This window comes from Peromyscus californicus, unplaced genomic scaffold (assembly GCF_007827085.1).
Source record: "Peromyscus californicus insignis strain IS unplaced genomic scaffold, ASM782708v3 Scaffold_11__1_contigs__length_118956290, whole genome shotgun sequence".
NCBI classification, from domain to species: domain Eukaryota; kingdom Metazoa; phylum Chordata; class Mammalia; order Rodentia; family Cricetidae; genus Peromyscus; species Peromyscus californicus.
This window is the reverse complement of record NW_026294402.1, coordinates 19,598,116-19,720,011: the sequence shown is the minus strand read 5'-3', so window position 1 is coordinate 19,720,011 and position 121,896 is coordinate 19,598,116. Positions and strand designations below refer to the sequence as shown.

Sequence of the window (121,896 nt, the reverse complement as noted above, 5' to 3'; positions counted from 1 at the left end):
AGAAAGATCTATCATCAAAGATACAAGTAACAATATTAAAAACAACAAAAAATTAAAATGGTAAAAAAGATTTCATGCAGTTGATTGACAAATGATTATATATGAATTCTCCAAAGCATATGAAAATAAAAAAAAAAATCTACAGTGGGAGGAACCACTTGCTGACAAGAATGTAGTGTTCAGAATACAGAACCATAGCCTGGAAAGAATGTGGAACCAACAAATCCCCACATAATGACAGAAAAAAGACAGGTCATATCCACAGTAAGGAAGTTTCAGCTGTTTGTATAAAACAGGGCATAAACTTTACCATGTGACCTATAACTTCTCTTGAAGGTCCACAATAAAATCTACAAAAGAACATTTATTACCTTTATCTATGATTTCCCCAAACTGGAAAGATTCCAGATGTTCACCCATGGAGGGAGGGAGATGAGAAAAATCTGGATACAGTCACACAGTATAACATTTCTCTGCAACAAAAATGGAAAAACATGACAGTACATGGAATACATGTCTGTTGTTTCAAAATCATTATGCCAGTGAAAACAGACATTGTTAAAAAGAATAACTATTATGAGATTTTCATTATTAATCAAACCGTGAAATAAGCAAAATTCACCTAATGGGCCTGATGATGGGACAGGAAATGGGGCTGGTGACTGGAGTCTAGACTATATAGATATATGCATTTGTCAAAATCAACTGAATGATGTAATTAAGATTTCTTTGTGTTATTACATTTTTTTTAACCTGGATGGAAAATGTCAAAATATTGGTCTAAATTTTTTAATGATATTCACACTGCAGTATTTGGGGGAAGTATACAAGATGTTCTGAATCCTTACAAGCAACACCCCATGGAGCCATGGGCTATTTTTCTGGGACCCACAAACCATGAATGTAGCTCAAAGTTTCTCTAGTCCACCTGGCCCTGCAGTACCACAGCAGCTTATGAAATAATCACTCAGAGGCTTAATATTAATCACAAACTGTATGGCCCATGGCTTCTTGTTTCTTGCTAGCTAGCTCATATATCTTAACTCAACCCATTACTATTAATCTATGTATTACCATGTGTTCTGTGGCTTTACCTGTGTCTCATTACATGTTGTTCCTTGAAAGGCCGTTTGGTGTCTCCTCCACCTCTCCTTTCCTCTTCCTGTCTCTTTCTTGGATTTCCTGCCTGGCTATAACCTGACTCTCCATAGGCCAGAGCAGCTTATTTATTAACCAATCATAGCAACCCATATTCATAGCGTACAGAAAAGACATCCCACAGCACATCAAGATACCTGCAATGAGTAAGACCAGCCTAAGAAAGTGGTGGGCACCAGTTGGGAATCTCAACCTAAGAGAGTAGCCAGCTTCTCCCCTCTATAATGAGGCAATCTCTCTAGTGTCCATTTCACTATTGTATTTTAGAAGATACAACTTGTCTGAATTTCATAGGCTCCTAGTTGGACTTTGAAATTCTAGAACAAGTTAAGACTTGAGACTGTGGGATTGGAATAAATGCCACTTGTTTGTGATAAGGGCAAGAATTCATGGGGCAAGGGGATGAACACTGTAGTTGGAGTGTGGCCTCGGAATGTGTGTGCTGGTCCCTGTATGCAATGCAGGAGGTGGAGCCTACTGAGAGTTATTGAGGTCTTAAGAATGCTGTCCTCATGAACAAATCAATGCCACCTTTCAGGAGTGAGTTTTCACTCACCCAGGACTAGACCAACTGTTGCAACTTCCTGTAGTCATGAAATGAGTTCACCCTAACCAGCTCAGGTGCTTCATTAGACGTAGATGGTTTCCTGACATTGGACTTCTCAGCTTCCAGAATCACGAGCTAAAATAAATTTCACTAAAAAAAAATTACCCACTCCCAAATTTAGCAATGGAAAATAGGCCAAAATAGATACATTTCTAAAACATGTTTATAGTGTTTGTGTATGTGCAGGTGCTGTGTAAGTGTGGGTGACCGTGGATGTGGGTGCCAGAAGACAACCTCAGGTGTTGTATCCCTGTCACCATCCTTGGTTTTTGAGACAAGGCTTCTTATTAGCATGGAACTCACCAAGGAGGCTAGACTCGGTGGCCAGTGAGCCCCCTGGAACCACCTGTCCACCTCCCCTATGCCAGGATTACAAATGTGCCATCATGTCTGGCCCCTGTTTAAAAACATGGATTCTGAGGATCAAGCTCAGACCCTCATGCTTGCAAGCATACAGTTATTAATGAAAACCCCGGCCACTCTTTAAGTCTCGATCGTTTCTCTGTCATGACGCCTAGAACACTCCGTCTCAAATACTCTTAGGATTCTGATGAATGCATCCAAACATACAGGGAAGTCAGGATTATTATAATGTTGCCATAGCTCATAGTTATTATAACTAATAATTTCCATCAGGAATGGCTCTCTGCAGCTTTGAGGATAGATAAACTCCTGGTTTGGGCAATTCCTCCATGTTTTCGGACTTTCTTTTGGGGACAGCCACCTCCCTAATAATGACACAGATTTTTTTATTAATTACAAAAACTTGGCCTTAGCCTAGGCTTGTTCACAACTATCTCTTATAACTTAAATTAACCATTCATATTAACCTACATTTTGTCATGTGGCTCCTTACCTTTCCTCCATAATCTGTGTCTACCTTCCTATGCGTCTTGTTAGATAAATCCTTTATGCCTAGATTTTAACCCTGAGTTCCTCTCTCTCCCTGAAGTCCCACCTAACCTCTCCTGCCTAGATATTGGCCACTCAGCTCTTTATTAAACCAATCAGAAGGTGCCTTAGGCAGAGACACATCATTACAGTGTACAAAAAGATTATCCCACAACACCTCCTCCTTAGTTAGACCATCATCTCAAGACAAAAATGAACTTGTCTAACCGCAACCTAGCCCATTTGCTTTCCATTTCCTAGATAGCCTTACTTCGCCTATTATAATACTTAAAATAGTATTTTGCAAATGTTTGCTCTTGTGAGGGAAGGGCCCTCTATTGTTGTTTTGACTATTGTTCTTGTATCTAGAACAGCACTTGGCTCACATGCAGTCCATGTGAAATTGGTAGTCTTCGAAAGAGTGAACCTGGCAGTTTAAGTGCGTGAGTTTAGTGTTGCTAAAAAATAACCTTAAATCATCCCTAGTATAATGTCTACAATAAAAATAAATCATTATAAAACATTAGGACTTTATTATTTACTTACTTCTAAAAACACATCCTAGTGGGTAGCAATGGTGCAATTGAGAATCCTAATAACAGAATAGATAATATTGTTGGTAAGGAGGACCAGATCAAGCAGGTGGGAAAGTGTCTGTCACAGAAATTTTGCAGTGGTGGAGACTTCTAGTTAAAAGGGAAGCCCAGCATCCCCAACATACCCATACTACACCCCCTCCAGCAGAAGGTTAATAAATGGTTTACATTGATGTAAGCATTATATCTGTGTTATCCACGGATACAGGGGCCTTTATAAAACCATATTTCATGTTTCTGGCTCAGTAGAGTAAGGATTCTCAATCCTCATCTAACACTAGCATTGCCTAGTGTTATTGTTTGAATGAGAATGACACTCATAGGCTCATGGATTTGCATACTTGATCACCAGGGTGTGACACTATTTGAAAGGATTAGGAGGTATGACTTTGTTGGAGTCTGTCTCAGGGGGTTTTAAAGAGCCCATTCAAACCTCAGAGTCTTTCTCTTCCTTCTGCCTGCTGATCCAGATGTAAAACTCTCAGCTACTTCCCCACCAACATGTCTGCCTACATGACACCATGGTCCCCACCATGATGATGAACTAAACCTCTGAAACTATAAGGAAGGCCCAACTAAATGATTTTTTTTAATATAGGATTTACCATGGTCATGGTGTCTCTTCACAGCCGTAGAACCCTGACCAAGACACCTATCATGCTTGAACAAGTAAGTGATGAAAAGCCACTGATGGCTCTGTGGAAATTGCTACAGGGTAAAAGCCAGCACCAGATTTTCAATGTCCCTTGAATGTTTCTAATGGGCACACATTGAACAGGATCCCCATCCCAGGAGGGCAGTGATTCCAGGCTCTGGTCCCAGGATGAGTTCGCTGCATGCCTGCTCTTCAGTCTTCACCAAGGGCTGCTCTCCTAATTATCTGATTCTGTCTAGTCTTCAGCCCTAAGGGCTGCTTTTGGGGCTCTAAGACTCATGACAAAATGACTTCATTTGTGTGTCCTGATTTCACACGACCCAGTTTTAGCCTGCAGACGTCTACAATCTATGAGGGTCAGAGAATGGGAGAGAATTTCCATGTTTTGTTCCTGGACCACTAGGCTTTCTTGTTCTTTCTCAGCAATTGGACATCACAGTCAACCTCCTATTTGAAGACTCCCTGAATCTAAATTGAGATCACATTTCCAGGACTAAGTCTTTTCTTATTATAGAAAGAAGAGCCTAAAGGAAGAATGTGCAGTCTGGGAAGGGCATATACAGCTTGAGCCCCAAACTTTTCTCTGCCTATGCATGGCTGAATAATTCACTTTGCTTTTCTGCCCATGGAAAGGTATACATACCTCTCAGCTATACCCGAGAATGCAGTATGTCAGATCTCCCAAGGCTTAACTGGGGATTTATGATATTAATTCTCATAAACTGCTAAGAAACTGCCTTACAAGAAGAGATACATCCACATTGTGAGCTTCTGGGCACACGTAAGGGTTTGGCTTTATAAAAGAGGTGGTAGACAGAGGTTTGTTCTTTCTTTGTTGCCTGCCTTTGCCTCAACAAATGTCTAGGTCTCTTCTCAGGCTCCTCCTCCTCCTGTGGTATCTATCAGTCAATCTTTGGTTTAGGCAAAAATCAGCTCATGTGGCCCAACCCCTTCTTCCTCATTGCTTTGGTCACTCCTCAATCTCTAGTAGCTTCTAAGTTATGTGTGGTATCTTGGACTGCAGATAGGATGGAGACCCTGTCTTACTAAGGTTTCTATTGCTGCAAAGAGGCATCACAACCATGGCAACTCTTACAAAGAAAAAGATTTAATTGTAGTGGCTCACTTAGAGTTCAGCAGTTCAGTCCATTATCATCATGGTGGGACATGGCAGCATACAGGCCGACATGGTGCAGGAGAGGTAGCTGAGAGATCTACATCTTGCACAGGCAACAGGAAGTGAACTCAGACACTAGGTGTGGCTTGAGCATAGGAAACCCAAAGCATACCCCCACAATGACATACTTCCTCCAACAAGGCCACATCTACACCAAGGCCACATCTCCTAATAGTGCCACTCCCTTTGGGGTCCATTTTCTTTCAAACCACCACATTCCACTCCCTAGCCCCCAAAGGTTTACAGTCATATCATAATGCAAAAATGCATTCAGCCCAACTTCAAAAGTCTCCATAGTCTATAACAGTCTCAAAATTATTAAAAATTCAAAGTTCAAAATCTCTTCTGAGTTTCATGCAATCACTTAAATGTAATCCCCTGTAAAAATCAAGATTAAAAAACAGATCATATACTTACAACATATAATGGCACAGGATATACAATACCATTTCAAAACACAGCGAAGGGAGCATAGTGAGGAAATACTGGACTAAAACAAGACTGAAAGCTAACAGGGCAAACTCCAAAATCTGCATCTCCATATCTGATGTGAAAACACTCTCCATATCACCACCTTTTTTAATCTTTGTTGACTTCAACACACTCCTTTCTCTCCTGGGCTGGTTCCATTCCCTGTTAGCAGCTTTTCTTGGTAGGTATCCCATGACTCTGGCTTCTCCAACATCTTGGGATCTCCAAGGTAATTCAGGGTTCAATTTCACAGCTTCATGCAACGGCCTTTCTAATAGGCCTCCATTCAGGGACACCCCTGGCACGTGTTTGACCTTAGAAGCTTTTCTTAGTCCTGAAGGCAAATTCCATAGGCCCTTTCTTCTATCTATTCTTAACTTCAGATCCACATAGATGAAGCTGCCAAGTTCTGCTGCTTATGGGGGCTGGAACATGGTCCTCTTGTTCAATAACATCTTCACCAGACCTTTGTTTTTCATTGTTCTTCACTGCCAAAGCTTGGCTGTTCTGGAACTTGCTTTGTAGACCAGGCTAGCCTCAAACTCAGAGATCCACCGACCTCTGCCTTGCCAGTTCTAGGATTAAAGGCATGCACCACCACACCTAGCTCTAAGCTTTTCTTTAATTCCTTTTCACAAGTTGAAAACTTTAGTTGGATGGGATCTTGCCCTGAGGTCAGCACTGCCTTTATTCCATTTCTTAATCTGTTTATCTCCTTGAATACAGGACTTATCTCTATTCCACTTTCTGGTGCTCCTTTTCTTCTCAAATGTTTTTCCTTGCTCAGCTTGCTACTTTTTATTATATATTTTCATTGGAATTAACACTAGTAACCACACAACAGAGTCTAAACTAGGCTGTTCTGAGATTTCTTCTGCCAAGGGAATAAATCCAAAACTCTTTGCTTTAGCCTCAGGCAAACGTTTTGGACAAGCGCAAAAAGTAGCCACTTTCTTCACCAAAATATCACAAGAATGATCTTTGGATCCCATATTAATATTCTCCTCCTCTGAAACCTCGATCCAGGCACCCACATCAAATCACCCTCAGCATCACTGTCTTCCATGCTCCAACTAGGATGGCCCATTAAGCAGCACTTAAAGCATTCAACTGCTTTTCTAATCCACAGTTTCAAGGTCCTTATTTCTTCAAACAAAAGCATAGCCAAGCCTATGATACACCAGGTACACTCCTGATACCAACTTCTGTCCTTGGGTTTCTGTTGCTGTGACAAGATACCATGACCATGGCAACTCTTACAAAGGAAAACATTTAATTGTGACTTGCTTACAGATTAGAGGTTCAGTCCATAATAATCATAACAATGATGGCATGTGGGCAGATATGGTGTTGGAGAAGTAGCAGGCAGCAGGAAGTGAATTCAGACACTTTGTGTGCCTTGAGCATACATGAAATCTCAAAGCTCACCTCCACAATGATACACTTCCTCCAACAAGACCACACCCATTCCAACAGAGACATACCTCCTAATAGTGCCATTATCTTTGGGGGTTCATTTTCTTTCAAACCAGCACAGACCCCAAAGCCTTAACTCCTACAAGTCTCCTCAACATTATCAGAGCTAACATACAATTAGCCTGGTGCTACTCCTGAGTAGGTCAGAAGGTAGAGGGTTCCTGTCTATGGTACTTAGGGCCTTGAAAAATACATTGTTCCTCTGTCCTGCTAAAGGGAAAGACCTCATGCATCTTGGGATAAAATTATAGGGAAAAATTTTAAGCTTGTTTGTATTTTATTGGTCATTATTTTGGTCCATCTCTGTAAGGAAGGCTACTCTGCTCTATTGGAGGCTAAAAGCCCAAAAGTTTCTCATTTGGTGCTATATCAATGAGACAGAAGTTTAAGGACTTCAAATTCTTGACTGAGCCCTGAAAACACTTCTTAGTTGTGACATTGGCATTTCTCATAATGTCACCTGTGACCTGAGCTGTCCATTGTCCAGGTGCAGAGTTGGCTCTGCTACTTCCTGCTCAGGAGCCTCTGGGTCATTTTCTTAGTCCCTTAACTTTGCTTTCCCTTTCTTTTAACTGAGGAGAGCACTGTTCTGAATCGTAAGGGCACTAGAAGACTTAAGTAGATAATGCTTAACTGTCATATCTAATTGTCTCCTTTCTTTCCTTCTCACTCACTGTGTTTTTATATGTCCACAAGGCTTTATTCAAGGCTTGTCATTTAGTCTTCAAATTCTTAATGGGAGAGATTTCTTCCTTTTATATTCTTTGTCTCTGTCAAACTTTCTGATTTCTGTTATTTTTGCTTTGTTTTGCCTTTTTTTTTTTTGAGACAGAGTTGCTAGTTCAGGCTAGTCTTGGACTCACTATGTCACAAAGCAAAGGCTGATCTTGAACTCCTGACCCTCCTATCTTGCTTCCCAAGTGCTGGAATTACAAGTATGTACCACCACATCTTGTTTGACGAAATTCAGTATTTACAGGTCTGTGAGATCCAGACTAAATATGAAAGTTAACAATCGTAACTTTGATGGCCAGTGTTGGTCATCACTTTAACAATACCCAGAATCAACTAAAACCCAAGCAGTTGGGTACACCTGCGAGGGATTTTTTTGACAGGATCATTTGAGGTGGGAAGACATAACCTAGATCTGGGCCACATTTCCTGATGGCAGTCCACATTAAAGAACATGGAAAAATGCAGTGTTCCATTTCTTTTTTTTTTTTTTGGCCTGTTTGCTCTCACTCTCAACGGAAAGTTCATCTCCTCTGTTGCCGAGCCATTCCTTTCTTGGTATTAGAACCTACTTCTTTGGGATTCTAGACAGATTGAAGCCCAGCAGCTCTCTTGGAATCCTCTGGGTCTTGACCTTTTCATTTGGAGACAGGCATTGTTGAACACAGCTCTGTAAGCCACTCTAATAAACCATTCAGTGTGTGTGTGTGTGTGTGTGTGTGTGTGTGTGTGTGTGTGTGTGTGTGTGTGTGTTCATACTATCAATTCTTTTCTTTTAGAGAAATCTGGCTAATACAGCACTTTCCCGCCCTTAGCCATCATTCCCCATGTGATTTACATCAGACCCATGGATGCTTTTTAGTGGGTCAGGAACCTCCATAACCAGGTTGGACATAAAGCCTCTGAGCTTCATTTCAGTGTCTAATAAATGGCTATAAACTGTTTTGACTCCACTGATCCCTTGAAATATAATACTGTGTTAACAAAGCTTGGTTAAGATTCTGTCACTCATCTCCACGGTAGAACTTGTCCCGCCCTGTACACCCCCTCTTAAATAGCCGTTCACTAAAATAAATTGCCCAACTACAGGATAAAATACTCATGTACCTGCTCTCAGAAAAAGCCTCCAAGATGTCCCACTCTGTCATTTGTCCACACCAAGTTCCCATAGCGTTCTCTCTTCTAACCCTTCTAACCCTTAGGATATATTCAGGCTTTAGCATCATTTTCCTTTCTGAAATTGTCCCTCTTCCTTATTGCAGTGGTCCCTTTCCTTACTCTTGCAGTAATCCTTTTAAGTAAACCTCTTCTTACCAAAATCCTAAGTTATTTTGTTACCCCAGAATACTTTAATATAACACATGCTGTGTTGAACTGAGACATGTTATTGGCTAAAAACTAACTCATAAACATTTCCTAAGCAACTGATACACAAAGACTGTGCCATGTCAGCTGCTGCCAGAGGACCCTTGATGAGAGTATTCTGCTTTGGCTGAAGGAAATAGACGTGATAAAGGACAGGAGAGTAGAACAATCCCCCAAATACAAACAGTGATGATGTTGCCAAATGATTGACTTCTCAGTGTGTAGTGAGAAGAATTAATATTCTGAAACCAGAAGATGAGACCAGAGATTGGGGATTAAAATTAGGTTTGTACATTTCATTGCTTTGCATAAGAACCCAGTTTTTCCAAATGTGGGAAGAATGGCGGGCATGGATTAACTTCCATCTGCAGGATTTTGATCTTCTAATACCATTGTGCTTCTTTGCCTACAGATACTAGGTTTCTCAGGGTGAAAGCATGAATCCACCCTTACCCCACGGCTTTTCCCTTAAAGAAACAGCTGAAAATTAAAGTTTGAAGAAGCCATGACTCTGCACCTATTATTTAAGTAGGATGGATTGCTACTGCTGTGCTTGGGCAAGTATCCTAAGAGCCTCTCTCTAAGCTGTGTAAAAGTCGACTGGCTGAGGAGTTTCAGTTACAGTCAGGACAGATAGGAAAAAGCAAATGCGGGGGGTACCATGTAACCAATGTACTGGATGCCGGACAGGTGACACATTCGATTTTCAGAATATCTCCTTATCATTGATGCAAGTCTCCTATTTTAAAGGTGCAGAGGGCTCTTGAGAGATGAGAGCTTTTCAACTTCAGAGATGGAATTAGAAACATTCAACTCTCCACACTGCTTAACCTTTTTTTTTTTTTGCTTTTTTCTTCTGATATTCTGATGTGGCCATGTGGTTGTGGAGGTTTTAAGTTAGTGTGAAATAAAAACCTGTGCTCAGTACTTTGGACAGAAAATTGCTTTGAATATAAAGAAAAATTCTTCAGATCCTAAGGGGGAGACATATGTGATATTGCATCTGGTAATTGCTTGTGCTAAGTATGTGAGAGGGTGCACAGCTACAGTGACTGGGAGCCTTACTTTGAGTACATGGAACACAACGTTCTTGAGAGAACACTGGGGAAATACAGTTCAGTAGACAATCCTTTCAAATTTTTATTATGTTTATTTTAGTGTGTGTGTGTGTGTGTGTGTGTGTGTGTGTGTGTGTGTGTGTGTGTCTTTGTGTCTGTATTCACGTATGCCAAGGAGGAGGTCAGAAGACTACCTGCAGAAGTCAGTTCCTTTATTCCATCTTGTTGTTCTTAGGGACTGAATCAGACTTGGCAGCTAGGCCCTTTATCTGATGCTCCATCTTGACAGTACAGACCATTCTCGTATGTATTCTTCTGTTTATAACACTAAGACGTGCCTACTTGAAAGAAATACCTGAAAATGTTGAGGCACAAGCTATATTAATTGATAATAAGTTCTTTGATGCTCACATAAAATCATCCATATGTTCCACTTTGTATTCTGCTTTTTAATTTCAGCAAGTATAGGTTTGTATGTAAAATTTGATGGCTATTTTTAGTGTGGCCATTATGCTACTAAGTGAGGTATTCTGATGTATTCAATCATCCCTGTAATAATTGAAGTTTGAATTGTTTCATGTTTTTCAGAAATCAAACAGTGGCATTTACATGACTATTTTCTCGAAGTGTTTTCTCGAGATAGAATTGTGGCTGCTGCTTTCCCTGGAGCATTTCCTCTTCTGTGCTTGTGCGTCTGCTGTCTTCGCAGTCTGAGTCCTGGGACACGCGAGTATTTTCAATTTCTCATGTTTGTGATTAATTGAAGCATTTAAGGCAATGCGTTTTTCTCTTACTATGTTTTTAACTGTTTTCTAGGGCTTCTGATATATAATATTCTTACTTCTACTACTCCTTGTAGCATATATAATGGGTTTCATTTCATTTTAGACCAAAGAATTACTTGTGAGTGCCTTCAAATATTTATAGCTTTGTTCCACTGAATTCATTTTCATATTTTGACTTATATTTAAATTATACTTGATGACATATTTAAAATATTTTCAATTTTATCATTTTCATTTCTTATTTTTATGCTTACATTTTATTTGTGTGTGTGTGTGTGTGTGTGTGTGTGTGTGTGTGTGTGTGTGTGTGTTGCACACACATTTGTGCAGGTGCCTAAGGGGACCAGAAGAGTACGCTGGTTCCAATAAAGCTGTAGCTGAGGTGGCTGGGGCTACCTGATGTGGATGCTGGACACCGAACTCTGGCTCTCTGGAACAGCAGCAAGTGCTCTTGACTGCCGAGCTGTCTCTCTCGCACATTCAAAACTTTCCGTGTAATTTACTTTTTTAGGGAAACTCGCTGAGAATTCTATCTAAAAGGTAATGATTGCCTAATTCTACACACACAATATAGGTACAGAAAGGCTTCCTCCAGCATGCTGCTGGTGTATCCTATTGATTGTCCTGCATTCTTTTCTAATGCATATTTGTATCGGTTCTTTAAGAATCTCATACACGCACACAATGTATTTTGATCCACCCCAATTACCCACCCTGCACTCCATTCTTCATTCCTGCCTATGACACTTTGTGCAAAGACTAAAAGAGGTCTGTTCCCATTATCATTGGAATGCTGTTTCCCCTTGTATTTTATGCATCTATTCATCTTTTTAATTTGGATTACCATCACAGATACACATATTTATGTGGAATCATGTCAATTTACAAGCCATTCTCTGTCATAGTTAATGTATTATTTTCACCTTGAGTTTGACATTTTTTCTATTATGATCTGATATTGGTAAAGAATTGCTTTTGGTCACCAACAGCAGAGGACTGAGAATTGGTGGCATAAGCAGGTCACTTTTCCTCCATCTACCACCACCCTCACCTCAGAGCCAAGGCACAGCAGGTGGGGGGAGGGGTAAAGCAGTTCTATGATGTCATCAGTGGTCCAGGCTCCTTCTATCTTCTTGCTCTGGCATCCTATGAGAATTATTCTCATTCCAAAGTCAGCATATGGCAGTAGGAAGGCAACCCACCGGAATCACACTTCCATCCCAGCCACCAGCAGAAGGAAGAATGCTGAGCTCCTTCTGAACAGCTCTCCTGAATGCCTCCTCAGACAGCTTCTCTTCACATTCTATTGGAAAGCAGTTGCTCATATGGCCGGCATTTGAACGAGGCTGAGAATATTGCTATGCTTCACAAAGTAAGATTTCTCTGAGTAAATGAGTAGCATATAAATGCTGGTATCTGACATGGATGCCTCCTCTCTTTTCCATTATTATTCTTTATTTTGTTTGGAGTGTGGATGTGTGCATGTTTGTGTATAGGACTGTGGGTTGACTTGTGGAGGTCAGAGCACAGTACGGCTCTTACTCCTCGCTTTCCATCTTGTTTGAGATAGTCCCTCTTGTTGTTCTTGCCTGAATACACCAGGACAGCTGGACCACCAGCTTCCAGGGATTCTCCTGCCTCTGCATCCCATCTCCCCAAGAGTCCCGGGATCTTAGACATGTGCTGTGGTGTCTGGCCTTCTGTGGTTTTTAGAGCTCTGAACTCAGGTTTTCACATTTATGTTGAGAATACTTTACAAAGTGACAGTCTTCCCAGGCCCAAGAATATTTCTTGAATATAATTTCTCATCCTTATTCTCAGTCATTGTCATTGATTATCTTTGACATTGTTGTTGTTTAATGTGGGCCTCTTTTTTGGAATCCCCCTGCCTCAGCTTTTTAGATTGACTTACTGATATGTACCACCACAAGTAGGTGGGTTTCTTTCTATGAAGAAGAGGCTGTTCAACCATTTATATTATTATTAAATACTCTATGTCTTGTTGTCTTTGTATACTTCCTGAGTCTTACCTTTGTGTCTGACTTGGTATTATTTTCAATGTTTTCGTAAGATTTTATAGTATTTTTCCATTGTTTAGTCACATATTTTAAATATTTTCTTTTGTAACATAAGATACATGATTTTTTATTTATTGATTGATAATTTTATATATGAATACTGTGTTTATACTATTCTCCCTCACCTCTTCCCTACAGTCAATCCCCACCATGTCCTTCCCACTCCTTCTCAAATCCACAGCTTCATATTCTGTAAGCATAATTCTCACATACACGTTTATGTGTATGTAAATAAGTTTATAAACACACCCAGCTGAGACCATTTAGTGGCTAGGGCTGATGTCTTTGGATTGGCTAGTCTATTAGGGGCTGGTCCCTGGAGAAGACTGATTCTCCTTCTTGTATCAGCCATTACGTGTATAGCTCATCTTCTATTTGTGAAGCCTTATGAGATTTCCCTAATGTATGCTGGCATGTCATCTGGTGTTGTCATTTTTAGGTCCTGTCTATGCAATCATGTGGTTGAGATTTCCTGGGTGGAGCTTCCCTATCACGTATAGAAGACACTATCTCATAGCAGAAATCCCATTCCTCTGATTCTTAGGATTTTTCTACCCTCTCTTCCAGGATATTCCCTGAGACTTAGGTGTTAGGGTGGGGTTTTAGATGTATAAATTGGGGCTGGGTTCCCCACAGTCAGTTTTCTCTGCAACTTGACTGGTTGTAGAGTTCTTTCTGCTGCTAAAGGCATCTTTTTTTGAATTGTAAAGCTACACTTACCTGTGGATATGAGGGTAAGCATTTAGAATGCTATTAGGAATTACGCAGCTTAGAAAGGTCACAGCAGTATGTTGTGTCAAACTCAACTCATCTTAATAATATGGATATTATACTGGTTTAGTAAAGCAGCAGCAGAAAGTTCTCTTGGTCCATGTCCTCACCAGCTAGGGGCAGTAGGCTAGGTTTACAGTACCAATATGAGATATGTGCATATTTCAGACCACGTGTTTCATACACTTAAATAATTTTATTAAACCTCAGAGTATTCATTTGTTAATACTTGAAGTGCATTATTTATTGGTCTTTCCTTGTGATAAATAGGAAAAGTATCTCACATGTGTTTTCTCTCACTGGATTCTGTCTTCCATCCACCTTTTCATAACCCTTCAGCTGCTAAATTGTATGTTGCAATTGTGCGTCATTTTAAAGGGCTGAAACAACCATATTCTCATGTGCATTGTACAAACATTCCAGTTTCTTCATATCCTCGACAACACTTTCACTGTCCTTTTGAAAAGTAGTATTGTTATTGCCATTCATGTGTGCTGTGGGATGTTCTGTATGTTAAATGTGTTGCTCTGATTGGTTAATAAATAAAACACTGATTGGCCAGTGGCCAGGCAGGAAGTATAGGCGGGACAAGGAGAGAGGAGAATTCTGGGAAGTGGAAGGCTGAGGCAGAGAGAGCTGCCAGCCACCGCCATGAAAAGATGTTAAGATACCGGTAAGCCACGAGCCACGTGGTAACTTATAGATTAATAGAAATAGGTTGATTTAAGAAAAAGAACAGTTAGTAAGAAGCCTGCCATGGCCATACAGTTTATAAGCAATATAAGTCTCTGTGTGTTTACTTAGTTGGGTCTGAGCAGCTGCAGGACTGGCGGGTGAGAGAGATTTGTCCTGACCGTGGGCCAGGCAGGACCAGGAAAACTCCAGCTACACATGTGGTTTTGATTTGCATTCTTTCCTGGAAAATGATGCTGAACTGCTCTTCATGTATTTAATAGTCAATTGTTTATCTTTATATATTTACATGTTTAAAATCAAGTTATTTGTTTCTGTATTTGGTTATAATTTTTATATATTCTGCATTTGGTATGTGATATTGGTTCACTCTTTGTTCACCTTAGAAAAGGCTTGGCATCTGGACAGAACTGATGTTTCCATATCCTGGTATGGTCACTGCTTTCTTCCTGATAAGAGAAGGTTTGCGTTAGCATCACTACTTAAATTGGGGATATAGACTGTGGGCAGGCATGTAGACAACTGCAGCTTTGGGACTGTTTTGTTCACAGTTTTCCTCTTGTGCACATTTCTATCGCATTTGTCAAATTCTAAGAGCGTTCCAAAGGAGAGAATACTCTTGAAGTTCCATACAGCTCTCCTAGTCCAGTGAGGACTAGCCACATTTGTAAGACAGTGTTAGAGACAGTATCTTCCAAGTTTAACTAGATTTTAGATCACATAAGCCATAGATGCCCGGTTCTACCTCCAAATTTTGCTGTAGTGTAGAGTGTGGCAGGGGAATGGGGGGATTTTAAAGGCTCTCTGGAAGATGCTGATGGGAAGTGGAGGTTGAGAAGTAACACATGAAGCAACAGAACCGACTGCCTTCCCAAGCACTGAGAATGGGCAGCCTGCCTTCATGCGTCAGTTGTCAAGTAAACTGTGTCTGTCTGCCCTGTTGGCTGACAGCAGGCAGATAACGCTCTCAGGCTGGTAACGCGTGCATAAGCACGGAGTGAAACTCTGTAGTCCAGAAGCCAGCTGTTCTGTGAAAAATTAAGAGAAAGGACATTTGGACACGTCTCCATTTAGCTAAGTCACTCCTCAAAAACTGTCTACATTTATTCAGTTTCAACAGGCGTAGTGTTACCAACACTGTTCAGACTCAGGTTCGGGATATTCTAATGGGCTTTACTGATTTTTTCTGATTACCTTTCTGCTGTTTGTACGCCGTGTTTCATGAACCCTCACCTTGAATTGTGTAATTACATGTTCCTGTACTTTCCCCCAAATGTCCACGTAGGTTACCACCATTTAACCACTACTCTTGTCCTACTCTTACCATATTTTTTAACTCCAAGATCCAGTACCACACTGTCCCTGCAGGCAGATGCAACTCCTTCAGGGGAAGAGTGTAAGGACTGATACGGGGGCTGTAGCTGAAGTGTTCCTTGGCAACATATTCATCAGTAAATATATAAAGAATTGAACTGCTGCTGCAATTACAAAGACAGAATGGGAACGTTAGCTATTGGTAGATTCTGAGGTGTCTGAGGAGTCTGAGATGGGATGCTGTGGCCTTGATTAGTGTAAAATCATAGAGGAAAATGTTCTATTCTCTGAGTCTGAGTGAGCTGATGGCAGGAACAGCTGAGAATCTCCAGTGTAAAGGTCTTTCAAAGTCCTCCGTGAATGTCAATGATTTCCATTTCCACTTTCATACCTTTCTCGAGAAGAAAATGCCTCTTAGTTACCTGGTAACATGAATTTATCCAAAATGCTAGCTTTTCTTCTTCTGCCTTTATACACGGCACATTTCTATCAGAACTGGGGTGTCATGCTCCATATTGTCACACCAAAAATATCAATGTTCGGGTACAATTGCCAAAAACAAAATCAACAAAGCCAACCTGTAGCTTGAATAAGAAACAATTCATTGCTAAAAAAAAAACCCAAAAAACAAATGCCTGCTGGCTATGCCAGGTGTTGGAACCCACATATAATTAGCTGGAGGAATCAAAAACTGCATTAGCTTGTCTGAGCCAAGCAGTAACTTGTGCATGATATTGGAAAGTTACTTAATCCGTTTGTACTTTAGCTCTTCTGAAACAGTTTTTTTTTAGATTGCATGTGTGTATACCACATATGTTCCTGATGTCCTCAGAGGTCAGGAGGAGTTCCTTGATCACCTAGTAGTGGAATTTGAGATGGTTGTGAGCTGCCACGCTGGCATTGGGAATTCAACTCAGGTCCTTTGCAAGAGTCACAAGTGTTCTTAAGTACTGAGCCATCTCTTTAGGTCCTGTAATTTATTTTCTTAATGTATGAAATGGAGATAGTAACATATAGATTTACAAATAATATACTTTAGAACAAGCAGCTATGGCTGCTTAATAATTGTTAATTATTAGTTAATTGTCAATTATTAGTGATTAATTATTAATAATTAGTTAATTATTAGTTGTTAATTTTTGACTTTCTTTGTAATTTTTTTCAATCAATCTTCTCATTTTGTGATTGTCACATTTGCAGTGAACCATTATATTCTCTGACTGGAAATGAGAAACAAATTACATTTGTGTAACACCTGCTATGCGCTCAGTAGAATCTTCAGAACTATGCATTAAAAACTCAAGGTACATAGGAACATTTCTTTTGTTTTGTTTCCGATGTGTTATTTCCATACAGCTAATAATGAAACTGAAACCCAATGGAAGTTTGAAGTTTACCTAAAGTCACAAAGCTAGTGAAAAAATGAAATGAAATTACAACTAATATCTATGCAAAATTAAAACTCAGCTCATTTCCATGAGTATAACATGGAAAACAGATATTAGAACTGGATGATCTATTGCTGTCTTTCAGAACATAGGATAGAGACATCTTTCCAAGCCCTTCTCACTTCATGAGTTTCTATTAAGCAATCAGGTCTTATTTTGCTGGGCCTATCTTTATGAGTGACTTGACTTTGTTCTCTTGACACTTTTAATACTCTTTATTCTTTGTTTTTAATATTTTAATTATGATATGCCATAGAGGGTTTTTTTTCTGGTTCTGTGTATTTGGAGTTCTGCTGGGTTTATTGTACTTGGATGAATATCTCTACCTCTAGGTTTGGAAATTTTCCTTGGAAATATTCTCTATGCCTTCACTATGGTTTTCTCCTTCTTCCTGTACCTACAATCTGAAAGTTAGAGACTTTCATGGTATCTTAGAGCTCCTAAACTGTTTGTTCATATCTCATTTCAAATCTATCACTGGTCCTCAATGCATGATCTAATTCCTCTATCTGTCTTCTGTTCTTGACTTCCTGATTTAGCATGATCCATTAGATTGATGAGCCTTCCCATAGAGGATTTTATTTGGATTATTAGACCTTTCATTTCCAATATCATTTCAGACTGGATGTTCTTCAGCATTTCTACCTTTATTTTCATGTCTTAGAAGGACTTCTATTTCATTCATCTCTTTGTTTTTGTTCTTTGTGGTTTATTCATGTCTTTGAATTGTTTGAGCATAATTATAACCATTCCTTTGAATTCTTTGGTAGTTCTTCTCTGCAATTTTTCATTATGTGTCTGTCTTAGTTTTTACTAAGGGTTTACTCTTGCTGTGAAGAGACACCATGACCACAGCAACTCTTATAAAGAAAACTTTTAATTGAGAGTGGCTTATAGTTTCAGAGGTTCAGTGCATTATGATTATGAAGGGGAGCATGGTGGTATGAGGCAGATGTGGTGCTGGGGTTGAGAGTGCTACATCTTGCAGGCAAATTGACCAACTGTCACACTGAGGAAAACTTGAGAAAAAGAGACCTTAAAGCCAGCCATCACAGTGACACGCTTCCTCCTTCCTCCTAAGCGTGCCACTCCCCTTGGGGGCCATTTTATGTCAAACTACCACAGTGTTACTATGATGAGTCACTGATTTGTGGAGGAACCATGCTGTCTTTGATTTTTATGTTGTTTGTGAAGTCTTGGAGTTAGTTCATTGGCTGAAGTTTTCTGTCTTTCTTTTGTATTTTTTAACTGTAAAAATCTGAATCACATTTGACCTTTTAGTGGTGGTACTTGCACCGTTCAGTGAAGGACTAAGTTCTGGTAAGGTGTGTGTGTTCCTTCCCTCTGTCGGCCTGGCATGCAAGGCGGGAGTCTCTGCCGACAGTCTTCCTCTGAGGGTTTATTTTGTGCCAACTAGGACCTTTTACCTGGGTTTCTATCTTTCCCTGTGATTGATGGATCTTTTCATATACCTGTGAGCCTTAACCAAGGTCAGATCTGTTTCCCACCCTGGTTCCTCAGCAACTTCTGGACCTGCTTCGAGATATGTAGCTTCCTATACACCTATGGGTTTGAAGTAAACTTTGCTTCCCCACTTGGGCTACACTTTCCTCAGAAGCCACTGCAAGGTGTAGAAACCCCCAAGTACTAATAGTTCTTACACCAGTTCAGGCTTTGTCTCTAAGAGAAACATTTTTGATGACTGGACAAAAGTTTTAAAATTCAAGATTATTTAAGGGCCTCAATCGTTTAAACTTGCTAACTGTCTATCATAAATGTCACTGATCTCATCATAAAGATATACTAATATAAAAAATTGTCTGTGGAAATTACTTATAATGTTGATGATAAGATAATGATTTAATTTATAATACTCAAAAATTAGTGTATATTCCTTAATGGGGAGAAAGCTCCGTCAATAAAGTACTTGCTATGGAAACATGAAAAAAAAAAGAATTAGGTAGTATGAGAACTGATCCTTAAAAAAACTGCTATTTTGTAAAATTATTTAATTTCTTTTGCCACATTTATGAAAATGAATACAATATTATTGGCCAGGTAAATCCATAGCTTGAGAGAAAATTAAATGAGCTAGTGAATGTGAAAATGATGGAAAGATGTGATTGTACAAGACAGTATAATATCTTTGATTGAAAGAAATCTCTGTGCTGTTGTTATTGACAAGCACGGGGACAGACTCGAGAGAGTGGAAGTCAAGTGTAAATGAATGGTATGCAGGTGTTTCGCACCTTAGCTTAACTGTTTTCATTGGGAAGTTGAACATGGGGAAGGTAATAGAAAGCAAGGACCAGGTCATGGATGGAATTGTGTAGAATGCAGAATGGGTGAACTTTTGAACAAAATAAACATACTTGAGAGAGAACAACATTTCCCACAATGTGAGTGAAATGGATTTCTTTTCACAGCTGACATTTGGTTGAATACATCAGTTAAAACTTCAAGTGCAAAAACTTATTTTCCAAAATGTGTTCTAAGGAACAACACATGCTGGAAATTAATTTGAGCTGCTTGGAAGAGTTTGAAATTAGAAATTTATAAAACATAGACCGCATTAGTGTATCTGTTGTCGCTAAAGACCATATGCTGCCTGGATGTGAAGCTGCTGCTCCTCTCATGACTCTTCACTGGCTGCTGCAATGGGTCTTGAATGATGAAGCATTTGTCACCATTCTCCAAGTTCACACTCCTTCAAGATGTTTGTTACGACTAAAATCCCCCAAGAAAGTAAGTCCAATAGCACATGCATATGCAAACTCTATTTAAAATTGACTAGGAATTAAAGGGAATTTTATGCTTACATAAAGCCACACTGGGACACTAGAGTCCTGTTTAAGTTGATGGTGTCTGGATCCAGTATCCTTCCAGTGCCAAAACATAGGGCTAACCTTTCATAGCCATATGCTGTGGAAGACACACATAGAAAGATGGACTTGGTCTAATTCCTAAACATAGTTGTTTAAGGATTTACACAAATGAGCCAGATGGCAAATGAGAGTTCTAATCAGTCCCAGAGGAGTAAGAGAGAGAGAGAGAGAGACAGAGACAGAGAGAGACAGAGAGAGAGAGAGGAAGAAGAAGAAGAAGAAGAAGAAGAAGAAGAAGAAGAAGAAGAAGAAGAAGAAGAAGAAGAAAGGAGGAAGGAAGGAAGGAGAAAGAAGAAAGGAAAGAAAGAAAGAAAGAAAGAAAGAAAGAAAGAAAGAAAAGAAAGAAAGAAAGAAAGAAAGAAAGAAAGAAAGAAAGAAAAGAAGGAAGGAAGGAAGGAAGGAAGGAAGGAAGGAAGGAAGGAAGGAAGGAAGGAAGGAAGGAAGGAAGGAAGGAAGGAAGTGGGTAATCTACCTTGATTCTGGAGGTAGATTACCCAGTTCCCTTTGAAGAAGTTTTTACCTAGAATATTTCAACAATTTACCATTTAAGACCAGAATGATTTGGGTTGAATTTTTTTTTTGTATAAATAAGAGATGGCCTGTTGTCTAACACTACTTGTAAGTATATGGCCAGGAAGATGACCAGACCACAGACATTTCCAGCAGCAGGATTGTGGAGTGTGCTCCTGTGAGCACTGGGAGTCTCCTGAAACTCCCAGGGATGTTAGGGAAGTGTTTATTGGAGTGACTCACTTAACGCTGGGTAACAGTGAGGGCTCACAGACAGAGCAAGCTCAGTGGTCCCTCACCACCACTTTTGATACGGTGATACTAAGCAGTGTCCTTCAGCATCTTTGAATTCCAGTTACACTCCTTTCAATCCTTTACTTTTTTACTTCTGCCAAATAAAGAGAATGGTAAATGAAAACAATCTTCATTACAAATGGGCAACAAGATGTTGCTTTCTTTTGATGGAAAAGGATACCAAATTAACTGTCATGACACAAAACTGTCATAATAAATTTGCACACACATACCACCTACTTAGATCTCCCAAGTGTAACTGAGATAATGAATCAGTCAGAAAAGCCTGGGGCACTGTGGGCACAGTGCCACATAACTTGAGATCATGTCAGACACTTCTGCACACAAAGACACATGCTCATGTGACCACAGATTCCAGAATTGCAGCCAATACCCTTCTAAGTAGAGTTTTACACACAGCATTTTATTTCACCCTAAGCAATGTTGCAGGGTAGTTTTTATTCAAAGGAAATCTGTAGCCAAAGGCATTCAAGGATACATGGTGGTAAGTAGGAGTCAAACCCCGTTTTGTCTGACATTCAAGTTCATACTTAAGCATGGCTCTAGGGAGAGGCAATGTTTATAGACACGATGTCAGCATTCCTTGTTCTTCTCTTTCCTTCCTTTCTCCTTCCTTTCTTTTCTTTGGACTGGAAGCCTGGTGAATCCAGGTGGTATATCTGTTGGATTTTTAGCACATAATGGGTGCTCAGTTAGTATGCTGTCTCTTCCAAAGACTTAATTGAAACTGTTTAGGAGATAATCAACTCATCATGAAGATAGCTTAGGCAACACTTCAACCAATTAAGTTCATGTACAGTTTCCTGTTATACATGTATAAGAGTGATATCTGAAAACCTATTAAATTAATTCTTTTAACAAGAACATATATAAGACACTGAGTTTGTGATTTAGTTGTTTCTTATTTCTTAGTAGTAAAATGGTATCTCTTCTAATTGATTTCTTCTTAGAAACTATAAAATCCATATAAACCCAGGCTGATCTGTTGCATTTAAATCAAATATTCTTTCCCTCCTGCTCATCCTCTATAAGTGCCTTCTTGTTTCACTTAGGGTGAACTGGGTTCTTGCTAGGGATCACCATGTGAATTGTTGTTTCTGGTGCCAGTGTCTGTCTCACCAGAACCAGTTTCTTCTTAATTCTCCTGGCTGATCGGTTTCGTCATTGAACATGTCAGATATGCTTTTGCTTCAGTCTTTTTTTCCTTTCCTTTTCCCTTGACCTGTAATTAATTGCTTTTTTCATAATTGTTCTCAGGACTGATGCCATTTTTACCTCTGTTCAACTGTGAATTTTTCAGAGTCCCTTTCCATCACACACTAACCCCTACACTCCCTCACTCTCATCTACTCGTATTTCTCTGTTCAATTTTATAGGACTCATTATTTTGTGACCCTTTCTTGTTGCACTGGCTTGTGTATTGTCTGCCTCTGCTGCCTCCTCTCACTGAAGCAGGAATGCACAGAGCAGACCCACAATCTGTTTCCTCGCTGCTGTGTTTAGCATTAAGAATTATGTCCAGTGTCACAAGGCATCATCAAGTGAATTTGTGGACAGATAGGTAAGTGGATGAACAGGGCTCTCTAAGGCTGATGTAGATTTTGTGGGATTGAGTAATACAAAGATGGGCTATGATTAGTCACTTTATTGTTGGAGAGAAATATCATTTTGAAGGTCAGAGTACAAGTACACAAAATACATTTTTTTTCACCAGAGAAAGTTCCCAGGGTTAATATTCAGAAGTCCAAACTCATGGGGTTCATGGAGATTCATAGCTGAAGAGGAGTTAGGGGTTACCAGGAATGGCACAACAGCTATAGAGTTAGCCAAACATGGTACAGGAAGGCAAAGGTCTCTCGGCCTCAGAAAACTGGGAGGGAGCATTAGAATCACACCCTGCACTCCCAACCTCACAGATTTTATCCCACGCCTCTTCTTTGGTCTCAAGTCTTTCTCACTCATAGCTGCAGACTGAGAGTGTTTCCAGCTACTCCTGACAGTTGTGGCCTGACATAGAGCTCTTGCTAATGTCTCCCAGGTTGAAATAACCCTTCTAGCTTTGACTCCAGGATTAGGTGACGGTAGAAGTGACTTTCCCTTCCTCAGTGATTCACATGGGCTTAACCAATAGAAGGAAATGGAAGGAAGCTGCCAGGTGGAAAAGGGAGAAAGGACTTCCTGTTGGCATCCTTTTCCCTTACATTTCAACTTTAGTCCGGCAATGATGCTCACCCTGCTGATGATAGTAGGTACCCAGTTTGGTTAAAATTAGCCCCATGGTATCCTCTTCTGGATAGCTGTGACAGCAGAGTTGTCCTGTGCCTGAGGGTGTGCTCTACAAACTGTCCCTTGAGAGGTCCCAAAGCTGAAGCTATACAGCTGGACCATCAGGCAGTCAGTGCCCTTTTCTGAGAGAGCTCTTCTCTGCTCCTGAGGACCCTGTCTTTAAGCATCTAGTAATCCCCGCCATTTCTCTTTATCCTCTCAACTGGGATAAACTGCTTCTCCTTGTAATTGCAACTTCTGAAATGGCAGCAACCCACAATCCAGATGCTCTTTTCTTAAGAACAGAAACATATTCTTTTGTTTTTTAAACATAATTATTTATTGATCTTTGGGAATTGCACATCATGCACCCCAATCCTGCTAACTTCCCAGTCCCTCCATATCTGCCCCTCACCCCTGCAGAGTGCCTATTTTCTCCTGCCTACTATTGGCCATTCAGCTTTTTATTAAACCAATCACAAGGTGCCTTTGGCAGAGACACATCTTTACAGTGTACAAAAAGATTATCCCACAACACTGGTTCATTACATTTGACCCAGTCAGCCCTTGATAGAGAAGACTTAATGATGCTGTTTGGGATGCATTTGCTTGCTGCTTTATGCAGGTGACTTCTTCATTGTTGCATAGACCACGATGGGTGCATATAGACCACAATAGGCGCATAGACCACGATGGGTGCATATAGACCACGATGGGTGCATATAGACCATGACGGGAACTTGAATTGTTATAGGACAATGACTTCCAGGGCATCTTTGGAGTTGCCTGTCAGGTGTAATCTCCTCCCCACTATAGGCAGCACTGGAGCTCAGCCCAATTCTAGCTCAACTGAAGAATCTCCTTCTTCCACTGGAAAACTCCTTGACTCAGTCCCACACTGAAAAGGCAGAATCCACTGAAATCCAAAATAGGTTAAGTCTGATTCCTGTAGAGACAAATAAACGATTGCTTCTATTACTTTCCAGAGAAGGCTAGTCTTGCCAGAGGAGTAGTGATCAAATGTTCCTGTGACACCCAGAAATTATGACATCAGAATATTCATTCACATAACTTACTGCCTGCTCTGTCTTCTTTCTCTTACAAGAGTTATCTACTACTAGACTTTATTCATTTGTCCAACAGTTTTTTTTTTTTTTTCTGGAGAATCCATCATTGCCCGTTGTTTTGATGTGTGAAAATATACATAATGAAAAACTTACTAGGGGAATTGTTCATTGATATTAGGTAAGTTCAGGGCATGTAGCCCCACCCATTAAAGGAGAATTTCCCATTTCACCATCCTTCAGCCCTTATAAGTACATTTTTCTTTTGTCTTTATGACTTAACTGCTCCAAGTCAATACTTAGAACATCTGCCTATCAGTGACTATTTTACTTAGCATCCTGCTGTAGAATGTGTTAAGATTTCTTTCCTTTTTAAAAAGCTGACAACTAGTCCATTGCATGACTACATCGTATTTTATTTATTTCTGTGTGGACAGATATATGATCTGCTTATGTGTTTGAGCCATAATGAATGATGCATTATAATCGTGAGTACACGAATGTGTTTCCAAGACCTATTTTCTATTTATTCAGATATAAATACAGAAGTGCCTTGTAGAATTGGATGGCAATTTTGTTTATTATTGTGTGAGGAACTACCATATTGCTTTCCATAGTAAATGAGTCTTTTTGTTGTCCCACTACAGTACACATGATGGCAATTTCTCCAGATCTTCTTTACACTTTGTTATATCTGTTTTGTGTTGTTTTATAGTAAACATTCTAATGGGCATGAGATGATAGCTTATTGTCATTATTAGTGATGCTGAAACATATTTTCATGTGCTTATCAAAAATTTTTGCATTGTTTTTGGAAATAGCCTATGCAGATCCCTTTCCCAGTATTCAATCCAATTGCTAAACTATTAGTGACTTTAGAAGTTCTCTGTACACTCTGGATTACTTATACTTTATCCATATATATTTCTTAAGTGTCTTCTGTCATCTGTCATCCTTTTTTTTTCCCCAGATGACACCACATTCTAATGAATACCAGCTTTAATTATCACCAAGTGTTAATGTTTATTTTGTTGCTGGGGCCATTGGTGTCACAGTCAAAACGTCTTTTCCAAATCTGATGAGGAACTTTGCTCTGATGTTTATTCTAAGTTTTGTTATGTCAGATATTAAATCCATTTGTGCAGATTGTGAACCAAGGGCTATCCCTGAGCACTCAGATCTCTTTCCCGCACTATTGTTGGGAAGAGAGTTCTTTTCCAATTGAATAGACTTGGCAACCTTTTTAAAAAGATCTTTTGATCAAAGAGAAGAAATCGTATTTCTGGGATCCATTTCATTGTCTGCATGTCTGTTTTCATGCCACACCAACACAGTTTGGATTATTGTTATTTTTATGAAGTGTTAAGATCAGAAAGCATGAATCTTCTGGCTTTGTGCTACTTTCTCGAGACTGTCTTGGCACAGGCTTCCTCTTCTGCTGCTTGGCTCTGTCCCTAGACTTTGACGTATTGTCTTTTCATGGCCATTCATCTCTGAGTGTTTTCTGATGTTCTTTGTGATTTATTCTTTGAGACATGGCTATGTAGGAGCATGTTATTTAACATCCGAAACTTGTAAATTTACAATTTTACTTTTCTTACCTGTGTCTATATTCATTGTGTTGTCTTTGGGAAAGATACTTTAATTTGTGACCTAACAGATGTTGTATCCTAAAAAAATGTCCTGTGTGCACTGCAGAAAAATATATATACTGTTAAAATTTATATGCCATCATTGAGTTGCCTTCAGAGAATATCTGTTAGGTCTTGTTGACACACTGTTATTTTTTTTAATTTTTAAAATAAAATACAATTGCATCATCTCCCTTCATTCTCTTTACTTCTTCAACTCCTCCCAGGCCTCCCCTCCCTGTCATGAAAGTAACACAGGACCAGACTCAGCATGTTGTAGCTGTGTATATAAAACAGTAACAATTGAAAAAGAAGATGTCACTATGTTGTTTATTTTATTTATTCCTGTATGGACAGACATGTGGGTTGCTTACGTGTTTGAACCATCATGAATGATGTGCTATAATCATGAATACACAGTGTCTTCTCAAGACCTACTTTCTATTTATTGGGGTAGAAATATAGAAGTGCCTTGAAGACTTGGATGGTTTCCTCCAGGAACATGAAGGTAACACCCTGTTGCTTGAGACACTGCACATTTCAGACAGAGAATTAGAGGAATTGAGTTGGAACTGACTTAGAAGCCTCCTCTTTGAGGACTAACTCCCATAGATTTATATGCAAGCTGACTAGGGAGAAAAATAATTAACAATCCTACCTACCTGTAAAGTCTATGGGACATAACAATTACCAGCCTACCAGCATATCCCCAATGGTGTTAGAGTGGCATTTATATCTTGGTAACTAAGAGCTGTCTAATTGGACTTGGGGTCCACACAATAGGAGGGATTTCATGTCTGGTACTGTAATGCTAATCACCTACCACAACCAGTGGTTGATGAGGTCATGGACCCTAGAAGAGAAACTATAGCTGCCCTGACTTAAACCAGTACAATGTCTCTCTTCATTCTAAATATTTATTTTTATACTAACAGATAAATGTAACTCTCATTTTTCATTAAAGAAGCTTCTTTTTCCAGTCGACAGAAACTATTAGAGAAATCTGTAATAGGCTAAAACACAGAGAGCAAAAAGTGTGGCATTCCCAACCTCAAATAATGCACTTACAACAAACTCCCCTACCCAAGGGAACGCTGTAAAAGAAGGGGTAGGAGACAGTAGGAACCAGAGGGTCAGGACATCTGCGGAAAAATGGCGTCTTCTAGCTATGATGGGGCTGTGACTCAGGAAATCTAAAACCTATATTGTCCTCTTGAAGATACTCCTATCTCTTTGGCTCTTTTCCTTTCCCTTCGATTTCTCCTTGTTTATTTGATTGGGTGGTTTCTATATCTTCTCTTCAAATTTAATGATTCCTTCTTCTGCTTTTAAATCATTCTATAATTTAAAATTTTTCAGCTCTTGTACTTTCTGGCTCTGAGGTACTTGTTTTCATCTCAAGTTTATTATTTTATTAGGGGCTCCAGTTTGGTCATGAATTGTTCTTCTTTTTTCTCCATATCTTCCATTAGTTCTTTGCATGGTTTTAACAGTTTTCTAAAACTTTTCCCCAATAGGTCCTCCATAAAGTTTTTGTCAGGAACTGTGTCTCTTCATTCACTTTTTATGTTGAGTGTTCCACAATTTGATCATATGTGCCTTTGCATACTTTGTCTATTTTTACATTGGGATCCCTAAATCTAATAATTCTATGACTACAGAAATCATATTCTCCCCCTTTCTACTTTATCGTTGATTTTTGTTTTTGTTTTTTGTTTTTTGTTTTGCTGTGGCTGTTGTTAATTACTCTTTCAGTAATTTTTGAAGGCTGACTACTAATTAGAGATTAGCCTTAAGTGTAAATTTAAGTCTTCTGAAATCTTTCCTGGGAATGCATGAGCACTTTCTAATTTTCTCCTTATAAACTTGTGGTTTTTAAAATATGTAAGTATTTAATGTCTGGTTTCTAAGAATGGAAAAAAAAAACAAAATTGAAGAGATTACTACAAAAAAAGAGGGCACTGGGTTTCTTGGTCCCCTGTAAATCACTTTAAACTGGAGAGCAGGGCTTATACCCACTGAGGAGGCACAGCAGTGGGCACACACACTTCTCTGTACACCTCTCCAAGCAGAGCATCCATCAGTGGATCTCTGGTGTTCAGAGTACTTGTTTCCAACATGATGCTACAGGCATTGTGGAAATTACTGCAGGAGCATGTATTGAGTCCTCTGTCATGGGGCCCGGGATGGAATGAGGGGGTGTATTGCTGTTATTGTGCAAAGAACTGAAGTTGATCAAAAGTAGACACACTTTACAGACCAAGCCCTTCTCTAAAGTTGCAAGACTTCAAAGACTCTTGAGTCTCAAGGCAGAAACATCAGACAGAATCTGCCATGACAATCTTCGATGTGGGAGAAGTCTTCCTGTTTTAGTCTATCCCAAATCACTCTCATCTGTGTCTTTAAAAAAATTTATTTACTATAGTCTTCATGATTCTTTATCTCCCAGTTTGGGATAATGTCTTAATATTTTTGTCCAATTACAAATTTCAGTATAAAAACATAATTAACCATCTGTAGCCACCATTACCTTTCAATGTCATTCTGCCAATCATCTGTAGATAACTGCTCTTCATGTATTTTATTTCTTTTTCATAAAAACAAGTTTCCCCTGATTCTGAGAATTATAAACACAATTGCTATCATCTATCATCCATTGACTTTCATTTTTGTGGGACTTTTAAAATTTATTTCTTTTTGTTGGGAAATTTTGCAAGTTTTCATTGGTTTTGTAGATTTAATACTCATGATGAGATAGCGTGTTTATTTTTCTTGTATTAATGTTTGGGGTAGACACAGCTAGGTATGTTTAAATATTTGCTCATATATGCTGTCCAGAACAAAGGGAAAACACAATATTCATGCTGTATCTGTTTCGTTCTGTGAGGTAGGGGGGCACGTTGCTGGTGGATTGTGAGGAAGCACTGTAGGGGAGCTTTTGTAGGCACAGAGAACATCTTTGCTTGTCCTCTTTCCCTTGTGTATACTGCAGACAGAAGTTATTTGTGGCTGACTGTTTAGTCCTTCTCTAAGAGGTATCAGGAATACCCTGGATTCAGCTTTCAGACACTCTTCCTATGTGCCCAGAATGTTCATTTCCAGAGACCACTCACAGCTTTGAATTTGACCTAATGTTTGCTCTCTGGGCTTCTTCAGCCTGAGATCCTGCTACTCTGCTGATCCCAGAATCTATGATGAAACTTCTAGGCTGAATCTCCCATTTAAGGCCAGCGGATTTCCTCCCTAAGGCTATAAATGCTCTTTGTTCTTTAGCTTTAAAGTCCCACACCTTTCCTCCTAATCACATTGCAGCTGTTCAATGAGTGCAGTTCAGTTATCTTGCAGAGCATTCCCCAAAGTTCTTTATTTGTCCGGTTATTTTATTACAGCATTATTTCTGTGCTTATATGTCCTTTAAATTGGAAAGTGGTTTTAGAAGGTTGATATGTTAGACAATATGGGTAAGACTAGTCATGGCTGATGCTAAACCTATAATAGAGAATTACGTTAAGAGTCCTGTCCTATCAGGTGGTAAATGATTCTTGCTAACTTCAAACATTCTAAGATGGGTGCAACCACATCTCTCCATTATAATGATGACTCTCCCTCTTTCACTCAGTAAAGACAATCATGCTACACATTAGGAAGGAAGGCGTTCTATGACACGGACTCGCCTTACGTTTTTACATTCATTCAGAAAACTTGTTTCATTGATTTTATACTGAGTGGTGAAAAGCAGAGATTGTATGATTTCATCATCCCATCTCCATTTCTTACTAGATAACATTGTGAATAGAAGTATGTCTGTCTTTCCTTTCTACTTCAGCCATTTTTTATGTGGCGGTCAGGGGAAGGTGACATCACTAAGGGTAGGATGCCATAGCTTCCAGGTTCTGTTGACGTTGCAGGAAGAAAATAAGCATTATAACTAGCTACTAGTTTTCCATCACACTTTTTTGTATAATTTTTACTAGTGTAACTTTTACACTGAGAGTTTCTTCTCTAAAAGCACTAATGTGTTCGCTTGTTTGTTTATTTGAGCCCATGATGTTTTGGAGATTTCAGTCCATGGTCAGTTGGTCCTGTTGCTTTGAACTTGAGATGAGACAACTCATCCTGACAGGAACATGGAACAGCCAAGCCACTCACCACAGCAACTGGCATAAGGAGAAGATGAAGAGACTGAAGTTCTACAATCCACCTGAAAGCACATCCTCAGGACCTAAGGAACTCTTGCAGGTCTCCAGCTACTAGATGAGGGTTGGTTCACAAGCCTAGAATTGGAGACTAAGCTTTTGCATTTGGACATTTGGAGGCACTCAGCCCCAAAATGCAGCAATATTGTACAGGGTATGATAACTGGACAGTCAGAGTTCTGGTCCACAGCTTGCTTGAAACAGTTCCTTCCATGAACTCTCTTGTTATTAATTAAATATATAAATCCATATATGTTTGTGTGTGTGTGTGTTCATTTCTGCTTGCATTCAGCTTTATACATTGTTTTTTCCTTACACTTAATTTTCTTTTAAATATAAGAAAAATGGGCTTATTATTTGAAGGTCAGAATATCAGAAAACACATTATCAAATTACTTCTAAAAATAACCATTTTTATGTTTCAAGTTCATCATTTCTGTTTTATTTGGCAAATAAAAACACAGATTTAATTATTTTTCTTAAAATCATTAGTATGTTTATTCCTTTTCTTTCCTGCACTTTTTTTTGTTTTGTTTTTCAAGACAGGATTTCTCTGTGTAGTTTTGGTGCCTGTCCTAGATCTTGCTCTGTAGACCAGGCTGGCCTGGAACTCACAGAGATCCACCTGGTTCTGCCTCCCGAGTACTGGGACTAAAGGCGTACACTACCGCTGCCTGGTTTCCTGCACAAAAATTAACACAGCAAGCACCCCCTATAACATTTCCCTTTAAAGAGTATCCTAAGAACCATTTGTGCTGGTTCTCAGAAATAACCTCCTATTTCATAGATGCATCCTGGTCCTTTTGTGAATATGCTCCAGCCTCTCCCTGATGAAAATTTACTTTTCATGTAACACTACAACTCATAATCAATATACTTTTCCATATTTTTAAGTTGATTTTCAAAGTAGATTTCTTGGAGTGGGATAGTTGAGTTCAAAGATCAAGTTTAGGCTGTTAAATATCCCTCAATTCTCTCCGGTTGGCTTCAAGTGTCCTGGAGTTCTTACTTTTCTATGAGCTCTGCCATTTTATTATCATTCCTCCCCTTGGGTATAGTCCTCAGTGACTGACTTGATAAATTTTAATACAAGGTACTAATGTTTGAGACAGATAATCTGACACAGTCCCTGTTTTCAAGATCCCACAGTCTAACATGGAGAGTCACTCACAACTGATACTGACTCATGATAAGTGATGTATTAATGATGCTTGAATGAGACATTATAGGATTCTATAGATAATGCTGCCAAGGAACTTTGGAACGCTTGGAAGAGGAATGATCTTTAAGATGTTTTACGTGGGCTACAGGGATGGGGCCAAACTGATGAACAAATCTGTACCTCTGGATATCACAGGAGAGCCTGGTGCACTGAGAGATGAGAGATGTCCATGAAGCAGATGCACTTGGTAAGTGTGATGTATGGCAAGACATGAAGATGGCAAATTCACCATAATAGGTCATGGGAGATATGGTACTTCCATTTGACACAGCAAGAAAAAAAAATGGAATGCAATTCATATCAAATTATGTTTGGGCTATATGCTGAAGGTACAGAGGTAAAAATACAAAATTAGAAGCTTACACATGTACTTGGGACTATTAGGCTCTGTTTAAATGCACAAAGAACCAAAGAATCACAATCCTCTCTGTACCTACTTCTCTTTTTGGATTCTCTACTTTTAGGACATGGTGAAAATCACAAACTTGGAATTTCCTTCACATCTCTTCTCACATCAAATGCATTCCTAAGTCCTATGGGTTTTACCTTCATGATGGATCTCAAAACAGCCTTTTTTTATTGTTCTTGTAACCAGGCCCTATTAGTCTCACTCTCTGGATACTTCCTACCCCTTGCTCCTGTACACAGAATCTAAGTGAACATCTTCCTCTCACACATGGTCACAGTGTTCGTTCGCTGACCATAGATATTATCCTGCTGTATTTGGGGTAAAGTCTGAGTCCCTTAACATATCTGTATGCACAAGGGATCTGGTTCTGCTCCAACACTGCACTTTGGTTTCAGCACCTTTTCCTCCTAATTACCTTGGCTGGATTTCTTGCTGTTTCTGGCACACACGATCCTCTTTTCTACCCCCTAGGCTTGTGCCTCAACTCTGCTACCTATGTGGAACGTATTTTATCCATGATCTATTCTGATAGCTGCCCCTTCCACATCTCTCAAGTCTGCAGGTATGCATTACTTCATGTGGATCTTCTTAATATCTAGTCTCTGTTGAGTCCCATTTTTGCTTTCTCGGGGCAGCATGGACTTCTCCTACACACCTAACAGACAAATCACTCCCTCACATCTACAGTGAAATAAGTCACACCTCTGTTATTTTCTCAACAACATACTCTGCAGGACCAAGTTCCCATTTGTAAACAGGGGGTTGTTTGGCTTGGAGAATAGGGAGAGGATTTTATTTCTCTATGATATACAGTCACGTGGTCTCCTGTTAAGCAATGCTCTGCTGTGGGTTGCTCTTCACCAATGATTCGTCCAAGAATGGGCAGCAGCTTTGTCCCCCCATCACCTGAGACTTAGTCACCAGTGTCCTGATACCAAGTCCTTGGAGGTTGATGTTTATACTGTGAAGTTGCCACACTGTCTTCATAGCCGACGGGCTTCATACTTCAAGGACAATAACTTTAAAAAGATAGCTCACCCAGATTTAGTGCTTTTAGTATAGAAAAACTTGATAAGAAAAAATAATATAAAAAGTTCCTTAAGATTTTCACGTTATTCATCTTAATACTTTAGAGCCTTGGGTAAGCGAATTTACTATTGAAATTAACTGCACTTATTTCTCTTTGCTTCAGTTACTTACTTTAATATTTAAGGCACATAGTTAGCATGCAGTGCACTCCTATCATCAGGTATTTCTGTAGACTTTTTAAAACGTAGACAGAACTCTGTCCCACTCTGTAGTTCAACCTTCAGGATGATTAGAGACCCCTCATGCAGGACATACACAGTACTTTCTCTGAGGCAGTGAGGGGGAAATTACCTGTATATCATCTTCCTTAGTGAGTCTGTGGTCTGCTGAATGATAGAGGCACAGGGAAACTCCTTTATTACATCACCAGTATATCATCATCCAGGAAGGCAGCCTGTGATTAGGTGTAAATCATTTGGATAGTGTCCAATCTGTGTCCAGTATGAGCCTCATGAAGTCAGACCACAGTTAATTTTTGTGGACTTCTCTATCAGTCCTATAGTTGCTCTGGCATGCACTGGAAAGCCTTGGAATGTGTCCCCCATGATAAGAAGGGCTTCTGTAACACCACAGACATGCAGAGCAAGTCTTGTTAGATCAACTCCAGCCTGCTTAGCATCAACATAAAACATAAAATGTTGGCCTCTGGCTGAGTTCCACCAGAAAACAAGTCTTCTCCTTGGTTTCTTCTTGCTTCATCCCTGGTATCCAAGCCTCACAGTTCTCCAGGCTACAGCCTCAGCACTATGGAAGACACAGTCATTGTCTGAGAGCCCTGCATCCTTCACAGCTATGACTAATGGCTCTGGTGGTGGTTATTTCTGTGCCATTGTAAGGACAATAACCAACAGAAACAGTTTGAGAGAAGGAAGCTTTACTTTGGTTCAGAACTTCCAAGGGTTGTAGTTTGCCACAGTGGGGAACGTGTGACCAAGTCCATGTGAAGGGAATTTGAGGTGGTTACTGTTCATGTAGTGGAGGATCAGAAACAGAGAGAGAAACTAGAAACAGAGGGATATAATTTTCAAAGCCCACCTTCGGTGACCCACTTCTGCCATCAAGGATCCACTCCTTAAAGGTTCCACAGCCTCCCCAAACAGCATAACAGTCAGGGAACAAGGGCTTGCCTGTGGGTGATGCTTTCTATTCAAACCATAGCACTGCTGGTGCAAGGGTCTTATCTTACCACAGACTTTGAGGGAAAACATTTGATGGGGATTTGGAATCTGCTTTTCCTGGAGAGTTGTTTCCTACTGAGACACAGTCCAGGATACAACTCTGTGTTCATTTCTTATTGCTGCAGTAACAAATTGCCACAGATTTGCCCATCTTGAAACTACTAAATGGATTATCCCTTCCTTGTGTGAGTCAGTGGACTGCACACGGTGTTCTCTGCTCTGAGCCCACAAGGCTGGGTACACATGCTTGTGTCTTCCTGCAGACTCTGGGGTGAGTCTGCCCCAAAGTTAACCTAGATTCGTGGCCACATTCTGTTCCTAGCCACTGTAGAAATCAGTCCCCAGTCTCTTATTGCTGTCAACTAGGAACAGGGTCAGTAGCTCAAGGCTGCTCTCCTGCCTATACCTATACATGGTCCTGCCAATCTCTTTCAGCCAGATGCTGTTTATAAGGTGTCATGTGATTAGATTGAACCCTCCTAAGAAATCTCCATTTCAATGTCTGCAATGACAATCACACTCTAAAAAACCCTTTTTCACGAATGGTATCATATTAACATCACACAGGCACAGGGTGTGAACATCCTTGCAGGCCTTTCTGTCTACCACAGGCTCTAGGTCCCTGTTGTCCTAGTTGATTGAAGGAATCCCTTTATAACAATAAAGCCTCTGGGCTTGGGTAGGAACTTTACATTCAGCATGCCCCTTGACCCTTATAACAATTCTGGAAACCAGATATGCTTATGTCCTCACTACCCAGAAGAAAGATGTGATCAATAACCAAAAAGTTTAGGTTAGTAATAATGATAGCACATGATGCTGTGGGGTCCTCTGTGCAGATTGCCTCAGTCTCCAGCAGAAAATTGAGCTAAAACTGTTTGCAAAGTGTTGTTGGTGGCAGTCACACCCAGAGGAAGGCAACTGCACCAGGCAGAGAAGCCAGGTGACTTAGGAGAGTGAGATCATAAGAGGCTAACTGGGCAAGTGGAGGGGGTGTGCTTGAGAACTGGTGGAGGTGTCTCAGCACTGTGCCAGGGATCAGAAAGTATTTGTTAGAGCAAGCCCTTAACAAAGGGCATTGTAGAGAGGCTAGTGACATGAAATATAGACCTAAATAAGTCTGTCTGCCTTTCTGTCACTCTGTCTCTGTCTCTGTTTCTCTCTCTCTCTCTCTCTCTCTCTCTCTCTCTCTCTCTCTCTCTCTTTCTCTCTCTCTCTCTGTCTGTCTGTCTGTCTCTGTCTGTGTGTGTGTCTGTGTCTGTCTCTCTGTCTCTCTCTTGTTCAGGTGACTCACTAGGTTAGCCAAATTATTTAGAACTAATCACACGGCAGCCCTCTCCACTTAAGCATTGCCCTTCCCTTCCTGGTGAGTATTTAGGGAGTTCCCAGACACAAGCAGGAGCCATGCAAACACTTAAACCTGGCTAGCCTTACTTACATAAGACATACTCCAATGCGAGCGTTGATGAGAACACTAATATCTGTGGCCTGACTACATCCTGGAACTGCCCTCACACTAAATATTCTAAATTTATCATTTCATGACGTCTACAGTGACTATTTTTTATGTTATATCTAGAAAAAATATACATCATATTCACTTGCCCACTAGTTAGATCAGCATAATGTATGTTTGTGTCATGATAATTCATTAACTCTTTGAGAGTAAAAAAAATAAGTGAAAGACTAGGTATGGTGGTATAGTCTTGAAACTCCAGCACTCAGGAGGCTGAGATAGGAGGATCACAAGTATAAGGTAAACCTTGGACACATAGTAAGACCTTATCTCAATAATTAAAACCTAAAAATAGTCTTTTTTTTTTTTTAAGAGAAAATGAACTGTGTGTACCTGCTGGTTCTGGAGCCATTGGAGCAGACTGGATACTACTTCCTGTTCCATGCTGAATATCAGCCTAGCATGGTGAGGGGGTCCCACCTCCCAAAACATGCAGCATTTGTTCCTAAAGTAGACTCAGTTAACACTCCATCATTGAATGACAAATATCAACTATTATCACCGTTTCTGAAATTTTTCAATGCCCCACTGTGGGTTGAATGCAGTGCTCTGGGACATGCTGGTGCAGCAGATGTGAACTACAGACCTGACTACCTAAAATATACCGACTGACTGGTTTCATCCTTGTAGTCCTATAATTTGTGAAAAAAAAGTTATTACTTCTCTCCAATTTGGAGATGAAGACACAGAACTGAACACAAGGACCATGTCAGAGGTGCAGAGTTAGTGGAGTCAGGGCATGATCTCAACTCCCTGCATCTGAAGTCTGCATACCACCCCAGTAAGCAGGTTTGGAAAAGAGGGGAACTAGGATCTGCTTCTAAGATCTGCATGGTCTCAGGCTAGCTGGTTGACCTCTACGGGCCCTATTGTCCTTTTCTGATACAGGAGAATAATAATGTTGTCTTAAGAACTAAATAAGACAAAGTACACCAAGACATTTGAAACTAGTGTAATTTTGCAGAGGGATTTGCTTTTCCATTGTTTCCCTTTATCACACGCTCCCCAGGAGAATGCTGTGAGATACAAGCCAGCTTGAAGAAGCAGAGTCCAGAGATAATTCAGAGGACAGTGTAGCAAGGCTGTGAATAATGACTCAAACCACCCACCCTTAGTGACTAAGTCTCCCTGGGATGCATGCCTTTGATGCCTTATTCCTCGCTGAGGCCTTCAGAAAAAAACAGAAGCTGTGAGTCTAGGAGGAATGTACTCCCTGCCAAAACATGATATGATTCTGAAGAACTGATAAGAAAATAACAAACATTTTAATACAAAACATTATTTTTCTAAATAATCCTACAATTCACATGGAAGCACAAAAGACCCCAAGTAGCTGAAGCAATCCGGAACACAAAGGGACAAAGCTGAGGAACCACAATAACTGATTTAAAGGAATTCCATGAGCCAGGGGAGCCAAACAGCAGGCTCTGGCATGTAATAGACACAGAAACCCACAGAACAGATCAAAGATCTCAGAGGCGGAAGCGCACCTCAGCCAGCTAATTTTGGGAAAGACACCAGAAACACCGTGAACAAAGGAGAGCCTCCTGAATAGAGAGCACTCCAAAAGCTCAATATCCACATGCAGGAGATTAAAAATTGATCCCCTATGTATGACCTGACTCTCTACAAAACCTACTCAAATCTGTCAAAGATCTTAATAAGAACCAAGACTGTGAGACAATGGGAAGGAAACACAGGAGAGATATTTCAAAACATTGGATCTGCATAGCATCAGGAGACAGGAAGCTTGGTTGAGGCAATAAATCTATAGTTTTCCTAATTCTCGCTCCTTAGGCAAATGTTGGCAGTTGATCATCCACTTGTCACACCCAGTCTCAAGTTGTGTTATGAAAAAGAGAGGCAAAGCAGAGGGCTAAACTGTGACATTTCTGTTTTGTCAGGTAAGGGAGACTCTAGCTCTTCTTAATCTCCCTTTTCTTACTATCACAAGAAATACAAAGCTTTAAACTTCTCTTATCGCCATACAGCAATTGTCCATATAAACAGGTTCATCGTAGTTCATTTCATTACATGTATACAGTGTGCAATCAGGAAATCCCCCCTTCTTTGCCTCTCCTCTCGTCTGTTGCCTGCCTAACCTACTGTCTACAGCTTGCATGTATGTCATTCTGTGTCTGCCTTATTTCATGTAACATAGCATGCTACTATGCTGTTGGGTAGCTCGAAACACACAAAAAATAGTGAAAATAGAGACGGTGATGCATCAGAGTCACAGCCTTCAGCAGAGGAATGAAGCCAGTCGTCAGAGTGCAAAGACAGCCTTGGGTTGGAGAAGTGAGGACCACACACTCATGAGCAAGAGCATATCCAGGATATATGGGGGACTAAAAAGTGTAACAGCAAAAACTAAGTAGTGTAACTTTAAAATGGTCAAAGGATGTCAATAGACAGTTCTCAAAAGGAGTAAAAATGGCCAACAAATAAAAAAAACTGCTTAACATTAACTGTTGGGGAAATGCAAATCAAAACTATATGATGTATATAATGAGATGTATGCTCATCCTAGTTAGCATGGCCACTATCAAAACAAACAAACAATAGGCATACCATGAAAGTCACAAAAATGAACAAGGGCTAGTGAGGATGTGGAGCAGAGTTCTACACACTGCTGGCAACAATGTAAGTTAGGACAGGTATTATGGAATTCCTCAGAAAAACCAAAAATCCACCTACCATCTTATATAACTGCCTGTATCTAGTATATCCAAAATAAATGAAATCAATATATCAAGGAGATAGTTATGTGACCTTGTTTATTATAGCATCAATCATAATAGCCACAATGTGTAATCAACCTGGGTATCATCAACAGATAAATAAAGGAAATGTGGTACAAATGCCCAGGGAGACTATTATTCATTCATAAAGAATGAAGGCCTGCCATTTGTAGAAAATGGAATGGCATGGTAACATGTTATGTTACATGAAATAAGGCAGACACAGACTGACATACATGTAAGCTATGGACAGTAGGTTGGGTGGAGGCAGACAAGACCAGAGGCAAAGGGAGGTGGGATTTCCCGATTGCACACTGTACACATGTAAGGAAATACCACGATGAACCCATTTATATGGACAATTTCTGTATGATGATTTTAAAAAATTAAAGTTTTGTATTTCTTGTGATAGTAAGAAAAAGTAGATTTTTAAAAAGCCAGAATCTCTCTTACCTGACAAAACAGAAATATCACAGTGTAGCCCTCTGCATTGTCTCCCCTTTTCATAATAAGTTAAGATAAAAAAGAGTCTTCTAATTAAACCATCAAGACCTAAGGGGACAATCCTTCCTACACATTCTTTCTGTTCCAAAGTCTCAAACAGTCTCATTTGTAACCTCCAGGTGAGTAAAATTCATTTCTGCCACAGCTACTCATCTCCTCGGGCAGCCAGGTTCACAGCATGCACAGCAAACTCTGCCCTCTGAGCTAGACCTGCAGTCCTGGGCTTTGTTCCTACGTGGAGCACAATACGCTGCTTCAGCTCTTGGTTGCTAGCCATGAGCTTTTTCTCTTTGCTGGAAGATGGACAGTGAAGTGAAGTAAGGCAGGCATCAAAACCTGCAGTCCTGCCACTGAGCCGTGAGTGCTCCCCAGTGCTCCCTTCCCTGGGACTCTAACAAGGAGAGAACCTTGTCATTGGGAGGGTGGGATAGTTTACTGACACAAGCCCGATGCTGCTGCTAACAAGCTGCTGAGTATTTTCGACTTCAGAGCAGTCCCACTCTCTCCTTGCCTCTAAGCTCTTGCCCAGGAAATACTGTATCTAGCATCGGTTAACAAAAACTAGTTATTTGTTGGTCTTGGAGAAAACAGGCAAGCTTTATAAGGGAAGTCAATGCTTCTTGTAACAACAACAACAAAAAAGTATCGTGGGCAAAGCAAGTGCAGGCATCTCACAGTCTCTGCTTTCTTCAAAAAAGGTTCATCTCTCCTGCCGTGAGCATTGATTTCACTTATGCCCATTTACTGGTGTAACCCAACAGTGGCATGGAAATTGGCTCTAAAAAGTTTATCTTGACATGCTTGTGCATGAGTCATACAGAGTGCAGGTAGATCCCTCTGTGTTAGTGCCATGGGATGGATGCTGTTGGACTCTTCTAGAGTCACAAGAACATTTAGAGAGTTAACATCAGCCAAATTAATGACTAAATCCAAATTATCTCTCTGAATAATGTGCTACAGAATAGACTGTCTCCAACTATCTTTTCCAAGGGTTTTATCTTACAATATTGTTTCAGTTTCTTCCCTTCTCTGGGAAGTGCAGCTTGAAGACTAAATAAAGTCTAAACAGTTTAATAACTGAGAGAACTCTAGGCCTCGATAGCCAACATTGACAGAAGGAAAGAAGGTTGGAATATTATAAAGTTGCTGTTCTCTTTTGTATTAGGAAAAGTGAATTGTCCAGGTTCAGGTATTTAAGGAGGGATGGACCCTGTAGCTAGGATATTTGGCCAAGGCTTGGCAGCCCTGGCTCACAGGTGGCAGGGGTGGCTGTATTCCAGTAACAGGAGTGGTAGTGTTTTCTGCAACAAGGTGCTTGGTGTGCTAGGCACCACACAGGTCCTTATAATGACACTTCATTGAATCAGTACACAGCCCTAGGAGGAGGCCATGAGAATCACTTTTTGTTTGTTTTGTTTATTTGTTTGTTTGTTTTTATAGACGAGGCTATTGGAACAGAGAGAACCTTAAAATGTACTCAAGGTCACAGTGCTGGGAAATTACACAAGGCTGGATAATCCTCAACCCTAGTTTCATAATAACCTTCCAGATACTTAGAAACAAACAAAACATTCTGTGCTTATTTTTAGAAAGCAGTTGGAGTGGTGGAAGCTCGATCTGAGAATGTGTGTGAAAAGTGGGTGACAACCAGCCATCATTTGCCTGAGGAGCAAGAATTAGGAAAACTATAGATGTATTGCCTCAACCAAGCTTCCTGTTTCCTGACGCTGCCTAATTTCAATTGACTTATACTTCCATTAGATATGTTAAGTGTTCTTATCCTCTCTGCTAATGAGGTTATGTTCAATTCAGCCTTTTTATTTATTTTACAAAAAATTATTAGGTAGGTACAGTATATCTTGACTACTGAGATTTTAAAAACATCCTCATTCTGAACAACCATCCAGGTGACTAGGAAGAGCTTGAGAGGTAGAAGATGTGGTATAGTGAAATATTGGACAGGGTTACTTTCTTTCAATTAAAAAATAGTGGAGCACGATAATCGTGTCAGTCATGGGCAAACATGGTAATGGATAAGAATGTGACAGCCACTAGATGTTCAGTCCAACTGGCAAGATGACCTATTATTACATGTCAAAATGTCACATGATAAATCCTGCAATTGTTATGAATGAAAGTGGTGCTGACAGGATGAGGAGCAGCCTGCAACCATGGCAAGGAGAGGAGTTTCAGGAGAGCAGGCTTTCAAAGCTCGGTCTTAGGTAAAGCCAGCAGGGTCATGTGACTTCAGAGTGCACGCATGTGCAGTCACTACTGCCACTTTTGTTGCTGATTACTTATTTACTGGCCTAAGGGAGCAGTTTGTTGCTTTTCAGGAATATGATAATTGCTCTCTATAAATGATCTATTTCTTAATCAGATGATGTAACATTATCATCTTGATTTTATATATGAGAACCCCCAGGCTTGATATTACACAGATGGTAAGTAGGGTGGCCATAGCGTGGACTGTGGTGAATCAATGTGCCCAGACCTATACTTTCAGCCACCACAAGATTCTGCTCCCAATAGAAAGTTACTTAGGGACCCAGGGATCTCCATTTAGCTGAGTCTCTGTATTTTGTTCTGGGTTAGACACTGGAAATACAGAATAATCTCACACTTCAGGTTTTAATGAAGTCTGTGGGGGAAAAAGACAATTAACCTTTATTTTGCATTAATTGAATTCTCTATCAGAACAGCGAGCAAAAGAAACATGAAGAAGGAAGAAGAGAGGGGGAAGAATAAAGAGGAGGAGGAGGAAAAAAGGAAGGTGTGGCAATTTGAAAGAGAATGGCCCCCATAGGTTTGAATGCTGGTTACCAGGGAATGGCACTATTTGAAAGGATTAGAGGATGTGGCCTTGTTGGAGGAAGTGAGTCATGAGGTGGGATTTGAGGTTTCAAAAGCTCAAGCCAGGCCCAGTGGCTCTCTCTTTCTGCTGCCTGTGGATCCTGATATAGAACTCTCAGCTACTATTCTAGCACCATATCTGCCTGTGTGCCTCCATGCTTCCTGTTACGATAATAAAAGAATGACCCTCTGAGACTGTAAGCAAGCCCCAATTAAATGCTTCCTTCTATAAGAGTTTCTGTGACCATGGTGTCTCTTCGCAGCAGCATAACACCAACTAAGACAGAAGGACATTCAGTTTTCCTCTCTGGGGATATGTCTTTTCTAGTGAATCTATCCATCCCTCCTTTACTTATTCCTAGATGAAACTGATGATGAAGCTGATGAAAAGATGATGAAATAATAGATAAAAAGATGAAATTGGCCAGGCAGTGGTAGCGCACACCTTTAATCCCAGCACTCTGGAGGCAGAGCTAGGTGGATCTCTGTGAGTTCAAGGCCAGCCTGGGCTACAGAGAGAGATTCAGGACAGGAACCAAAACTACATAGAGAAACCCTGTCTCAAAAAAAAAAAAAAAAAAAAAAAAAAAACAGAAAAAAAAAAATGAAATTGCCCTTTTGTGTTCAGAGGTAGTTGGGCTCTTCTGAGGATGCTTTCACAACTAGGGCAGACTTCGCTTAGGGGTTATTGGAATATATATTAAGTTTCAGATTTCCAGTCTCTGCAGGTGTAGCCACAGTGGAGCTTTAAAATGAATTTTGAGAATGACTACTGAAACCCCAGTTCTAAAGTTCATAAACACATCTTTAATTAGAAGCAGAAACATAGATTAAAGATTACTCTATGGTTAGTTTAGAACTTGGAGTGTGAGGGAAAGAGCTAGCCTGACTACAAATTCTATTAGAATTGCAGAACTCCCACATCTATCTACCCTCATATGAGCCCCATAGACAGCCAGTCTTATTCATACTTAAATCATAAGTTTAAACTTTCATCATTATTTCTTTAAATGACACATTTTGTGATACTTTGATGCTTGCATTTACTGTTTCTATGGCTAAAGAACACTTAGGAGTTGCCTGACAGTTTTTTGAAGTGGGGAGGCCCCATGCTACGTGTATTCAGTTTTATTCTGTGGGTTTGTATCATACAAGTTAACACCATCTATCACACTTGGCTTAGTAGAAAATACTATGAACAGGCTAGGGTGAAGCTCAGCAGTAGAGCACTTGCCCATCATGTGTGAAGTCTTGAGCTCAACACCCAGCGTTGAAAAAGAGAAAAGAAAAAAATCTGGAAATGTTGAGAACTTGACCTTAGAAGTACCTTGTGCATTAACATCACAGGCATACTCAATTTGCTTACCTGGGTTCTGCCTTGGTAGTAGCCAGGCCTTGTCTTTTGTTTCTAAGAAGAGCCCCTGCCAGGAGCCATTCCTGGTGGTGGATGGGTCCTTCAGAGGGTGTAAGGAGTGGGCAGGAGAAGGAAGTGAGCCAGGCCATGATGGTAGGGAGAATCTTGCAGCCTGACTGACTAGCAGCCAGGGTGTTTCTTTATTTATACAAAATTTAGTTAACAGAGATAGAGAGAAGACTGATACATTCATGATGTTTCAAAATATAGATCACATCATTTTTAGTTTTGGACATGTGTTTCACTTCCTTTTGTTCATCTTTTAGTCATCATTAATAAACTATGACAGAACAGAGTTATCATTTCCAATCATTTCCCCTCAAGTTTTGGCATCATTAATAAACAGAGTTATCATTCTTATTCATTAACCCCATAACCCAATTTTTGAGAATCTAGAGGCATATGACAGTCTGTGCTCAGGCTGGTTGCTTTGGTTGCTTCAAGGATACTAGACCAAAACAAAAAATCTTCAACAACACTGGGCATTTTGCCATGTTTGAAGCAATATATTATTAACTCTTAGTGGTCAGAGTGCCCAGGGAAAATCCTCAGGCTAAATCTGCTGCAGTTATTATTCAAATTCTGAAATAATACAATCAATGTTCACATTTATATCCTTATAGAATTTATCTATATGTCTAATCCTGGCATTCTGTTGTTCCTTGGTCATAAGACATTATAGTGGCTCTACATGAGCTAACTTCTATGAGAGGGAGGTCCTAACACCTCATACTTACATCATCTTTCCACTCCATACTTTGTTCATCAGTATGCCTCTATGTAGGGCAGAGTTGTATGCCACGTAATTGTCTGAGTGTACAGTGGGAAGAGACTTGTAATCTGAACTGCGGACAATTCCTCTAGCCCACTGAATCTTGTTGACCTTTTTGAATTTACTTTGTTTTGAATATCTTGTTCCAGTGTAAGTACAGGGACAGATATTTCAAGAATATCTCATAACCTCAAGAAGAGACCTCTGGCTTCTTTATGTCTCACAACCTCCAAGGCGTAAGGAAGACCTTCAAGTAGATAAGGACATCTCCCTCAAAGTGTGTGTGTGGGGGGGGGTAGTATGTTCAGGACTTTCCTGGCTGATCTTAGAAGCAGCATTCCTTGGAGAAGGCATAAATGATTCATAAGGAATTTTCCATCAATCCAATATCCTCATATTGTACAAAAATATTAAAAGTGCCCCAAGTATGTAACAGGTAGAGATGAAAACCAAAGGTGGCATGGCAGCCATCATGTGGTTCAGCTTTGCTGGATCTGTGTCAAGCAGCTGTACTGGCTCTATGATTTCTGCCATTCCATTCAGCTATGGCTGTACCAAGACCCTGTTCCAATATCCCAGCCCAGAGCTGGACTCCTGCCATCAACAGTCACAAAAATCAGAAGCATGGAGGCTCTCATTTCTGCTGGATCCTGATGGACTTGATACATGTTCCATTCTTATTCTTTCATTGCTTCTCCCTGAGGAGCATTGTGGTACCTGTTTTCTAACCCTTACCTTGAGCCCATGACCCGAGTATCCCAGGCACACTAGCACAGGTGTGGTCACTGTTTCAATCCTCTTAGCTTCTCTCTTCTATCATTTCCTGTAATCAAACTTATTAACCCCAGATGCGTATCACCAATGACTTATTCTTGTTTATTTTATTATTCTCAATTTCTTTTTACTTTAATTAATATTTTATATTCATTCTTTGAAAATCTCATGCATATATTCAGTGCATTTGAAATAAATATATTCATCCCCTCATTGCCCACATCCAACACTCCCCAAGCCCTACAACACATTTCCTCCCAACTTCATGTCCCATGTTGTCATAGTTAACATTAACTAACAACTTGACATGGCCAAGAATCATCTGAAAAAGTGTCTCAGTTGAGCAATTGTCCCTATCAGATTGCTCTGTGAGCACGTCCCTGAGGAATTGTGTTATTTTAACTGGTGTAGGAATGAACTACGGTGCACTCTAAGCATCACCATTTTCTGGGCAGGTGGTCCTGGATTGTATAAGACAGCTGAATAAACATGGATGACAGAGTGATTAAGCTTGAACCAAGGTTCCTCCATGGTTTTTGCTTCAGGTTCCTAGCTTGAGTTCCTGCCCTGATCTCCCTCAATGATGGACTGTTATCTGGAAGTCTAAATCAAATAAATCCTTTTCTGTACAAGCTGTTTTGTGTCAGAGTGTTTTTATCACATCAACAGAGAGAAAACCAGGACACATCTACTTTCTGTGTCCAATTAGTGCTGCTGTGTGCATATGGATGTAGTGCCATTTACTTGGGTGTGGGGAGTATTCCAGAGGTTACACACCCAAAGAAATGTGACTCTTATCCCCCAGCAGGCATAAGATGCCAATGGCCTTGTAACATCCCCCTCCCATCTGTGCTGGAATTTCAATTGACTTGTGTAAGTATTTAATTTAATTGTGTAAGTATTGTGCAGGTAGCCATAGCTACTGTGCTTTCACGAGTATAATGATAGCATTTGACAGCACTCCTCCCAAGCTCCAACTCTTGGTTTCTTTCTGTCCCCTCTTTCATGATGTTCCTGAGCCTTAGGAGCAGGGAGGTTGATACAGATGTCCCATCTGTGGCCTTTGACTAGTTATAAGTCTGCATTAATCACTTCTTCCTGCCAAGAGAAGCCTTCCTGACAGAAAGCAGTGCAAGTCTATGGACGTAGGCACACATATTTAGAAGGCAGTTTGACAACATGACCCTTCATCAGAACAAAAAGAGATTCTTCCTACAGCCTGTGACAACCTATGGCCTCCTCAGTGTTTTTGTCCATGTTTACAGCATCAGTCATGAATTCCATCCTGTAGAACAGGCCTCAAATTCAGTCAAATTTCTGCCTAATTTGTATTCTTACTCTGGTATATACGATGCTGATCAATATTAAATTCACAGACAAATAGTGATATGGATAAATTATTTAAAAGAACATAATCAATTCTCATCAATAACATAAAAACATACTCTAGTTTCACCACAATTAACTTTTCTTATAAGTTTACTTTTTGGGGCTGGAGAGATGGCTCAGAGGTTAAGAGCATTGACTGCTCTTCCAAAGGTCCTGAGTTCAATTCCCAGCAACCACATGGTGGCTCACAACCATCTGTAATGAGATCTGACGCCCTCTTCTGGCCTGCAAGGATAAGTTTACTTTTGATGGCCTTGAGAATATTGGTTCCAGAAGCAATCTGTTTTCACTTAGTATGAATGCTTTTGTTTTGCCTCCAGTCAAAGAGAAGTAAGTTTGGAAACACTTTGCTGATCCACTGTGTCAGCCTGTCCATTTCTGGGGGAGTCTGGAACATCCATAAACTCTCCCTGAAAGGCAAAGATTCAAATGAACTCTGGGTCTCACTTAATCTGTGTAGGATCCCATGAACAGCCACATATCTAGCCAATGGCTACAAGGATCTTCTGTTTCATGATTCTGGAAAACTGGCAGCTGTTGGCTTTGGGCTTGTTTCCCAGCATGTCAATTCAGTGTCACCAGGATATGGAGGTCAAAGAAGGCTCTACTAAGTGAGTCCTCATCTTGGTCTTCTGATTATTCTTTTCAACCAAAGTGAAGTTTGATTGACCTTAGAAAACATTTAGTTTTTGTAAGTTTAAAAGCTATTTCCATTTCAGAAGAGTTTTTTTTTACATAAGTGCAATGTCATTTGGTTATATAATAGAGCACTTAAGCTTTGATTTGCTCCCTTAATTTTTGCATCCCACACAACAAGTGTTTGAGGTTTCCTACTGACCTCATTTTTCTGTGGCAAATCCTCTTTATTTTTTCAGTTGCTTACATTAAAAAAAAACAAAGATGCATATTCCTTACATTTGATTAGAAACTTTTGGGCAAAGGCCATTCAGTTTACAGGGAACAAGTGCCTGTCCCCCCACATGCCAGCACTCACTGTTTGATAGGGGACCAGAGGAGAGGAAAATGATATATGATGCAGGGAAAAACGTGGTCAATACTGCAAGATCAGACAGATAAGAGAACGATCTCTGGGGTGGGGGTTGTTACTGAAGAGGATGGTAAGGAGCTCTAGTGTCCCGGCAAAAGGCAGGACGGTGCTTGTAGGAAAACCTAGTTTGGACAGACAGGCTATAGAAGTTTGGTGGGGGGGACTTTGTAGGGGCTGTTCAGGCCAGCTCTGAAAACCCATGCTCACTCTTTTTTACCCATGCAGCCTCCCAAACATCTGTCTTGAAAGCTTATCTATTTGAATACCTGAAGGATGGGCACACTTCTTCCCATGACACATTACTTCCACAGTCCTGTACCCACCTGCAGTCATCTTCTTCCCTTCACTGTCCAGTAGCTCTTCTCTTCAAAGACAAGTGCCACAGTCTTCACGAATCTTCCCTTTTCTCTCCCTATGTGGCAATAATTTGATACCTCATCTTTGTAGGTGCTCTCTGAACTTGCTTCAGTTCTTCTGGGACTTTCAGTTCTGAATTGTATCTAGAATAGGACCATTTCATGTAGTTAAACTCTGGGATATGCTTGACCCACATTAGGACTGGTACCTTACATTTCTCTAACACCAACTATATCTGTACAGCATTGCTGGTTTCCAACGAACCTGCCACCAAAGAGACATGTAGTTGAATGATAGAATGGCTCTCATTGTGGCAGTGTTGGATCACAGTTCCACCTCTGAAATGGTAGTTTATGTTTCTTTGTTTGGTAAGACCAGTCTATCTTTTTATCTTCTAGCTGAGGTTATTTGGGAAATATATCATTGCTGCATACATGCTAGTCATCAAAATATTGACCACAGTAAAAATGAGGACAGGGGCAACCATTAAGATTGTTTTCTTTCAGAGCCTGTTCTCAAGGACATAATACAAATTGTCAGGTTGAACAGAGAAAACACACTTGATCAGGCTCTTTCTGTGAACTGTGACCCTGTGATAGAAAATGTCCATGTATTCTTTCAGAACAATTCATTTTGATCTACACTTTCATTTAGTCACTGTTTCAGGTTTAATTGCAAATAAATAAAGGAAATAAAGATCTGACAGTTGGGATTTTTCACAGTTAATGACTTGAGAGACTCTCTGGATGACTTTCATGTGAAGCTTTCTTAATATAGTACTGTCTGCAGTAATACTTCAATAAAGAGAGATAATAATTCCTAGCAGATTTAGTATTTTATTTCCTAATGAGACTAGAGAACATTTTTTCCTAAGTTACATTGAAAATCTATTTCTATCCTTTTATGAGGATACATATGAATAGGCTGTTTTTATCAGACTAAATTTTTCAACAAAAACTTGTGCACTGAAATATTAATTTTTCTATTTTGGAAGAAATAGAAATATTAATTTTTCTAGTCTAATATTCTAGACTATGTAAGCACCCAAGAGAAAAGGAGCAATGTGGTTTCCCACACATTTTTACACTCAGAGGGAATTCAACCTACTCAAGAACTCTTTAACAAAAAGTGGGACTGCACAGCTCTCCAGTTACGTAACTGTAACCCTGAGTTGAAATGTTAAAAGGAAACATAAGAAAGTTTGAGGAATACCCATACTTCCCTGGCACATATGCCAAGCTCCATTCTTCATGTTGGAAAACTATCTTGCTATGTGAGGGTTAGTGTTAACTGACAAATGGATAAAATCTAAAGTCACCTCAGAGATGACTTTATAGTCGTTCTTATGGGGAATTATCTTGATCATATCAATTAATGTAAAGAACCATCTGAACTTTGGTCAGGTCAGTCCCAATGACAGGTGTTTCTGGACTCTATAAAACAGAAAATGAACTAAGTTTTCATTCATCCCTCTCTATTCTTTACTATGAGTATGACATGTCCTGCTCCCAGAAGTTCCAGCCATTGTGACTTCCTGGTTACAACAGACTGTAACTTGGAACTGTGAGCCAGAATAAACCCTTTCTTCCTTAAGTTTCTTTTATTGAACATATTTTATCACAGAAACAGAAAAAGAAACTAAGACAGAAATTGGTATTGAGAAGTGAGGCCATTGATACAATAAACCTGACTATGGGATTCTTAGACACAATTTGGCTTTAGTTTGCTGGAGAAATGTGGAAGACTTTGGAATTTTGAGTCCATTTAATGGGTCATAGTGTTAACTTGACAGAATCTAAAACCACCCACAAGACAGAACTTTGGGAACACCTACCTGTCAGAGCTTATATACATAGAGCTAGCCTCTGGAATCCTGGAAAAAAATAAATGCTGACGGCAGAGGCCTGGTTTGTGAGGTTCCAGAGGGGAACAAGGATCATGTGGGGAACAGGGATATGGACCATTTGTGAGATATTTTGGCCAAGAATCTAGCTTCATTCTGACTATGTAGAACTTGGGTGGATTTAAAAGAAATGGATTAAATTTTTTTTGACAGAGTGAATTTCAAGACCAGAGAGTATTCAGGCTGGTATTGGGAAGGCATCTGTAATTTTGATAGGACCAGCATCACTATAGAGAAACCTTCTACACTACTTTAAGACAATACATACAGTATCCCAAGGGAAATCCCCTCATCACATTGGAGGCTTCATCCTGAGCTAATAACAGAACTTGACAATGTTGTTCAAGTAGTGCTGGGTTTAAAGGCATGAAAGATGCATAATTGAAGGGGTCATGGGGTCTTCCCCACCATCTTATTGGGCAGCCGAAGCCAAGCAACATAAGGCAGGGTTTAAATCCTTGCAAAGAAGCCCTGAGAGGCCATTGTATGAATCAGTGAAGAAGAAGCCTAAGTCATAATTGATAATCCAGAATATTGGAGCTGCCAGAACCATAGAATATCTATGCAGGAGAGATTTGATTCTAGGCAAGAATCTGTGTGTGCTACATATGGCAGAGGTATTAAGCCCTTGGAAGCCCAACCAGTTTCATCATGAATCACAGATGTTGGAAATGGAGCTGTAGCATTTGATGTCTTCCCTGTCAGATTTTGGTTTTGTATAGATAGCTCCTTGCTACAGAGCTGATTTTTTTTTCATTTTAGAACAGGAATATCTCCTCTGTGCATTCTATGCTAGAAGCATGTAACTTATTTTTTATTTCATAGAAGGCCATGCTTAAGAGACTTTGGAAGTTACAAATATTAGAACTGCTAATGACTTTGGGACTTTTGATATCACAGTGAATGCATTTTACAGTATACAATGGTCATGAGATGATGCTTACAAGTGATGTGTTTGGGTGTCAAGTTGATGAGAGGTGAAGAAATGATGTTAATATCAATTGTTAACTTGACAGAATCTAAAAGTCACCCAAGAAAAAGGACTTTGGGCATACCTGTCAAGAATTACCTATATCAGGGCTAGCTTCTGAGAATGTCTGTAAGGGGTTGTCTTGATTGTATTAATTGATATGAGAAGACTCATTTTAACCATGGGTAGAGTCATTTCTTAGGAGGGGTTCCTGGAATGTATAAAGTGGAGAAAGAGAACTAAACATGTATTCATTGCTCTATCCTTCTAGTTATGGACTCAGTGTGATGAGATTCTCCAAGCCCCATGCCATCCTGAATATACAACCAGGATGGATTGTGACTTTAACTAAAATACACTCTTTCTCTCTAAAGTTGATTTTGTCAGAGCATTTTATCACAATAAAAGAAGCAGAGACACTATTTACTAGGAGATTTTATCATTAATTGGTGTTAAGTCTAGTCAAATATTATTGCATTTATTGAAATGATTATATAAATTAAACTTTTTATGATAATGCATATTTTCATATTGATTTCAGATATTAACCAAGATGCATTTTCCAGAGTAAATTTCATTTTGTGATAATTCTATTTAAATACAAAAGAGTCATTGCTAATATATTTGTAAAAGATTTTAAAATAAAATTTAAATTATGTGTTTGTGCTCATGAATGTGGATGCCCTGACAGTCAGAACAGATGTCAGGTCCCCTAGAGTTTGGGAGCCATCCAGTATGAGTGCTGAGAATTGAACTCTGGTCATCTTCAAGAGTAGTAAATGTTCTTTACTATATTCATGAAAGATATTATATTGTATTTTTTCCTAATTATATATTTTTGAAAAATGTTTTGCAATAAAGTTCATTATAGGTCTTTTTATAGTAGATATTTAAAATTAACCCTCTCCATTATTCAGAAGACATGATCTAATATTTGAGTTGGCACTTTAAAAGCAATTTTGAAGACTATGATTATGATTATTTTATATATGATAATAGATAATAATTTGGGGGAACACTAAAATATTTATTTTCCATTATGAAGAAATAGAAATATTAAGTTTTCTGTCTGATTTTTCTAGATTACTTAAGCACCTAAAGGAAAAGGAACAATATGGTTTCTTACACACTTTTACACTCAAAGGGGATTCAAACTACCCAAGAACTTAATAATGGAATAATTTCTTTAATAGAAATAAGAAATATTTGTATATTTGTATTTTAAAATAACTTATAATCAAATGTCATCTACACTGTAATAAGTTTACTTATCTGTTTTGTGTACTTAGAGTCTATGATAGTATCATAACATTGGCCATTTGTTTTTCTTACATTTTTCTTTTTATATTTTTATATAGTGCTTAGCTCCAGTGACACTTATTTAATGTATTCTTTTGTTGATGTTCTTAAATAACTTTTGATATGTTTCTCCATATTATTTTTTTAATTTAATTTCTGTCTTCTTTTCATTATTTTCTTTTTAGTTTAATTTGGTAAGTTTCTTTTTATAAATGAGAGCACAGTGAAGGATGCACCAAAATGGCAGCTCCATGGTTGGGGGGAGGTTTTTATTGTAGGTAAGAGAGGGAAAACAACCAGAGGCATCTGGAAAGGTTCAGAAAAGAGAGAAAAAGATGCAGACTGACCATGGACAGGCCTAGCAAAGCAGGACATGGAAATATCATGTGGGTTATAAGTAACTGAGGGGAGGGAAACCTGTGAAATGGAGCAGCATGGGTGTTTATGGTAGAGGAGGAGGGTCAAGAGGCTAATGTGGACTTTGAAATGTATAACAGGTACATGTGAATAGGAACCAAAAAGTCTGGAGGCTAACATCAGCTTTGATATGTAACCAACCACAAGTGTAAGCCAGGGAAGTGAATCTTTTAGGCAGGCAGAAACTCTTTCACAGATTCCTGAGGAATGCTTGGAACTGACACATTTGTATTTCGTTTTTGCTTTAGTTTGTGGTGAAAACTTAATGTCTACCTGTTGTGGAATACTTTCTTACAATTTAAAGATGTGTCTCTACCTAAGGCATCTTCTGATTGGCTTAATAAAGAGCTAAATGGCCAATAGCTAGGCAGGAGAGACTAGACAGGACTTCTAGGCAAGGAGAAGGAAACCAGGAGGAGGAATCTAGGCATGCTATTTTGCCAGCAACTCAAAGCAAGTGGGATGTGTCATTCTAAGAAGAGGTAACTAAGCTACATGGCAGAATGTAGATTAAAAAATATATGGATTAATTAAGTTATAAGAGCTAGTTGGGGAAAAACATAAACTAAGGCCAAGCTTTCATAATTAATAATAAGTCTTTGGGTCATTGTTTGTGGGATGTCAATCCAAAGAGAGTCTGACAGGAAAGCTTGCTATATCTACTTTTTCTGCCTTTTTGTCGGTTTATAAAGGTAAGAAACATTAGTATACTCTATATTGTGTTATTGCTCTTCTTTATGACCATTTTGCTCCAAATTTTCTAATTCCACCTTGATATCTTCTTTGACTTACATATATATTAGAAGTATATTGTTTCATTTTATTTTTATTTTTAATTTAATTTTTATTATTTTATTTATTGTATTTTTATTTTTATATTTAAAACTTTAGCTTGTATTGTTTTGAATGTAAAATGTCTTTCTTAGACTCCTGTGTGTGAGCACTTGGCCTCTACAAGTTGGCATTGTTTGGAGAGGTTGTAGAAGCTTTGGAACAATAGTCTAGCTAGCAGAAGCAGATCAATGTGGATAAGTCTTAAAAGATGATATCTCCATGTATACAGTTTTGCTAGTCACTGAGCTATCGGGGCCCTTTGGGTTTAAGTCTCTTCGAACCCTTTAGGATTCAGATCAGGCTGCTACAGCAAACAAGAGAAATCTAAGATATCTGAGAGTGAATTAGCCAACTCACACACATCCTCTTCTTAGTGTGTCTCTTTGTTGTTCTGCTTCTCTAAATCTACAGCTTCTTTTCAGCTAATTTTTCCCGAACTCTAATTTTTCCCAGCTCTTTCTTAGCTCGACTCTTGTATAACTAGCTACACATTTCTCTTTTTTCCTTCTTTTAGTTTCTTCCACCTGTTACAAATTTCCAAGCATATATATATATATATATATATATATATATATATATATATATTAGCAACTTGTTAGTAATAAAAAAAAAAAAACTACAGAGCAAACTCTCAGGGACCAGCATTCCTTGTAGAGATGATAAGAATCTCATGTGTCAAAAGCTTGGTCATCTTAATTAGTGAATGACAACAGCTGCAGGTTCTAAAACATTCTGGTTGTCTCTTTAAGGGATAGTTACAAAGGTTACAAAGGCAAGAAACTGAACCAATGAGAGATTTAAGGAAGAGGTGAAGAATATGTGTACTGTTTTACATTTCTTAAGTGTGATTAATAATATCAGGACATGATTAGTCAGTTAACAGTCTTTTTATGTTAATCACCTGAATCTCAGGACCTAAACATAGGTCTACTGATCCTAAAATCTTGCACTAAAAACTGATGTAGAAGTATATGCAAAATGTTAATTGCATTTTGAATCAGAGTAGAGATATGCCAGTGAAGGAACCTTAGGGCAACATAGGTGCTATAGATCTCTTGAAGGACTGTGATAAAACAAGGCCAGACCCCTGTAATATCACTCTAGTTCACCATAAATCTTTTGAAGGGCTTTGGTTCAATAAGATCAAACATCTTCAGCTTTGCTCATGAATAAAATCTGTGAAAGTTCTGCCTATAATCTATCCCAAGGACACTTCGTTTGGCCAATTTGCCCTGTAAGCAAGCCAAGGATGGAGAACAAGACCTCTAAGTGTCTACAGTCCACATGGAACAATAGATCTAGTTATGAACCATATTTTAGTATGTTTCTATCTATCCAAATTATACAGTTAAATGAGAAGTCATCTTCCTGACCATCCACAAATATGTGTGCCCAATAGATGGAATATATACATGAGATAAACACACCAGCAGTGAGAAAACACCCTAAGTTGTTCTTAAGGAAGAAATGAAATGGCATATGAGAGAAATTACAGACAGGAGCAACTGGTCATTAACAGTCAGTAACTACATGGTCTTGCCAGGTGGAGTTCTCAATCAGAGAATGGTGGGTCAACCTGCTGAACACTAGTTATTACCTGCTGTATACTCCCATGGCTTCTTGTTGCCAGTAGCTCTCAATATTGAGTGAAGCAGGTACTTTCAAGGGCAGACTCCATGTCTGTACTCGTTCAAAGTATTCTTTCCTTTATTTTCAGCTAAATCTTTAGAGTACATGTGAGCATGCCCTTCCTGTTTACACTGTATTCTCTATGGCTTTAAACTGAGCCTGGTTGGGAATGGTTCACTCACTACAGCATTGTGGTTAGACTCCTGGATCAAACCCTGCAGTTGCTTTTGTTTGAGAGCATTACTTTAGAAATGGTACCCACCACTCTCCTTGCCTAATGCAGGGAATATCTTTTTCTACTCTTTATGTCTTGGGCATGCATATTTAGGCTTTGCATGTGAACCCATCATGCTCAGCTAAAGTTGTGGTCCTAGTTTTCTCTGCCTCCTGCTCTTCCAAAATGTGAGAAGCAGTAAGCATAAGGTCCTGCCATTCCACAATGCCTTCCCTACCATGGTGAATTGATTCCCTGGAAACCATGAGTTAAAAATAACCCTTCATCCTTCAAGTTCTTTCTGTCAAATATTTTGCCATAGCAATAGAAAATTAGCTAGTACAGTTGGAGCCTTTTATGATTGGAGAACTAATGATGAATGATACCAATCCTTTTAATAGATTGTGGATATTTGGTTTATGTCCAGCATATGATCATTTTTGTTACATTTTAAAATAGGAAGATTCTGCCATTGTTGGATATAATATTATATGCATGCCATTTACATAAATTATCAATTTTTATCTCTTATCATTCATATTTTTAAACTCTTGGCTTCTTATATTGAGTTCCATACTTGGAAATTCTCAACAAGTATTTTTAGTGAATATAACACACAATGAGGACTAAATCTGCCAAATAATACATTTTATAATAAAGATACATTGTCATCTTTAAAAACAGGTTACTGATGTAGGTACAATTTGTTGAGCAAGACTCAATGTAGTTGAACCCATGAAGCCAGGAAAACTTTATGTAAGATAGAGACACACCAATGGAGGACAAGAAAGGTCATAATAGAAGCTAATTGTATGAAAAATATAGGTCATCCTAAGTACAAGGCTGCCTCCAATATATTATTAAATGTTAAAGACTAAATATAAGAAAAATAGAAAAAAGCATAAATTTTCTCTTTATACTTTAGAACAGATGGGAATTCTTACAAGGGGCCCTAAAACATGACTCACCACACAAAAATTTAATGTTTGTTAATTCCAACACTGATCTTTCTATTAAAAGCAAAAATAGTGTAGGCAAACCTAACAAATAGGAAATGGACTGGAGGGAGGTATTTGTCTAATTTAAGACAGACAGAAATGGAAATCTAGTTCCTTCTAAAGCACTAAGGAAAAGTCAAAACACCAAGGAGAAAAAGGGGAACCAAAGCATGCATATTCAAATCTCAGAAGTGAAATATCAAATGACCACTGAGTATGGAGGAGCATTCAAATACCTGTGATTTGTGATGATGGAAATGGTCCTAGTTTGCTTTCTGTTGCTGGGATAAAACACTGTCTTAGTCACTGTTCTGTTGCTGTCAAAAGACACAATGATCAAAGTAATTCTTAAAAGAGAAAGAATTTAATTGGGGCTTGCTTACAATTTCAGAGGTTTAGTTCATTTTCATCATGGTGGGAAGTATGACAGTATGCAGGCAGACATGGTGCTGGAGAAGTAGTTGGTGAGCTACAACCTGATCTGCAGGCAAGAAGAGAGTAACACTTTGGGCTTTCAGAACCTTAAAGTCTACCTTCAGTGACACACTTCCTCCAACAAGGCCATACCTCCCAATCCTTCTCAAATAGTGCTATTCTCTTATGACTAGGCATTCAACTATATGAGCCAATGGGAGCCATTTTTATTCAAACCAACACAGAGATGCACAGGAAAAAATCAGCCTCATGAACTATAGGTACATGTTTAGATTCATTGGCTTGTACTCTCCTCTAAGTTATTACATATTATGTAAAACTAATTTTCCAGACTGTGCCTACTATCTCATAGACATTCCATTTGTAAGCAGGATTTGAGTCTGCTCTCAGTAAAAACCCAGAGACTGAGCAAGTCTTACTGCACATAAACAGTATCATTTGTTGTAGAATATTAGTTGAAGATGTGTTACGTTTGTTTATGCTGTGGAATGTTTAGTGATGCAAAGATGTGTTGCATTCTTTTATATTACATTTGTTTGACTCTGTCAAGCTGTGTTACTTTGCCTGTTTAAAAAATCTGATTGGTCTAATAAAGAGCTGAATGGCCAATAGCAAGGCAGGATAAAGGATAGTTGGGCCTGGCAGACAGAGAGAATAAATAGGAGGAGAAATATAGGGAGAGAAGATCAGCAAGCAGGGAGAAAAGGAAGAGAAGAGGACTCCAAGGGTCAGTCACAGAGTAAGAAGTAAGGAAAAGTATATAAAATAGAGAAAGATGAAAGCCCAGATAATTTAAGAAAAGCTGGCTAGAAACAAGCCAAGCTAAGGCCAGGCATTTATAAATAAGATGTTGGTGGGCCCTAAAAAGACAAAAAGTAGAGTTTTTTTTAAAACAAAAACAAAAAAGCAACAACAACAACAACTATAATCATTTGTCTGATACCACTCAGGATGCATTGGCTGATAAATAGCTTATTCTTAAATGTAAAAGGGGCACTTAATTAATTTTTCAGAGTAAATTAGTACCATATTGTGGTAACACAAATAATAATAATGGCCCCTATGGGCTCATATAATTAAATGCTTGGTCATTAGCGAGTGGCACTACTTGACAGGGATTAGGAGATGTGGCAATGTTGAAGTAGATGTGGCCTTATTAGAGAAAGTGTGTCATGGGGTTGGGCTTTGGGTTTTCAAATGCCCAAGCCAGAGCCAATGTTTCTCTGTATCTGCTGCCTGCCTATCTGGATGTAGAACTCACAGCTACCTCTCCAACACCATGTCTGCCTGTGTGCTGCCATGCTTCCTACCATGGTCATCATGTTCTAAACCTCTGAAACTGTAAGCAAGTCCTAATTAAATGCTTTCCTTTATAAGAGTTGCCATGGTCATGGTGTCTCTTCACCGCAGCAGGACATTGACTAAGACATACATGACAATATGAAATATTAAAATACATCAAGAAATTTAGACACAAGAAGGCATTGAACACCAGACTAAAAAAAAGGTACCATATCCTCCTCTGGACCTCACAAACCGCAGGGTACCTAAAATGCAATAGCTATGCCCCCTCAATCTGTCATGTCTCTTAACACCCAGTGTGTGTTAAAAGAATCAACAGGCAGAGGACTCCCATCTGCTCAGGGCCTTCAGCTTGTTCAGTCCCCACTGCTGATGTAGCCTACTGGAATGCTATCCCCAAAACCCTATCTGTCTGGACCTGGTTCCACAATTTCCCACTATGACCTCTGTAGTCCTGTATCTCACTTAAGAAGCCCAGCTTTACCCTGTGACTTGCTCTGAAGCTGTGCCTCTAACCAGGGTCATCCTCTAACTCCTTGGCAGAGATTCTCATATTTACATCCTTATGATCTTTCCACCTCTGCAATCAGTAAGGTCTCTTTGGAATTATTTGCATCTGCTGTAGCCTCTTTAACCTTTTTGCAGCTAGAAGGTAACCCTCCCCGCCACACACACACATACATACATACACACACCTATGTGTGTATGTAGATACATTTATTGTGTGATGTGTAATGTGCAATGTGTGATCTGAAGTGAAAATACAGTTCAGAGAGTACTGCCAGAGTGACAGTGGACCACTTGAGTGAAGGTACTCAAGAGTCACAATTACCGCGTGGGGCCTTCCTTTTGTGAGGTTCAAGAGAAGTGGGAGTTTGGTTACTGAAGGATATAGCACAGATGATTTTGAGTTGTGAAATTTGATCACATACCTTTGTTTGCTGTATGTTCTTTCTCATAATGCATCTGATTTTAGTCATATGTGTGCCCAACTATGCACAGGCACAAGGTAAATATGAGATTCTCACTAATACATAAAGGGAACAGCTTGCATTATTGCACTTGTACCTCAAACCAGTCTAGGTTAGATCACCCCACTGTTTCCATAGTTCCTAAATGTGTTCCAGAATGTATTTGAATAGAAATTTGACATTATCAAAAGGTTACTAATGGGATAACATGTTTCCTTTTTAAAACAGGTATATGTGTAGTCTGATTCATGTTGGGGACCCAGGTTGTAAGATACATTGTTTGTAATGTGGTATGTGTATGGCCCAAGTCAAGTGTAGTCCCTGGTTGCTATAATACCAATGTGCCAAGGAAGCCATTCTCAGCAGATCAGGAATTGAAGAGGCAGAGTAGAGTTGGTGCAAATGAATACACATAAGAGACTTTTCTGAGGGCCAAAGCTTAATTCTTTATTTTGTTTTTCTCTTTCTACTGTTTCTACCATGTTCTTTCTCTGTTCTGTTCTTTTACCCTGATGGTTTCCTTCCTAATGTTTTTCTTCTACTTCCCTGATATTTCCTTTCTATATCTTTCCTTCTACTTCTCTTATTTTTCTCTTATCCCTTTTATACCTCCTAAGACAAACACTTCTACAGAAGAAAAGATTACTTCAGAACCACAAGTTAAATATTTTCCAAAACCAAATCAAAACCTTTATGTAGGAAGAAATCACATTATGATCACAAATTACATGTTTTTCTTAGAAGTCCACAAGTAGTTAAACATTTTCTTTTGTATTAATTTTCCCATCATAACATCTTCACCCTAAAGTAATGATTCTTTTATAATTGATTTACAAAGTTTTAAGCAATCCAAGAATATTTCAGCCAGTTCCTTTTGTACTAGCAGTCAGCTGTTTGCAGTTATAAAGTAAGGATCAATCATTTTATAATTTATTTCAAAAGATAATCTTATAAAAAAATCTTAAAAGATTCACAAATCTAAAGTTTTATATATAAAAACAGTCATTTCTACTTTAAGTTCTCAGAGTGCACACCTTCTCATTAACATTTTTGTTTATTAAATCATGCAAGGAAGCCAAGGGATTAAACATTGCCTTTAGTCACCAATCCATCTTTAGCAAGAAAGGCATGCCAGCTAGCAATAACAATGCTGCCTTTGTTCCTTGACCTCAACAAGTCCCTAGCTAAACTATTAAAGTGTGCCTTTCTAAACTTTAAATTGTTCCTCAAGATTCTGTACATCATAGTCATTAACAAAACCATCTTAACCTAACTTTACCAATGATCTACATATCTAAATTCTTTCTAAGGGTGGCAGTTCATTAATATGCTACAGCAGCAATGCTTGGAAAAAGTCAATCATTATTATTTTAAGTACCAGTGAAACTGCCCAGTGAGGGGTAGAGACCCTCTTAGAGTTTTCACTGGTTTTGTGAATCACCCCACAAAGACCAACACTCATGTATGCAGTCATCAAGAGTGTTAATTCCCTGAGAGTGGAAAATTCCAGCATGCAGGGGTAAATCACCTCAGAAAATGGCAACCCCAAGAGGAACTTGCAGGCTCCTTTTAAGCATAACTAAAGGAAATTTCAGGAACAGTTAGTTCATTCTTAATAAGATTGGTTAAGCAAGCAGCAGTTATATTAATACATTCCTAGTTGACTGGGGCTATAGCTTTTCAATCTTTGGACATATTTGGCAAGTCAGGACAGGCCTCAGGAGGGGATACAAAATTTGTCCTTATTTGATCATTGCCTTGAGATACTGTAGGGGCTGACTCAGGCCTGGTACATGCTATCTTCCTTGACCCTGCTGTCAGGGGCATTTTTGATTGAGTGTCCTTTGTTTGTGGTTTTGCTGGGAAGCTTTTCTTACTTTGTCAGGAAACAGAAAGTCAGGCTTAAAAATGGATGGAGTTAGGAGCAGCCTGCCATAGCATTACAGTAGCTTCTCGTTTTCATACAACTCAAAGATTATGAGATGTGATGACCACAAGGGCAATAAGCAGAACTTTGCTCAATAACAGCTTGAGATCCTCAGGAACATAGTCCTTGGAGCTCTGCCTCTCTAAGGCATACCCATTGTGTCTATGCTGACTAGTTAGCTGTTTTCCATGAGTTCCAAAGCTGTTTACTATTCCTCTCTCATGACCCCCAACACCAATGGTTGTCTACCTCAACAAGAAACAATTTAAGGGAAGGTTTATTGCAGCTATAAGTTTGAGGGGATGTCTCATGATAGTAGGAAATAGGGCCCAGATAGAGGTAGCTGTTCACATTGTACCCCAGTCCACAATCAGAAGTCAAGGAGTGATGGATGCTGCTGCTCATCTGGATGCCTCTTTTAAAGGCAGTTCAAGACCCAAGCCCAAGGAATGATACCTTTCTCCTTCAGGGCAGTTCTTCCTACCTCAATTATATCCCCTCACAGGCATACCGAGAGGCTAACCTTATCTAAATAATCCTTCAGAAGTGTGCCTGGAGGATTATCTCCTAGGTGATCCCAGTTCCAGTCAAGTTGACAATCAAAGTTAACCATCATATTGTTATTCAAGAAGTGCTGACATTGTGGAAAGACACAGATATGTCTACCTATGTTTCTGACATACTGACTGTGCTCTTGACAATGAGCATAAAAATGGTGCAAACAATGTAGAAGGAAATTCAAAAGTTTATAAGGTAAGAATGTTTGGTTCTTTAACAATATTAACCTGTCCTAACCAGATGTTCATAGATGTCATTAAAGGGAAGTTCATGGGCATGTTGATTCCCTTTATGGGGAATATATCACTGCATTGTGATAAAATGGTGCAGAAAGCAATTTAAGTGTCACGTATAAAAAACAGATAATTTGAAAACCTACTAATATGGAAGCTTCTTAAAATATATACAAAGGTGAAAAAAAATTAAATGGAGTCACCGAATAACAGGGGAAATAATGCCCCAACTATGTACATTTTTTGCCACCAAGTAAAATTTCTAGTGCCAGGAATGGGTTACATCTGATTGAGTTTTTGGTCAAATAGGTCTATGGAACCCCCAAACAACTCAGGCTATTGCCAAGGATATTGATTGCTCTATATAAATGGATGGTAAGCCTCTATTGCTGAAGACAGCATGAACATATCTCATTGAATACAGAGAAATCGATCTGGTGTCTACCTGAAGCCTTTATCCTACAAACTAGTATTCATGGATCTGGGATGTACTCAGCATATTACCAAGGGAGAAAGGTAACCACCAACCCAGTTATAAGCTCTACTGGCATTCCAACATGGAGCTGGAATTTCTACATAAGACTTAACAAAATTAAAAAAAAAGATTCTAAGCATACAAAGGGAGCCAATTGCAGCCTCCTGATAACCATCTTTTCTCAGATAGGTTCGATGCTAGTGGCAAACAGAGGCGTAGCTCCCTTAAGAGGCAGCTTCCTGGCTCTGTGTTAGCAGCTGACATGGGTGAGGCTCTTATAAGAGGCTAAGCCACTGGACATTTGAATGGGGTTTATGAGCAGTGGGTAGCAAGCTACTCAGTGACAGAATGGACCCAACAACTCCCCAGAACTGGGGCAATAAACATGGCTCACATATACAGAGCTGAGCCATATTGGTGATTAACATAGCAGTTTAAGATTTGTCTCATGCAATCAAAGAACAATGCAGATGCTCAATAAAGACAGACCCAGACATAAGAAAACCTCTAAACAGGTTACAGTATGTTTAAAAATATACATAAGCTTGGGAGAGGGAAGAGAAAGGGTAGAAACAGTCATAGAATAAAAAAAAACTTAAAAATAGTAAAGTCCTTAAAAAAGTAGTAAAGTAAAATAAAATGAAAAAATATAATAAGCCATGTAAAGATGGGAAATACACAGAAAGTCTGAATTCTGTATGTTATTGTGTTATCTTTAGATTTTCTGATTGTGAATGAGGAAATGGCAGTTGCTAAGACACATTGGATTAATTAAACTGCTGGATTAAACCAACCTATATATTTATTTATTTTTTTATTTTTTTTTTTTTTTTGGTTTTTCGAGACAGGGTTTCTCTGCGTAGCTTTGCGCCTTTCCTGGGACTCACTTGGTAGCCCAGGCTGGCCTCGAACTCACAGAGATCCGCCTGGCTCTGCCTCCCGAGTGCTGGGATTAAAGGCGTGCGCCACCACCGCCCGGCTTAACCTATATATTTAAAAAATGTCGACTTCAAAATGGAAGTCAAAAGGTATGTTGCTTTGGGGAAGAGGTTATGCTTTTATTTCCACAGGAAATGAGAGACTATGGATTCATTCTATGTTTATATGGATCAGGTTTGATTGAGGAAAACCCCCCTGAAAATCCTGGCTACAGACATAAAGAAATAAACCTAGAAAAACTAGAAATCATGTAATGTAATTTTTACCTGCTCAAACATAAAACAAAAAATCATCTTTGGCTAACTTGTGTAAAACACACAATCTATACTTGTATTAATACAGACATGTATGTTACCTTTAAAAATTTATATGTTTTCAGAATAAGAAGACTAGACACCAATGAAAATGGATGGCTCAGGTTATCCAGCATCCAGAACAGCTTCAAGGCTGCTGTCTGAGATGATCCAGCCTCACAGAATACTCCAGACAAGACTTAACCATTTTCCTTATTTTCTCAAGGTTCTCCCAAAGATTTCAATGCCTCCAGACAACAGGAAGCAGGCTAGAAAAAACAATGCCCACATTCCCAGAAGATTGGTTATGAATGTTTGTCATGATTTAAAGGGGGTTGGGTACAAGTTGTTATTAGTCATAGTCAGGAAAAAAAGCTAAACAAAGGAGTTAAATTCAAAGATCTCTTTCTAAAGGAAAAAATGGAGATACAATGTAGAAATGATGAGATAAAAAGGTAGATTATTTAATCTCCTTTAATCCAAAAAGCAACTATTTGTCTCAAAGTATTTTACTTTGGTATATATTTTGCTGTATTGATACAAATTTAAAGATAATTTTGTTAAACTGTATGTATGTTTCTACTCTTGGTTGGGGTATTGTGATTATGCAGCTTATTTAAAAATGTAATGCATAATTAAATACAGGTTAATAGTCATCTATAATAATCGAACTTGTAGTCATATTCAGTATATCTTCAAGGCTAAACAGCTATATTTAGATAGATAGATAGATAGATAGATAGATAGATAGATAGATAGATAGACAGATAGTTTTCAAACACTTCAAAGACCTACAAAATATGGCATTTAATATGTTTAATAACCTAAGGCTTTTCCATAAGAGTGAGACACATCAGCTCCTGACAGCACCAATTTACTTCAAAAGAAGATGATGTGCATCTAAGAACCAAATATGGGGTATGATTTCTTTATGCCAACAACTAACCATTTTGCCAAAAAACTATCTTTGCCTCAATTGCTGACAGTATACTGTCCAAATTGGACCAGCAGGACACAAAAGATAGCAACTGCCAAACTTTGCCAAGACAAGGTAAGATAGTCCTTCAAAATTCCCTGCTTCTCAAAGATGTCTGTCAGATATACTAGGCCTGTAGACCAGAGTTGGATGCCCCAACATTGCAAAAGAACCAGGCAGCCAGATGTCCCTGTTGTTAGGTAGCATTACACTCTTCTGGTGTCTTTGATGGAATTAAAGACTAAATAATGAGAGTTAAAGTTTTCCTTAGTTACAATAAAAGGTAAATTAGGTATAAAACTTTAGACTCACAAAGATAAGAAATAATAGAGTATTTTCTCTAAATTTGCCAATTACAAATGGACTGAATATTGTAACTGTAATTCTTACTTGATAACTGTTTTTGTTGTATATAATTTTACAATTTTAAAGTTAAAACCTTCCTTTTTAATTAGACAAAAATGGGGAAATGCTGTGGAACAATCTTTGTATGCTGTAAATATGTATTGCTCTCATTGGTAAATAAAGAGCTGTCTGGTCTATAGCTGGGCAGGAAGAGACTGGATGGGAGAGCCAGACTATGAAGACACTGGGAAGAAGAAGGGTAGAATCTTAGGATTCATGAGCCAGATGTGGAAGAAGTAACATGGGAAGTTTGCAGATGAGGTAAACCAGCCTCAGGCCAGAACATAGATTAATAGAAATGGGTTAATTTAAGCTATAAGATCTAGTTAAAAACAAGTCTAAGTTATCAGCCAAGCATTTATAATTAATAATAAGTCTCTGTGTAGGACACAGAGAAACTCCACCTACACTCTACAGTCTACAATAATGACTTGCTTTCATGATACGCTAGTACAACAGAGACGCAAACATGGGTGTAACCAACCATTCTCTAATTGGATTTAAGGCCCACTTCATGAAATGGAACTCATATCTGACACTGCTCAGGTTGCCAAGACTCTAAGACCAGATAGGCCATGGGCCTAGGAGAAAACAAAATACTACTTTTCTGCTAAAGTGATGTAGCAATAAAACAACTTCTAACAACATTCTGCCCTACCCATAGATTAATTTCACTCAGTCATGAACAGAAGCTTCCCCTTACTGTAGATGGGAACCAATGTAGATACCCACAACTCGACAATGTGCAGAGTGAGAGAATTTGGAACACTCAGTCCTAAGTAGGAGGTCTCCATCAAAGCTCTCCACTTATGGCTCAGGGAGTTATGTGGAAAAGGAGGCAGAAAGATTATAAGAGCCAGAACAGATGGAGGACACCAAGGAAAAAGTATTATCCAGACATAACAGGACTGTGAACACACATATGAACTCACAAAGACTGTGGCAGCTTGCACAGAGCCTGTGCTGATTCAAACCAGTCAGGGCCTCAGTGCTGAGAAAGAGAAATGGACACATGCTCTCATCCCTAACCAAGAAGTTATCTCCAATAGACAAATGCTTGCAAAGGAAAAATTAGGTTTTTTCTTGAATGGATTCCTATTGGGTATATAAACCACACCTAAAGGATAGGGCCCATGCCCAATAGTAGATAGCTAACATCAAATGAACTCATAACATTTTTGTTGATTTTTGTCTCATATTGTGTTGTTTGGCCTTTTTTAATCTTATAGGTCTTCTACTTGTATATTATGTTTTCTGATTTTGTGTTTTTATGGTGTGTGTGTGTGTTTGTGTGTGTTTTATGTGTATCCGTGCCTATGTGTTTCTTGGTTTTTTTATTTGGCTTTTTGTTGTTGTTGTTGTTGTTTTGTTTTGTTTTTTCTTATTCGCCTGTTTATTTCCTAAAGAGAGAGAAAGTAATTGTAGAGCTGGATGGGTTGGGAGGTGGGAAGGATCTGGGAGAAGGGGAAACAGTGATCAGAATATATTGTATGAATTTTCAATAACAAAAAGAGAATAGAAAATTGTGATGTATGTGAGTTGAAGCAAACATGAAAATTGGGTTGTGAAGGAAGCACAGGAAGTCCTAAAGTTGAGGTGATATTTTGCTTGTGCTCTAACAAATAAAGCTTGCCTGGAGATCAGAGGGTGGAACTAGCCACTAGTTAATCATAGAGACCAGGTCATGGTGGCACACACCTTTAATCTCAGCACTTGGGAGGAGGAATCAGGAAGCTCAGGAGTTCAAGGCTATCCCGGGCTACAGGATATTGATCCAGTCTAAAAGAGAAACAGAGCAAGATGGTGGAGGCTCACGCCTTTAATCCCAGCAGTAGGAAGGAGGAGACAGGAAGTGATATGGCTGGACAGAGAAAGGAATATAAGGTGGGAGGAAACAGGAGCTTTCAGACTGAGGAGTTGGCAAGGTAAGAGGTGGCCGTGGCTTGCTCCTTTGTCTCTCTGATCTTTCAGCATTTACCCTGATATCTGCTGCAGGTTTTTATTATTAAGACAAAATAGAATTAGAGGTACATAAGGTAGTCCTCCCATTCCAGGATGATGGCAGCTAATGTTCTGTGAACTGAGAAGCTGTAATGAATTTTACACTTTATTTGTAGAATTGGGCAGCAAAACACTACTCCAAAACACCCTTCTATATGTGTGGCTCAGTTTATAGTTACATTGGAAGGAGACTGTGATGGTGAACTTTGTTAACTTTGTGCATTAGGAATCATCTGGGAGTTGGTGAAGTAGCCTCTGAATGTGTCTGAGAATATTTCCAGAGATAATCAGATCATGAGGGCTCTGCTCTCATTAATGGATTAATCTCATAGTAGATCCATAGTATAATAAGAGGGACTTTGACATAACCAATGGATTAATATCACAGTAGATCCACAGTATAATAGCATCACTGGGAGATGGTAGAAGGTGGTATCTTAAGTCATCCAGAGTGTGTTTTGGGGACTGTGTCTTGCCCTAGCTCCTTTCCAAATCCCCTGTCCCCTCTGTTTCCTAATGGCCATACAGTAAAGCACTAGATCCTCCACACCCTCCCAACCATGATCTACTAAACTCTGACCAAAACAAGCATCCTCTTACTTTAACTGTTCTGGGAGATTCTAGTCAAAGAAATACAGAAATAACACACAGAAACAACACGCTTTTTCCATGTTGTGTGGTTAGATCAGAGCATATACATTTAACATTTTCAATGTGGTTTTACATGCCTGTTCTGTCTTAGAAAAAAATGTAAAGTTCTTATGCAGTCTCATCAATTTGCACATTAAGCTGAATGCAGAGTGAATTAATCAAGCTCTAAAAGAAATCCACTGGGATTTATGTTAGAATTGACTCCTAATAAGGAACTGCAATTTAGAATTACATTAAATGAATAACTTAATATGAATAATTGACCTAGTTTCAATCCAAGGAAATACATTATGAGCATAAAAATGCAAGAAATCACAAACAAAAGCATTAAAATATTAACTGCCTTTTTTTCTTGCACCCTAGGACAAAATATTCTGTTCTCTGCCTACTCCTCTGAGTTACTCAATTTTCTTTAGTATTCATTCTACATTTTTACAGTAAAGGGAATCATTTAAATAATGAACCATCTAGATATAGAGCTGGGAGGTATAGTTATTTCCAACACTATTTTTTACCTTTTACTGAGAAGGGAGAGTTGAAAGTGACAGTTTCCATGTCAGAAGTTATTTATCAAAGTTGGCTGCAATGGTTGCCGAAGCAGAAAAATTGATACCGTAAATTTCTGTGAGTAACCTCATTTTCCTCCTAGAAACAATGTCTCAAAACCAAATGTCCTTTAAACCAAGCATAGTACCCAAGGATAGTGCTACCAAAGTTTTCTCAGTAGAGCATGGTGTAAAATGGGCTGCTTAGAAATAAAAGGACTTAATGTTCAGAAACACCAAGGCCAAACAGGATAGGCACTTCAGAGTCGCCGATAGCATTTCTTCCTGGTAGAGGGATGAATCCCAAATGGGGAAAGAGAATCTTCCGGTTTTTTCTTTTCTTACTGAAAGTCACACCAGCACACAGACAGCTCCATTTGTGGGTTCCTTCTGAAGAGTGGCTTCCATCTATCGAAGTCACTGACTGCCTTGAAGCTGATAATGAGGCAACATTGTATTCCTGTGTCCAAAGTCTTTCTCCTTTCCTTTCCCCTGGGATGAAAGAGGAAGAGAGACAGGAGGGGAATGTCATTCAAAGTTAAGAAGGAGCAAGCTAGAGCAGGGCAAGGCCAGATGGGGACTTGTGTGGGTGTGGGTATTGCTCTCTGGGGCCTCTGAAATGAGGAAGCAGAGTCAATTGTACCAGTGGTGTCTCCAAAACACGTTTTCAGAGAGTTCTGTAGGAAGCTATAACAAGGGACCTGAAAGACTCAAGAGGAACCCCTTTAACTGAGATGAGGAGACTACGAAATCGGAATATGGGAATTCTGGACCTTAACAGTCTTTGCTTTTTAACTTTTCAGAAATGTAATTAGAGGTGTGTGTCTGTCTGTCTGTGTGTCTCTGTGTGTGATGTAGTATGTAAGTGTGTGAGTGTCTGTGGATGTGTGTGCATGTCTGTGTGTATTTATGTGTGTGTGTGTGTGTGTGTGTGTGTGTGTGTCTGTGTCTGTGTGTGTTTGTGTCTATATGTTGTGGTATGTATGTGTGTGGTGTGTAGTATGTGAGTGTATGTGTTATGTATGTTATGTATGTCTCTGTGTGTGTGTGCATGTGGTGTGATGTGTGAGTGTGTGTGCATATGGTGTGGTATGTGAGTGTGTGTGCATGTGTGTGGCATGATATATGAGTGTATATGCATGTGTGTGTGGTGTGGTGTATGAGTGTGTGTATGTGTGTACACACACACACACATATATTAGGAGGCCGAAGATCAATGTCAGATGTCCTGCTCTATCCATGTCCACATTGTTTTGGGGGACAGGATCTGTCACTGGACTTGGAGCTTACTGACTGGCTGAACTAGATGGCCAGCAAGCCCTAGGGATCCATCTGCCCTTCCCTCCTCATTCCCAGTTGTGGAGTTACAGATTGGTGCCACCATGGACTGCTTCTTCCATAATAAGCTATGGCTTGTTTTCTACTGCACAACCTAAAGAATAAAGCAAACATGACCATAGCCAGAGACGCTTTCACAAAGAGAAGCAGCTGACTCTTTTGAGATATTTAAATCCACATGGAACCTGAAGGCACGATAGCAAATAGCATCATTCTTACACCCTCCTGGTTTGTAAAGGCCCATGTTATCTGAGTCATCAGACATGGGAGCCCTCACCAGAGAGATTTCCTTGTCGGCACATCAGCTGAGACAATGGTCTAAGATTTGAGATTTCAGACAAGCATGTCAAAAAGGGACAGTTCCCTATAGCATCAGCAAATAAAGCAAACAGATCTTCTAAGTCTTAGTGATCTGTTTGAGCTACTTAAATCAGACCCCCTCTAAAACTACAGAAAAGGATCACCTATAAACAGGAGCAAACTCAGCCGCATGCTTGTGATTTTGAATGCATCACTCAGTCGGGCTCAGTGATGTTGAAGGAAGCCAATTGGAAGGGGATTTTACGTAGCCCCAATCGTACTCGCCCACTCTTCTGCTAATCCAGAGTTCAATTAAAATACAGCCTTTGCCTGTAAAACCCACTTGGGTTTATCCCTCAGAATTTCCAGGAGGCACCCACTTGCTGAAGATTAATGCTCAGCATGAAGAGGATTAAATGCTTAGACAATTCCTGCAGTCAAGAGGAGATTAGGGAAATCACACTAAGTTTTGCTGGTTGGTTCCCAAGTACCCCCAGTTCATTGTTGGCAGTTTATAGACTGTCAAGAAACTGCAAAAATAACAGTTTATTTTTCAACGGGCCCAATCAGGAACTTTGGAGTCAGATGACTTATCTGTGATCTTTAACTCTGCTACTTCCCAAGTGTGTGGCCTCTAGGAACTTACTGACCTCCAGGCCTCTCACCTTCCTCATAAGGAGGTGTCCACCTACCTTTCCTATAGAGTACAGTGGGCTGGAGCTTTCACGATTTCATCACTGCCCTAAGTCTCTACCTCTGACTCCTCGCAGGTTCCAAAATGGGGCATGACACCCAAGAGACAGTGAGACGTACCCACTGATGTCTCTAGAGTGTGTATAGATAAGAGGTGAGCCTGACTGGGTAGGAAGCAGGAACGCACCTTGAGAGGAAACTAGACTTTCCAGTGTGTTTGTTTGTCATCTTTCAGAAGTTCTCTTTCCTCCCTGAATTTCTTTTTCCTACTAAGAGGAAGTAGAATTTTGATGAGTGAAAACCCGTATTGATTGCACCTTTCGGTTCTTTCTATCTGTCAGATGCTAGAGAGGGATTTGTGTCTTGGGATTTGTGTATCACATGACTGCTTCTCTGACCAACTCCTACAACACGTATTTTTCCATCCCTGTATTAATTTTCAGAACCGTGTCCACTTACAGAAGCATATAGTTCATTTTTTTTTTCCAAATGCCTGACATTTCTCATGGCTTGCTGACACTTCTTGCTTTCCCACTCTGCACAATTTTGAGGAAGCTTTTATTCACCACATGACGTTTATTCTGGCTGAAGTTTCCCATCTCAACCAAAGGCATTAACTGCAGCTCTGTGTTTTTATGATGTTTCTTTCAGAAGTTGACACTAAAGTTAATCAGTGACTATATATGAGCATTCATTAGACAATGCTGTAAATTCCTATTCCTAGAACTTTCTAGATGATGAAAAGCTGGAGTTGTGAAATAGTCCCGTCTTAAGCGCAGGAGTTCATAAATCAGGCTACGTGGACTCCCCAAGCAGTGCAGGCACACAAACAATGTGCATTTATGTGGTCTCCAGTTGTTAACAAGGAATCTCTTTTTTCCAATTAATTTTTTTAATTAATAAAAATGTATTTAAAATTGTAAATTAAATCTTCATTTTAAATAACCTGCAAAACAAACAAACAAACAAAAAACACACTGTGCAAGATTAGCCAGACTCAAAGTTTGTACATCTCAATGAACTTCTGTCTAATTAGAACAGCCAATGAGAAGTTGTGGAGACTGATGATAGATTTCACTTGTTTACTATAAATTATAACACACACAATGAAAAATCCACAACAATGTTAAAATTACAAAATCAATTAGCAATTTGTGTTATGTTAAAAAATAAAATTCTACATAAAAAATACACAAAAGTATTACCATTGTAGCCATCTTCAAGTGTGTTGTTCACTGATCATGTATTAAATGTACTCCTAATGTGCAGCCATTGCCAGCACCACCCATCCCCAGAAGTCTTTCCATGTTGTTTTCATTGAGATCCCATAACCTTATTTCTTTTCTTTCTTTCTTTCTCTTCTCTTTTCCTTCCCTCTGTCTCACTATATGTTTGATATAAAGCCCCGAAGAGCCTTAAACTCATGATCCTCCTGCCTCAGCTTCCTGAGAGCAGGGATGACAGCCATGCACCACAAAAGCCTTCATACTCCTTCCATCTGCCCCAAACAATCATTATTCTGCTTTTTTTTTTTTTTTTGGTTTTTAGAGACAGGGTTTCTCTATGTAGCTTTGCGCCTTTCCTGGAACTCACTTGGTAGTCCAGGCTGGCCTCGAACTCATAGAGATCTGCCTGGCTCTGCCTCCCGAGTGCTGGGATTAAAGGCATGCGCCACCACCGCCCGGCCATTATTCTGCTTTTTGTCTCTAATGTTTTGACTGTTTTATGTACCTCATATGAGTAAAATTATTCAATATTTTTCTATTGCAATTGGTTTATCTTACCTAAGGTCATGTCCTTGTGGTTGACTAGATAGTGAAGATTTTGATACCAAGTCTGGTGACCTGGTTTGATCTTCAGGATCCATATGACCTTTCTTTCTCTCCACCTCTCTCTCTCTCTCTCTCTCTCTCTCTCTCTCTCTATATATATATATATATATATATATATATATATATATATATATATATATATGTGTGTGTGTGTGTGTGTGTGTGTGTGTGTGTGTGTGTGTGTGTGTGTGTTTGTGTTCATGCTATGGTACTCATGTGACCAGCCAAATATTAATGTAAAAGAGAATATCATATCCTCAATGTTCAGCAGTATGTACTATATTCCAGAATTCCCTTCTCTTGCTCTAAAAGTTGATTATATTTCATTTGCAATATACCATGTTTCAGTTATTCTTTTGGTTGTTTGCATGCTTTGCTGTTGTGGATAATGTGTGGTGAACATGGACGCACTGATCTCCCTTCAAAAGACTTTTCCTAGTGTTGTGGGTATGCACATACAAACAGAATGGCCTGACTGCATAACTCTGTTTCACTTTTTTGAGGAACTGCCACACGATTTTTCCACAGTAAATAGCCATTTCAATATGACTACCATTGGTGGGACAAAGTATTTCTTTCCTTCAGAAATTTTCCAATTGTTATTTCAATGGAAGTATCAGGTGGCATCTTGTTACAGTTTTGGTCAGTATTTCCCTAATAATGACTGGTGCTGAGTGCATGTACACCAGCTTATTGACTATGTGTACATCACATGTTTGGAGAAATGATACGTTAGTCCTGTCCATGTATTCCTTTCTTGGTGCTATATGTTTATGCCTTAACATGTGTGTGGATACCCTGCAGTCCGACAGTTGTGCCAGTGGCAGGAGGGAAGGACAGTCCAGGAGGTGGGTCTCTAGGTCTCACCATCTTGAATGAAGTCTCTTTAGATACTTCTTTCCTCACAGTTCATCAGCAGAGTCCAGTGACTGAAGCAGTGACATGTGAGTGAAGAGTGTCACACTGAGTCAGAGATGGCTGTTTGTCAAAGCAACCTGTGAAACCTTAGAAAACTGCTTATACTTGAAAGGCTTCTGTTGTCATTATTTCAAAACAGGATAGGGATTGGCAGGGTGGTCTGCAGAGGTGTTTTTTTTCACTCTCTCTAACTCTGTATGCCTCAGGAGGGCTAACTGAAGACCACTTACAAACGGCTGCATAGGCTGTGGTTAAGGATGTAGACTGTGTTGAAAAGAGATGACTGGTGGTGGCAGCCAGGAGGAAAGAGGAATGAGTGAACCTCAGCATAACCAGCAGAGGAATGAGTGAAGCTCAGTATAACTGGAAGAGGAATGAGTGAAGCTCAGCATAACCAGCGGACTCATTTCACATCAAGTAGGCAGATCCCAGGACCACCTGGGGCAAGGTGACCCACTCATCCCACGAAATTTTAATTTTGTCTTGATTTCTCATGTGATCTGAGATGTCAAGGTGAGAAATGGCCTGATGGAAGGTTGCTATAGGAAGTACAGACAAAGAAAGAATGAGCGTTGGTAGGTGTTTATGTTTGCTCTTAAAAGAAAAACATGATGGCAACTGCTTCTGTTGATGTGTTGCATTCAGTGCTGTGGAAGAGACTGCTGCATTCCTGGAATTTCATTGTTGGATAATTAGACAGGCCTGAGAGTCTCAGGGCCTTGCTGAATTAAAATCAAGGAAGATAAACGGCATCTACATTTTCAGAGATGTGCCTTTCTCTCCATCTGCAGAGGTTTGAATAAGAACAGGCTCATATATTTGAATGCTCAGTCACCAGGGTGTGGCACTGCTTGAGAGGATTAAGATTAGGAAGTGTGACCTTGTTGGAGTAGGTGTGGTCTTGTTGGAGGAAGTGTGTCTCTAAGGGTGGCCTTTGAGATTTCAGAAAGCCCACCCCATGCAGGCTCTCTGTGGCTGCTGCCTGGGGATCAAGATGCAAAGCTCTCAGCTACTGCTGCTGTCTGCTCCGGTCATGCCTGTTTGCTTCCTGACACTATGACGGTGGACTCTGAAACTGCAAACAAGCCCAAAGCTAAATGCTTTCTTTTGAAAGAGCTGCTTTGGCCATGATGTCTCTTCAGAGCAACAGAACACTGAGATTGTGTTTTATTGTTTGCTGGAAGGGGTAATTTCTAAGTTCCAGAGAGTAAATGAAGTATCAGCTTTTAAAAACTACTTTAATTTTTTGTTCTTGTTTTGTTATTTTTTTGAGACAATGTCTCATACGGCCCAGACTAGCCTCCAACTCATTACTTAACCAAGGATGACCTTTGTGCCTTCATCCAGGCACCATCATGCCCATTGTGGACTTTTAAACTTTCAAAAGCCAATTAAATACATAAAATAAGATGTCCTACTATCATTGAGGTATATACATTATTAAAGGAGACTGACACCAAATTTACCTGGCACAAACATAGCCATATCTGTGGGTCTCTGTAAAGGCCTTCTGCAGGAATCTGTAGACGTTTAGATGAGGGGACCACACTGGCCAAGGAAAGTCTTCAGGACCTCACCCTCACAGACTGGAACAAGAGGAGCAAGCACGAGGAGACTGTGAGACTGAGTCCTTTCCTTCCACCTGAACACATGCGAAAGGAAAGTCTCTCCACGTGCACTAAACTCATTGACTTCACGTCCACGAAGAGATTTTTTTTTTGTTGCTGTTTTACTTTTATGGCTAAAAATTGATTGTTGAAGTGCTTCTGTAGCTCCAAAGCCATGAAGACAGTCTTCAGAGAGCCAGGAACAGGTGTGGGTAAACGACACGCCACTGATTCACAGGCCATGCCCCATTTCTTCCTGTAAAGTGGCTCGGGTGAGCCATTCCGTTATTCCATTTAACACAATGAGAGGAGAGGGACCTTGACATAAGCGCTCTGCTCTCTTCAATGATTTTGTCAGGCTGGCTTTCAATTAGGAGGGAGTTCCACAGGAAATGAAGACTGGACTCAAATTCCTTGAAGGAGCATATTATATAGAAGGCATACTGTATGACAGGAAACCTGTCAATCAGTGGTCCTTGATCAAGCTGTTGCCTGTTACTTTGTTCAGCATTTTATTTAGAACCAATTTCTCTTTGCTCCCTGAAGGTAGAAATGCAGTGGAAGGAATCGTGAATTAGAGCTTAGAAGATGGAGGTTTCTTTATCTAACTGAGCCTCTTAAACATGGGGATGAGTGGCTTTCAGCTTTAGTTCACAAAGCTGTTAGTGCTCAAATGAAATAATGCTGGGACAACACCATTTGCGGAGTATACTGACCATTCAGGATTACGACCTAGAGTCTTAAGCAGAAGCTCCAACCTCTTCTCTTCATCCACCCTTAGGAAGAGGAGCTGTGATGGGAACATAAAGGCTGAGAAGCACTTGCCGCTCTGTAGGATAAACTAATTCCCATTGCCTCATGGCAGCTGGGGTCTTCCTGCAGCTTCCGAGCTTTGCTTGGTGGGGACTGAACTCAAGGAGAGCCAGCTGGTCTTTTTGATGTGTCCTTTGCAGATGCTTGGGTATGACCTAGACCACAAGCAGAGACAATTTCAGATAGAATTTGAATATAGTGTTTTCTTCCAAACTTCTGAATTTTCACAGTGTGTTTTTGTGGTAAGAATGTGTGCTGTCCTATGGGACCGTCATGTCAAGTAGAAAGGAGATTAGATGTTCAGAGTATGCCAGTTCCGGGTGAAAATTCCAATCCAAACCAGTTTCTGGAACAAAATTAATATTCTTGCAGTGCAAGAAATTTCAGCAGAATACTAACTGACCTCATGCTCATTGCTGCAAGAATCAAATAATCTGTCATTTGACACTGCTTAAGAAGGTCAGAGTTCTACAGGAACCATAGAAGAGGCTTTGAAGAACCATGGTGAGAAGTGTAGAGTCCTGCCCATGGGCCTTGGCTGTTCATCGTAGGCAATTCCTTTGTGCACTTATCCTGCTAGTGCTGCCAGACATCCTCTTGTTCGCCTCCAGGAAACTAGTAGAGGCCCTCTACTGCCTGAAGGTCATGATGCATGCAGGAGTGCCCTGCACCCACCCACCTCAGTGCAGCGTGGCTGGACTCTCTGCCGTCAATAAATATAGAATCTGAGTGGTGTGTCTAACAGGGTGTAATATACCATTCACTAAGTTCACCGTGCTTTTCTGAAAGTTCGGAAATTTCCTTCATTCCTTCTTTCCTTCCTTCCTTCCTTCCTTCCTTCCTTCCTTCCTTCCTTCCTTCCTCCCTCCCTCCTTCCCTCCCTCCCTCCCTTCCTTCCTTCCTTCCTTCCTTCCTTCCTTCCTCCCTCCCTCCTTCCCTCCCTCCCTCCCTTCCTTCCTTCCTTCCTTCCTTCCTTCCTTCCTTCCTTCCCTTCCTTCAGTGTGTACATGTTCTCCCAACCCCCGAACACATACTATAACTCAGATGTGGAGGTCAGAGGACACTTGTGTGAGTCATTTCACACCTTCTCTTTCATATAAGTCACTTTACCAAGTGGGCTGCCTTGCTGGCCCTGGAAATTGGTTTAATGGCATCTTAGACAGAATAAGGTCATGGGAGAGAAACAAGAGAAATAGTCCCAATATGTTGTTCTATAAAAATGAATACAATAAAACTTTGACCACATTTTGTAATCATATATTTGAATATATGTATGTGTTTATAGTGAGTCTATGTGTGCGTGTATGTGAATATGTGGAAGAGTGAAAAGAGAGAGGCATGTATTATCTTTAATCCTACTTATATTATATAAAATATTCATGGAAGTAAATATATATAAAAATCTCATATCTATTGTTGGTTATAGATACACATACAAAAGGAATCTTAAATTAACATCACTTTGAATTTTCTATGTTCACTTATACAGTAAGATAAAAATTAGTATTTTCTGCTTACGTTTTGAATTGTGGTTAGTAACAAGGAAGACAGAATATTCACATGGTTGCTCTATGGTTCTATGCAAAGACAGAATATTCACATGGTTGCTCTATGGTTCTATGCAATGTTGGAAACCTGTGTGCCTTTCACTGTTGTGCATAGAGGGTAACTGGTAAAAACTCTTGGAAGGTAAGTCACAGGGATAACTACAACTGTTCTATAGGAAGAAATTAGGTTCTAAAACTTTCAGCTTCTCTCTATTTTCTACAAGAATGTGTATCATCATTACCTCAAACAAAATGTTTAATTTAAAGGGAGAAGGCTGGGGTTTTCATTCAAGGCCACAACTCTCTGTATATGCTCTTTGGGGATCATAATGAGTTGAACAGAAAGGCTTGGGAACACGCCTCTCAAGTATAGAGATGGAAATTATGACATATATTAAGGTCATTTTCCTGCAGCTTTGCACACTGATGGGGTTATTTTAAGCAATAGGGATGTGAGGCTCTTGGTACAACCTTCCAGCTTTAGTGATTCGCCTTTCATGAGGCTCATTTTTCACTGAATAGAGGAACAAGTTCCTTGTATCATTACCTAAGGTGAAGAGCAGCGGGACTCTGGAGCCCGGAGAGGCCTATTATTCTCTGCATGCCACTTTGTCCCCTACTCTGAGCTCAGAACAACACCTCTTAACAGAAGCAAGTAGAATGTGTCCCTTGACTTGAAACTGACAGCAGAGCACTGGCCAGACCCCTGGGCTCCCTTCATATCTGTCCTTCTCTATGTTGTGGCTTGATGTGACGTCATCTCTTCAAACCTCAACTCTTGCGGACTTTCCTATCTACATAATTAAAATGATAGGCAGGATGAATTCTAACTCATAAGATCTCCAGCTAGTAAATTTGTCCTCACTGCAGGCAGCCATCTCCACTGCCAGCCCTCTGGTCCCACATGGTGAGCAAAGGGTCCTGGTGTATCTGGCCCCTGTCAGAGCATGTGAGTGAGCGTTCAGTGCAGCCAGTGAGCAGAACTTGGCGTACTGATATAGGAACTGTGTGACTACTGACAGAAAACCCCAGCTTTAAGTTGGTAGCATCAACAATGAGCTTTGGAGATAAGGCACTGTAGATGATTATAATCTTCATCATTATGCAAGTACCCTTTCAAATATTCCTAAAGCAATGGGGATTTTTAGTAACAGTGGTTAATATGAACAAGAGGTAGAAGCTGGCTAGTCAGTTCAGGATAAAATGACCCAAAAGAAAAATGACCCATTTCTTTTTGAGCTAAAAGCCAGAAATGTCTTGGTCAGTGTCAGAGCCATGTCCTCGCTGGAGGCCAGTGATAACAGAAGGATCCAAGCTGAAGATGGCTCTGGTTTGGCCAAGGTCTGAGGCTGGAGACATCAGGAAAGGGTCTGAGTTTTCTTTTTCTTCTCCCTAAAGGAGTAGCCTTATCCTGGAAACGATAGTGAAGACCCAACCAAGATGAGAGGGCCTTTGAAGAAAACTGGACTGACCAGCTCATCCGCTAACATTCAGTGGTACCCTACTCCTCGGGACCCCTCCTGTTTTCTAGGAGCTCTGCCTTCCTCTCTTAAGATCCCTATAATAAAAACTTTGTTCTAAAATTCACCCTAATTGGTCCATGAATTTCATTCTTTGAATCTGTGAGACTAGCAGCCGAAAGCTTCTGCCTTACAGTGGCTTTCACCAGTGTTGAGTTTATGGGACCCTGGCCTTAGACTAAGCACAAAAAGGCCAAGGAAGGCTGTGTTATTCTCAAGGACATGCCAGTATTCCTATATCTTGGTAACACTGGTCCTTGCTCAATAGGAACAGTCACATTTTGTTTCTTAATTCTTTCCGGTCCCCCCTTTGGCCTGTGAAAATCATAAATAACAGTTGAAATGTATCTAAGAATCAGCATCATTAAAGATTTGGAAATTTGAAAACCACATGAGCAGTACTTTATATCACATGCCTCTGAGCTGACAGCTACCAACCAGCTTTCGCGCTAAAGCTGTGAAAAGGCAGTATAGCAGAAGTGGGTGGCCTTGGAGGCGACAGCGTGTGTGAAGACTGATACGGAAGTTGGAGAGTGGGGAAGGCATGAGCACACGTGAAAGCTGATAAAGGAGCTGGAGAGCAGCTGTGTGTGTTTGGTTGCAGCGTCTTTTTCTTCTCCTCTTTATTCTGCTCTATCACAGAGAAATGTTTCTACCAAAACCTGGTTTTTCCCATGTCCTGAAGGGCACCACTCCAGCATTTTAATGCTCGAGACAGGAAGGCATCCCTCCATTGCCTTTCTACAGATGGTGATGATAAAGCCAAAAGCCTTTGAAAACTAACACTTGTCCCCACCCTGTACCTATCTCTGGTGCTCTAAAGTAGTTGTGCAGTCTGGGTACAGCCACATCATTACAGCACAGGAAAACTGGAAAACAAAACTTTCTTCCTCTCATTCCAAAGCCACTAGATTGTATAATTGAGAAATTTCTTGAAGTTTTACTCTGGATCCTGCTTAGAATGCTTTCTGTGTATGGCTCCTTGGAATCACACTTAGAGCAATTTTGGTCTCCTTTGACTAGCAGAAATGCTAACAGCAGGCTTACGAGATGTTCCTGCTGTCCTTACAGAACAATGTAAATGTTCTGTCTCACATTAGCTGTCCACATTTATCCTGCCAGACATGAATACCTTCTGGTTGTTCTTCCTCTGTTCACTTCAGCTGCATTACCCTATCAATGGTTAATTTCTCCACCAATGATTCGGGGCTTGGTCCAGACAGCACCTTCATGGGGCCCTTGCTCCAAAATTCCCCCTCTGCTCTCTTCATGCTCCTTGTTAATGGTGTTGGCACAATTTCTTTATACTAAATGAACAAAACACATAAAAGCAAATGGAACATTCCTTCAACCTCTATTTTTCTTCCTTCACATACCATTTTATTTGCTTGCTAACAAAGATCCTAGAGGAGCTGTCTAGCATGCTATGTCCCCACATCTTCATGCCATAGCCTAGGGCCACTTGCGTTGCTATTCCTGCCCTCTCCCACTGCCCACATGGTTCTTATTAACTGAGTACTAGGGCCTCCCTTCCTTTGCCTTCAGCTCTTTTAGACTCTGTTTACAGTCCACTCCTTACAGCCTCACTCCCTGTACCTTCCTTTTGTTCACATTTTTTCTCCTTCCCTAGATATTCTCTGTGACAGTTGGAATGAGATATATCTCCCATATCTACAGCACTTGATCACGTGGTTCTCAATTGACTGAACTATTTAGGAGGTTTAGGAGGCATGCCCTTGTTGAAGGAAGTATGCCATTGGAGGTAGACTTTGAAAGTTTAAACTAAACAGTCACATCACTTTGAGTTCACTTTCTGCTTCCTACTTGTGGTTCAAGATGTGAGCCTGTAGCTTCTGCTCTAGCCACAGTGACTGTAGATCACCTCCATGTGCCCCATCCAGGATGGACTCTTACCCTTTTGGAACCATAAGCCAAATAAATCCTTCCTACTAGTTGCCTTCTTCATGGTGTCTTATCACAGTAACAAAAGTAACTAATACACTTTGTATGTATCTCCAGTCTCTTATACATGTACACACTCTACTCCATCTTTTCTTTCCTGGAAGTATTGTGAGCACATCTACCACACTCTGCCTACACTATCAGCTCCTTAATTTCCTGATGCAGTCTCTCTGGGTTCTATCTTGTACTACTGGCCATTCTGAAATGTAAGCATACTCATGTCACTATCCTGCTTAAAACACTATTTGTTTTCTTATACATGTGCACTTGGGTCAAGTTCAATCTGGTTCTCACAGTTTAAATGTCTGAGCCAGACTAAGCTGCCTCTGGCCTAGTGAGGTACAGATTGGAGTACCAGGGGGTGGAGATACCCCTCTGTGAATGAACCAACAAACACTATTTGTTACAGCCTGAGCCTATAATGGGAGTGCTGGTTTGATGAGTTGGAGAAGGCTGAGTCATTGTAACAAGTGCATCATAGCTACAACCTGAAGCTAATTTCTCCTTTCTAGACTGATCTGTGGTAGATGTTGGTGTGTAACAGTTTCTTTTGACATTGTAACATAATATCCTGCAGGAAAGCTCCTAATCTCCTTAAACCAGAAAGTAAACAAGTCAAAGTAGTTTTAGGAGGTCACTGAAGCTGACAAGATTCACTAGGCCCCTCCCTGTCAGAGTAAATAATAAAGACTGCTGAGAGTCATTCTTAGATATGCCAAGCTGCAAAGAAGACTCCAAGACCAGACCAGCTGCCTGGGAGAAGCAGGAACCTGCCAAGATGCCTGGAAGATGTTTTTTGTTAGGTTCCAAGAGAAGTCCCCCCAAATCCAACAGTCATGTATGCAATTTAGCAAGAGCATTTATTTCCAGCATGTTGGGGTGGCAAATAGCAACCCCAAAGTGGGGGTCACAAGCTCCTTTTAAACAGAGTTCCAGGAGTTCCAGGAAGGAGGCATTAATCTGGTGCTGATTGGTAGAGGAAACATTAGTCTGGGAGCTGTTTGTGGGGAGGGTATAGTGGTTAGGGGCCCATTGGTGGTGGTGGTAGAGTCTAGTGTCTAGGGGCTTGTTGATGAGAGGGTAGGGAAAGCCATCTTTAGCTAGCAGAAGTCTGGGGAGCATCTGCTGAGCTAGCAGAAGGATCTTGGGGGCCTGCTGAGCCAGCAGAAGGGGCTTAGGGGCACCTGTTGACCCGGCAGGAGGTTGGGGGGTTACCTGTTGATTGGTTGCTCATAAGTTGTGGTTTTCCTGAGAATTGCTTGCTCAACTCCAGCCAGTTCTAGTGAAGCAAAACTAAGGCCTGGTCCATGTCAGGGCTGCCAGGGGAGCCTGTTATGGACCTGGCTTGGCCATCCGGTCCTTTCATTTTTAACCAGTAAAGTCACCTAGAAAGGATGCTTCCAACCTGTTGAGCTTCCTGCGGGCTATGCAGTGTAGTCCAGGATCCCAGCCTTGTGAGCTGTCACCCAGGCTGGGGTGGGCTTTGGGGATACAGCTGTCTTGGAGTCATTTCTGCTCTGGTAAGTAACGCCTCACCCATATTCCTGTAAGCAACACCAATAAAACTCCTTGGTTCACCAAACTGAACTTTGGTGGTATCTGTACTTAGTTCTGTTGTGAGCCCTCTATCTGGGGTGAGTAGACATGTGTGTAGTGTCACCCCAGAAAAAGTTGTGTGACACAACAGGTGTCAGCGTGACAGTCAGCTCTCTTGTACATAGAATTTAAATCCCCTAGGACCTCATCCTTTGTTTTTTTTTTTTTTTTTTTTGAATCTAGCTAACAGCAAGCCCCAAAGACCATGGAGAGGGTACACATGACTCCTTCCTGCTCTTCAGATAACCATTAAAAGGTATTTTAGTTACTATTCTATTGCCATGATCAGAACTCATGACCAAGGCAGTTAGTAGAAGAAAGACTTTAGTTAAGCTTTACAGTTTCAGAGGATCAGAGTCCATGACTGTCACAACAGGAGCATGGCAGCTGGCAGGCAGGCAGGCACGGTGCTGAAGCAGTATCTAAGAGCTCATGTCTTGATCCACAAGCACAATACAGAGAGAGCTAACTGGGAATGCAGTGGGTTTTTGAAACCTCAAACCCTCCTCCAATAAGGCCACACCTCTTAGTCCTTTCCATTAACCAAGTATTCTAACATATGAGTGTATGGGAGATATTCTCATTCAAACCCCCACACAAGGTCATACTTCTTGGGATTAGCTCTTGGCCTTCAAAGAGGCATCATCTGACAACTGTCCTTTTGCCGACTCCAGTGCAGTCACTTAAAGCATAGTCACAGTAAGCACATGATTGTGCTTCATTATAACACTATTTATACAGAAGGAAGCTGAAGACAGGAGAGCTGGGTGTTCCAACAGGCAAGTGACCCAGCAGGAACAAGTGTGAGCAGCACTTCACTTTTTGGAGGTCCCTGGGCAGGGTGCTCTTAACACGTGGGAAGCAGCATGGGTTGGGCTGAGCTGAGTCTGAGTGTTCAACCTCTCTCTATCAAGGGAGATGCTCTCCAGCCTTTGTTGTCATGCCAAGTGCCACAGCAGATGATGTGTTGGTTTATCTTGCTGCCCAGTTTCCTATTAGGCAACTGTTAGATTAAACCTTTCTCTTAAAAGAGAAACATGTCATTCTCTAAAAGAGCCCATTAAGTGTTGTTGATTTCCTCTGTGGGAGCCTCACACACATGTGGCCTCTGAGGATTTCTTTGGAATTAGCCTGTGTTATGAAGCTCTCAATCTAGGATGACTTCAATTCTTTTGGGAATTTCTTCTCCTTCAAAGAAATTGCTTCAGATAAGCCTTGAAAAAACTTCCTTGGATATATTCATCATCAAGAAATTGCTCCTGCGGTTGTTTCTCTTGCAATCTTTTATTCGAAAACAGCAGAATATTGTATGTAATAGCTGTTACTGACAACCAGAAGATAAAAATCCATTTAACAGGCCTGTTGGATAGACCACTGACACGGGCATACTTGGGACAAACCACTTCAAGAAGTGGCAATATACAATTGCCGTGGTCCTGCCAGAGCCAGGTTCAGGTCCTGAGATGGAGAGGGGATATCAGCACAAAGAACTGTTCGACCACTGCATGAGTTTCACACAAGTGGCTGGCCCTGAATAGTTCGAGTCATCTTTATTTATATTTCAAAAACAAGCATGTTTTTTCCCATCCTCCAGAATTAACCTCCAGAAAAAAAATGTTTTTCCCAACTTTTACATCAAAATAACTTTTAAACCAAAAACAATGCTCAGCATTTTGTTAACTTGGCTAAATATCAAGCTGGGCACATCCTGTCCTTACAAAGCTAAAAGGCAATAAACGTAGGCACACATTCTTAAGAACAATATCACTCAAAACTTAACAAAGCATATTTATAGAAATAGGGGTGATTTGCCATAAACTGCATGCATATATTTATGTATTTCTCCAACTGTTTCCTTGTTCCTACAAAAGGGTCCTTTATTCCTAAGCCTCTCTATAAAAGGTGAACTTTGATAAGGCACTCTTTTTACATCTTAATATTTTTTTTCCCCCAGAATTAGGAGAAGTAATTAATGTTCCCCGTGTTGGTTCCTTATATGTACCCAATAACTTTTATAGACTCTTATTCTGTCAGTACTAAATCAGAAAAGCCTTTAGGGTCTGGGATGACAGCTACTATTTCAAGATAAGAAACCCGAGAAGCATCAGTTCCTAAAGAATTTAGGGGAAAATATTTGGAGAAGAAAATGAGGCTTCAGGGGATGATCACATCTGTCCCATGTGTGACTGACACAGTGAAACTAAAAACAGTCAAGAGAATCATCAGCATGGGAGAGGAGAGAACATGCAGGCTGCATGGTCTCAGCAGTATTCTGCACTGTCCAGAGGTCTACTGGTTCTTGCTAAGTGAGAGACCATCCCCATCGGTCTTGCCTTGCAGAGACACGCTGGACAAGCATTCATATGCTGATCCAAAACTAGGCCATAGGGCTCCCAATACACAATCTTGTGTCCCTCCTTTAGCACACTCTCAGCCCCGTGCCCCTCAGTCCCATGTCACTACTCCTTTTTAAGTGTTCTTCTCTTTACACTCCTTGTACCTGACAGCCTCCTACTTACATGTCCCTTAAGGCTTCCGAAAGCTGTGTGCTTCATTTCTGCTGCTGTTCCCTACAAAGTTTTGCTAGACTCCAGATTAATGAAGAATTTGTGCGGGAGTAGAATGGAAACCTGAGCAAGCCTTCTCTACTGTTATACAATTGCCACTTGGGCCAGGAGTTCCCAGTGACAGTCTTCACTGAAAAAAACTGCATGAAACATCTACAAAATTCTTGGTCTTGCTCTCAAGTGATATGGCAGATTAATACTGAGATGCACACAACTTAGTAAGTCATCTTGGATAATTATGAAAGGCACCCAAGGCCCAGAAATTCTCAACATAGTAAAAGAACAGAGAATTTGAGAAGGCTCTTGGATGGATCTTAGCTTGATGGTGTTCTACTTGACCAGCTTAACATTGGTCCAGAGACTTCTGATGATACTGGTGAGTGAGCTTAGATTTTGCTATCATGTATTGTTAATATTATTATAATTATTTTAAATTATATATGGGTATCTGCACACGAGCGCAGATGCTCGAGGAGACCAGAGACATCCTATCTCCCTGAAGCTGGAGATCTAAGTGGTTATGAGCTTTCCATCTTCCTATCCCCTTGCTATAATGTCTTAAAGTGCACATACATTTTTAGAGTTTTTTAAAACCTCTTCTATTAGTCAAGATTTGATTTATTGTATAAAAAAGAGGGTGAGTAGGCTGCTACCACTTGATGCCAGAGAAAAGGACATGAAGACTTCTGGCAGGTCCGGGTTTGTGGTTTGGTGGCCACTCAGCTCTGGGCAGCAGCCTTCTGTGCTCTGGCTATGTCAGCCTCTCTGCTATACAGGTCTCACTTTTCTCCCTCTTGGGCCTCCCCGTCCAGGTGGTCCTCTGGTGCTCGACTGCTGGTGGGCCTGCTTTGCTGGTATCGTTATCATTCTTCTCTTTCCAACTCCATTCTGAGTGAGCTTTCTTAAAGCTGCACAAGCAAATATGGGACCGACCACACCCATTCCACCACTGCTGGGCATCCAAACCCTCCAGTCCTCTGCTGCATGCTGCAGTGGTAACTCTAGGATGATTGGCTTATGATCTCCCTTGAGAGCTGAGAAAGTGTCCCTTGAGGTTCATTTCAGTATCTCCAAGGAAGCATGCCTGGAATTCCTTGAGGAAGACAATACTCCTACACACCAGTCAGCAGGGACAAAGAATGTTCAAAGAAAATGATCCATGGCTGCATCCTACCCAATACCCACTCCTTTGGGGAAGAAGATATTACTTCAGAACTAGAGTGGGGAATTCTGACCTAGGATCTGGAGGCTGACATCCTTCCTCCCAACTCTCTGGGATGATAAAGTCTGATGGACAATGTGGTGGTTTGAATGAAAATGGCCCCCAAAGGTTCATAGGGAGTGGCATTATTTGAAAGAATTAGTACAAGTGGCCTTGTTGGAGGAAGTGTGTCACTAAGGGTGGGCTTTGAAGTTTCAGAAGTTCAAGCCAGGCCGTGTGTGTGTGTGTGTGTGTGTGTGTGTGTGTGACGTGTCTTCCTTTTGCTTGCTGATCCAGATGTGGAATTCTTGGCTCCTTCTCTGGCACCATGCCTGCCTGCTCACCACTGTTCTTTCGACCATGATGACAATGGACTAAACCTCTGAACTGCAAGCCTGCCCCAGTTAAATGTGTTCCTTTATAAGAGTTGCCATGGTTGTGGAGTCCCTTCAATGGCAATAGGAACCCTAGCTAAGACAGAAGGGGCAGGGTTCTCCAGAAGGCAGTACAGGCTTTGAATCAGCCTCTGATATAATGTGCACTTTCTTCCATAGCCAGGATCATGGGCCCAGGAATAAAGAGGTGGACAGGGGGACAGTTCTACTCACTATTACTCTTAGTGACCTACTAGGAAAATTTTTGTTTCCTATTCTCACTACCTTAAGTTCTGCTGGTCTAGAAGTTTTGGTTCCAGAGTGCAGAGCATTTCTGTCAGGAGCCACAACAAACATCCCATTGAGCTGGACGCTCAGACTCCCCCTGGGCCCTTTGTCTTCTGATGCATTTAAGCTAACAGGCTAAGAAAAGAGTAACAGTGTCTAGAAGGGTGATTGATCCAGATTACCATGGGGAAATTGGATTGTCTGTCAACATGGAGGTAAGGATTATGTCTGGAGATCCTTTAGGCCATCTCCTGTTGCTACCATGTCCAGTGATTAAAGTCAATGGGAAACTATAATGATTGAATCCAGGCAGGATGGCAAAGCACACAGACCCATCAAGGATGAAGGTATGGGTCAATCCTCCAGAAAGACAGCCAAGGCCTGCTAAAGGTTCTTGCTAAGGGTAGAGGAAATACAGAATGGGTATTAGAGGAAAGTAGTTATAAATACCAGCTAAGGCCATAGGACCAGTTGCAGAAATGAAGATTATAGTGGACATGAGTGTTTCTGTTGTATTTTGTTAAGAATGTGTTTGTGAAGATATTTGTGTTTTCATTAGATTTATCATGTGTTATAAAATTCATTAAGAGAATACCAGTGATTACTATATTTAAATTTGAGGTAGTAAAAGAATGTCCCACAAGGGACATTGCCACCTATTCTAAATTTATAATGTGTTTGTGATTGTATAAGGGATAGTTATGTTTAGCTGTTGTTATGACCTGGCTATTGTTTTAATTTAGAAATTAATCATGACATAAGGAGATGTGATTGTGTGTCAAGTTGACAAGGGGTGGACTTGTGTTGACTCTTTTTGGTTGTTAACTTGACTACATCTGGAATGAATTACAATCTAGAAATGGAGGACACACCTGTGAGAGTTTTTGTTTGTTTGTTTGTTTGCTTTAAAGTAGGTAAATCTACTTCTAGTCCAGACATTTGATCTAGATATTGCGGTGGGAAAATACACTTTTATCTGGGCCAAATCTTCTGCTGGAAGCCTATATAAGGACATAGAAGAAGGACGCTTCTGCTCTTTGCCTGCCTCCCCTTGCCTTGCTAGCACATCCATCCTTCACTGCCGTTGGAGCCTACTTCGGGATTCCAGCATCTACTGAAGACCAGTTGAGACATCAGGCCTTGTGGGACTGAGCAACTACTGAATTCCTGGACTTTGTTCACAGCCAACCATTGTTGGATTGGCTGAATTGCAGCCTGTAAGTCATTCCTGTATAAAGATAGATCGAGAGAGAGAGAGAGAGAGAGAGAGAGAGAGAGAGAGAGAGAGAGAGAGAGAGAGAGAGATTCTGTAAGTTCTGTTATCCTAGAGAACCCTGGCTAATACAGACAGCATCCTGCAAGAGCAAAACGCAAAAACAAAAGCTGTTTTCCTGACATATTAAATACAACTGTTTCCGTATCTGAGAGGAACCAAAAGTATCCAAGATATTAAAATCGTGCATCTTTTAAAGACTGAGCATCTCTCACTCATGGAAACCATTATTTCTGAAGTAAGCAATGCAGGAGCCTTTGGCTGGGTCCTGAGGCCAGGAGTGGTGCAGCATGGCCCCCGAGGGACCTCAGCCAGGCTTCTGGCTTCTCGGGAGCCTGCCATCCATCCCTGCTTTTCTCTCTTATTACCTGCTGTTTCCAAGTTGTTCCAAAAGAGAAAGAATCTGAGAAAAGAACACAGATGGAACCACTGGCAACTGTGTTCATTTTTTATAACTAATCACCAGAAATTAGGTGGCTGAAAAGAGTAGATTTGCATTCTCCCCCAGTGTGGGGTAACGGAGTCCGCAGTGAAGGCGCCCAGAGCTGCGCTCCTTCTCACTGCTGACTTCGGAGGCGCCAGGCTTTGCCAGACCGGAGCAGCATAGCTTCCGTCCTCATGACTCTTTCCCGTGCTCTCTTCTCAGAATATCTGGCCTTGGCCTTGAGATCTGCATTGGTTCATGATGACCTCATTTTGTGACCCCTAAGTAAATGACACTTGAAAAGACCCATTTCCCAAATAAGGCCACAGTCGCAGACTCCTTTGAGCCTGTTTGGTAAGACCTGGCAACTTGTCTCCAGTCATTTTTCCAGAGGACACCTACTTATTCTCTCCCACTGCCCAGCCATACTGACCTTGGTTGGGTCCCTGAATTCATCACACTCCTCCGCACACTGGGTGGTATGGCTTTCCATGATTAATTTCTAGGCGGTGCTTTTGCGTGGCTCAATGCTCAGTTCTCATTCCCGGTTGGTTGCTCTTCCCGGAAACACCTCCGCTGGCCACCCGGTTATATTTTAACTTTATTTTTTTGATGAAATATAATAATTGCATATATAAGAATCACAATGTGACTTTTTATTTATTTATGCCGACTCTATCCATCATTTTAAATGTTGATCATTTGGAATCCACTGTTGTAGTTATAATGTCCTCCTTTTTGCTATATTTCCCTCCCATATGCCACAGAACACCAGAACTAACATGGTATCTGGTGACCAACCTCTCTACCATTCTACCTCCTTCTGTTCTCCACAGTGTCTGGTAACCTCTATTCTACTCTCCATGACAAAATAAACATTTCTAGAAAACACAAATGAGCAAGATTGCATGATTATAGCCGTTGCGGTCCCAACTTACGTCATTTAATGGGAAATGCACCTCAGTCCTTCCTTGACTGGAGCCAGTGTTTCCCTGTGTGCCAGGCACGCAGACAATTCCAAAGCAGTGGGAACCAGCTGTGTGTACTGTAAGTCATATCAGCTTCGACACTATTCAATAGTGTCTGGCCCCACGGTGGTACCCCCTCACTTCAGACGTCAGGTAAACATCCAGGTGATTTTCACAGTTCTAACTGGCAAGCTGTAGACTGGGGCTCCTACAAGCCTGCCAATGATTTGTTTGAGTAGCTCCCAGAACTTGGAGGAGCCCATTTATTATAAAGGATCATTGAAAGAGTGCATATGAAAGAAGGCTCACTGGATGTGGTAAGGCAATCCTCCTGCTTCAAGCTCCCTTGTGAGTGGATTACAGGCCTGTATATAGTGACCACAATTTTTATTTCTTATTTGATTTCACTGATTCCTACTAACCAAATTGCAAAGTGGGAAAAAAAGAAGAACCCAAAACCATAAAAACAAGTTAACCTTGTTAATGGAATGTACCTAAGACCAGAGACAGGAGCTGGTTCAAAAAATAAACAAAAAACAAAACAACCCTAATTGCTGTTAAACAAAAGATTGAACCTGTTGATGAAATGTACACAGGGTGTCCATGACATCCTCTTTCATCCTTTCCTGATCCTAACTTCCACTATGATCTTTAAATATTCTTCTTCCTCCTCTTCCTTCCTTAAATAAAAAATAAAAATCACTTTATGGTAATGAACACACACACATACACACACACACACACACACACACACACACACACACACACACACACACACATACCAGCTGGATTAATTAATCACAAAGACTTTGTGATTTATTAGGTTTTCTGTTGCCATGGTAAAAATTAGGACCAAAAGCAACCTGGGAGGAGTGTCCTGATCACAGTCCATCACTGAAGGAAGCCAAGGCAGGAACTCAAGGCAGGAACTGGAGCAGAGGCCATGGAGGAACATTGCTTACTGTCATGCTCCCCCAGGACTTGCTTAGCCTTTTTCTTACACAACTCAGGACCACCCAGTGAGCTGGGCCCTCCCATATCAATCATTAATCATGAAAATGCCCCACAGATTGGCCTAAAAACCAATCTGATGAGGACATTTTCTCAATTGAGGTTCCCTCTTCTTAGATGATCCTAGCTTGTGACAAGTTGTCAAAAAAAAAAGCAAATAAAACCCAATAACTAAGTAGAATATTTGTCCAGTCCCCAAATCCCAGTATATTTCAATCACCTCTGGATAGTTGGAATAGGCATTCTGAGGACATGTTATACTTGGACTACCAATTCCATTTTAAAACACCTGTCTACTATAAAAAAGGAAAAATAGCTATGCAGAGTAGTTACTGGAAAAACAGTTTCAAATCCTTTCTCCACTCCTGTGTCTTGCCTGCATTCTGTCCTTATTCATCACCTAATATTACCTTCTCTTGGTCTCTTGTCTAATAGCATACCGTACACATGCTTACAGATTCTTCCATATATACCTTCATACATTATAGACTACATCTGCTTATGAGGGGGGTATTTTTTTTCTTTCTGGAGTAGTATGACCTCACTTAATATTATGCATTCTGAATCTAGCCATTTTCCTGATCTTATATTTCTTTAGAACTAAATAATATTCCATTTAATACATGTATCAGATTTTCATTGTCCGTTTATTCATGATGAACATCTGGGTTTGTGGCATTTCCTTGCTGTCATAAACAGAGCAGCAGTAAACATGGATGTGCAGATGTCTATGTGTTAGGGTGTGGAGTTCCCTGGGTATGTGCCCAAGAGTAGAGTAGCTGGGTTATATGGTAATTGCATTTCAATTTTTTGAGGAACTGCAAAACTGATTTCCATAGTGATTGTATTGATTTTTCACTCCAACCAACAGTGAATTTGGGTTCCCCTTCCCCCATCTCCATCCTCTCCAACATCCCCTGCCAGATTTCTTAGTGATTGTCACTCTGCTGGGATGAGGTATTTATTTTCATCTAATCCCATTAGGAGAAGGAGCCCCAAGGCCTTGCATCTGTGCCCTCCTCGCCATTTACAGCTGGTCTCTCTCAGGTCCACTCCAGTTCAGAGTAAGTGTACCCAGTAGCTGCTTTTCCAGTACCAAGCACGATGATTGCTCGGTGACTACAATTTTCTCTAGTGAAGGGCACAAGGTGCAACAGAGAATGGAAGCCGTGGCCTCCAGGGCAATTGCCAAGTTTCTGGGGTGCAGTGCAAAGACATTGAACAGCTGGTCCCCATGTTTCTAGCTGAAGCTCCCCTGCTAAACAAACACTTGAAATAGTCTTGGAGGAGTATGCCACATTTCCCAATCTTCTGAGAAGATTCTATTAGCACTTTATCTTTTCTTGATTATATCTGGAGAAATGATGCTTCTTGCTGTAAACATCTTGAGCTTTTTGAAATATATTAGCATGTAAGTTTCTAAAAATCATCCAAACCCCATTGCTGAGAAGTACTCTGGCCATTTCTCTATGCATATAAACATAAGAAAGGATGGAGGGGTCTGCAAATAGACTATGTGGTTATTTGCATAGCAACAGGGTGATACTTTACATAAAATAATAGTCTTGGTAAGAAGATATGAAATTTATCTTTTTATGAATTATGTGAAAGGAAATGAAATTGACTTAGAAATCAAGTATCTGTTGAACTTCAGGAATCTTACCAAAAGAAGTATCAGATTCTAGAAGAACCATCTAAAATTTAAGGAGAAGCCTTATTTAAAACAATATTCAAAACTCTCACAAGTGTTTTTTTTATTTTTTTATTTTATAATTTAATTTAATTTTACATATCAGCCACTGATTCCCTTGTTCTCCCTTTTCTCGACTTCCCTCCTTCCCCCCAGCCCACCCCCCATTCCCATCTCCTCCAGGGCAAAGACTCCCCTGAGGATTGAGTTCAACCTGGTAGATTCAGTCCAGGCAGGTCCAGTCCCCTCCTCCCAGGCTGAGCCAAGTGTCCCTGTATAAGCCCCAGGTTTCAAACAGCCAGCTCATGTACTAAGGACAGGTCCTGATCCCACTGCCTGGATGCCTCCCAAACAGTTCAAGCTAATCAACTGTCTCACTTATCCAGAAGGCCTGATCCAGTTGGGGGCTCCTCAGCTATTGGTTCATAGCTCATGTGTTTCCATTCATTTGGCTATTTGTCCCTGTGCTTTATCCAACCTTGGTCTCAACAATTCTCGCTCATACAATCCCTCCTCTTTCTTGCCAATTGGACTCCTGGAGCTCCACCTGGGCCTGGCCGTGGATCTCTGCATCCAGATCCCTCAGTAGTTGGATGGGGTTTCTAGCATGACAATTAGGGTGTTTGGCCATCCTATCACCAGAGTAGGTCAGTTCGGGCTGTCTCTCGACCATTGCCAGTAGTCTATTGTGAGAGTTTCTTTGTGGATTTCTGTGGGCCTCTCTAGCACTTTGCTTCTTCCTATTCTCATGTGGTCTGCATTTATCATGGTCTTTTATTCCTTGTTCTCCCTCTCTGTTCTTGATCTCCCGCTCCCCTAAGCTCTCTTTCTCTCGACCCTTGCCCTTCATTACCCCCACTCACGTCCATGTTGTTCATGTAGATCTCATCCATTTCTCTGTCATTGGGCCATCCCTGTGTCTTTCTTGGGGTCCTGTTTTCTAGGTAGCCTCCCTGGAGTTATGAGCAGCAGTCTAGTCATCTTTGTTTTACATCTAGTATCCTCTTATGAGTGAGTACATATCATGTTTGTCTTTCTGAGTCTGAGTTACCTCACTCAGGATGATTTTTTTCTAGATCCATCCATTTGTCTGCAAACCTCATGATGTCATTGTTTTTCTCTGCTGAGTAGTATTCCATTGTGTATATGTACCACAGTTTATTTATCCATTCTTCAGTTGAAGGGCATCTAGGTTGTTTCCAGGTTCTGGCTATTACAAGCAATGCTGAAATGAACATAGCTGAGCAAGTGTCCTTGTGGTATGATTGAGCATTCCTTGGGTATATGCCCAAGAGTGGTATAGCTGGATCTTGGGGGAGATTGATTCCCAATTTTCTAAGAAAGGGCCATATTAATTTCCAAAGTGGTTGTACAAGCTTGCATTCCCACCAGCAGTGGAGGAGAGTTCCCCTAGCTCCACATCCTCTCCAGCATAAGGTGTCTTCAGTGCTTTTGATCTTAGCCATTCTGACAAGCGTAAAGTGGTATCTCAGAGTTGTTTTGATTTGCATTTCCCTGATAATTAGGGATGTTGAGCAATTCCTTAAATGTCTTTCAGGCTTTTGAGTTTCCTCTGTTGAGAATTCTCTGTTTAGTTCTATAGCCCATTTCTTACTTGGACTGTTGGGTATTTTGATGTCTAATTTCTTGAGTTCTTTATATATTCTGGATGTAAGTCCTCTGTCAGATGTGGGATTGGTGAAGACAACCTCTGGAGGCATCACGATCCCTGACTTCAAGCTCTACTATAGAGCTACAGTAATAAAAACAGCTTAGTACTGGCATAAAAACCGACATGTGGACAAATGGAATCGAATTGAAGACCCTGACATTAATCCGCACACCTATGAACATACAATTGTAGTGGGTAGCCATTCCAGCTTTGATCTGGAAGTTCCAACCCCCATTGAGACTTCGGCAACTGTCACGCCTACAAGGCGGGGCCAAGGGAGGCGCCGGGGGACCGAGATCTGGACTGGAGAGGTGGACTGAGCAGAGCTCCAGAGAACACCGCTGGACTGTGATACACCTTCCCCAGACTCCGCGACCTACCTATTCCTTAATTTGTAAGTTACGCCATTAAATAAATCTCCTTTTAACTACGTGGAGTGGCCTTAATAATTTCACCAATATACAATTTTTGACAAAGAAGCCAAAAGTGCACAATGGAAAAAAGAAAGCATCTTCAACAAATGGTGCTGGCACAACTGGATATCACCGTGTAGAAGGCTGCAAATAGATCCATATCTGTCACTGTGCACAAAACTTAGTGGATCAAAGACCTCAACATAAATCCAGCTACTCTGAACCTGCTAGAAGAGAAAGTAGGAAGTAGTCTTGAACGCATTGGCATAGGAGATCACTTCCTAAATATAACATCAGTAGCACAGACAATGAGAAAAACAATCAATCAATGGGACCTCTTGAAACTGAAAAGCTTTTGTAGAGCAAAGGATATGGTCAACAAGGCAAAGTGACAGCCTACAGAATGGGAAAAGGTCTTCACCAACCCCAAGACTCTCACAAGTTTTTACCATTTATTCTATACTTTAACTGCATCTAAGGCCCTCAGCTTTCCTACTTATCCCCATGTCTCCATTATGGAAATTTTTATCTGTAGGGCCTGTGTCCCCCACATTCTTCTAAGACTGGCTGCCTTCCTTTTTCACACACAATTAACATTTGCACTTCCTTAGGTTGTTCCTCCACATCTGGTTAAACATAGATGCTGCAGATTCAAACTCAATATCCTCAAGCTTTCTTGGCAAGCAGTTTACCCACTGAATCAGCTCTGAAAATGATTTTTTTAAGTGCTCAATATATTTTCATTTCAAATCCTTTGGTAGATACATGTACATGGAATATCTTATTTATATATACCCTTGCCTGTATATTTTACTGTGTTTTTTTTTTTTGGTTTTTCGAGACAGGGTTTCTCTGTGTAGCTTTGCGCCTTTCCTGGAACTCACTTGGTAGTCCAGGCTGGCCTCGAACTCACAGAGATCCGCCTGGCTCTGCCTCCCGAGTGCTGGGATTAAAGGCGTGCGCCACCACCGCCCGGCTTTTACTGTGTTTTAAAAACAAATTCTAGGGTATAGCTGTTATCTAATATATAGCATAGTTTTAAAGAATTTTGGCATATACATTCATCCATAAACCTATCACCAAAACTTATATATCATTTATTTCAAATGTTCATTGTTCCTCTGAGAGTCCAGCTTTCCTGGTCATAATAGTCCATTCCTTAGGAATCCAGTGAACTGGCTTTTTGGTATTATAGATTTATATGTTTCCTAAAGCTTCATATAAATAGAATCATAAGTATACACACTTTCAACTTTATTTTACTTAGTAATAGCTTTCACAGTCACCTTTGTAGCTGTATAGGTCATTAATACAATATTTGTCAACTTGAGTGTGTTAAAATTATCCTTGTTTCCCTCAGACGAAACTGATTTAGGCCATTATGTGTTGCATATATATATGCTTGAATTCAGTTTGTCAATACTTGTTTATTTATTCACTTACTTAACTTTGCAGTTCTGGGATTGAACCCAGAGTCTTTTGCAAGCTCAGTTATCATCTCCAGCTCTTTTGATGAATGTTGTGATCAGATCTGACTATGTTGCTCAGGTTGGCCTTGAGCTTGCAATGTTCTTGCCTCAGCCTCCCAACTAACTTGGCTTAAAGGCACCTGTAACCATGCCTGACATTGACTTTGTTAAGGCTTCCTTGTCAGTCTTCTGGAAGCGCTGTGTGGAGCTGGCGTAATTGTTTTGTTGAATGTTTTTAGTCATCCATCTGTGAAGCCTCTGATTCCTAGAGATTTTATTGTAGGAAGGTTTCAACAACAATCTTGTCTAGAAGTGACGAGAACAGATGGACTCGCCTTCTCTCCAATTTCAGTGCTGAAGTGTTGTGTCTCAACATAAAGTACGGTACTTGCTAAGGCTCCATCATAGGTCTCCTTTATCTTAATTGAAAAATCTTGGTCTATTGCTGAGTTGTTAAGGTTTTCATCATGAAGCATATTGAATTTTTGACAAATGTTGAGATACGATTTTCGCCTGTATTCTTTTAAACCTAGACATTATATTAACAGAATATTGATCTGACTTTGCTTTTCTGGAGTAATGTTCAGATCTTCACGCCATGTTTATATGTTTTATGTGTGCAAGTTCAATGTGCTAATTTTGTGAAGACAGTGTCCATGTGACTGGAGCATCCTAGTCTTTGGTTTTTCTTTCTTGCAATATTGTTCTGTAGCTGCTTAATTTCCTGAAGTGATTCCAATCTTTTCTAACCAGACAAATAAGTGAGTAACTTACATGACTTTTCTGACAATATTGCCTGGCACGTATAGGACGTGAGTCTTCTGATTGCAATCCCACACCCTTCTGCTACATCTGGTCTTCCTGAATCCAAGCTTCTCCAGACCCCTAGAGGCAGGTTGCTGTATCTGGGCTTTATCTTATTTGTACACTCTAGAGAAGCTCCATCTAGTCTACCATCTTTATTTCAGTTTCTTCTAAAAATTTGTTGGGATTTATTTTCTTAGGTGGCTCTCAACTCTATTCCCTGATGAATATCAATGGATACTTTAACAATTCTCATTTTTAATTAAGCACATCTTTTAGGAGTTGATACACTGTATTTTCTACAATGGCCATAACAATAGCTTCTAGCCCACATGCTCCCCTAAAACAGGGACTTGTTATTTTTCCCTTCACAGTGGCATCTAATTTATTTCTTCCGGTTTGTTTTTAAATTTATCTCACTTATTGTTAGTTAACATATACAGCATTGAGTATCATTTTTAAATAAAATTTAGTGTATTGTTTTTAACCCCTTCTTCTTCTCAACCCCTGACTCTCGAATCCTTCTACAAACCCACCCTCATTAACTTCTTTATGTCTCATGTATCATGTTGCCCTTGCCCATCACTTCAGCACAAAAGATAACAAGGATGGGGAGAAAGAGGCACCATTCATTATACACTGCTTTGGGCATATGACCTAGTACAGCTGTTATGGAAATCAGGGTAAAAATTTCTCAAAAAAATTAAAACTACAACCTGGAGAGATGGCTCAGTAGATAAATTGCTTGATGCACAAGCCTGAGAACTTGACTTCAGATCATAGCACCAAGTACAGGGTGAGCATAGCTGCCTCTGTCTGTCATCCTCAGCATTGAGAGGATCCAAGAGTCTCACTGGCCAGCTAGTCTACCCAATCAGTGAACTCTAGCTTCAGTGAAGGACATTATCCCAAATAAATAAACAGATGATAGATAGACAGACAAATAGATAGATAGTTAGGTAGATAGATAGATAGATAGATAGATAGATAGATAGATAGATAGATGAAACAGAGAGGGATTAAAAAAGACTCCTGATGTTTACTTCTCACCTCCAGAAGTAAACATGCACTGCAGAACACATACATACATTTCTACACATGAGTAACATACACATGTATCCTATATATTCTTTTTAAAACTGAAAATAGAACTATCACACAAACCAGCTATATCACTCCTAAGCATACAATCAAAGGACTCTGCATCCTACCACAGATATAGATGTGCAACCATTGTTGATTTCTGCATTGTTTACAATAGCAAGGAAGTACAGACAGCCCAGATGTCCATCAAAAGATAAGTGGTAATGAAAATATGCTATGTATATATTTTGGGGAGATACATTGTTCTTGAAATGGTTTAAAATACATCATTCCTACCTACCTGTGATACCTATGTACCACAACAATGACCAGAATGGCAAGATATCCCTAAGAATGCAATAGTGGGTACACATATCTTGACAGTAGACAACAGCTGTCTACTTGGACTTAAGGCTGCTCAACAGGAGGAAAATCATGCCTGGCACTAGAAACCTAGGCAAGTATCCAGGGCTAGTGAGGCCATACATATTAGATGAGAACCTACTACTATCCCTTTACTAAACTAGCATAATTCCTAACTGCCTTCTAAATAGGTATCCTTATACCACAGATAAAGATCTCTGATTCCCTCATTAAAGAAGCCTCTCTTCACAATGAAAGGCTACAATTACAGAAAATCATAGCTGGTAAACATGCAAAGAACAATTGACCATGGCGTACCCAGCACCATGGATACAGCTATAATACACCCTTGCACCTAGGTCTCAGGAAGCATAACAGAAGTAAGAGTTTTAAGGCTGTAGGGGCAGAAGATCAGGAAGTGGGCTGCAAGATTGTGTCTCCTAAAAAATGAAAGGGAATCTTCACTTTTGATACCTCAACAATATGGCTGCCGAAAAGAGACCTGCTATTAGCAATAGACATGCTAATATGAAGGGGGAAGTCTCGTGGGGCCCCATCCATAGACAGAGAGCTACAGGAAGCTAAGGAATGCGGAGAGGAGAATCAGTCGTTTTATAGGGATGAGCCCCATAGCTAGTTACCTAAATGGTCAGCCCCGGAATCTGATACATACAAGCTACAATAAATAGACTTATCGGGTTGTATTATGTGTTTATTCATATACATATATATGTATATATACATGTGTCTGTACATACATACACATATATAACACACACACACACACAAAACAAAGAGCTCATAAATTTGAAGAGTGAAGGCGGAGACACGTGGGAGGGAGAAAAGTGATGGGGACAATGATGTATCTATATTTTAATTAGCAAAATAAATTCAAATGAAAGTATAAATCATAAAGGACAGCAACTGATCACAGAATGGAGGAAGAAAAGAATGCGTTTCCTTTTCATTTTGACCCAGGAATCTCATCAGGTTCTGTTCAGTCATTCACAAGCGATCCCTGAAGGTAAAATATGTTGAAAGTGGAATACAGCAGACTTCTGTGAAATGGAAATGAGACGAGAGTAAGTCTCTAGTTTTAGTTCCGATTTAAACTTGGCTGGATTTGAGCATGTCAGGTTACCCTTGCAGCTCAATGTATTCATCTAAAACTTGTTTTTAATATTCACACCGTCACCCTTATGTGCCGTGATCTTCTCTCTGGGAAATGGAGCTGTTCTCGAGGAAACTCGAGGTTTCCTTTTGGGTTCTCAGAACAAGTTAGAAACGGAATCAAAAGGAAGCTTGTTAGCAATCTTATTAGACAAAACAAACCAGGACAGATAAAGTGAGAATCTTGGTGGCTGCTGGGAGGAGGGGATGGAGATGAGGAGGAGAGAAAGCTGTGTCTAATTGCAATGGATGACAGCAAGCAGCCAGGGGTGGAAAGGCGAGAATAGTATAAGAATAACAGAGAGATAAAAGTGTCTCCAAGACAAGACAGGTTATTTTAGAACAAATCTGTGCAGGACTGTCTCAGAGAAGGTGAGTGAGCTAGTTTCTCTCACAGGCAGGGGTTAATCTTGATGGCAATTGAGATTGAGTTACCATTCATCCAACCAGTGTTGTTCGTTGCTCAAACAAGCCATACAGGAATGGTATCAGTGGTGCTGACTTTAGGATGTTGGAACTGCTAGCCTCAGCAAAGGGGGATGTTTGAGCTGGAATATATATATCACAGAAGGGGGTGAGTCAGGAAAGGCAGTTCCATTATACAGAGGAAAAGGAAATAGAGGGAACAGGAATGGTTCCCTTTTCCAAGTTTGGACTCAGTAAAAGAATTGGACTCTGCAGTGTTCCCTGGAGGAAGGAATCTGACTTGAGAGATGGGCATCTGGGAAAGATAAGTGCTTTATCTCATTAGGGGACAGTAGATCTCCTGTTCTCAACTCATCCTTGATGGGGAGGATGGGCACTGGACTCCCGGCCAGATCTAGCTGGATTCACTTTTAAGAAGAGCAGAGAGTAATGTGGAATGTTTCAGATAGCTTAAAATATCAGGTCTCTCTATCCAGGGCCAAAAATAGAACTTAGATTCTGTTTTTGGTTTTGCTTTGGTTTGGTTTGGTTTGGTCTTTAAACAGAGGGAAGTAGCTTGACTTAGTGGACCTCAGCAAAGCTTAGATACCTCCACCTCCTCATATGGTAATTTAGATCCTATGGAAGGTCCTATGGAAGATCTTCCCTTCCTAGAATTACCAGGGAAGCAGAAGGTGAGGGTCCGTCCTTAATTAAGTTGTTAATCCCTGTAACAGAGCTATGTTTATAAACATCCTATGGCTTTCTGATTTCCAATTTGCTTCAGTTTGGAAGAACAGGGGGAGGAAATTGGGGGAAAACAAAAGGAAATTGAAGTTGGATATTTACTCCCTCAGGTATTTTTATATTATTGTTATAGTGACCATATTCCCTACTGGAGTTAATAACCTCTCCCTAAACAAGACTTTGTCTCTCTAGCTCCATGAAGTGCTCCTTCAGGCTTAGGAGTGGTAATTACCTCTCAATATGACTGGCCCCAAGGTATAGCATTATGCTTCATCATGTTCTTAAATATTCCTTATGTCTGTGTGACTAAACCCTTTAAAGAATTCTCCTGGAGTTATCCTATTTCAGACATGCCGTCTGTCTCCAGCAATGAAGCAAACGATGATGTTCAGATGGTCCCTGCCATTGCTACTACATAAAGCGTTTTATAATTCCATAAGGGAGACTTTTGCTAGATATGACTCTTTGTCCTCACAGATACTACTTTATAGAGTCGACGTATTCTTGACATGATATATTAAATCCATTTAAACAAGCAAATGCCTGTATGGAGTGCATATGCATCAATAGCATTCATTTGCTTCAGTCACATGATTTTTTTACAAAGGATTGGAATTGACTTTGCTGTGTTGATTCAACTGAAGTTCACCTTCTTGCCAAAGAAAAGATGTAAGAGACGAAGATAAAATTGCTTGTAGTTGTGCCTGCCGTTTTCAGAATGCACAGTCAGTGGTGGTGTGGTTAAAGTTCAGCATATACTGTCTATCTGCTCCAACTCTGATACCTGTGGTGATATTTTATTTGTGCTGAAATGTGGTGTTAATAAATAAAGCTGACCTGGAGATCGGGGGGGGGGGGGGGGGGGGGGCAGCCATTTTAAGTAAACAAAGAAGTCAGGCAGCACACACCCTTAATCCCTTAGCAGGCACAATCTCTGTGTGTTCCACACTAGAGAACAGAGCCAAGAGTGCTGACACATGCCTTTAATCCCAGTACCAACTATAGAGACCTGGAGGTCTGTACAGACAGACAGTGACAGAGCTGTATAAAAAGAGGAAGTGAGGTAGCTGGCCTAAGAGCCAATGAGAAGGCAGAAAAGCAAGGCATATAAGCCTGTAGACAGGAAGTCATCCTGTGTGGAAGCTGTGGAGCTGGTGAGGTGAGGTTAGCTCGTGGCTTTCCATATTTCTCTGACCTCTCTAAGGCTTTAACCCAAATCTCTGGCTCCGTGTTTTTTATTTAATAAGACCTTTTAAAACTCATGTTACAGATACCCACACCCAAATTGAAATTTTGATTGTTTTGAATTTGGGAGGGGGGGTTTTCTCACCTCAGATAATCTGGTGAAGAAAATCCTTCACAGCTCTTGAGTTTTTGTTAATTCAAGATGGAGTCAAGTTGACAACCAAGATCAGCCCTCACAGTATTCTTATTTTGTTGTTGTTTTTGAGACATAGTCCCACTCACTGTGTAGCCCAGACTGGCCTTAAGGTCATTAGCCTCCTGCCTCATTTTCCTAAATACTTGGATTACAGGCATGAAATACCAGAAATGATGAACTAATAACGAACTCACAGCTAGATGGACTGTTAGGAGACAGAGCACCAACAAGCACAAAATACTAGCAAAAGAAACTGAAGAAACATAAACAAATGGAGAGGTATTTTGCTCAAAGATTATAAGTAACCTTGGAAAAACCATACATACTAAATTTATCTACAGACAATAAAATGCCCATCAAAATTCCAACAGCATTTTTATTAGAAACACACAGAAAACAATGCTAATCCTTGTTAGGAACTAAAAATCTCCCCAATAGCTACAGCAATCTTGAGGGAAAGGTGCATAGCTTAGCTAGAGGCATCAACCACCCCATTTCAGAGTCTCCTATAAAGTCTTAGTAATGAAACCACCATATTACTGGTCCTAGAACAATAGAATAGACCTTAGAAAGAAATTCATAGGTGGTATGGATCGTGTGCCTCTTCCTGGCCCCTCCTTTCTGGACTCTTCAAAGCTCTACCTGCTTATCTGTTGTCTACCCATAGACCCGCCAGTGCCATACATGTCCCTGAGACCCAGGACCTGTTCATAGAGCCAGGGAACTGGCCAAAGAGGCCTCAGGCACCAGAACATAGCTGACACCCAGAGGACATTCTATAGAAGTGAGAACCAGCCTTTGGGATCTAACAAATCATTAGATGGCTTGAGGAAAGCTTAGAGCTTGGTAGGAAGTGGCTGCCTGGCTCCTGCCTAGGGATGAGGGCTGGCTGGCAAATCATGAATAAATCTGAAAAGCAATCATTGATGACAGCTCTGATTTCACAGTTACGGTATTCAGGATTGATTATTAAATGTATTTTAAATAACTGCAAGTTCTAGTGCAAGATAATTAGGAAAAAAAATTAAGTGTTTCTAAAAGTATTCAGGAGCTAACCAGATGGCTTCATGGGTAAAGGCACTTGCTTTGGCTTGATCATCCCAGTTCAATATCTGGGACCACGTGGAGCAAGGAAAGAGCCAACCCCTGAAAGTTGGAAGGTGTCCTTTAATTTCCTCATGCCTTCCCCCACCCCAATAAATAAATAATAGGGTTCCAATGCGTTTTAAAGCGCCCCAAATCTCACTGTTACTATGTCCAATTTTGACAGCAGCAAGGATTTTCATGAAGCAAAGGAATCCATTTTGTAAGAAATGTTATCTATTCACACATCATATTCTGCTCATAAGAGCAATCCTGTCTTTATTTGTGTCCAGAAATTAACATTGTCTTATCTCTCTCCACTTATTTCTAATGGTCTCTATTTATATGTTATTTATTTATTATTATTTTCTTTGTTTCTTTGCACCAAGTGATGTTACATTGTCCATCTCAAAAGAAAAAGACTAACAGGTCACAATAAGGAATCCTTAACTCTTCTTCCCCTGTCTAGCATGGGGTAGGGCTTTCCTGTGAGCAGGGCGCTCTGTAATGGCAATGAATTTCAAATGAGATAGCTACTGATGAGAGATGAGTAAACGTGTGTATGTGCATGTCAGTCATTACACAAAAAGCACTGATTTCCTTTTTTCTTGTCAAATCTCCCTATTCCCTGTGAAATTCTACCAAGGTTTGCTAGATAATGGCCCAAATCACAGTTCCTCCCTATTGAATGTTCTGACAGAATACATGCTTTTTTTTCTTTTTTAATCATCACGACGATCCCATGGGTGATGGAAGAAGTTTCGTGAATATGATTGGTAAACAGATAAAGCCAGTGCCTGTGTTAACGCAGTAGCCACAGTGAGGCTCTCTGAATTGGGGTCAGCTGAGCAAACTGAGGTGAGTAATATAGATGGATCTCGCATAGAACTTCTGCTCTTTGAAATGCTTTTCCTACCCACTTGCTGATGCTTGGAAAATATTTTATAGATTTTAATATTTTGTAGCAGAGTCACAGAAAGTGAGCAGACCCTATAGACAGTATGTTAACCATCTGTGTAACAGGTTATCACAGGCTAAGTGGCTTAAAAGGCAAACATCATCATATTTCTGGAAACAAGGAAGTCCCTCCAAGTGTGGTGAAAGTGTGTCGAGAGTTTTCTTCCTGATGTGTGGATCGTTTCTCTTAGCTGTACCCTCCTCACAAGGTAAAGAAGAAGGTCTCTTTTATAATACCAATTTATTATGATTACTACTAATACTCTTCCCATGGGCTCTTCTCTCATCACCGAATTACCTTCCCCCAAAGCTCACTTCCTGATACCTTCATATTCATGTCTTGTCAGGATCTTCTTGGAAGTGAGAATTTCTCAGACTCACATTGGTGTGACTATTAATGTTGGCCGTCAACTTGACACACCTGAAAAGAGGTGGCATCAGTTGAACAAATGCCTCCATCAGATTAGCCCATAGCAACATCTGTGAGAGCATGTCCTTGACTGCAAATTAACGTAGGAGGCTCAGCCCACTGTGGCAGATGAGTCCAGGATATCTAAGAATGGCCCGAGACGATGAGCCTAGAGCAAGCCAGTAAGAAGTGTCCTTCTGTGGATTCTGCTTTGGCTTTCTTTGATGATAGACTGTTATCTGTACGCCAAATAAACCTTTTCCTCCCCAAGTTGCTTTTGGTCATGATGTTTATCACAGCAACAGGGAGGCAAACTGGGACATTTGTTTTCCTTTGGTTTTGCTATTGTGATATTTGGAGGAATACTAGTCAAGTATTTTCTACAATTTCTGAAATATAGATCTCTAAAATTTTCTCAAATTAGACGTGGAGTCTACGTTTAGGGGGAATCATAGCAGAGAGTGTCATTTTTAACAATTCAGTCATATTCAACTGCCAAAATGATTTCTCTGTGCTGATATAGTCATCTGGCTGAGGAAGCATTTGTTAGGGTTCTCCACTGTGAAATTTCCCTTTCTACGTGTGTTTCCTTCTTTACCACACTCTTCCCCTTGCCAGGCTCTAAGTCATCAAGACCAGAACACATATATCTTGTAGAGAGATCGTCTGCTCAGAGATTGACCATTATACGTTTAGATTTCAAGAGTTCTATAGATGATTTTTGTTTTGATTTTTTAAGGTTTAATTTGCAGTCAAGCATGGTGGTATATGCCTGTAGTCATAAAAGATGATCCATAGAACTGTGAGTCTGAGATCCAGTCTAAAAACATTTAGCTTGCATTTATCTTATCATAAATAGCTTTAAGAAAACACATAAGAACCATGAATATTATCACTTCTGTAAGCTCCCAGTTCATCAGATTCCTTGCTAATTTGACTTGCAGTCTTTTCTCCTTATTTTGTAAAAAGTATTTATTTAGAAAACTGCTTTTAATATCTGATATAATATCTAAAATATTTATTCTTATTGGTTTTGCCGATTTTTAAGTTTTTCTTTGTTTATGCTTTTTGTAATGAAACATAAATTTTGTATAGGACTCCATTTATGAATCATTTGTTTCAATTCTGTTTTTTATTATGGTTATAATTATCTAAAATTATTCAATATGCTTTAATGACTTTAATATTTTAGTATTGTATGAATCTGGATATTTTTGGTATTGATATGACAGACCTCCATCCTCATACCATTTTTACTTGATTAAACTGATATCCAAGATATTTTAGAAAAATGAATTTAGAAAATACAACTATAACTCCTGTTTATGGGACTATTGAAAAAGTAAGGTACTTAATTTAGTCCAGTTTGTCTAAATGTTCTAAATGATTACATATTTATTTGTCCTTTAATAAATAAAATATAAAATTAATCATTTTTTCAGCATATTTAAGTTCCCTTATGAAAGCATAAAGTAACAATAGGATCTATGTCATGGTGGTGGTAGACAGTATTGAGGCAGAGGATGATGCTTGCCTGACCATGACTAGGAAAGTCCAAGACAGATGCCTGTTGTGTCGGGGCACTGTGATCTGTACCACTGACAACACACACAGCAACAACAGATTCATGATGATGTCACAGCACAATATGATCAGAGGCAGAGATCCCTAACAAGGCTCACTTAGACATGCAACCCACCTGGCTTCACGGGGCCTCTCAGAGGGCAGGCACTTACTTTGGGTGTTAATGATCTCTGTCATCATTTTGAAATCCACAACTTTATCTTCGAATTTGAGATATTTTTTAGTGAGGACTAGAGGGATAGTGGCTCACACAAGGGTTTTCAGCTTAGGTTCATGTGCAGCTTGGAAGCTGATCACCTCTCACCACTCTGGATGGGACATCAGCCTGCCTTCCACTTGTAGCATCCCCATTCTGCCTGTTTCTTTTTGCTTGTTCTGATTGCTACCATTATCCTTCCCTTGTAGGTCTGGGATTTGGTATGGAAATGATTTGAGTTAGTTACATGTGTCCATAGCATCTTGGCAAGGTGCATGAAGGGTCTGCCCTATCCCAGGCCATCAGTACTGTGACATATCACGAAGTCCTGGAACTCAGAGTCCTAACAGCTATTTCAGGAGCATTGGTTCCTTCTGAGGGCTCCAGGATACATCTGCTCCCATACACTCTGGGTGCAAGAGGCTGCCTAGATTTCTTGGATGGGTATTTTTCTTTTCAGTCAAAGCCTCTACCCTCATATTGCCTTCTCTGACTAACTTTCCTGCCTGGTATCAAACTATGGACTCTTGGGATTATATTGAGTCCAACCAGCTTACTCAAGAGAATTCTATTATACCAAACATTTGTTTTAATCCCATTTATAAGTGCTCTCTTCCATGAAGGTAATATTCATAGTTCTGAAGAAAAAGTTATGGGCATCTTTTGAAGGAGCATAATTTAACCTGCAAAATGATGACATCTTTATACTACTTTGAATCAGGAGATGGTTTGCTCCATACTAAATTACTAAATGACACAATATTGTTCTGCTGTAGGATCATATAGACCTCTTATTCATCTTCTATTTCTTTTTTGTAAACCATTTTCTTTTAAATTTTAATTGTTACTTACCGTGTGTGTGTGTGTGTGTGTGTGTGTGTGTGTGTGTGTGTGTGTGTGTGTGGTGTGTGTGTGTGGTGTGTGTGTGTGGTGTGTGTGTGTGTGTGTGTGTGTGTGTGTGTGTGTGTGTGTGTGTGGTGTGTGTGTGTGTGTGGTGTGTGTGTGTCTGTGTGTGTCTGTGTGTATTTCTATGTAGGAGGAGGTGAGAGGGATAACAGATTCCCTGGAGCTAGTTACAGGCAGTTGTGAGCTGCCTGATGTGAATGCTGGAAAGTGATCTTGGGTCCTCTGCAAGAGCAGGATGGGCTCTTAACCACTGACTAATCTCACCAGTCCTTACCAGTCCTCTATTTCCTCTCCGTACTCTTCTCTGATCCCATAAAAATCACTTCTTTTCATTCCTTGTTGGTCCTGACTGTGTCATTCCTAAGATTCTACTGGATGCAAAGTTGGTGAGACAAGAACATTGGTTGTCTGACCACAGTAGATAGAGGCAGATCCTAAATGTAGGCCTAAGGGATGTTCCATTAGCCAGGGGGTATACGTTTGTCAGTGTGTAGCTTACTTCATATGTAGGATGCAGACGGTAAGTGCTGGGATTTCTGAACTACAGCATTTACAGGATTCTTAAATGTTAAAAGGACAACAAAATGTTTTCCAAGCAAAGGGATCAATTTTATGCTCATATTGGGGGATAAATTTTCATTTTTGATTAAGTAGTATAGAATATAGTTTATAACTGAGAAAAAAATGTTCCTTAAACTATTAGTAGAATAGATTTCCACTACTATAACAAATACCTGAGACAGTCAACTTATAAAGAGAAAAGGGTGATTTTGTCTCACAATTCAGTGTAGGGTCAAATGACCCCATGGTTTTGGACTTGTGTCAAAGAAGAGGGGAGGGACAAATTTCAGAGCATGAAAATCACCTCACTTTGTGACCAGGAAACATGAGAAAGAAAGAAGGGGCCAGTGTCCCATTGTTTCCTTCAAAGCAAGACTCCCAATGACCTGAGGACCTCCTATTTGGCCCAGACTTTCTAAGTCCCATAATTTCCTGATAGCATGATTCTGTGAACCACATTTCAAATGTATGGGTCTTTGGGGGAAATAGTTGGGTTCCAAACTATAGCAATCTGTTCCTAAAAGGAAACTTTTATTTCTCTACTGGATAAATATTTGCCTGTTCTTGGGGTGAAACATAATAACCTGGTGAACAATTTAAAATGTGAATTTGATAAATTTGGATATTACCTGAAATGTGCAGTTGTATAGTACATAAATTGATATTGAAAGCACATTGGATATTATTGAACCATTTATCTTATATATGTATGAAAAATTAAGTAGAGTATAGTATTTTGTAACAAAAAAAAATTGAGACAGGATTTTAACTGTGTGGCTCTGGCTGTCCCAGAAGTCTGTGTGTAGACTGGCTTTGAACTCACAAAGACAGATTCTGCCTCTGGAGTGCTTATAAATAAAGGCATGTGTCACTATGCCCTGTTCAACAAACATTTTAAAAAACACAGTATTACTACTATTGAGAGCTCTTGGTTTGAGAAGCTGAAGGCACCTGGATTTATGGATTTGATCTCACTCCTGATGGATTGTTTCACTCCTGAAAAGTCCTCTACAAATACAAGCACAATGTGTGTAGACATTTTACTTTCTTTTTACTTTTTTCCTTTTTATTCCCCAAAGCTCAGTTATTGGGATAGAAGCTAAGAGTTATGTTTTGTCATATTGATTTCTAGAACACATAAATCCAAAATAGCTTATGAAATAGACTCCAGCCACCCACATTTTACATCTTTTAGCTGCTATTGGAGTTCATCTATGTAAGTTTTTACCTAAAAACTTTTATTTTAAAATAGCAGGTTGAGAGTTATATTCCCCCACAAATTGCAGTTTGTTCTGACTGGTGGATGTGACAGGTGGCTGCCTTGACAAAAGTCATCCCTTGGTCTTCTCAGCCTTCTTAAGATGAAGGTGATGTGGGTTCTCCCTCAAGTGATCATGAAAGAAGCAAAAGCAGAACAGTAATATGGGATATCTGGGTGCATTAGTGACTTTTTATGGCTGAGATAAAAATGCCATGACCAGAGAAACTTATAGAAGAAATCATTTATTTTGGATTATTGTTCCAAAGGGCTAGAAATCCAAAATGGTAGGGAAGGCAGGCATGGCATCAGGAGCAGGAAGCTCAGAGATCACACCTCAACTGCACAAAGTAAGTAGAGAGTAAGAAACAGACGTGGGAGGAGGCTATAAACTCCCCCTCCAGTGCTGTGAATCCTCCAGCAGGGCTCCATATCCCAAAGGTTCCATAACCTCCCTAAACAGCACCACCACCTGGAAGCCAAGTGCTCAAACACATGAGCCTATGGGGACATTTCTCATCCAAATCACAATAGTGAGGTGAGGGAGAATGTGGGATGACTCATTCCTAACAGGCTTGAGGGCCAGCCAGCTCAAACCAGTAATAAGATACTTTCTGAGAGCCAACCTGAGTCTGCCTAAGGGCCTTAGCCAGCAGCTGAGACATGATCTGAGATGACCTGGACCAATGAGAGGTAGTCATGTCACACCAGCAGATGCATATTCATCAGACCCTTCCCCTGGGTGGGGTGGAGGGTATATAAGGCTTGCCTCTTTCTGAATAAACTGAGCTTGTTGTTTCAACATTCTCCCAGAGTCTGTGTCATTGACTCTGCACCTACTTGGCCCCCCTCCCCCAAAGTGAACACAGCACAGGACCCTGCCACATCTGGTGCTTGAACAGGGACTGTTTGTCTCCCTTTCCTCATGTGTGGTGCTGGTTGAGCAGCTTACTTGAGTGGTGTATTTCAGTGAGTAGGCCCCTCTATGTTGTGTGATTTTGGTCCCTTCAGTGGGTAAGCACTGGGACCCCCTCTTTTCTTCTTGTTTGTCTTGTTTGTGAATCTGTCTGTATGGTAGGGTGGAACACTACCATACAGGTAGTGTTCAGGTTTTGTTCAGGCTCACCTAGCATTTCCATATAAGGGCTGGACCCTCAGAAAACAGAGCCACAGTCTGACTATTTTTAGTTTTAGTTTTTTTTTTTTTTTTTTTTTTTTTTGTGTGTGTGTGTGTGTGTGTGTGTGTGTGTGTGTGTGTGTGTGTGTACATGCATGTGTTTATGGGTTGTGATGCCTGGAGAGATGGCTCAGCAGTTAAGAGTGCTTGTTCCATGGATCTTTTCAGAGAACCTGTGGAAACCTGATTTTTGAATAAGAGTTCTGTTCCTGGCCAGAAAAAGGGAAGTGGCCTCAGGAGTAACCCTCCAATTGTTTTTTATGTCCATTTTGTTGGCTATAATTGCGGGTCTAAAGTCATCCTCTACTAAGGAGGTCATTGAGGCCCACAATAAGCACTGCCAGGAACAATGTAACACCAACTTATATATCATCTTCATTCCATCTCTGACTGATATTTCCTCTGCCTCTGCTAACAAGGAGACTAATGAGAATAGGCATAAAGTAAAGGAAAGGGATGGAAAGAGAGAGGAAATGATTGTGGCAGCACCCAAGCCTAAACCAGCAGCCCCTCTCTCTGCTCCCCTCATGCCTCGAGTGGCAACCCCCCGACTGCAGTATCCACGGATTGATTTGCCTGGATATCTGCCTGCTGAACCAGCTGCTCTGCATATCTCCCAGGCTGTTCCACCTATGGCGGCACACTTGCCCACCATGGCATTTCCAACTAATGTGGGCCCCAGTGCAGCCAACCAGCCATTGATACCTACCCCTCTTATAGATCTGTCTTTGGTCCATAAGGCCACTAATGAATCGGGTCCTGACTCACCATATTTTGAGCAAGTTGTACAGCAACAAGCAATGCATTTACAGACTTATTATGATTGGCACCATTTGATGAAGGCTATGTATGAGACTAAAGTCTTTGTTAATTGGCAAGCTGCCTATGACAATCAGGCCGAGGCTCAGGCTTGTTTAAATATATATTACAACACCACTGTTTCTCTTGAGATGCTCATGGGCCAAGAACCATGTGTTAACCCTGTCACACAAGCCCAAATTGGACAACATGCTTTTTTACTTGCCTCAGGAGACAACATTGCCCTTGGTGCATTGGAGGGATCCCATCACCCTTCAATGGCAATATTTTGCTCCCCTATTAAACTGGGAGTGAGGGTATGCTTGCATTTTTCCCCAGAATACCACCATGCCAATATGGATACCCTCCAGAGATGTGCATCTAGCAACATACCAAGAGACTTTGGACAAAGAAGAAGCTTCAGAGGGGTAATGTATGATTTGCCCCACTATCTTGGCATTAGTAAAGGTCAATTCATTACTGGCATGCAACCCTAGATATCAAGCAATTGCCTCACCCCCTACAAGGTCATTAATACATCACCAGAAAGACTTCGATTGGCATAATAAAGATGATCAGGGTTCCATCCATGTCCTTGAGACTGAATTTTTGAGTAATCCTTCTCCTGTTTAAATGTCTTCTACAACAGGTTCACCAACAGAAGGCAGTCACAAAGGCAACCTTAAAGGTTTTATTGGCTCTTAGACACCTAGATCAAAGTCCTGATAGAGAGGTTATACACGTATGGCTCACTGAGATACAGAAGGCTACTGCCTAAAGCCCATCACCTGGACAGCTTTCCAGGATTGATGCTCTTTGAGGGATGGTAGTCAATGATGAATATGAGCTTGTTTGGCAAGCCAACCTAAGGCAGACATAGTCCATTATGCCGAGCTCGCCTGAGGTGGGGTCAACAAGGTTAGGGCAATGCACCCTAGCTCCCACTGATCATGTCCCATAAAAAAGGATGGATATGTGGGATGACTCATCCCTAACAGTATCTAATAAGATACTTTCCAAGAGCCAACCTGGGTCTGCCTAAGGGCCTTAGCAACAGCAGCTAAGACATGATCTGGAGATGACCTGGACCAAAGAGAGGCAGCTGTATCATACCAGCAGATGCATATTCATCATACCTCCCCCTAGGTTGAAGTGGAGGGTATATAAGGCTTGTTTCTTTCTGAATAAACGGAACTTGTTGCAGCATTCTCCCGGAGTCTGTGTTGTTGACTCTGTGCCTACTTGGCTCCCTCCCCCAAAGGGAACAACATCAGAGGACCCTTCCACAAGAGAACAATTAAGGGAGTTGGGAGATGAAGTGTGTTTAGCAGCTTAAGAATGAGGGCTTGAATTGTCTGATAATTTGTGTCTCTGAGTCTCTGCTGTACCTTGATCCTCTTTGTCCATCTCTCAAACTCATGACTTACAGAACATTCTGGGTGCTGCTTCTCTGCTTTTAAGAGTAGAGTATTGAGATTAAATTGCTGGCAATCCACAGAGCCAGCTTAATGATCAAAGGAATTTATTTGGGGGTTAACTCACAGTCATGGGAGGTTTATTGTAGGGTCCAAGAAAGCTGAGCTATGTCCCATGTTGATCTTTTTGGTCTAAGATCTCAACATCCAAACCATGAGATAGCCAAGGGAGAGAGCTTAAGTGCATTCCAGGTCTTAAGGGTCCCCCAACGGCCACACCCCAGGGGCATGTACTTCAAGGTCATAGGCAAGTATAACAGCTATATGCTACCTCACTAGGAGCAGTGCTTCAGGGCATGGCTCAAACAGCTGTCCACTACAGTAGAGGGTGCTGTAAGGTGCTGAGTCATTTGGTCAAAGACAAAAGGAAAGCCTGTTTTGTCCACATCAGCTTAAGATGCCTATGAGCCATCCAAAGGCAAGTAGCATGTTAGTAGGTGAACATACAGGTTAAGAATTCAGGAAAAGATTGTGTCTAGAGCTAAAACTTTGGGAATCATAGGCTATAAAAAGGATCTGAAGCCATGGGACTGGTAGGAGATGAGCTAGAAAACCAGTGTTGACAGGAAGAAGATGGCTGAGGACAGAGCCATTTATCTACATCCCTGCTGCAGAACATTTGCACTATCTCACACATTCTGTAATGAGGCCAGCTGGCTGGAGGAAGAGGGACCAGGAAAAACAGCAGAGTGAGACTGTCCTACTTCTCTAGTGCAGCCTGCTCTAATTTTTTTCCAAATACTGCTTAATTTACTTTTCTTCCTTTCCATTTTAGTTCTTCTAAGGGTTCAATCTCCTAATTTTTAGCATTTATCTTATCCTAAAGTTTTTCTTGCTAGCTTGATAAAATGTAACTTTCTTACATATCATAGAAGTAGTATTTTGACATGTCTCTATCAAGTCACAGGAAATCATTAACATGAAGCCCTTTTAGTCCTCTTTTGTGATTCAGAATGGCATTTGTCATAGTTAACCTTTCAATGACCCCTTCATTAGACCTGGAATCAACCGAAAGATAAGTGTCTGGGCAAGTCTGTGAGATCATTTCCAAGGATTACCTGATGGGGAAAGCCCTACCCCAAGAGTAGATGACATCTTCCACTAGCAATCCAGACAGAAAGGGGTTAGAGGACAAAACAAGGCTGCTTGCTTGTCTGCCTTCGCTTGTTGTTGAGTAAATCTATCTAGACACTAATATCAGAATCCAGAATCCAGCCTCTTCAGGTTCCAAGAAGACAAAATGTCAATCATTCTCTGAACGTCTTCCAGGCCTTCAGCACCAGATTAATACTGCTGAGGGCTTCTGTTTCCTAATCAATGCTGCCATATTCTCAGCTTCTCCAGTCAGCAGACAGCCATTATTGAACTACCCATCCACTATTGGTTGTAAGCTAGTCTACTAAATCTCCTTTATAACACACACACACACACACACACACACACACACACACACACACACACACACACCATTTCTGTTGCTCTTGAAAACTCTATGTAATACAGTACCACTGCTGTCCTCTCTGTCAGCTGTAGATGAAAGATGTGTGTATACGTTATCTTTTCACCTCTTTTTTTTTGAGGCAGGCTCTTACTCTACAGTCCTGGTCCTAGAACTTGCTATATAGACCAGGCTGGCCTTGAAATCATAGAAATCCATTTGCCTCTACCTTCCGAATGCTTGACTTAAAGGCATGCATCACTGTGCTTAGCTTCCTTCACTTCTCAGTAGTTTTAATTAAGATAATTTGGGACTTTAAGTCCAGGTTGCCTTTATTAATAATCACATTAATTATTAGCAGTATTTCAAAATTATGGTATAGGCTCTATTATATATGAAAGCTCCTAAAAGGAAGGATGCACTAAGAATGTGGGGTGTGTGTGTGTGCGTGCCCATTGGTGAGGCAAAGCATGTATTGGAGGTCAAAGGATAACTTGTCAGAATTGGTTCTCTACTTTTACAATGTGAGTTTTGAGGATCAAGCTTAGGTTATCAGAATTGGCAGCAGGTGACTGTACCCACCGAGCCATGCAACTGGCCCTGAAAATATGCTAGTGTGAATATATTAGAGTTTTGCTCAGCTCGGTACAGAATTCCTTCTCCTCAGGATGTGTGGTGGTGTTTCTTTTAAGATCTTAGAGACATTCTAATTTCATTTGTACTCAGTATATTAAAGAACAAAGGTTCATATCTGAGAGAGGCTTTTGTTGTTTGTTTGTTTTGATTTCTCCCCTCTCTAGGTAATTATTATCTGCTGGAAAGGATTAACTTTTGTTATTGCTATCATCTGATATCTGACCTGTTGAAATTTCATTTTCCTGGAAAAGGATTCAAATTTCTCTTCAATTGGGACAGTGTTTACTGACGTCCTTTTCACTTTGTTTTTCTTTGGGTTCAGCTCTCTCCTCTCTGCTACCCATCGATCTCGCATGCTGTGTCTTCAGGATCATTTTCAGTCTGTTATTATTTTATTTATGACTGTTTTCTTCATCTGCTTTCCTCTATGTGCTGGTACAAAATTTTTGGTTCAGATTTTATCAGCTTCTCAGCACTTTTTATTACCCAGCTTTCTAGTCATGGCTTGAGTACTGCTTTTAGTTTTTTAATTTGTAGCCACATTTATTATCTGAATGTTTTCCTATGGTTGAGCAGTAGTTTCTAAAGGCATTCTGTGACTTCTGGAATCTCACTGAACATGTTCATTACTAAGGCAGACATTTGTCCGATTCCTTAACTCTATTTCTTTTTTCCTTTGACTGCTGGATCACTAGATGGATTTTGCTTTATTCTCAAGTAGAGAAATATCAAGGAAATGTCAAAGCTAGACCAGTGGACTCTTCTCTGTGTTGCATGGACCCTAATGACAGCTGACAAAGACCTTCTGTCCACTTGCTCCTGTTCTATATGACAGGAAAGCACACAAAACAAATCCAAGCCTTACTTTTGTGTGGGATTGAGAACCATCAACCCTGGTGCACTTCCTGAGTCAAGGTGTCTTACTTAGGGTCTCTATTGTTGTGATAAAACACCATGATCAAAAGCAACTTGGGGAAAAAGTACATTTTACCATGTGTAGTCATCCAGAGAAATCAGGGCAGGAACTAAAGAAGAGGCCATAGAGAATGCTGCTTACTGGCTTGCTCCTCATGGCTTGTTCAGCCTGCTTTCCTATATATTCCCAAGCCACCTATCTAGTGCTGGCACCACTCACAATGGGATGGATTCTCCCACATCAATCCCTAATCAAGAAAATTCCCCACAGGTTTTCCCCAAGGCAAATCTGGTAGGAGCATTTTCTCAATTAATATTCTTTTCTTCTCAAATGACTTTAGCCTGTGTCAAGTTGACATAAAAACTAGCCAGCACCCAAGGTCAATTTTTAAATTCTTGTCTTTATTCCATATTCCCTTTAGTTTAGAATTCTGCTATGATTTGTACCACTAATTCCCCACCTACACTGTCCCTTTATAAACAGTAAAATGTGCTGTTTACTGTCCCCTTACCTCAACTGCGTATGTTTCACATGTTCCAAAACTGGACCTTTACAAGGCTATAGGATCTATATTGCATTTTCTTGGTCACTTTAATAGAAATGAGTTAGAGATCAGAGTATTATAAAGACAATTAAATTTTTATTTCAGTGAAGTTGTCAGGACTCTTTACACTACTGTGGGCCCATGAGAACTGTAAGCTCTCTATAACCAAATGGCACCATACATGGGCTACTTTTGCAAGAATTGTTTGTGGATACATAAGTCAGCCTTTTGCCACTATTGGGTGAGATATATATATACATATATATATATATATGTATATATATATATGTATGTATATGCTATCTATGAAGAAAAGAATTTTATTTAGTTTGATGTGGGAAGTTCAAGGGCATGGAGTTGACATTGGCTCATTTCAGGTCTTCTCAGCTGCGTGGCAATGGTTTTTAGCAGGTGTTCACATACATGAAGTCAGAGAGAGGCAATAGATAGGGACAGGTTCAGGCTCTTCTAGTAATTCTCCTGTGAGAACCAGAGTCACCTGGGAAGAGAAACCTCAGCTGAGAAGATGCCTCCATCAGAGTGCATGCAGGTGAGCCTGAGGCATTTTCATGATTAACACCTGATGTGGGAGGGCCCAACTTACTTTGGGTGGTGCCACTCCTGGGGAAATGGTCCTAGGAAAGCAAACTGAGTAAGGCATTAAGCAATACTCCTCCATAGCTTCTGCTTCAGGCCCTGCCTCTAGGTTCCTGCCTTGACTTCCCTTAGTGATGGACTGTGACCTGGAAATGTAAGTTGCTTTTGGTCATTTTTTTTTTTTTAATCACAGCAATAGAAACCCTAACTAAGACTGTACTATTTAAGGTATGCTTGCAGTTGAGCTAAGGACCTCCCATTAAGCCCTGTCTCTTAACAGTTCCATCATTTCAAAAGGAACCAGGCTCCGTACATGTGAAGCTTGGGGGAGATGGAAGGAGACAAAACCCATTCAAACCGCAGCAGTAAGAGTGAATTGCACAGCCATTAAGGCACTGTATCTCTGTGTCTCATTCTCCTTGCATTATCTGAGCTGTATTTTTGTAGCTCTCCATATGTGTTCATCCATCAGCTTTCTGCTACCACTTTCATGACAAATAAGATAATTATCTTTTCTTGCTGACTTCCAAGCTGCTTAGCAGAAGCGTCGATCAGTCTCCACACAGGCCTGCTTTTATAATTAGTCCTGAGTAGGTACCTGTGTCGGCAGCACCTCAGTCTCCTCCCTAACGGCTGTCACCGTGCCCAGCAGACCATGCTCAGCATGGTGTAAGACCTATTTAACAGTCTCGGCTGTTGAATAATCCTGTTAAAAGTACCTGCAAATCTCATCTTTTAACCAGAACTGCCTCTTTTTCTAGCTCAAACTGCAAAATCTTAAGCAAAATCATTTCACTTTCTATTTTCTTCTGAACATTAGGGACGTTTGAGTCAGACAGCTTAGAAAAAGAGGCGATGTGGCACCGGTACCTTTCATCTGGCAGAAGGGATGAGCTGCAGAGAAGAGGAGAGGGCATGGGCACGGGTCAACAATGAAGCTGATAGACTTTTGCTGCCTTGAGCCTGGGTTTCCAAAGTTCAGCGTCATCAAACTATCGTCATTTAAGTAGGTTGAGGACAGTCTTCCTTGCCCTCTGCCCAAAGCCAGTTGAAACTGCTGTTTGAAGTGTAACATTTTTGGTCTGTCTATGTGGTAGGGCCCCTGGGGACTCATTGGGCTTGTCCCCAAAGGATGTTGGAGGAAAGAGAGGAAGATGACATTCTCAATGCCTTCCCTACTTCAGGCTGGCATCCTGCCTTCTGAAGTCGTTTCAAACTGTGGAAGAGTTTTCTTTACACATCTTACCTGTGAGGCATAAAGGGCTCACATAATTTGTGCAAGGTCACAAACCAGATAGTGCTCCAGCCAGGATCTGAATTTTAATTTCCCAGTTGTGTGAGCCTGTATCATTTTCTCTCGATTCTAGTTCATCACATTAACATGAAGGCCCACAGCTATGGCCCATAGGCCGCATCTGGCCTCCTACCTGATACAAACACATTCAAGGTCACTCATCCCTGTATTCTATATGGCTCTTACGCTAAAAAGGCAAAATGAGTAACTGCAGCAGAGAATGTATGGTTCACAATCTAAAATTTGCAGATTCTGTATCTCTATACTGTGGCATGGTCTGGTCACACTTCCCTGTACATTTAAAGCATATGAAGTTTTGTCACAATCCAGGTAATGGTTTAGAAGGTCCTTAGTAATGCTGAAGATCCTAAATGATGTTGCTCTCCATAGAAATTCTGTCCTGTAGATAAGATGTACACAGGGCAGAACAATCTGAACATAACTTGATTTCTCTGAGGTTTCTGGGGTCAAGAGAAGAAAAAGAACCCCAAGTTACCTTCAGGGTGAGTTAGGTATGAACTATGTGGGTTCTGCTTCATTGGGTAGGGAGGCACCAGCAAACTAGGCTTAGGCTATGTATTGAGAAAGCTTGAATAGCTCCAACTTGCCCTTTCAGTCAAATGTGAGTCCAGATGCTCAGCTGTGATTCTCAGCCCCAGCTGTACATGGAGAACATAGAAAACACTTGAGCGGCCCTGAGAACCAAATCCCTAAGGCAGTCATTCTCAGACTAAACATCACATGAAGATCCTTTCAGAGTGAATATACTAGAATATCTGGACATGGAGCCAGACAGCAAAACTTCAGAAATCTTCCAAATGATTCCACAACACATCCTATATTCTTATCACTGATCCAGGGTGAGGTATGAAATTCAAGACAGAGGGATTTAATGTTTGTCCATGACTTTCAAATATTTTACAGAAATATTGTATGCAAAAAATTATGTTCATACACACACACACACACACGCACACACTGCAAAATTGCAAGCATACCAGTCATATTTTCATATTACTGCAACACATCTTGAGAACTACTTAAGAAAGCTTCATTGTGGTTTATAGTTTTATGGTTTCGGTTCATCCTTGAGGGGCAGATGGGGAATAGACCTGCTCATGTCCTGTTGTCCAGGAGGCAGAGAGGAGAATTCAGACACTAGCTGCCCTGCTCCTCTTCCCTCATTCCTTCCACCTGGGTGCCTGGACTAAATAATGATGCCATCCACACGCCTTAGTGAACCCCCATGGAAACACTCTCACCGATGCACCCAAATGTGAGCTTTAGTATCCTCCTAGGCACCTCTAAAATCCATCAAGATGATAATCAAAATTTTCCATCACAGGGAATAATGTTACAATTGTCACAAAATACTAATAAACAGTGCATCAGGGCACATGTGACTTCTTTATGTGTTATTACCTCTTGCCACTGAATCTTGGTCAAGTCTACATGAGAATAATTTTATTAAATTTGTAGTTTCTCTGTAAAATTTGTTTGTAAACCAAAGTTAAAAACACAAATTAATACACCCTTGTTAAAAATGTGATTGTAGTCGGGCAGCAGTGGCACATACCCTTAATCCTAGCACTCAGAAGGCAGAATCAAATCTCTGTGTGTTTGAGACCAACCTGGTCTACAGAGCTCTTTCCAAAACAGCCAGGGCTACACAGAGGAACCCTGTCTCAACAAAAATCAACAAAACAAAACAAAAACCCAACCAAACAAATAAACAAAACACAAAACAAACAAAAACTGTGATTGTGTTTGGAAAAAGGTTAGGTGAATAATTATTACCTAAGTCATGTAAAGCCCCACCATAGGGGAAGAAGTAATGCATGACTATGCAAAGCTGCTTCCACAGACTCCTTTCTGGCATATGCATGTGGTTGACCATTAGCTGAATTCATGTTATAGACAACGCACTGCTCCCATGTGACCGGGCATGGGCATATTAGTTGCAGATGACAATGTACTAAAGAAATGACCAGAGACTCTGGGGCTGTTTTAAATGCTCTTATTTCTCACTGAGTCTGAGGACTTCTTGCTTTTCCTTCTCCCCCATTTGTTGGTCACTGAGGACAGCCATAACACCAGGCTTGCCAATCCTTGATTGCCTCAGCTCCTGCCCACCCATCTGGAACTATTCCCTATCTGATACCCAACCTCCTAACAGCATCAGTGTTTGGCCTTGGAGCTTCATCTGACTCTGAAATGTGCTGCTTCTTCCCATGTTTCTCATTTCTGAGTCCTTGTTTTATCTTTTTCTTTGGCTCTGCATGTGTTCTTTGGGAACCAACAACTGCTAAAATTCCCCTAACTAAGGTCAGAGGAAGAGACAGAAATTGATAATCAGAGTTATTAAACTACTTATTGAAGTCACACTACTAGTAACAAAGCAATCAGGATCTGGCCTCTCCAGGATCATGATAGGTCTGTGATTTTCTACTAAAAATCCTTCTTAAAGCAGAGATCTCCTCTTGTACTCATGTTCAAAAGAATATGATGCTGATGTCTCCTCTTCTAGTCACAGAGTAGAGATCTCATTGTGTTTGATGGAATTCCAAGCCTAGATGAGAAGCTACAAGGAGGCAGGTGATGGTTGCATCTGTCTTCTTTGCTTCTCTGATGCTATTTTTTAAAGTGTGGATAAACATATAAGAGAGTCATGTGATTTCAGTGACAATATAATTTCCCTGTCGGTGTAGCATGTGATAATTTGTAAAGGAAACCCCATAAAGTGACATTAAAGTCTTTAAACAAAGTTTACTTTTTCAATAGATTCTGCTCCCTTCAGGGATGGATACCGAGTTCTGCAGACAGTAACTCACCTGTGGAGGCATTTGGTCAATTACCTTTCCACTTTCCAAGTAACTCTTGCCTCAGCTTCCAGGAAGCTTTTGTTCTTGTTTAGCCCAATTTCTGACTTCCGTTCCCAGGTTTGGATGTTGAGTGAGTACCTTTATAGTCTATACTACTCAAGCTTATCCATTTTCAAGGAGCAGATGCTGCACTTGCACAGGAAGGCACCTCCCTGCGTCTGACCAACAGACACCCACGGTGTCAACAAATTTGAAACTTCTCCCTTTCTCGTCTCCTTTCCTCTGAGATGCCTCACTGCCTCCAAGTTAGGTCACTGCATGTGCACCAGTCCTTTCAAGTAAGGATATCGAAGACCCAGAGAGGACAGAATTGAGGTTAGACAGCTGGCAGGTGACAGTCTTAGAGCTCAATTCTTGATTCTCTGACCATGCTTTCCCCCCACTGTATTATACTTTTGAACCTGGTGATTTAGAAAAAGCCATAGCCAAGAGCCATGTCTGCATCCATGGTACTACCTCAGCTGAAGTTGTTGTGTTGAAGTCTATGACTCATGTTGCCACCAAGGACCCTATGGATGCCAGGGCCATGCTGATCTGAGCGGCCTGCACTGCTACTGATGCCATGGTGATAACCCAGCCAGAGCTGCAGTCATGCTCGGGTCTGTGGCCATACTGTAGCCCAGCTCTGTGTTGATGTCTGAGATTCCTGTTAGTATTGAAGGCCATGTGAATGCCCAAGATCTGGGGCCATGTTAGTGTCTGAGGACTTTGCTGGGGTTGTGCTGATCTGAGTGGCCCGCACTGCCACGTAGGGCAATGGTGACATCCAGACCTTGCTGTTGCCATGGACCATGTCTGGGTCCTTGGTCCTAAGGCAGCCAGGTCTGTATTGAAGTCTGAGGCCTATGCCACCACTAAAGATTACACAGAAGCCTAGCTTGAGGTCTGGGCCACAATCTGTGGCTTTGTTGGTGTCTGAGAGCCACACTGCAGCCAGAGCCATCTATATCTGAGTGACCTGTGCTGTCACCTGGTGCCATGATGTCATCTGGATCTGAGCTGCTGAGGGCCATGTCTGGGTCCATGGTCCTATTTCAGCTAGTGTCTATGTTGATGTCTGTGACCTGTGTCCCTCAGGAGGTCATAGGAACTCATGTATAATAAAATCAGAGGGCCATGCTGAGCTAGCCCCACCCTTCTCTGGCCCTGCCCCTGACTGGACACTGTGGCAAGAAAGTTGGCCCTGACCCTCATGGGAGAGCTGCCCCCATCAGGAGAGATGGCCCCACCCCTCACCACAGGCAAGGGAGAACTGAACCTGATGGCATAGGGGGTAGGGGAGCTGGCTCTGCCCTTCCTCTGAGCTGGGTGGCCTCAGTGGCCTGGACTGACCAGCTCAGCTACCACCCAGGCCCACACCCAGACCTAGGGTTGGCCCACCCTAACATCTACCCTATCTAGGACATGCTGGAGCTCATGAAGGACTGGTGCTGTGGAATAATACCCATAGGATTTCCATGACTTGGGGCAACCTCAGGATAGCTCAGAGGAGTTCTGATGAGGATCCAGTGGTGATGGTGTACCAGAAACCAGAGGCCTTGGACCAGACCAATGACTCAGTTCAATGAACATTTGCTAGTAAAGCTGATTGGACAAAAGAGTGTACTATGTGACACACCAAGTCTCCCAGTGCCACCAGGTGAATGAAGAGGTAAGAACGATGGAGGAGTGAGGAGGCTTTTTGTTGTTGTTGTTTTGGGGTTTTGTTTTTGTTTGTACTTGTTTTGTTTTGGATTGGTTTGATTTTTTTTTTAATTTTCTTTTTTTTTTTTTTTTGGTTTTTCGAGACAGGGTTTCTCTGTGTAGCTTTGCGCCTTTCCTGGAACTCGCTTTGGAGACCAGGCTGGCCTCGAACTCACAGAGATCTGCCTGGCTCTGCCTCCCGAGTGCTGGGATTAAAGGCGTGCGCCACCACCGCCCGGCTTTTTTTAATTTTCTTGATGGGTACTGCAGGGGTGAGGGGAGGATACGGAGGGACTGAGAGGTGAGCAGAATTAGGGTGGATGATGTGAAATTTCCAAAGATTCAGTAAAGAAATTATGTTAAAAAGAAAGAGAGAGAGAGAGAGAGAGAGAGAGAGAGAGAGAGAGAGAGAGAGAGAAAGAAAGAAAGAAAGAAAGAAAGAAAGAAAGAAAGAAAGAAAGAAAAGAAAGAAAGAAAGAAAGAAAGAGAAAGAGCAGCAGCCTGAGAAGTCCTGGCTGTGATCGAGTTGTGAACCAGAACCCCGTTCACTGCATGCTGGGGATGGGCTATGGAACAGCCAGATTCAACTTTCTGTCTGTCTGTCTGTCTGTCTCTCTCTCTCTCTCTCTCTTTCTCTCTTTCTCTCTCTCTTCTTTTTTGAAGATTATTTATTTATTTATTCATTTGTTTA

General features: G+C 40.4%; 1 long non-coding RNA gene across 2 annotated transcripts; it reads left to right on the top strand.

The window, feature by feature from the left end:
- The first annotated feature begins 12,099 nt into the window (after nt 1-12,099).
- Nucleotides 12,100-110,170, top strand: LOC128120751 (uncharacterized). Of its 2 annotated transcripts, none has more exons than XR_008221944.1 (3): nt 12,100-12,343; nt 102,651-102,752; nt 110,080-110,170. It is a non-coding gene; the product is annotated as an uncharacterized LOC128120751 (long non-coding RNA). The 2 variants fall into 2 exon arrangements; XR_008221945.1 differs by lacking the exons at nt 102,651-102,752; nt 110,080-110,170 and adding exons at nt 14,900-14,942; nt 16,619-16,793.
- The last annotated feature ends 11,726 nt before the right edge of the window (nt 110,171-121,896 follow it).